Below are 144,179 nucleotides of genomic sequence, written 5' to 3'. Positions count from 1 at the left end.
TTCTGTCTCCCGATAATCTCTAGAGCATTGCATAAGTATGTAAACCATAATCTGCAAGCAAAAGTAAATAAATACCCAGAGCCAACTTTGGATCACAGATGTTATTAGCACTTTTGTACCCATTGGTGTTTTTATAAACGTGGCTTTAAATGCAAGATGAGTTAAAGTCCAATGTGAGTTTAAGTAAGTGAGTTGAGTCATCTTAGCTTCTGCAAAATGTACTCAATTGCTTTTCCATGACAGCAACCTTAAGAGAGTATCTATACATAGGCAAGGTAGAATGATTATCTGGGGAAAGCAAACCTTATAATTCAAACCAAATGACGCCCTTTGGTCTGAACTTTCTGAATAACTATGACTAAATTGGTTGTTCTTTGTTTTATTTGGTTTGTTTTATTTTGGAAACTGGGGGATCAGCAGGAAAAGTGGATGAAGGAAGAACTAACTTTCCAAACAATTGTCTCAATTTCCTACCAAGGGACAGTCAGTGTTGACCCTTAAAATAGATAATAGAAAGTGCTGTGGAAGTGTTTTGCCCCCAAAAAGGAACCCTAGCTTCTGTCATTTCACTGTTGTAGCACAACTTCTATTTAAATTTTATGTTTTAAAAGTATTGTCATCATTAAGATGTTGATTTTAAGCTGCTATCAGCCAAAACCTACACTTGCAGTGTCACTACTGCCTATCAACAGAAAGCAAGGCTAGCACATTGATTTCTTTTTTTTTTTGTATTTCTTTTTTTTTTTTTATACAGCAGGTTCTTATTAGGCATCAATTTTATACACATCAGTGTATACATGTCAATTCCAATCTCCCAATTCATCACACCACCACCACCACCCCACCGTGGCTTTCCCCCCTTGGTGTCCATACGTTTGTTCTCTACATCTGTGTCTCAATTTCTGCCCTGCAAATCGGTTCATCTGTACCATTTTTCTAGGTTCCACATACATGCGTTAATATACGATATTTGTTTTTCTCTTTCTGACTTACTTCACTCTGTATGACAGCCTCTGGATCCATCCACGTCTTAACAAATGACCCAATTTCGTTCCTTTATATGGCTGAGTAATATTCCATTGTATATATGTACCACATCTTCCTTATCCATTCGTCTTTTGATGGGCATTTAGGTTGCTTCCATGACCTGGCTATTGTAAATAGTGCTGCAATGAACATTGGGGTGCATGTGTCTTTTTGAATTGTGGTTTTCTCTGGGTATACGCCCAGTAGTGGGATTGCTGGATCATATGGTAATTCTATTTTTAGTTTTTTAAGGAACCTCCATACTGTTCTCCATAGTGGCTGTATCAGTTTACATTCCCACCAACAGTGCAAGAGGGTTCCCTTTTCTCCACACCCTCTCCAGCATTTGTTGTTTGTAGATTTTCTGATGAGGCCCATTCTAACTGGTGTGAGGTGATACCTCATTGTAGTTTTGATTTGCATTTCTCTAATAATTAGTGATGTTGAGCATCTTTTCATGTGCCTCTTGGCCATCTGTATGTCTTCTTTGGAGAAATGTCTATTTAGGTCTTCTGCCCATTTTTGGATTGGGTTGTTTTTTTTTTTACTATTGAGCTGCATGAGCTGTTTATATATTTTGGAGATTAATCCTTTGTCCGCTGATTCGTTTGCAAGTATTTTCTCCCATTCTGAGTGTTGTCCTTTCGTCTTGTTTATGGTTTCCTTTGCTGTGCAAAAGCTTTTAAGTTTCATTAGGTCCCATTTGTTTATTTTTGTTTTTATTTCCATTACTCTAGGAGGTGGATCAAAAAAGATCTTTCTGTGATTTATGTCAAAGTGTGTTCTTCCTACGTTTTCCTCTAAGAGTTTTATAGTGTCCGGTCTTACATTTAGGTCTCTAATCCATTTTGAGTTTATTTTTGTGTATGGTGTTAGGGAGTATTCTAATTTCATTCTTTTCCATGTAGCTGTCCAGTTTTCCCAGCACCACTTATTGAAGAGGCTGTCTTTTCTCCATTGTATATCTTTGCCTCCTTTGTCATAGATTAGTTGACCATAGGTGTGTGGGTTTACCTCTGGGCTTTCTATCTTGTTCCATTGATCTATGTTTCTGTTTTTGTGCCAGTATCATATTGCGATCACTGTAGCTTTGTAGTATAGTCTGAAGTCAGGGAGTCTGATTCCTCCTGCTCCATTTTTTTCCCTCAAGACTGCTTTGGCTATTCGGGGTCTTTTGTGTCTCCATACAAATTTTAAGATTTTTTGTTCTAGTTCCGTAAAAAATGCCATTGGTAATTTGATAGTGATTGCATTGAATCTGTAGATTGCTTTGGGTAGTATAGTCATTTTCACAATATTGATTCTTCCAATCCAAGAACATGGTATATCTCTCCATCTGTTGGTATCATCTTTAATTTCTTTCATCAGTGTCCTACAGTTTTCTGCATACAGGTCTTTTGTCTCCCTAGGTAGGTTTATTCCTAGGTATTTTATTCTTTCTGTTGCAATGGTAAATGGAAGTGTTTCCCTAATTTCTCTTTCAGATTTTGCATCATTAGTGTATAGGAATGCAAGAGACTTCTGTGCATTAATTTTGTATCCTGCTACTTTACCAAATTCATTGATTAGGTCTAGTAGTTTTCTGGTGGCATCTTTAGGGTTCTCTATGTATAGTATCATGTCATCTGCAAACAGTGACAGTTTTACTTCTTCTCTTCCAATTTGTATTCCTTTTATTTCTTTTTCTTCTCTGATTGCCGTGGCTAGGACTTCCAAAACTATGTTGAATAATAGCGGTTAGAGTGGACATCCTTGTCTTGTTCCCGATCTTAGAGGAAATGCTTTCAGTTTTTCACCATTGAGAATGATGTTTGCTGTGGGTTTGTCATATATGGCCTTTATTATGTTGAGGTAGTTTCCCTCTATGCCCACTTTCTGGAGAGTTTTTATCATAAATGGGTGTTGAATTTTGTTAAAAGCTTTTTCTGCATCTATTGAGATGATCATATGGTTTTTATTCTTCAATTTGTCAATATGGTGTATCACATTGATTGATTTGCATATATGGAAGAATCCTTGCATCCCTGGGATAAATCCCACTTGATCGTGGTGTATGATCCTTTTAATGTGTTGTTGGATTCTGTTTGCTAGTATTTTGTTGAGGATTTTTGCATCTATATTCATCAGTGATATTGGTCTGTAATTTTCTTTTTTTGTAGTATCTTTGTCTGGTTTTGGTATCAGTGTGATGGTGGCCTCATACAATGAGTTTGGGAGTGTTCCTTCCTCTGCAATTTTTAGGAAGAGTTTGAGAAGGATGGGTGTTAGCTCTTCTCTAAATGTTTGATAGAATTCACCTGTGAAGCCATCTGGTCCTGGACTTTTGTTTGTTGGAAGATTTTTAATCACAGTTTCAATTTCATTACTTATGATTGGTCTGTTCATATTTTCTATTTCTTCCTGGTTCAGTCTTGGAAGGTTTTACCTTTCTAAGAATTTGTCCATTTCTTCCAGGTTGTCCATTTTATTGGCATAGAGTTGCTTGTAGTAGTCGCTTAGGATGCTTTGTATTTCTGCTGTGTCTGTTGTAACTTCTCCTTTTTCATTTCTAATTTTATTGATTTGAGTCCTCTCCCTCTTTTTCTTGATGAATCTGGCTAATGGCTTATCAATTTTGTTTGTCTTCTCAAAGAACCAGCTTTTAGTTTTATTGATCTTTGCTATTGTTTTCTTTGTTTCTATTTCATTTATTTCCACTCTGATCTTTATGATTTCTTTCCTTCTGCTAACTTTGGGTTTTGTTTGTTCTTCTTTCTCTAGTTCCTTTAGGTGTAAGGTTAGATTATTTACTTGATATTTTTCTTATTTCTTGAGGTAGGCTTGTACTGCTATAAACTTTCCTCTTAGAACTGCTTTTGCTGCATCCTGTACGTTTTGGATCATCGTGTTTTCATTGTCATTTGTCTCCAGGTATTTTTTGATTTCCTCTTTGATTTCTTCAGTGATCTCTTGGTTATTTAGTAACGTAGTGTTTAGCCTCCATGTGTTTGTGTTTTTTACGTTTTTTCCCCTGTAATTCATTTTGAATCTCATAGCGTTGCGGTCAGAAAAGATGCTTGATATGATTTCAATTTTCTTAAATTTACTGAGGCTTGATTTGTGACCCAAGATCTCATCTATCCTGGAGAATGTTCTGTGTGCACTTGAGAAGAAAGTGTAATCTGCTGTTTTTGGAAGGAATGTCTTATAAATATCAATTAAATCTATCTGGTCTATTCTGTCATTTAAAGCTTCTGTTTCCTGTTTTATTTTCATTTTGGATGATCTGTCCATTGGTGTAAGTGAGGTGTTAAAGTCCCCCACTATTATTGTCTTACTGTCGATTTCTTCTTTTACATCTGTTTGCAGTTGCCTTATGTATTGAGGTGCTCCTATGTTGGGTGCATATATATTTATTATTGTTATATCTTCTTCTTGGATTGATTCCTTGATCATTATGTAGTGTCCTTCCTTGTCTCTTGTAACTTTCTTTTTTTAAAAGTCTATTTTATCTGGTATGAGTATTGTTACTCCAGCTTTCTTTTGATTTCCATTTGCATGGAATATCTTTTTCCATCCCCTCGCTTTCAGTCTGTATGTGTCCCTAAGTCTGAAGTGGGTCTCTTGAAGACAGCATATATATGGGTCTTGTTTTTGTATCCATTCAGCAAGCCTGTGTCTTTTGGTTGGAGCATTTAATCCATTCATGTTTAAGGTAATTATTGATATGTATGTTCCTATGACCATTTTCTTAATTGTTTTGGGTTTGTTTTTGTAGGCTCTTTTCTTCTCTTGTGTTTCCCACTTAGAGGAGTTCCTTTAGCATTTGTTGTAGAGCTGGTTTGGTGGTGCTGAATTCTCTTCTTAGCTCTTGCTTCCCTGTAAAGCTTTTGATTTCTCCATTGAATCTGAATGAGATCCTTGCTGGGTAGAGTAATCTTGGTTGAAGGTTCTTCCCTTTCATTACTTTAAGTATATCATGCCACTGCCTTCTGGCTTGTAGAGTTTCTGCTGAGAAATCAGCTGTTAACCTTATAGGAGTTCCCTTGTATGTTATTTGTCGTTTTTCCCTTGCTGTTTTCAATAATTTTTCTTTGTCTTTAATTTTTGCCAATTTGATTACTCTGTGTCTTGGTGTGTTTCTCCTTGGGTTTATCCTGTATGGGATTCTCTGCGTTTCCTGGACTTGGGTGGCTATTTCCTTTCCCATGTTAGGGAATTTTTTGACTATAATCTCTTCAAATATTTTCTCGGGTCCTTTCTCTCTCTCTTCTCCTTCTGGGACCCCTATAATGCGAATGTTGTTGTGTTTAATGTTGTCCCAGAGGTCTCTTAGGCTGTCTTCATTTCTTTTCATTCTTTTTTCTTTATTCGGTTTTGCAGCAGTGAATTCCACCATTCTGTATTCCAGGACTTATCTGTTCTTCTTCCTCAGTTATTCTGTCATTGATTCCTTCTAGTTTAGTTTTCATTTATTGTATTGTTCATCTCTGTTTGTTTGTTCTTTAATTCTTCTAGGTCTTTGTTAAACATTTCTTGCATCTTCTCGATCTTTGCCTCCATTGTTTTTCCAAGCTCCTGGATCATCTTCACTATCATTATTCTGAATTCTTTTTCTGGAAGGTTGCCTAATTCTGAATTCTTTTTCTGGAAGGTTGCCTATCTCCACGTCATTTAGTTGTTTTCTGGGGTTTTATCTTGTTCCTTCATCTGGTATATAGCCCTCTGCCTTTTCATCTTGTCTATCTTTCTGTGAATGTGGTTTTTGTTCCACAGGCTGCAGGGTTGTGGTTCTTCTTGCTTCTGCTGTCTGCCCTCTGGTGGATGAGGCTATCTAAGAGGTTTGTGCAGGTTTCCTGATAGGAGGGACTGGTGGTGGATAGAGCTGGGTGTTGCTCTGGTGGGCAGAGCTCAGTAAAACTTTAATACACTTGACCGTTGATGGGTGGGGCTGGGTTCCCTCCCTGTTGGTTGTTTGGCCTGAGGCAACCCAACACTGGAGCCTACCTGGGCTCTTTGGTGGGGCTAATGGCAGACTCTGGGAGGGCTCATGCCAAGGAGTACTTCCCAGAAGTTATGTTGCCAGTGTCCTTGTCCTCATGGTGAGACACAGCCACCCCCTGCCTCTGCAGGAGACCCTCCAACACCAGCAGGTAGGTCTGGTTCAGTCTCCCCTGGGGTCACTGCTCCTTCCCCAGGGTCCCGATGTTCACACTACTTTGTGTGTGCCCTCCAAGAGTGGAGTCCCTGTTTCCCCCAGTCCTGTCGAAGTCCTGCAGTCAAATCCCACTAGCCTTCAAAGTCTGATTCTCTAGGAATTCCTCCTCCCGTTGCCAGACCCCCTGGTTGGGAAGCCTGACGTAGGGCTCAGAACCTTCACTCCAGTGGGTGGACTTCTGTGGTATAAGTGTTCTCCAGTCTGTGAGTCACCCACCCAGCAGTTATGGGATTTGATTTTGCTGTGATTGCGCCCCTCCTACCGTCTCATTGTGGATTCTCCTTTGTCTTTGGATGTGGGGTATCTTTTTTGGTGAGTTCCAGTGTCTTCCTGTCGATGATTGTTGAGCAGCTAGTTGTGATTCTGGTGTTCTCACAAGAGGGAGTGAGAGCACCTCCTTCTACTCCGCCATCTTGGTTCCAATCCACATTGATTTCTAAATGCTTGTCGAGGAAGAGAAAAAGTGCTCAGACGTGAGATGCGAGAGGACTCAGTTTTCCAACACGCGACTTGGATTCAGTCTAAAATGTCAACCCAAGAATCGGCAGTCAATATGAAACTGAGTTCTTATACATACACATGAAATAACTAGAGCAAAATCAATTATTTTTTGTCACTACCTAAAATATTAGAAACTTCTTAAAAGCATTTGTCACCATAGTTGATGTGGACTAAACCATCAACTATCTTAACTGATACTGACAGAACACAACACCTAATAGATTTGTGCTCAATTGTACTTTTTAAATTTTCAAATTTCTTTTCAAATTCATGTTGACTAATGAATATTGACTCAAAGATTTTGACTAATTTTTTAAAAAATCTAATGAAAAATCATAATCATGTAGACTATGTTGTTTGACTAGAACAGGATGAAATTAGGAACCACGAAACAGGCATCTTGGTGTATTAGGCTGCTCAGGCTGCTACAACAAAATACCACAGCCTATATACTCAAAGTGCTGAAGGGGGAAATAACCATCAACCAAAAATCCTATATCTGGCAAAACTGTCCTTCAAAAATGAGGAAAAAATTGATATAGTCTTAGAAAACCAAAAGCTAAGGGAGTTAATTACCACTATACCTGTCATGCAAGAAATCTTTCATGTTGAAATGAAAGGAAACTAAACAGTAACTTAAAGGTGTATGAAGAAATAAAGATATTTGGTAAAGGAAAGTATATGAACAATTGTAAAAACTAGCATTATTGTAACTTTGAAAAAAAAATACCACAGCATAGGTAGCCTGAACAACATAAGTTAATTGTCTCACAGTTCTGGAGGCTGGAAGTCTAAGATCAAGGCACCCAAATTTGGGTTCTGGTGAGTGATTTCTTCCTGGCTTGTAAACAGCCACTTTCTTGCTATGCTTTCACATGGTCTTTCCTTGGTGGGTGTATGAGTAGGGGAAGAGAGAGGGAGAGGGAGAGAAAGAGAGAGAGAGAGAGAGAGAACTCTAATGTTTCCTCTTATAAGGACACTAATCCCCATAAGACCCTTATGATCTTTTTTAACCTTAATTACTACCTTAGAGGCTCCATCTTCAAATACAACTACACTGGCATGTTAGGTCTTCAACATATGAATTTTGGGGGGGACACAAACGTCCAGTTCATAACACTTGGAAAACCTCAAATATTTAGAAGTTAAACAAAAAACTTCTAAGTAATCCATAGGTCTTACTATGGATTAAGTAAGGAATTGGAAAATATTTTAAACTGAATGACAATGAAAATACAAGATATCCATTTTAGGATGGATGCAACTATGGTAGTGCTCAGATAAAAAATTTATAGCTTTAAATTCTTATATTAAATAGAAGAAAGTTTTAAGATCAATTATCTGAGATTCCACCTTAATAAGCTTTAAAAAAGAGCAAAGTAAACCCCAAAAGTGTAGAAGCCAGGAATTAAAGCTAAGAGCAGAAATCAATGTAATAGAAAATGCCAAACACTAGAGAAAATTAATAAATGTAAAAGCTGATTTTTACATTATTTACTAATCATGCTGAAAAGATTAGGACAATTAGTCAAACCTTAGAAAAACTAATAAAGGGAAAGAAATAACGTATTACCAATAACAAAAATGATACAGGAGTTACCACCACAGATCCTATGAACATTAAAATAATAATAAAAGATATTATTAAAACGTTTTGCCAGTAAATTCGATAAATTACATGAAATGTAAAAAAGTTCCTGGAAAAATATAACACTAAAATTGGCAAAGATGAGACAATACCTGAACAGCCCTGTATCTGTTAAAGAAATTGATTTTTAAATCAGAAACATTTTGATGAAGAAAACCCCAGTTTCAATGGTAAATAATCAAATATTTTAGGCAGAAATAATGCCAATCTTGCATAAACTCTTTCAGAAATAGAGGAGAAAAGGAAATTACCAGTTTGTTTTATGTGACCAACATAACCACAAACCAGAAAAATGTATCATAAAAAATAAATAAAAGTATAGACTAGTATACTTCATGAGCATAGACTCAAAAATTCTTAATAAAATATTAGTAAATCAAAAAAAAATATTAGTAAATCAAATCCAACAATATGTAAAATGGATAATATATCATGATAAAGTAGGGTTTTACCCTGGAATGCAAAGTTGATGTAACATTTGAAAATCAATCAGTATTCACCATAGTAATGGAATAGTAAATAAAAATAACATGTCATTTTAATAGATGCAGAAAAAGTGTTAGACAAATCTCAATACCAATTCATGATTCAGTTAACATCTGAATCATGAACATAATCGATGGTGAAATGTTAAATGTTTTCCTTCTAAAGTTCAGGACCAAGTAAAATATACCTTTCAAAAATTTTTTTGGGGGCTTCCCTGGTGGCGCAGTGGTTGAGAGTCTGCCTGCCAATGCAGGGGACACGGGTTCGAGCCCTGGTCTGGGAGGATCCCACATGCCGCAGAGCAACTAGGCCCGTGAGCCAGAATTACTGAGCCTGCACGTCTGGAGCCTGTGCTCCGCAACAAGAGTGGCCGCGATAGTGAGAGGCCCGCGCACCGCGATGAAGAGTGGCCCCCGCTTGCCGCAACTGGAGAAAGCCCTCGCACAGAAACGAAGACCCAACACAGCCATAAATAAATAAATAAATAAATAAAAATTAAAACAAACAAACAAACAAAAAAAACCATCCCACGGAATGGAGTGGGTGGCATTTAAAAAAAAAATATTTTTTTTTTTTGAAGTATAGTTGATTTACAATGTTGTGTTATTTTCAGGTGTACAGCAAAGTGATTCAGTTATACACATATATATATATTTTCAGGTTATTTTCCATGATAAGTTACTACAAGATATTGAATATAGTTCCCTGTGCTATACAGTAGGTCCTTGTTGTGTAAGGATACCCTATTCAACCTTGAAATGGAGGTCTTGGTCATTGCAATAAAAAAAGAAAAATAAATGCAAAGCATAAAAATCAGAACAGAGTAATGCATCTCTATTTGCAGATGATGTATAAAAATGCTAGAAATGATTATAAAATGCTAGAAAACAACTCCTAGAAATAATTAATTTAGCAAGATCAAGAGGTACAAGGTCAATATACAAAAGTCAATTATATTTTTACGTGCTGGTAGCAAACAGCTGGAAATTAAAAAAAAAAAGATTCCATTTACAATATTACTACAAAATGTTAAATACCTAGGAATAAATTTAACAAAATATATACAGATCTCTTTTCTGAAAAGTGCAGAACATTTCTGAGAGAAATGAAAGGCCTAAATAAATGGTGAAATACACTGTGTTCATGAATTAGAACATTCAATATTATTAATATCTCAATTCTCCTCTAATTGATCTATAGATGCAACACAATCCCAATCATCATTCTAGTGGGGTTATTTTTGTAGAAGTTGATGAGCTGATTCTAAAGTTTATTTTAAAATGTGACCTAGAGTAGCTAAGCAATATTTTTAAAATAAATTTATTTATTTATTTATTTTTGGCTGCATTGGGTCTTCGTTGCTGCACGCAGGCTTTCTCTAGTTGCGGCGAGCGGGGGCTACTCTTCGTTGCAGTGCACGGGTTTCTCATTGCGGTGGCTTCCCTTGTTGTAGAGCACGGGTGCTAGGCACAAAGGCTTCAGTAGTTGTAGCACACGGGCTCAGTAGTTGTGGCTCGCGGGCTCTAGAGCACAGGCTTAGTAGTTGTAGCACATGGACTTAGTTGCTCCACGGCATGTGGGATCTTCCTGGACCAGGGCTCAATCCTGTGTCCCCTGCATTGGCAGGCAGATTCTTAACCACTGTGCCACCAGGGAAGCCCAGCCAACCAATTTTTTAAAAGTTGTTCACTCAAGAAGTATTTATTGGTAGGTGATATAAGACAAAGTAATTTTAAAACAAGAAAAACAAACTTGGAGGACTTGACCTGATTTCAAGACTTACTATAAAGCTATAGTAATCAAGATGGTGTAGTACTGGCACAAGGATAGACATAGATCAATGGAACAGAGTAAAGAATCCAGAAATAGACTTTCAGGTATATGGTAAATTGATTTTCTACAAAGGTGCCAAGGCAATTCAATGGGAATGAAAGTCCTTTTAACAAATGATGCTATAACAACTTGATATCTGTATGAAAAAACTTAATGTCAACTCTGTCTCAAACCACTTACAGAATTAACTTCAAATGGATCATAAGTCTAAATATTAAAGCTAAAAACTATAAAACTAGAGAAAAACATAGGGAAAAAGTCTATGTCACCTTGAGGTTTTTTTTGGGAGGCAAATTTAACATATTAAAGTATAAAATATCAAGGAAAGTGTACAAATTTAAATTTACAGATCACTGAACTTTTATAAATGAATACATCTATGCAACCACTCCCAAGATCTAGAGCATTACCAACACCACAGAAGCCTATCTCATGCTCCTTTCCAGTCAATGTTCCTCCACCAAAGTTAACCATTATTCTGACACGTCATTATAGCTTAATTTTGCTTGTTTTATTTTGTTACATGGAATCGTATAGTATATCTTTGCACATGTAGCATTTGTTTATTCTTTTTGCATAGTTTCTATTATATGAATACACCCTAATTTATCCATTATCAACAGATATTTGAGTTTTTCCAGTGTAGAGCTATTGTCAATAAACTGCTATGAACTTTCTTGTACAAATCTTTTGGGGCATATTTATGCATATGTGTTAAATATGTATTTGAGTGGAATTGCTGGGTCCATAAAAGTATGTTCAGCTTCATTATATAACTGAGATGCGACTTATTTGTGTTTCTGAGAGGGTCCTGGTGTAGGTAAGCAAGCCAGTAATGGATTTATTTAGTTCCCAGGATTCTAAGTGTGAAGAGCAGCTGAAGCCAATGGGACTGAATCAACTTAAACTCCCACCAGCAGAATATAAGAGTTCCGGTTGCTCCACATTTTTGCCAACACTGAGTATCAGCAATGGCATAAATTTAGCCATTATGGTGGGGGACAAACGATGTGGAGCATGCTTTCATATGCTTATTGGGCATTTGGACGTCCCCTTTTGTGAAGTAGGAATACACATCATTTGCCTATTTAAAAATTGCATAGTCTGTCTTTTTCTTATTGATTTGTAGAAGTTACAAATATATTCTGGATACAATTTTTTGGTCATATATGTATACTGCAAATATCTCCTATTCTGTGACTTGCTTTTCCATTTGTTAAATAGAAATTTAAATTTAATCAAGTCCAATTCAGCAGTCTCTTTCATTATGTGTCTTGTGTTATGTTTAGAAAATCTTTGCATATCCTAAAGTCTTGGGCATATTCTCCTATGTTATATTTTTAAAGTTTTTTTTTTTTTATTTCACACTGAAGTCTATGACACCTGGCATAGAATTTTGGTGTCTGTTTTTGAAATTTGTATTCTGTTCCACTGATCCATTTGTCTGCACTTGAAACAATACATTTTTTATACCTTATTTAGAAATGTTCTGGAATCTGATAGTGTAAATTTGTCCTTTTTCTTCAATATTGAATTTATTATTCTTATTCCTTTACATTTTGACATAAATTTTAGAATCAGTTTCACTAAATTCTCAATTTCCACAAAAAGTTTCTTCAATATGGGAAGAATCATCATCTTTAAAACACTGAATCCTCAAATCCATGAAGATGGCATACACCTTGATTTACTTGGGTCTTCTCTAATTATTCTCAATGACGTATTTTTGCTTTCTGAATACAGGTCTTGCATATCTTTCATTAATTTTTTTCTTAGGTATTAGATATCTTTTAATGCTATTAAAAGTTATATTGTTTTAACATTTTATTATCTATTTTTTCTAGTATATTGAAACACAAGTGATTTTTAATATACTGATTTTATTTTATTTTATTTTTGGATTATTTTTATTTTAACCTTTTATTTTATATTGCAGTAGAGTTGATTAACAATGTTGTGATAGTTTCAGGTATACTGCAAAGTGATTCAGTTATACATATACATGTATCTATTCTTTTTCAAATTCTTTTCCCATTTAGGTTGTTACATAATATTTTTTTTTTTTTTTTTCACACACACTGTATTTTATTTTTACAAGAGATAAATCGACTGACACCAACCATTGTACATGGATGACCACAACAAAAGCAACAATGATTGCAATTACGAAACATGAAACACACTCATACTATGTCATAATATTGACATTCAGTCCAGTAATCCTCCACTGTAACAGCTCCTTTACTTTGCAGTGAAAATTGATTTGTATATTCTTTGCCTCTGAGTCCTTGTGGAATTTTTTTTTTTTTTTTAATTCAGACAGAAAGTCACAAAAATTATACTCATCCTCATCAGTTCACTCAGTCCCATGTAATTAATTTTTTTTTTCATCTTGATCTTTTGTTAGCACTTTTATGAGTTCATCAGTTTTTCATTAGAGTTCTGAAAATGCTTATTCATTCAGTTCAGCAGTACAGTCCGTTACCAGAAACCTGTACTTGTCAGAGTCTTTTCCATGTATTTCTTGAAGATGAAACCCTTTTATAGGAACATATTTGCAAAATCATCAGAGTACACCCAGAACTGTCTGTAAATGACAAAAGACTTAAAAATGACCACGGTTAAAGATTTGATGACAGTTCATAATAATGCAGTTGACAAGAAAATTAGTTATTTCTGAGATATACATTTTAAAGTAATAACTAGGATTATTACTTATAACATTATACCAGAACATATAAGATTTTTAGAAATTTCATGTAATGTCTGAAACATTTATATTAACATATTTCCATACATATTTCCATACAAGTACAAATATAAGATTTTTAGAAATTTCATGTAATGTCTGAAACATTTATATTAACATATTTCCATACATATTTCCATACAAATACAAATATGATTTTTAGAAATTTCATGTAATGTCTGAAACGTTTATATTAACATATTTCCATACATATTTCCATACAAATACAAATATGATTTTTAGAAATTTCATGTAATGTCTGAAACATTTATATTGACATATTTCCATACATATTTCCATACAAATACAAATATAAGATTTTTAGAAATTTCATGTAATGTCTGAAACATTTATATTAACATATTTCCATACAAATAACCCAATGAAAGTTTAGTATTAGTTGTTTTGTTTGTTTTTTTATACTGCAGGTTCTTATTAGGCATCAGTTTTATACACATCAGTGTATACATGTCAATCCCAATCGCCCAATTCAGCACACCACCATCCCCACCCCACCGCAGTTTTCCCCCCTTGGTGTCCATATGTCCATTCTCTACATCTGTGTCTCAACTTCTGCCCTGCAAACTGGCTCATCTGTACCATTTTTCTAGGTTCCGCATACATGCATTAATATACGATATTTGTTTTTCTCTTTCTGACTTACTTCACTCTGTATGACAGTCTCTAGATCCATCCACGTCTCAACAAATGACTCAATTTCGTTCCTTTTTATGGCTGAGTAATATTCCATTGTATATATGTACCACAACTTCTTTATCCATTCGTCTGTTGATGGGCATTTAGGTTGCTTCCATGACCTGGCTATTGTAAATAGTGCTGCAATGAACATTCGGGTGCATGTGTCTTTTTGAATTACGGTTTTCTCTGGGTATATGCCCAGTAGTGGGATTGCTGGGTCATATGGTAATTCTATTTTTAGTTTTTTAAGGAACCTCCATATTGTTCTCCATAGTGGCTGTATCAATTTACATTCCCACCAACAGTGCAAGAGGGTTCCCTTTTCACCACACCCTCTCCAGCATTTGTTGTTTGTAGATTTTCTGATGATGCCCATTCTAACAGGAGTGAGGTGATACCTCATTGTAGTTTTGATTTGCATTTCTCTAATAATTAGTGATGTTGAGCATCTTTTCATGTGCTTCGTGGCCGTCTGTATGTCTTCTTTGGAGAAATGTCTATTTAGGTCTTCTGCCCATTTTTGGATTGGGGTGTTTGTTTCTTTGATATTGAGCTGAATGAGCTGTTTATATATTTTGGAGATTAATCCTTTGTCCGTTGATTCATTTGCAAATATTTTCTCCCATTCTGAGGGTTGTCTTTTCGTCTTGTTTATGGTTTCCTTTGCTGTGCAAAAGCTTTGAAGTTTCATTAGGTCCCACTTGTTTATTTTTGTTTTTATTTCCATTACTCTAGGAGGTGGATCAAAAAAGATCTTGCTGTGATTTATGTCAAAGAGTGTTCTTCCTATGTTTTCCTCTAAGAGTTTTATAGTGTCCAGTCTTACATTTAGGTCTCTAATCCATTTTGAGTTTATTTTTGTGTATGGTGTTAGGGAGTATTCTAATTTCATTCTTTTACATGTAGCTGTCCAGTTTTCCCAGCACCACTTATTGAAGAGACTGTCTTTTCTCCATTGTATATCTTTGCCTCCTTTGTCATAGATTAGTTGACCATAGGTGCGTGGGTTAATCTCTGGGCTTTCTATCTTGTTCCATTGATCTATGTTTCTGTTTTTGTGCCAGTACCATATTGTCTTGATTACTGTAGCTTTGTAGTATAGTCTGAAGTCAGGGAGTCTGATTCCTCCAGCTCCATTTTTTTGCCTCAAGACTGCTTTGCCTATTCGGGGTCTTTTGTGTCTCCATACAAATTTTAAGATGATTTGTTCTAGCTCCGTAAAAAATGCCATTGGTAATTTGATAGGGATTGCATTGAATCTGTAGATTGCTTTGGGTAGTATACTCATTTTCACAATGTTGATTCTTCCAATCCAAGAACATGGTATATCTCTCCATCTGTTGGTATCATCTTTAATTTCTTTCATCAGTGTCTTATAGTTTTCTGCATACAGGTCTTTTGTCTCCCTAGGTAGGTTTATTCCTAGGTATTTTATTCTTTTTGTTGCAATGGTAAATGGGAGTGTTTCCATAATTTCTCTTTCAGATTTTTCATCATTAGTGTATAGGAATGCAAGAGATTTCTGTGCATTAATTTTGTATCCTGCAACTTTACCATATTCATTAATTAGCTCTAGCAGTTTTCTGGTGGCAGTTTTAGGATTCTCTATGTATAGTATCATGTCATCCGCAAACAGTGACAGTTTTACTTCTTCTTTTCCAATTTGTATTCCTTTTATTTCTTTTTCTTCTCTGATTGCCGTGGCTAGGACTTCCAAAACTATGTTGAATAATAGTGGTGAGAGTGGACATCCTTGTCTCGTTCCTGATCTTAGAGGAAATGCTTTCAGTTTTTCACCATTGAGAATGATGTTTGCTGTGGGTTTGTCATATATGGCCTTTATTATGTTGAGGTAGGTTCCCTCTATGCCCACTTTCTGGAGAGTTTTTATCAGAAATGGGTGTTGAATTTTGTCAAAAGCTTTTTCTGCATCTATTGAGATGATCATATGGTTTTTATTCTTCAATTTGTTAATATGGTGTATCACATTGATTGATTTGCGTATATTGAAGAATCCTTGCATCCCTGGGATAAATCCCACTTGATCGTGGTGTATGATCCTTTTAATGTGTTGTTGGATTCTGTTTGCTAGTATTTTGTTGAGGATTTTTGCATCTATATTCATCAGTGATATTGGTCTGTAATTTTCTTTTTTTGTAGTGTCTTTGTCTGGTTTTGGTATCAGGGTGATGGTGGCCTCATAGAATGAGTTTGGGAGTGTTCCTTCCTCTGCAATTTTTTGGAAGAGTTTGAGAAGGATGGGTGTTAGCTCTTCTCTTAATGTTTGATAGAATTCACCTGTGAAGCCATCTGGTCCTGGACTTTGGTTTGTTGGAAGATTTTTAATTCCAGTTTCAATTTCATTACTTGTGATTGGTCTGTTCATATTTTCTCTTTCTTCCTGGTTCAGTCTTGGAAGGTTATACCTTTCTAAGAATTTGTCCATTTCTTCCAGGTTGTCCATTTTATTGGCATAAAGTTGCTTGTAGTAGTCTCTTAGGATGCTTTGTATTTCTGCCGTGTCTGTTGTAACTTCTCCTTTTTCATTTCTGATTTTATTGATTTGAGTCCTCTCCCTCTTTTTCTTGATGAGTCTGGCTAATGGCTTATCAATTTTGTTTATCTTCTCAAAGAACCAACTTTTAGTTTTATTGATCTTTGCTATTGTTTTCTTTGTTTCTATTTCATTTATTTCTGCTCTGATCTTTATGATTTCTTTCCTTCTGCTAACTTTGGGTTTTGTTTGTTCTTCTTTCTCTAGTTTCTTTAGGTGTAAGGTTAGATTGTTTACTTGAGCTTTTTCTTGTTTCTTTAGGTAGGCTTGTATAGCTATAAACTTCCCTCTTAGAACTGCTTTTGCTGCATCCCATAGGTTTTGGGTCGTCGTGTTTTCATTGTCATTTGTCTCTAGGTATTTTTTGATTTCCTCTTTAATTTCTTCAGTGATCTCTTGGTTATTTAGTAACGTATTGTTTAGCCTCCATGTGTTTGTCCTTTTTACGTTTTTTTCCCTGTAATTCATTTCTAATCTCATAGCGTTGTGGTCAGAAAAGATGCTTGATATGATTTCAATTTTCTTAAATTTACTGAGGCTTGATTTGTGACCCAAGATGTGATCTATCTTGGAGAATGTTCCGTGCGCACTTGAGAAGAACGTGTAATCTGCTGTTTTTGGATGGAATGTCCGATATATATCAATTAAATCTATCTGGTCTATTGTGTCATTTAAAGCTTCTGTTTCCTTATTTATTTTCATTTTGGATGATCTGTCCATTGGTGTAAGTGAGGTGTTAAAGTCCCCCACTATTATTGTGTTACTGTCGATTTCCTCTTTTATAGCTGTTAGCAGTTGCCTTATGTATTGAGGTGCTCCTATGTTGGGTGCATATATATTTATAATTGTTATATCTTCTTCTTGGATTGATCCCTTGATCATTATGTAGTGTCCTTCCTTGTCTCTTGTAACATTCTTTATTTTAAAGTCTATTTTATCTGATATGAGTATAGCTACTCCAGCTTTCTTTTGATTTCCATTTGCATGGAATATCTTTTTCCATCCCCTCACTTTCAGTCTGTATGTGTCCCTAGGTCTAAAGTGGGTCTCTTGTAGACAGCATATATATGGGTCTTGTTTTTGTATCCATTCAGCCAGTCTATGTCTTTTGGTTGGGGCATTTAATCCATTCACGTTTAAGGTAATAATCGATATGTATGTTCCTATGACCATTTTCTTAATTGTTTTGGGTTTGTTTTTGTAGGTCCTTTTCTTCTCTTGTGTTTCCCACTTAGAGAAGTTCCTTTAGCATTTGTTGTAGAGCTGGTTTGGTGGTGCTGAATTCTCTTAGCTTTTGCTTGTCTGTAAAGCTTTTGATTTCTCCATCAAATCTAAATGAGATCCTTGCTGGGTAGAGTAATCTTGGTTGTAGGTTCTTCCCTTTCATCACTTTAAGTATATCATGCCACTCCCTTCTGGCTTGTAGAGTTTCTGCTGAGAAATCAGCTGTTAACCTTATGGGAGTTCCCTTGTATGTTATTTGTCGTTTTTCCCTTGCTGCTTTCAATAATTTTTCTTTGTCTTTAATTTTTGCCACTTTGATTACTATGTGTCTCGGCGTGTTTCTCCTTGGGTTTATCCTGTATGGGACTCTCTGCGCTTCCTGGACTTGGGTGGCTATTTCCTTTCCCATGTTAGGAAAGTTTTCGACTATAATCTCTTCAAATATTTTCTCTGGTCCTTTCTCTCTCTCTTCTCCTTCTGGGACCCCTATAATGCGAATGTTGTTGCGTTTAATGTTGTCCCAGAGGTCTCTTAGGCTGTCTTCATTTCTTTTCATTCTTTTTTCTTTAGTCTGTTCCGCAGCAGTGAATTCCATCATTCTGTCTTCCAGGTCCCTTATCCGTTCTTCTGCCTCAGTTATTCTGCTATTGATTCCTTCTAGTGTAGTTTTCATTTCAGTTATTGTATTGGTCATCTCTGTTTGTTTGTTCTTTAATTCTTCTAGGTCTTTGTTAATCATTTCTTGCATCTTCTCAATCTTTGCCTCCATTCTTATTCCGAGGTCCTGGATCATCTTCACTATCATTATTCTGAATTCTTTTTCTGGAAGGTTGCCTATCTCCACTTCATTTAGTTGTTTTTCTGGGGTTTTTTTTTGTTCCTTCATCTGGTACATAGCCCTCTGCCTTTTCATCTTGTCTATCTTTCTGTAACTGTCTGTTACATAATATTGAGCATAATTCCCTGCACTTAACAGTAGGTCCTTGTTGGTTGTCCATTTTAAATATAGCAGTGTGTACATGTGAATCCCAAACTCCCTAACTACCCCTTCCCTCCCCCCTTCACCCCTGGTAATCATATGTTTGTTCTCTAAGTCTGTGAGTCTGTTTCTGTTTTGTAAGTTCATTTGTATCATTTCTTTTTAGATTCTGCTTATAAGCAATATCATACAATATTTCTCCTTCTCTCTCTGACTTACTTCACTCAGTATGACAATCTTTAGGTCCATCCATGTTGCTGCAAATGATATTATTTCATTCTTTTTAATGGCTGAGTAATATTCCATTGTATATATGTGCCACATCTTCTTTATTCATTCCTCTGTCGATGGATATTTTGGTTGCTTCCATGTCTTAGCTATTGTAAACAGTGCTGCAATGAATACTGGGGTGCATGTACCCTTTAGGACCATGTTTTTCTCCAGATATATGCCCAGGAGTGGGATTTCAGGGTCATATGGTAGCTCTGGTTTTAGTTTCTTAAGGAACCTCCATACTGTTCTCCATAGTGGCTGTACCAATTTACATTCCCACCAACAGTGTAGGAGGGTTCCCTTCTCTCCACACCCTCTCCAGCATTTATTGTTTGTGGATTTTTTTGATGATAGCCATTTTGACTGGTGTTAGGTGATACCTCATTGTAATTTTGATTTGCATTTCTCTAATAATTAGTGATGTTGAGCATCTTTTCATGTGCCTCTTGGCCATCTGTATGTCTTCTTTGGAGAAATGTCTATTTAGGTCTTCTGCCCATGTTTTGATTGGGTTGTTTGTTTTGATGATATTAAGCCTCATGAGCTGTTTGTAAATTTTGGAGACTAATCCGTTGTCGGTCACATCATTTGCAAATATTTTCTCCCTGTCTGGGGTTTGTCTTTTCATTTTGTTTATGGTTTCCTTTGCTGTACAAAAGCTTTTGAGTTTAATTAGGTCCTATTTGTTTATTTTTGTTTTTCTTTCTATTACTCTGGGAGACAGATTAAAAAAAAATATTGCTGCGATTTATGTCAGAAAGTGTTCTGCCTGTGTTTTCCTCTAAGAGTTTTATAGTGTCCCGTCTCACATTTGGCTCTTTAATCCATTTTGAGCTTATGTTTGTGTAAGGTGTTAGAGAATATTCTAATTTCATTTTTTTACACATAGCTGTCCAGTTTTCCCAGCACTACTTGTTGGAGACACTGTCTTTCCACCATTGTATAGTCTTGCCTCCTTTGTCATAGATTAATTGACCATAGGTGCGTGGGTTTATTTCTGGGTTTTCTATCCTGTTCTATTGATTTATATGTCTGTTTTTGTGCCAGTACCATATTGTTTTGATGACTGTAGCTTTGCAGTGTAGTCTAAAGTCAGGGAGCCTGATTCCTCAGGCTTCGTTTTTCTTTCTCAAGATTGCTTTGGCTATTTGGGGGTCTTTTCTGTCTCCATACAAATTTTAAGATTTTTTTGTTCTAGTTCTGTGAAAAATGCCATTGGTAATTTGATAGGGATTGCATTGAATCTGTAGACTGCCTTGGGTAGTATAGTCATTTTGACAATATTGATTCTTCCAATCCAAAAACATGGTATATCTTTCCATCTGTTTGTGTCATCTTCAATTACTTTCATCAGCATCTTATAGTTTTTGGAATATAGGTTTTTGTCTCCTTAGGTAGGTTTATTCCAAAGTATTTTATTCTTTTTGATATGATGGTAAATGGGGTTGTTTCTTGAATTTCTCTTTCTGATCTTTCATTGTTAGTGTATAGAAATGCAACAGATTTCTGTGTATTAATTATGTAACCTGCAACTTTACCAAATTCATTGATGAGCTCTAGTAGTTTTATGGTAGTGTCTTTAGGATTTTCTATGTGTATCATGTCATTTGGAAACAGTGACAGTTTTTTGTTTTGTTTTTTTTAACAGTGACAGTTTTACTTCTTCTCTTCCAATTTGGATTCCTTTTATTTCTTTTTCTTCCCTGATTGCCATAGCTAGGACTTCCAAAACTATGTTGAATAAAAGTGGTGAGAGTGGATATCCTTGTCCTGTTCCTGATCTTAGAGGAAATGCTTTCAGCTTTTTACCATTGAGTATGATGTTAGCTGTAAGTTTGTTGTATATGGCCTTTATTATGTTGAGGTATGTTCCCTCTATGCCCACTTTCGGGACAGTTTTTATCATAAATTGGTGTTGAATTTTGTCAAAAACTTTTTCTGCATCTATTGAGATGATCATATGGTTTTTATTCTTCAATTTGTTGGTGTGGTGTATCACACTGTTTGATTTGTGGATACTGAAAAATCCTTGCAACCCTGGGATAAACCCCACTTGATCAAGGTGTATGATCTTTTTAGTGTGTTGTTGGATTTGGATTGCTAGTATTTTGTTGAGGATATTTGCATCTATGTTCATTAGTGATATTGGCCTGTAATTTTCTATTTTTGTGGTATCTTTGTCTAGTTTTGGTATCAGAGTGATGGTGGCCTCATAGAATGAGTTTGGGTGTTTTCCTTCCTCTGCTATTTTTTGGAACAGTTTCAGGAGGACAGGTGTTAGCTCTTCTCTAAACGTTTGATGGAATTCGCCTGTGAAGCCATCAGGTCCTGGACTTTTTGGTTGGAAGTTTTTAAATCACAGTTTCAATTTTAGTGCTTGTGATTGGTCTGTTCATATTTTCTATTTCTTCCTGGTTCAGTTTTGGGAAATTGTACCTTTCTAAGAATTTGTCCACTTCTTCCAGGTTGTCCATTTTATTGGCATACAGTTGTTTGTAGTAGTCTCTTATGAGCCTTTGTATTTCTGTGGTTTCAGTTGTAAATTCTCCTTTTTCACTTCCAATTTTATTGATTTGAGTCCTCTCCCTTTCTTTCTTGATGAGTCTGGCTAAAGGTTTATCAATTTTGTTTATCTTTTCAAAGAACCAGCTTTTAGTTTCATTGATCTTTGCTATTGTTTTCTTAGTCTCTATTTCATTTATTTCTGCTCTGGTCTTTATGATTTCTTTCCTTCTATTAACTTTAGGTTTTATTTGTTCTTCCTTCTCTAGTTGCTTTAGGTGTAAGGTTACGTTGTTTATTTGAAACTTTTCTTGTTTCCTGAGGTAAGATTGTATTGCTATAAACGTCCCTCTTAGAACTGCTTTTGCTGCATCCCATAGGTTTTGGATTGTTGTGTTTTCATTTTCATTTGTCTCTAGGTATTTTTTGATTTCCTCTTTGATTTCTTCAGTGATCCATTTGTTGTTTCATAGCATACTGTTTAGCCTCCACGTGTTTGTGTGTTTTACAGTTTTTTTCCTGTAGTTTATTTCTAATCTCATAGTGTTGTGGTCAGAAAAGATGCTTGATATGATTTCAGTTTTCTTAAGTTTATTGAGGCTCACTTTGTGGCCCAGCATGCAGTCAATCCTGGAGAATGTTCCATGTGCACTTGAGAAGAATGCGTATTCTGCTGCTTTTGGATGGAATGCTCTATAAATATCAATTAAGTCCATCTGGGCTAATGTGTCATTTAAGGCCTGTGTTTCCTTATTGATTTTCTGTCTGGATGATCTGTCCATTGATGAATGCGGGGTGTTAAAGTCCCCCACTATTATTGTGTTACTGTTGATTTCTCCCTTTATGGCTGTTAGTATTTGCCTTATATGTTGAGGTGCTCCTGTGTTGGATGTATATATATTTACAATTGATATATATTCTTCTTGGCTTGATCCCTTGATCATTATGTAGTGTCTTCCTTTGTCTCTTATAACAGTCTTTATTTTAAAGTCTATTTTGTCTGATATGGGTATTGCTACTCCAGCTTTCTTCTAATTTCCATTTGCATGGAATACTTTCTTCCATCCCCTCACTTTCAGTCTGTATGTGTTCCTAGGTCAAATGTGGGTTTCTTGTAGACAGCATATATACGGGTCTTGTTTTTTATCCATTCAGCCAGTCTATGTCTTTTTGTTGGAGCTTTTAATCTGCTTACATTTAAGGTAATTATCAATATGTATGTTCCTATTACCTTTTTCTTAATTGTTTTGGGTTTGTTTTTGTAGGTCTTTTTTCTTCTCTTCCTGTTTGTTCTCTTCTCTTGTGGTTTGATGACATCTTTAGTGTTGTGTTTGTTTGGGTTGCTTTTTCTTTTTTGTGTGTGTATCTATTGTAGTTTTTGGGTTTCTTGTTCCCATGAGGTTTTGATATAGCAGTCTATATATGTACAAGGTTGTTTTAAGTTGCTGGTCTCTTCCTCGTCTAAAGGAGTTCCTTTAGCATTTGTTGCAAAGCTGATCTGGTGGAGCTGAATTCTCTTAGCTTTCACTTGTCTGTAAAGCTTTTCATTTCTCTGTCAAATCTGAATGACAGCCTTGTTGGGTAGAGTATTCTTGGTTGTAGGTTCTTCCCTTTTATCACTTTAAATATATCATGCCACTCCCTTCTGGCCTGCAGAGTTTCTGCTAAGAAATCAGCTGATAACCTTATGGGGGTTCCCTTGTATGTTATTTGTCATTTTTCCCTTGTTGCTTTTAGTAATTTTTCTTTGTCTTCAATTTTTTTCAGATTGATTAGTATGTGTCTTGGCATGCTCCTCCTTGTGTTTACCCTACCTGGGACTCTGTGCTTCCTGGACTTGGGTGACTGTTTCCTTTCCCATGTTAGGTAAGTTTCAACTGTTATCTCTTCAAATATTTTCTCAGGTCCTTTCTCTATCTCTTCTCCTTCTGGGGCCCCTATAGAGTGAATGTTGGTTTATTTAATGTTGTCCCAGAGGTCTCTTAGACTGTCTTCATTTCTTTTCATTCTTTTTTCTTTATTCTGTTCCATGGCAGTGATTTCCACTATTCTGTCTTCCAGGTCACTTACCTGTTCTTCTGCCTCAATTATTCTTCTATTGATTCCTTCTAGTGTATTTTTCATGTCAATTATTGTATTGTTCATATCTATTTGTTTGTTCTTTAGTTCTTCTAGGTCTTTGTTGAACATTTCTTGCATCTTCCCGATCCTTGCCTCCATTCTTTCTCCAATACCCTGGATCATCTTCATTATTATTATTCTGAATTCTTTTTCTGGAAGGTTGCCTATCTCCACTTCACTTAGTTGTTTTTCTGGGGTTTTATCTTGTTCCTTCATCTGGGACATAATCCTCTGCCATTTTATTTTGTCTAACTTTCTGTGATTGTGGTTTTCATTCCACAGGCTGCAGGATAGTAGTTCTTGCTTCTGCTGTCTGTCCTCTGGTGGATGAAGCTATCTAAGAGGCTTGTGCAAGCTTCCTGATGGGAGAGACTGGTGGTGGGTAGAGCTGGTTCTTGTCCCTCTGGTGGGCAGGGCCATGCTCAGCAAAACTTTAATCCACTTGTCTGCTGATGGCTGAGGCTCTGTTCCCTCTCTGTTGTTTGGTCACCTGAGGCAACCCAGTCCTGGAGCCTACAGGCTGTTTGGTGGGATTAATGGCGGCCTCTGGGGGGGCTCATGCCAATGAGTACTTCCCCGAAGTGCTGCTGCCAGTGTCTTTGTCCCTGTAGTGAGCCACAGCTGCCCCCACCTCTGCAGGAGACCCTCCAATTCTAGCAGGTAGGTCTGGCCCAGTCTCTTATGGTGTCACTGATATTTTCCCCTGGGTCCTTGTGTGCCCAAGGCTTTGCATGTGCCCTCCAAGAGTGGAGTCTCTGCTTCCCTCAGTCCTGTGGAAGTCCTGCAGTCAAATCCCACTGGCCTTCAAAGCCAGACTCTCAGGGTACTCCTCCTGGTGCCAGACCCCCAGGCTGGGAAGCATGATGTGGGGCTCAGAACCTTCAATCCAGAGGGAGAACTTCTGTGGTATAACTGTTGTCCAGTTTGTGGGTCACCCACCTGGTGGTTATGGGATTTGATTCTATTGTGATTGCACCCCTCTGACTGTCTCACTGTGGTCTCTCTTTTGTCTTTTTGTGTAGAGTATCCTTTTTGGTAGGTTCCAGCATTTTTCCGTTGGTGGTTGCTCAGCAGTTAGTTGTGATTCCTGTGCTCTCGCAAGAAGGGGTGAGCGCACGTCCTCTACTCTGCTATCTTGAGCTAATCTCCCCATCTAAATATACTTATTTTATATCCAGTGACCTTACTAAATTCACTTATTTATCCTAGTGGTTGATCAAGACTCTCTAAGTGGCTATGCCTTTGTAATGATCTCTCTTCCTCTGTCTTCTAGATTTTTCTCTTATTGTTCTCTCTTCCCCACTCTGCTTCACAACTCTGGTGTAAGATTACACAGGAGATATTAGTGAACTAGACTTGTGTCCTGAATGGCAAGTACTGTTCAGAACCATGGAGAGCAGCGTTCATGGTTCAAACTTCTAATGGTCATGATATGATTATGGCAGGTCTTTGCTGGCCTTGTTCTAAAGCCTAGAGTTTACAGCAGTGTGTAATCCATAAAAAGTAGTGAGTAAGTATTTATTGAATGAAATGAAATGAATTCTCCATAGTGAAATCAAATTTGTGCAGGACTATAAACATTTTCATAGCTCTTGATACCTTTCAAATTGCTTTTCAAAAGTGGGATGTCAATTTACAAAGCCACCAAGTAAAACTTTTAAGATTTCTCTCTTTATAACTTTCACTCATTTATCTTATGTGGGTGATGAAATGAGTGCCTAATGTGTACTTGCTTGCTAAAAGCTCAAAATTTAAATAAGAGAACAGATGAGGAAACAAATGATTATTTTATGAGATACAGTCTATATTAAGGTATGCTATGAGACACATAGAGGGACAGCTTATGGTTAGATCTGAAGGTCAGAGAATTCTATCTCATGAGAAGGTGAAATTTGAGCTTAATGTTGAAAGAATAAGAATTAATCACGTGAAAAGAGAATGATGAAGAAGTGGTAGTAGGATTAAAGGGAAGTTTTCATTGCCTGCCCTTCCCATAACACTTTTTATAATACATGACTGCTTGTCACTGACCATGGCTAATTAAAGCAAGGATGGACACCTAAAAACAACCAACCATTTAATCTGTTTTAATAAACTGAACAGGGAAGCAGAGGGAATACTTTATTACATCATATAGAATTGGGATTTGGACAACTATATTAAGTATCATGTAAAATGAGTAAAGAGAAAAAGGTGTGTTTCTGTGTGTGTGTGTGTGTGTGTATAAGAAATAGAGGAAGGAGGAAGAGGAAAAGGAGGAGGAGCAGGAGGAGGAGGAGGAATGAAAAGAAATGAAAAGGAGAGGAAGAGGAAGAGGGTGGAGGAGGAGGACAAGGAGGAGGAAGAGGATGAGAAAGAGGAGGAGGGAAAGAAGAAGAGGAAGAAGAGAAAGAAGAGGAAAGAGAGGGGCTTAGAAAAAGCATAGACTCCATAACAGAAAAGAGGCTGAGATGAAAAGGACATTAAGAACCCGGACTGAGGAAGGAGCTTTGGCTCTAGCATTTCTATTTCTGTTTGCATCAAGCCCTGTTATATTTCAGTTCCTGCCCTTGGATTTGATGAAAAGTCTATATTGTAACAGTTCCCTTTGCATTGTATGTGAGTTATTTTGAGTGGGTCTCAGTTTTCCTGTAATTAAAGGCTTAGGGAACTTCTATTAAAATTCTATTATAATTAAAGAGCGTTGATAGATTTAAGGAAATTTAAGTTTTTTTTGTTTTGTTTTCTTCTGGCCTCACAGCATGTGGGATCTTAGTTCCCTGACCAGGGATTGAACCCACGACGCCTGCAGTGGAAGTACAGAATCTTAAGCACTGGACCACCAGGAAAGTCCCATCAAGTGTTTCAAATATTGTTAAAATTTTGCATTTGAAGATCAAAAGACTGGGGGGAGGACAAGGACCATGTCAAGGTATATCCTAATATGTGCCAGGGATTTGTGCTATGGGGAGTCACTGAAAATTTTTATGGAAGTGAGTAACATGTTTACATACGCATTTTTGGAGAGTTCACTTTGGTGAATACAATTGGAACTGGGCAAGACTGGAAATTGAAAGAGCAATTATTTGGCCATTGAAAAATTGAGGTGAGGTATAATGAAGCGCTAAAGTGAGACAATAACTGAGGCTGGAAAGAAGAAATGGAACTGATTTGAGAGATGTGTAAGAACAAAAACATAGAAGGAAAGATTTATCATAAATATAACAAAAAGAAAACATGTTTCTCATAAAAAGGCTTTATTAGAAACCCTTTATATGAAAAACATATTTGCTTTTTGTTACATGTATGATAAATTTTTCCTCCTGTCTTTTTGTTTTCCTGAATTTTGTTACTTTTTTTGATCAAATAATAGTTTTAGGGACTTCCCTGTTGGTCCAGTGGTTAAGATGCCACGCTTCTACTGCAGGGGGTCACGAGTTCCATCCCTGGCTAGGGAATTAAGATCCCACATGCTGTGCAGCATGGCCAAAAAAAAAAAAGTTTTAAGTTTTGAAGTAGTAAAATTTACCCATTTCTTCTTTTGTGATTTTAATATTCTTAACCTTAGAATTGAAGTCACATATTAATTGGGGAAGATCTGCCATCTTTATAGTACCGAGCTCATGAACAAAGTATATCTCTCTATCTACTTAAGCATTCTTTTAAATTCCTGAGTTTTTCAATAAAGTTTTGTAGTTTTCTTCACAAAATACCTCCAAGTTTTAAAAATAATTATATGTATTACTATATATAAATATTTTGTCAGTAGTCTCAAATATTTGTTATTGAAAAACGTATCTCTTAAAACATCTATTTTCAAATTTCTAATTGTGCTGATATGTAATAGCACAATTGAATTTTTTTGTATATTGATCTTTTATCTAGCAAACTTGTAGAATTCTTTTTCTGTTATCAATAATTTTTCTATGATACTAAAATAAATTTTCTATGTAGAAGGTATTATTCTGCCAAATAATGAGAGATTTATTTATTTTTCTTTCTGATCCATAAACCATATATTTCTTTTTTTTTGCCTTATTATGCTAGCTAGGGCCTCCAGTATGATGCTGAATAGAAGTAGTAATAGACATTCTTAACTAAAGGAGTTAATTCATCAAGAGAAGTTAGCACTACTAAATGTTAATGTACCTAATAAAGAACCTCAAATTACATGAAGCAAAAACTGATAAGAACCGAAATGAGAAATAAGACAAATCCACAATTATAACCAGATATTTCTATACTTCTCTCTCAATAATTAATAGTAGTACACCAAAACTCTTACTCAAAATTTTAGTCTAAAGATATAGAAGGCTACATCCTTCTATGAGGATAAATATAAGGATATAAGACTAGATACAAGAATAGTATTGTAGGGGCTTCCCTGGTGGCGCAGTGGTTGAGAATCTGCCTGCCAATGCAGAGGAGACGGGTTCAAGCCCTGGTCTGGGAAGATCCCACATGCCGCGGAGCAACTAGGCCCATGAGCCACAATTACTGAGCCTGCGCATCTGGAGCCTGTGCGCCGCAACAAGAGAGGCCGCGATAGTGAGAGGCCCGCGCAGAGAGGCCCGCGCACCGCAATGAAGAGTGGCCCCCACTCGCCGCAACTAGAGAAAGCCCTCGCACAGAAACGAAGACCCAGCAGAGCCATAAATAAGTAAATAAATAAATTAATTAAAAAAAAAAAAAGAATAGTATTGTAGGGGAGTTCCCTGGTGGCTTAATGGTTAGGATTCTGGGCTTTCACTGCTGTGGCCCGGTTTCAATCCCTGGTCAGAGAACTGAGATCCTGCAAGCCACGAGACGCAGACAAAAAAAAAAAAAAAAAAAAAAAAAAAGGATAGTATTGTAGGTTGAATTGCATCCCTCAAAAAGATATGTTGAATTCCTAATCCCGATGCCTATGAATGTGACCTTATTTGAAAATAGGGTCTTTGCAGATGTAATCAAGTTAAGATGAGGCCATACTGGATTATAGTGGGCCCTAAGTCCAAGGATTGGTCCTTATAAGGAGAGAGAGGTTTGAAGATACAGAGACATAGGGAAGCAGGCCAAGTGACAGCAAGCAGAGACTGGAGCTGCCACAAGCCATGGAATGCCAAGAATTGTCAGTATCCACCACAGGCTGGAAGAGGGAAGAGGATTCTTCCTTAGAGCCTTCTAAGGGAGCACGGCCCTGCTGACATTTTGATTTTGGGCTTCTAGAATCCAAAACTATGAGAAAAGAAATTTCTCTTGTTTTAGGCTTCTCAGTCTGTGGCAATTTGTTAGAGCAGCCCTAAGAAACTAATACAGATAAACATAAAAATACAAGACAAAGATATAGAGGACATGAAGAACACGATATTACATAATTAACATTTAGAGAACATCCTTCTAACAATTATAGAATCCATCTTTTTTTTCAAATGTGCAAAGAACATTTACCAAGATAGACCATATTCTGAACCTTAAATGAACTCTCAATAAATTTAAAATAATTCAATCATACCAAGTACCTTCTGATCACAATGGAATTAAATTATAAATCAATAATGAAAACATTTGAAAAATCCCAAATATTTGAGAAATAAATAACATACTCTTAAATAATCCATGGGTACAAAAAGAAATAGCAAAGGGAATTTGGAAAGTATTTTGAACCAAACGAAAATGAAAAACAAACATATCAAATTTTGTGGAATGCATCTAAAGTAGCACTTATTTGTAATTTAACTGACCATTAACTGCGATCTTATCTGCTACTGTAGCATTTTTACAAGAACATTTAAGATTTGTTTGTTTTGTTTTGTTTTTGTCATATATGGTGTTGAAATTTTCATTGGTTGAGATAACATTCTAATTTAGGAGTATGGATTTGAATGTGATATCTTTTAAAAAATTTTTTTTTCTAATTGAATTATTCTTATTCATTGCTATTGACTTTATGAATTTAGAATTCTTTATTGAGTACTTTTATTAATTTTCACTATACTTTTCAGTAAATTTATCTGAGCTTTCTGAGTATATAATAATTTGCTTTTCTTTTCCAATATTTATACTTATTTTTATTTCATTAACCCAAATTTTCAAAACAATATTAAATATTAATAGTAATTAATAGTGCCTTGTTTCTGATTTTCACCAGAATGTTTCTGATGTTTATCAACTTCTCAAAGAGATCTGTGATTCTAAACATTAAGAACCGTTGTTTAGAATCATGAGTTATTAGCAATCATACAGTCTTTAGTCTACAGGTGATGATTCCTGAGATCAGAAAGGTTAAGTGACTAGTTCCAAGGTCTTAAAAGTGGGCAGTAGAAGAACCATGACTAGAATTTCTTTTCATTTATGGTTTTGTTTTTACCAAAACTTACAACAAAAATTGTAATAGTTTTCCTCATCTCTGATTTTTTAAAAATTGCAAAACATTGCATTTGTACCTTTTTTGGTAACAGCTTTATTGAGATATAATTCACATACCATACAATTCACCCATTTAAATGATACAGTTCAATGGCTTTTAGCACATACACTGAGTTATGCATCATCATCACAATCATTACTAGAATATTTTCACTACTTCAAAAAGAAACCTGGCGCCCCTTAGCCATAACCTCCCAACTCTCCTACTCTTCCCATCTCCATCTTTACCACCAGGCCTAGGCAAGCACTAATCTATTTTCTATCTCTATAGATGTACATATTCTAAATGTTTTGTATAAATGGATTCATATGTGGTCCTTTGTGACTGGCTTGTTTCACTTAGCATGTTTACAAGGTTCATCTATGTTGTAGCATGTAACAGTACTTCATTTCTTTTTTAAAAATATTTATTTATTTATTTGGCTATGCCGGGTCTTAGTTGCAGCATGCGGGATCTTCGTTGCCACATGTGGGATCTTTGTTGCGGCATGTGGGATCCTTTAGCTGCGGCATGCGGAATCTTTAGTTTCAGCATGTGAACTCTTAGTTGTGGCATGTGGGATCTAGTTCCCTGACCAGGGATTGAACCCGGGTCCCCTGCATTGGGAGTGCAGAGTCTTAGCTGCTGGACCACGAGGGAAGTCTCAGTACTTCATTTCTTATTATTGCTAAATAACATTCTATTGCATGGCTATACCACATTTTACTTATTAATTTATCAGTTAATGAACATTTGGATTGTTTCTACTTTTTGACTGTTACTAATATACTGTTATGAACATTCAGGTACAAGTTTTTGTGTTGACATATGTTTTTATTTCTCTTAGGAGTCTCTTAGGATCATATGGTAACTCTATGTTTAATAGTTTGGAAAACAGCTTGTCTTCCAAACCAGCTGCACCACTTTACTTTCCCACCAGCATTGTATGAAGGTTCAAATTTCTCCACATTTTTGTCACACTTGTTATTGTCTTTTGGATTATAGCTATCCTGTGGGTGTGAAGTGGTATTTTATTATGGTTTTGATTTTCATTTCCATGATGGTTAATAATGGTGAACTCCTTTTCATGTGTTTATTGCCTATTTGTATATCTTTTCTTGGAGAACTGTCTATATCCTTTGCTCATCTTTTAAAACTTTGAGAATACTTAAATATATATTGGTCATTCAGATTTCCTCTTTTGTGACTTTCTGTCACTTGTATCATATTGTGTTGTGTTCTGGCACTTATACAGTATCAATTGTATAGCTTGCCTTTTTTCTTATTAATTATAGGAGTTCTTTACGGTAGATATATATCTTTGCACATTTGTAGCTTGAATTTTCACTACTTTGTGATCTTCTGATAAAAAGATCTTAAATTTAATGTAGTTCGATTATCAATCTTTTCTGTTATGGTTTGCACTTTTTGAATCTTGTTTAAGAAATCTGTCCCTATTTCCTTCATGAAAGGGAGGCAGTGTTAGTGTAGTTGTTTAAAATGGGTACTCAAGAGGCAGATTACCTGAGTACAAATCACAGCTGTTTTACTTTGTGGTACTGTGGCCTGGGACAATTTAGTTAATCTCTTTTGCGTCAGTCTCCTCATCTATAAAATGGGAATGATATTAATAGTACCTAGGGCTTCCCTGGTGGCGCAGTGGTTGAGAATCTGCCTGCCAATGCAGGGGACATGGGTTCGAGCCCTGGTCTGGGAGGATCCCACATGCCGTGGAGCAACTGGGCCCATGAGCCACAACTACTGAGCCTGCGCGTCTGGAGCCTGTGCTCCGCAACAAGAGAGGCCGCGACAGTGAGAGGCACGCGCACCGCGATGAAGAGTGGCCCCCGCTCGCCGCATCTAGAGAAAGCCCTCACACAGAAACAAAGACCCAACACAGCCAAAAATAAATAAATAAATAAATAAATAAATAGTACCTACTCACAGGGTTGTTATGAGGACTAAATGAATCGGGATATATAAAATGCTTAAAACAGTACTGGGCACAAAATAAGCATCAAGTAAGTGTTATTACTGTTTGCATCTTTATTCTACCTGACCTGATTTTTTTTGTATGCCGTGACATAGAAAACGAATCGGGTTTTTGTTCCATAGAGATAACCAATTACTGAAGCACTGTTTATTGAATAATCTGTCCGTTCTACATTGCTTTGTTCATGTTTCAAGTTGCTCTGTCCCACAGCTCTCCATTCTATTCCATTGGCCTATTTGTCTACGCCTGTCTCTTCATCACCGTATTATAACTTTAATATATCTTGCTTGCTGGTCGGGCAAATTCCTCTCCCTTTTTATTTAACTTCAAAATTATCTTTTTTTAAAAAAAACATTTATTTATTTAATTTATTTATTTGGCTGCACCGGGTATTAATTGCGGCATGTGGGATCTTTAGTTGAGGCATGTGGGACCCAGTTCTCTGACCAGGGATCGAACCCAGGCCCCCTGCATTGGGAGTATGGAGTCTTAACCACTGGACCACCAGGGAAGTCCCCCAAATTATCTTAACTCTTCTTAGATCTTTGCTCTTAGGTATGAATTTAGGATTACTTTGTCAAATTCCATAAAATCTCTGTGGGTATTTTGATTGGAATTGCACTGAACTTCTGGATTAATTTTAGTGGAACTGACAGCTTTATAGTGTCTCTCACTACCAATGAGAGCATAAATGAAAGCTCTCCAAAAATATGTTTCCTCATATAATTCACTTTCAGATAGGATTCTTGCAGATATATGTCTAGCTGACAAAACTTAAGTCAAATGATGATGTCTTAGCTATAAGAGAAGCTGAAAATATGAGTCCTGCCTCCTACTTTTGGGAGGAGAGTAGATGGGACAGCTATATAAATATGAGGAAGGTGTGCTATATATTTATCCCACTATATAATTTCTTTTTTTAAATAAATTTATTTATTTACTTGTATTTATTTATGGCTGCGTTGGGTCTTTGTTGCTGCACGTGGGCTTTCCCTGGTTGCGGCGAGCGGGGGCTACTCTTCCCTGTGGCACGTGGGCTTCTCATTGCGGTGGCTTCCTTTCTTGCAGAGCACAGGCTCTAGGCACTTGGGCTTCAGTAGTTGTGGCTTGCAGGCTCTAGAGTGCAGGCTCAGTAGTTGTGGTGCACGGGCTTAGTTGCTCCGAGGCATGTGGGATCTTCCTTTAACCTGTGCCCCCTGCATTGGCAGGCAGATTCTTAACCACTGTGCCACCAGGGAAGTCCCTCATTCTGATTTTAAAGGAAATGATTCTTACTTACATTTAACCATTAGGTATAATATTATGAATCTTTGCTGCATAACCTTTATCTGTTTAGGAGTTTCCTTTTATTTTTATTAAGCTATAATTGACATAATAGTATACTACTTCCAGGTGTAAAAGGTAATGATTCAGTATTTGTGTATATTGTGAAATGGTCACCAAAAAGTTGCTAAGAGAGTAGGTCTGAAAAGTTCTCATCACAAGAAAAAACAATTTTTGTAACTATGTATGGTGATGGATGTTAACTAGATGTTGCACATTTTTGATTGGATAATTTATCTTTTTTATTATTGAGTTATAATAGTTCTTTACATGTACTAGATTTTTTCCCTTGTATTTCTGCACTTTTGGTATCCAAAACCAGTTTTTGGCAGTATTTAAATTTATCAGATTTTCATCAAATCATATTAGATATGTGATTTGCAAAAAAAAATCTCCCATTCTGTGGGCTGTCTTTTCACTTTCTTAACAGTGTCCTTTGAAGCACAGGTTTTAAAATTTGGTGGTGTTCAGTTTCCCTCTTTTTGTTGCTGTTGTTGTTGCTTCTGCTTTTGCTGTTGTATCTAAGAAACCATTGCCTAATTCCAGGTTATCAAGATGCATGCCTATGTTTTTTTCTAGGAGTTTTATAGTTTTAGATCTTACATTTAGGTCATTAAGTGTGAGTTAATTTTTGTATGTATGGTGTGAGGTAGGGGTCCAACTTCATTCATTTGCATGTAGATAACCAGTTGACCTACCACCATTTGTTGAAAAGACTATTTTATTTTCCTCTAATTGTCTTGGTACCCTTTAAAAAATTCAATTGCCCTTAAATGCGAGGGTTTATTCTGCCTGTATCACACTGTCTTGGTTACTGTAGCTTTGTAATAAGTTTGTAATTAGCTGGTTTGAGTCCTCCAACTTTGTTTTTTGTTTTTGTTTTTTTTAAAGATTGTTTTGGCTATTCTGGATCCCTTGAATTTTGACATATACTTTACTATCAGCTTGCCAGTTTCTACAAAGAAGCCAGTTGGTAATTTGATATCAATCTGTAGAACAGTTTGGGGAGTGTTGACATCTTATTAAGTCTTCCGATCCATGAACATGAGATGTCATTTCATGTGTTCAGGTCTTTAGTTTCTTTCAAACTGCAAATATTTTTTTAAGTTGCATAGCAAGTTAGCTAAAAAAGTACATGACTTTTGGGGACTGCTTAGCAGCTGTAACTATTCCTTTTATTTTTATAGAGATAAAATCATTTTTAATGTGTTGACATTAAAAGCATTTATATAGAAGTATGTATTAAAACAATATCCATTGCATTAAATAATTTCTGAAATAAGCAGGGACAAATAAGTAAAAACTTTTCAGTTAATATATAAACCGAGGAAGTATAATGAAAAGTGCTTGAAACTAAAAGTCAGGAAACTGGGAAGCATTTTCTAGCTCTGCACCTAACTAGGCATATAACCTTGGGGAAATTACTTTATCTCTCTAGGACTGTTCCTCACATTTAAAATGATATTGTAATTTTTCCTAAACGGAAAGTCATGGGTTTATGCAACCAATCTAAATATGGCATGCAAATTTGTATTTGTTTTTAGCCTAAATCTTGAGGATTAATGTTTATAGAATTGTTTAGAGTTTAGATCTTCAACATTCTCACCCACCGTTCCCCCATCTACATTTTTCTTATCCAAACCCAGTTGTTTTTGGAAGTATTTACATATGATTTAAAACCAAGCATTAATATTATTCCCTTAGAAGCATAAAGGAGAAAATATGTATAAAAGATTTTTACTTGCTGCAGATTAAATTAGAGAAGGATTTATATAGGGCTTAAATACCTATAACAAGTATAAAATAGAATTATGAGCAAAATTGTGGCTATGATTCATCCTTAAAATAACCAGGAAATGGATGCCATCTGTTTTAGTCAGAATTTTAATGATAATAAGTATACTCAAAACATCCAGTACAGGGGCTTCTCTGGTGGCGTAGCAGTTAAAAATCCTCCTGCTACTGCAGGGGACATGGGTTTGAGCCCTGGTCCGGGAAGATCCCACATGCCGCAGAGCAACTAAGCCCGTGCGCCACAACTACTGAGCCTGCGAGCCACAACTACTGAGCCCACGTGCCACAACTACTGAAGCCTGAGCGCCTAGAGCCCATGCTCTGCAACAAGAGAAGCCACTGCAATGAGAAGCCTGTGCACCACAAGGAAGAGTAGCCCCCGCTCACTGCAACTTCAGAAAGCCCACCCACAGCAGCAATGAAGACCCAATGCAGCCAAAAAAAAAAAAAAAAAAAATCCAGTACAGTAAATAGAATAAAAAGTGTGGGCCAATATGTGGATTATATATTTGAACCTTTCTTTTTTTAGTGTTTTAAAGTAGCATAGCATAAAAATCTTTGAGCTTACAAAACTTTTTTAAAAAGTGAAGTATAGTTGATTTATAATAGTGTATTAGTTTCAGGTGTACAGCATACTGATTCAGGATTTTTGCAGATTATATTCCATTATAGGTTGTTACAAGATATTGGGTATAACTCCCTATACTATACAGTAAATCCTTGTTGCTTATCTGTTTTACGCATAGTAGTTTGTACCTGTTAGTTCCATACCCTAATTTGTCCCGCCCTCTCTCTGATAGTCATAAGTTTGTTTTCTATGTCTGTGAGTCTGTTTCTGTTTTGTATATACATTCACATTTTTTAGATTCCACAGAAGCTTAAGAAACTTTTAATGTACAAATTTTCTCAGCATCCCCTGACCTCCAATGCTCTGATGTACAGGTCGGTATCTCTTATGTGAGATCCATGTACTCAGGAATCAGAACTGGTTTTTTATTGGCTTTTGAAGCCAATACTCAATAGCACCATCTACTGTTAACATAGTGAAATTTAATAATAGTGGAAAGAATAATAGATTCTCATATACTCATACTCATACTGATTCCAGATTCTCATACTGGAATGGATACAAGAAATCTTCTAGTCCCAACTTCATAAGCTTACAGATAAAGAATGTGAGGTTCACAAAAGACAAGTAACTTGTTAAAAGTCACAGATTTCTTGCTAAAACTGTATTGCAAGCTATTGCAAGCTAGAATTTCTGTAGATGCTTTCAAAGCGAGGGAACACATAGAAAAACAATTTATCCTAGTGATCAAGTCTCAAGGATTAAGAACCGAGCTGGTTCTGCTCCAGTGCTATCTTTGGGCAAGTTAATTAATTGCTCTGTGCTTCAGGCGCTACATCTGAAAACTGGCAACACATGTGCTTCTCAGGGTTTGTGTGAGAAGCAGAATATATATGTAGTAGACAATGTATGTAACGTGCCATGCTTGATATATGGTGAACAATAATAGTGATATTATTTTTATTCACAGGTGGTGGAGTGGTTTTGAATTCAGGCTTCTCTGACTTCAGTGTCCGTATTCTTGACCACACCAGACATCAGAAGAGACTAGCAGTATCACACATGCAAAATAAAATAACCCATGAATGTTTCATAGCACAGTATTTCAAAATTGGCATAGCATACGTTTTACGGGATTCTTTGATTTTGGGGAGAGTAGGAAGCTGGGTCTCATCTTCAATACTTGGAAAAGAGGTCCTTAGTTGCTTGTGTTATTACTATTTTGTCCAGCAAGCTTCCTCTCTTTTAGTGATAGACCCTGTCTGCTTGGCCTTGAGGGTGGGCACATGGCCAAGGCCTGGCCAACCATAACACTTCATGTTTCCTGGACAGAGTAAATGGTTCAGAGGACAAGTGATGCAAAAAGGGTCAATGTCCAGAGGAGTCAGAGAAATGAGAGACGTGTGATATCTTAGACCTCAGGCAAATATTGATACATCCTGCAAGGTACCTCATTCCTAATAAAGCGGGGTGGAGACCGTTGACCGCTATCCCATATTCATTCTCCTCTTCATCTAGCAACAGAACCCTCAAGCCTACATTTTCCAGTCTCCTTTGGAGACACTGGGGCCAGTGGGATGTGAGTGAAATTGCTGAATGCCATTTCTACAATTTGATCTGAAACCATCAGTCATGTACGTTTCCATTCTCTTTTCCCCATTCATGTAGGCTGAAAAGCAAATGTGGCAGTGACTCAGCTTTAATCTTTAGGGGAAGACAATACCTTAGAAGATGAACATGTTAGATAGTTTAGGATAAACTAGTAGAGAAATAGTGTTTTACAGTGCAGTCACTCACTGGAAACAGTGTGTGCATGTGGTGTTAGATTGTAAAGTCAATGCATAAGACGAAAATCCATTTAGGCGTAGTCATAAAAAGGAAGGACGTACTGATTCATGCTACGATATGGATGAACCTTGAACGTTATGCTCAGTGAAAGAAATCAGACACAGAAGGCCATATACTGTATGATTCCATTTACATGAAATGTCCAGAATAAGTAAATCCATAGAGACAGAAAGTAGATTAGTGATTGCCAGGGGCTAGAGGGGGTGTTGCGTTGGAGAGTGACTGCCTAGGGGGCACCAGGCTTCTTGTTGGGGTGATGGAAATGTTCTGGAATTAGCAGTAATGATTGTGCAACTTTCTGAATACAGTAAAAAACACTGAACAGTACACTTTAAAGGACTGAACTTTATGGTATGTGAATTATATCTCCAAAAATCCATTCAGGCTAAATTACCCTTGAAAGTCCTTCTCACAGAGCCTAATACAGCTAGTTTTACCTTCAATGTAAAAAATAAATTGCCTTTTTAAGTTTGAGTTGAGTACTAAAGTAGTATGCTTGCATTAAGGAGCCCTGTTACCAAAAAATATATCTTATAACTTGAGTCACACTCTGTTGTGTGAGATTCTTACATTATAAAGGGTAAGGGATATATTAGAGGTATTCAAAAGGGAATATGTATACCCCTGGGGATAAAAGAAGACTTTCCAAGAGGTCCTCAGGCACAGATAGTTTTAAGGAAACGAATTTCCAGATCCTCAACTCGCACGTGTTATCTTTTCTAGATTGATCTGTGGCTAAGTTGTCATGTCATTATGTCCTATTGTCTTTTCCTACCTCCCATTTTTCAATTCATAGGAGAAAGTCATACTCACCTGTAATAAATTCTTACCAGGGTAGAAACTTCAGGGTGCCAATCTGTCAATTTGAGATACTCTTGTTTGGGGAAGCCTCCTTTAAATCAAGGACCATAAAGCCATGATGTTGGCTTTATGGATGTTGCATTTTTCCTTGTCTTATATTTTTGGCATTCAATTCAGAAGAAGTCCAATCAGCTGAATAAAATTATAGTAAAGTTCCTTTCATTCACTTCTACATATTTAGAGAAAAAAATCTATAAAAATGAAAGCTAGGAAGAGAAGTTCAGGCCTCCATTCGGCACATAATTACTGGATTCCCACACCTCCATCACTATAAAGTAAATACTCTAGCAGAGTGTAAAAAGAAGGCGGCAGCGGATGAACGGGTCGGAGATTGGCAGGAACACCCTTTCCCTGAGACCAACAAAAATGCAGTAGTTTCTCTTACACTCGGGCTAACTGCAGCGCCCACAACGGCACACATTTCTGCTCACTGGTTGAGTCCACATGCGTGGCAGTCCTTTCTAAAATCTTTCTCAAAGCATGGTTGTGTTTAAATGATACGTGGCCTGTTTAGGCCGGCTACAGCGAAACATCCAAACACGCAGCGGGCAGCACGCTTTCTCCGCTGAGCGGGTGCCCCCAGTCGTTCCACCAGGAGCGTGGGAAGGGCGGGGCGAGCGGGCAGGAAGCAGCTCGAACAGCCACATGGTTTGCCCACTGTTTCCCAGGAGGGCCGAGTGGGCGTGGAAGACGAACGGGTGCCTCCACCACTGTGACAGCACCGACCACGAGCGTCGGCCTACCGACCTCTACGTCACACCTCGCTGGGCTTTGCCAAGTACGTGCGCGAGAACCAGGCCAAACGCCGCGTGCCTCCGCGCCTGGCTCCGTCCACCGAGCTCGTAGCCCCGCCCCAGCCCCGCCCAGTAGGGGGGCCCACCCGTCGCACTTCCGGCGCCAGCCTCCGGACCGGCCTCCGTCGCTTTTTACTTCCCTCTCCCTGGCTTTCTTCCCCCGCCCCCATCGTCTTTAACACTGTCACGTGAGGGGCGAGCGCGGGGGCTGCTGGGATAAGTACGCCGGTGGGTCAGGGTTCGGCCTCAACATGGCGGTTCCTGTCGGGCGGCGACTAACGCTTTGCCGTCGGGAGGATTAACTGGCGATTGTTGGCGTCTCCACCTATCAGGGTGGAATGCAAGGACGCCGGGGCGAGCGCTGAGGAGCGGCGGTGACGGGGAGGGGTCGGTGGTGGGTGCCCCGGGAGCCGAGGCGGCGGTGTCTGTTCTGTTGGTCTCAAGGCTTCAGTGTCGGGCCCCGCCCGGCCGAGCCGGGCCGGGCCAGGCCGGCGGGCGGCGGCAGTAGCTGCTGCAGCCGCAGGATCAGCCTCTGAGAGTGGGCCGGAGGGCGGGCGCCGCTGCTGCCTCTGCCGCGGTGATGGCCCAGTGTGTACAATCAGTGCAGGAGCTCATCCCGGATTCCTTCGTCCCCTGTGTCGCCGCGCTGTGTAGCGACGAAGCCGAGCGGCTCACTCGTCTCAGTCACCTTAGCTTCGCGGAGTTGCTTAAGCCCTTCTCTCGCCTCACTTCTGAGGGTATGTGGTCTCCCCTTTTCACTGAGCTTCCGCATATCTGGGGCCGGGAGAGGGAAGTTGGGGGCGGGCAGGGAAGAGAAGGGCGGTGTTTACATCCCGGAGCCGGTAGAGTGGCGTTGGGCTGGGGCCCCGCGGTGTCTCCGGTGGCCGCAGGAGGAGGGGCCGTGAGGTGGTCAAGACATCATGGTTCTAACCTCCAGTTTTTCTAGGCACTTCCCTGACAAGCCAGACTGTTAGGTAATTAAAAATGTGAGCCCCAGAGAAGGGCATTGAGACTGTTCTCAGCCGCCACAGGGAGGGAATTAGGAAGTTGCAAGGCAGGGCAGGGTAAGAAGATGCTCCCTGTTAGACCGATGAGGTCTTAGGGGGAAGACGACGAATCATTTTCTCCTGGGAGTTAAACCGGGCTTTCAAAGTTGTCTTGAGTATTATATTCTTTAGCAGTGAGGTGCATCCCCTTCAAGCGTTCTGTTCAGTTATTTTACTTTTTTCTTTTAAGAATTCAAACATTTCCTTAGGTATCCAGTATTTTACTTAACCTCTCAAGAAAATAAAAAGAATTTTAAAATTAATGAAGCTTGCAGCAGCCTTTTTTTGCCTGATGGACGAGGAAGTAAGGACAAGTTGTAGTTAATTTAATCGAGATAGTTGGAGTTATGATTTGTAGGGATGGAAAAGTCCTGAATTTTTTTTTTTCAGTTAAAAGTTTAATCAACGGGAGAAATATCTTTTATAGAAGAGCTGCCTGTTTTCTCCAGCTTTAGATTCTTTATTAGGGAAAAGCAAGTGTAATAATAGTCAAGTGTGGTTTAACCAATATCTTTACCTGTACTTTGCAAACAGAATATAGCAAAGTATAGGTAAAGTTCTGTGTTAAGAACTTTAAAATAAAAAGGTTCTATAATAAAGCTGCGTCAAGCCAACGACCATGATGTTTATTTGGTTATGACTTCTCCACACAAAAAAATGCTGTGCCATAAATTTATTTTTTTAGATGCCACACGTGTGTATTCTTTGGGAGAATATCTCCATTATAAGTTTGCTTTTGTATTTATTATTAAAATAAATTTATTTATTTATTTTTGGCTGTGTTGGGTCTTCGTTGCTGTGCGCGGGCTTTCTCTAGCTGCGGCGAGCACGGGCTACTCTTTGTTGCGGTGCGCGGGCTTCTTTGCGGTGGCTTCTCTTGTAGAGCACGGGCTCTAGGCGTGCGGGCTTCAGTAGTTGTGGCTCGTGGGTTCAGTAGTTGTGGCTCACGGGCTCTAGAGCGCAGGCTCAGTAGTTGTGGCGCACGGACTTAGTTGCTCCGCGGCATGTGGGATCTTCCCGAACCAGGGCTTGAACCCTTGTCCCCTGCATTGGCAGGCGGATTCTTAACCACTGCGCCACCCGGGAAGCCCTCACGTTTGTATTTAAAGGAGAGAGAGAGAGAGAGAGAGCTATCCAAGAAAACAAAGATCGGGAACTCTTGGATTATTTTCAGCATGTACTTTAGCCATCCATCTCATCTCCTCCAGTATTGTCCTAAGTCAATAAAAACAATAAAGCGCGCTACATTCTTAAAAAACAAAACAGTGCGTTTGACTTTGAGCTGTGTGCTCTTTCCTGCTTTGTTAGTAAAGAATAATAATGCTAACACCTATACCTACTTACGTAGCATTTCTCTTTGAGTCCTCCTTGAGTCCTATGAGGTAGATACCGTTTATACCATTTTAAATTTGAGGACGTTGAGGCCCAGAGATGTTAACTTGTCCAGTCTTACAGGTGGGAAAGATTTAAAAACAGGCAATGTGATTCAAGACAAGGTGTTCTTAATCAAGTCATCTTATCTGCTGGTAATATTTAGAATCACTTATTCACACAAGGGAGCAGTGCTGTGCAGTAGTAACATAATGTGAGTCACATGTATAACTTTAAGTTATTTAGTAGTCACATTTAAAAAGGTGAAAAGAAATGGGTGAAAGCAGTTTAAGTAATACCTTATTTAACCCAGTATTTCCAGAATGTTGCCATTTCAACATGTAATAAATATTAAAAAATCTTAATGAGATATTTTGCATTTTTTTTATTGCTAAGTCTTTGAAACTTGGTGTGCATTTTACACTTATATTACATCTCAGTTTGGACTAGATATGTTTCAAGTGCTCAGTAGACACATGTGGCTGGTGCCTCCTGTATTGGACAGTGCAGTGAATAGAGGCTGAAATCAGTACGCTGTTTTCCTTGTGTAGAATGCAAAAGATTTAGGGAAGGAGTATAATGAGTTGACTTTAATAGGTAGACAGTTGGTGGAAAAGAAGAGGGTGGGCATTCCCTGTCGAGGACAGGGATGAGGTTAGAATGGTATGGGCAAAGGTATAAATTATGATTGAGTGGTTGGGGAACAGTGGGAAAAGTCCCTATTGAGTACAGGATAGTTAAGGGAAAAAATGCCTAGATAAGGAAGGATCTTGAATTCTAGGAAAGGAATTTTTGATTTCATATCTAATGGTAAATATGTGGCACTCACAGATTTAAGCAAGGGTATGGAGTTTTGGGGGAGTTGGTGTGGTTTATAAGCAATTGAGTTTTTTTTTTTTTTAATACAGTAAAGTTTTGTGTGCTACGTAAAAAGATATCATTTTATTTTTCAAAATATGTTCTGTAGTACACCAGTTGTATGTTTCCTGGGAAAATTTTGTGGTCAAATAAGTTTGCTTAATATAGCACGTGTTTGGGAGAATTAGTGTCATTCAGCATATGGAGAGTTCTGGGAACACCTGCTGTAAAGAGACCTTTTAAAAACTTAATCCAGTATTTCCCAAATTTATTTGAACATGGAGTTGATTTTTCAGACAACTATCTTGAGCAACCAGTAATCTATGGGCAGCACATACTGGGGAATGTTGCTTCATAGTACAGTATTCAAGAAACTATATTTATATGGTAGTCTATAAACGTAAGGTAATGGTAGAGCTGAATTTCACCCTGAAATTGAGATGTTATATGATACATAACATCACCTTTTTTGACATTATAATCTTAATGAAGCCTTAATATAATTATTTAATTCTGAACCTTTGGATTTTTTGTGTGTGATTTAAGAGCATTTCTCAGTCATTCTTAGCTTTTGCCTTTCTCTTTATTAAGTTGGTTTTGTGCTACTCCAGTGTATTACTTATGTATTGTTGTGTAACAAATTACCCCAAAACTTGGCACCTTAAAACAAAAGCATTTATTACCTCTCAGTTTCTCAGGAATCTGGGCGTGGCTTAGCTGGACAGTTCTCTCTTGAGGTTACAGTGGAGCTGTTAGCAGGGGCTGTGGTCATCTAGGGCTGGAGGATCCGCTTCCAAGCTCACTCATATGGTTGTTGGCAAGTCTCACTTCCTCACTGGATGTTGGCCTGAGACCTCAGTTCTCTGCCATAGGTTCCCTGAGTGTCCCCATGACATAGCAGTTAGCTTATCCTGGAGGGAGTGATCAGAACCCAAGATGGAAGCTGAACCCTTTTTTTAAAAATATAAAAAAATTAATTAATTTATTTTTGGCTGCGTTGGGTCTTCGTTGCTGCACGTGGGCTTTCTTTACTTGGGTCAAGCGGGGGCTACTCTTTGCGGTGCATGGGCTTCTCATTGCGGTGGCTTCTCGTGGAGCACGGGCTCTAGGCGCGTGGGCTTCAGTAGTTGTGGCACGCGGGCTCAGTAGTTGTGGTACATGGGCTCAGTAGTTGTGGTGCGCGGGCTCTAGAGCACAGGCTCTGTAGTTGTGGCGCATGGGCTTAGTTGCTCCGCGGCATGTGGGATCCTCCCGGACCAGGGCTCAAACCCATGTCCCCTGCACTGGCAGGCGGATTCTTAACCACTGCCACCAGGGGAGCCCTGAACTCTTATAACCTTATCTCAGAAGTAGTATACCACTGTTTTTGCTGTGTTCCATTGGTCACACATACCAGTCCTGGGATGTGGGAGGGGACTCCACTAGAGTATATACCAGGAAATACCGGGATAATTGGGTGCCATTTCAGAGTCTGGCTGCCACACGTAATAACTCATTTCTGGATTATTAGTAAGATTACCCAATAACTAATAACGTCATAACTGACTAACCCGTTCTGAATATAGGGCGCAACTAGAGTAGCCTTTTTGTGTTAACACTTACGGATACTAGAGTCAATTAAAAATTTTGAAAGAGGTTTAATACACACATGGCTACTTATGTTATTTGACAATTATGGATCAACCCTTCAAGGAAACTACTTGTACAGTACGTTCTAAAAATGTCAGAAATGTACCATAGTATTTTTGTGTTTTTTGGTCTCTCTGTTTCATAGTTAGACCAGCTGAGAAGTTTCATTAGGGAGAGAGGCCTGCATGTATTTATTTAAATAATTTAGAAGACAAACAATTACAGACGAATGCAGAGAATACAAGAAACATCCAGGTCCTCATTACCTAGAGCCAATGAATCTTGTCATATTTGCTTTGTATCTTCCTTTCCTTTAAAAAGAAACATTATAGAGTTGAATTCACCTTTTTACCCTTCCTCAGTCCCATTTCTTTCTTTCTTTCATCATAGGTAATCATTATAATGGAATTTGTGTGTATACTTTCTGTTCATATATTTAGTTTTGCAATACAAGTACACATATTCATGCCACATGTAGTATTTTATTTTTATTTTTTTTAAATTTTTATTATTTTTTTTTAATTTTAGGGAAGGCTCTTTTATTTATTTATTTATTTATTTAATATTTATTTTTGGCTGTGTTGGGTCTTCGTTTCTGTGCGAGGGCTTCCTCTAGCTGTGGCAAGCGGGGGCCACTCTTCATCGCGGTGCGCGGGCCTCTCACTATCGTGCACATGTAGTATTTTAAAAAGATTTTTGTCTGATGTTTTTTAATTAAAGATTTGGAAGTCAACAGAGCACACAGAACACTTCAGGAAGACAGTTTTTAACAGATGTAACTTTATTTAAAATGTAGGCGGACTTGAGCTTAAAAGTTCGGTATAAAGCATTTTCCATTGGGGAAAATAATGTCAGTTTTTAATGGGTAGGTACCCAAAGTCAGTTTTCCAAAAAGTGCCTCGTATTTGTATATGATCCATGATGTACTTGAAATAGAGTATGTTGTACATGCTGCCTCCATCTTAACTATACAGTCATGTGTCGGGCTTGTGCTGAGTGCTTTACACTTACTATGTTTTCTAAGAATATCTCACCTAAATCCTTCAAATAACCTTGTGAAGTATGTTACTTTCTTTATATGTTATAGATGAAGAAGTTGAGCATGGGAAAGTCTAAAAGTTGTTTAGGGTAACCCAGTTAATAAGTGGTGGGTTGGAATTTCAAATAAAGTCTGACTCCAAAAGTTGGGTCCTTAATCAGTACAGTGGACTGCTTCTAATAGTACCATGGCAACTAATCATCTTGTCTGATTATATTTATGAGAAAAAATACGCTCACATTTCCTTCTGTGCACCGTGGACACTGTCTTGCTACAGTCGCCTGAGAACCTGTTCCTTGGCCTTGAAGCCCTGAACCACTGGTTATAAATCCCATAGACTGAGCCAAGGCAGGGAGGAGGCAGGAGGTATTGGGTTAGGAGAAGGGATCTGGGCATTTTTTTTTTCTTTCTTTCTTTCTTTCTTTTTCGTAGACTTTATTTTTTAGAGCAGTTTTAGGTTCACAGCAAGACTGAACAGAAAATACAGAGAGTTCTCATATACCTCCCATTCCAACACACACACAGCCTCCCCACACTGTCAACATCCCGCAGCAGAGCGGCATTGATTTTTATGATAGTAGAATAGGGGCTGAGAATGCAGGCATCGCTATCGGAGAAGCAGAGGAAGCCTGCATGCAGCATTTAATTCCCTTTCTTCCCTTTTATTGTTTTCAGTGTTGATACCATAGACCTCACACTGCCGTGGACCAACCTTAGGGTGAGGTGAGAATTAGACATTTGGTATGGATGGTAGTTGGTCCCTGGCAACTCCAACATAAGAGGAAGGAAAGGACCTAGAGTACAGTAGTTGTGGGCAGTAGCATTGTGGGAGAGGAAGGTTACACTGTTTAGCCCTTTTGGTGTATAATGGAATGTTGTAAGTCAGTTGTATTCTCGAAGACTGTTCCACTTGGAATTTCTGGTTTCCAATTTGAGCATCCTCTATAAACCATTAACCCAGTTTATTATTGTTGTAATAGTTGGCCTGTTATGCTTTGTATAGAAATAATTTCAAGTTTTTTTCTTTTTTCTTTTTAAGTTCATATGAGAGATCCCAATAATCAGCTTCACGTAATCAAAAACTTGAAGATAGCAGTAAGCAACATTATCACCCAACCACCTCAGCCTGGAGCCATTCGGAAGCTTTTGAATGATGTTGTTTCTGGCAGTCAGCCTGCAGAAGGATTAGTAGCTAATGTGATTACGGCAGGAGATTACGACCTCAACATCAGTGGTATGTAATAAGGTTTATTATTATTTTTTAAATGATGTTTTCTTTTACTAGAAAAGGTAATTCTATAACTTGGAAATCATTCAACACTTAAGTGCTTGCTGAGTGCTAGAGCCTGGAAATACAATGTTGAAAAAAAAGTCCTTGCTTTTAAGGAGGTTACAGTCAAGTAAGCAGGCAGCCATTCAAATAATAACTATGAATTATGTGATTTCACTTTACTATTTCATAATGAAAAATTTTTTTTGTAGTTCTAATTGTAAAGTTAATACAAGCTCCTTGAGGGCAGGAACTTTGGCTCTTTATTTTATTCCTAGTATCTAAAGTAATGCCTAGATCATAAGCATAATAAATATTTCTTGAATGAAAGAACTAACAGTAGATAAAAAACAACTATTCTTTTGTGACATTACGTAATACTATGATTACATAAAAAGCATTAAGTTTATTATGTATATATATATATATATTTTTTTTTTTTTTTAAATGTAGGACCACCAATCTCAGGTGCCATGCAATCCTCCTATTCTTTCAGAGTCAATGCTCTTCCATTCTTTTTTTTTTTTTTTTTTTAATTAATTAATTAATTTATTTTTGGCTGTGTTGGGTCCTCGCCTCTGTGTGAGGGCTTTCTCTAGTTGTGGCAAGCGGGGGCCACCCTTCATCGCGGTGCGCGGGCCTCTCACCATCGCGGCCTCTCTTGTTGCGGAGCACAGGCTCCAGACGCAGAGGCTCAGCAGTTGTGGCTCACGGGCCCAGTTGCTCCGCGGCATGTGGGATCTTCCCAGACCAGGGCTCGAACCTGTGTCCCCTGCATTGGCAGGCAGATTCTCAACCACTGCGCCACCAGGGAAGCCCCAAGTTTATTATATTTTTTATCTTGCTTAGCGCTAAGTGAAGGAAATGTTTATAATATATAAATAAATATTTGATCTTAATTTGATTTGAATGGTAAATGTTTTCATAATAGGATTGGTAGGTAAAATTATGTAATACTATGTAAAGTGAGTTAGCAGTGGTTGGTGTGACTCTTTTCCAGTATGAAAAAGACTTAATGGGGAGACATGGGATAGATTTTTAGAGGGGAAAGATTAAAAGTACATCATCTGGGAGTTCCCTGGCGGTCCAGTGGTTAGGGCAGTGCGCTTCCACTGCAGGGGAGCACGGGTTCGATCTAAGATCCCACATGCTGCATAGTGCGGCCAAAAAAAAAAAAAAAAAAAGTACATCATCTAATTAGGATATTTTAGCAGCCTAATAAAATAATCTTAGATCAGTATAACTTATAATCTATTACTTTAACACCTCCTAATTGCATATTTAAAGATTTTCCCAAACATACAAAGAGAAATTAAGTGGCATGTTTTAAATCCTGAAGTTAGTTGGTTGCACTTGTATAGTTAGAAATATTTGTAGATTTATTTTGTTTAAATATTTATAATTTTTCTTCTTTCTGTGTCATTTTAATTCCAGCAAGGCAAGTTAACTTGATAAGACTAAGTTTAGAAGATTATGGTTATCTTTGTAAATCAAAAGAATCCATTTTCAGGATACATATTTTAAGCAGTTCCTGGCATAACATGTTTTCAACATGAGGCAAAATTTGCAGATTTCTGGGAGAAAGCGGTGGAATTTGAACTATTTCTGTCATCAATGGAAAATTCATGTTGAGATGTGAATGGCAATGAATCAAGGGCCAGAGTTATCCAGTAGTTAATTGGATAACTTGAGTAAGTCAGTTATTCAGAATCAGTTTTATTCTCTGAAAACAAGAGGAATTGGCTAGATTACTTCTTAAGGCCTTTTCTAGATCTTTAATCCTGTGATTCTATTTTATAGGGACTTTAACATTTTTATTATACATGCAACAAGGATTGATTTCCTACTGTATGCTTTGCATTGAGATATAGAGATGAATAAGATGCTATATATAACTTCATATATATAGTCATATATCTGGTCAATAATTATAATACATTCAAATTTATAGTATCTTAAAATGACAATATGTTATAATAGAGATATGGCATATCCAATATGCCAAAGTGCTGAGGGGCACAGAGAGAAGGATTAACTATCATATTTTTTAAAAATTATCTTTTTCTGTACTGAAAATATTTTCCTAACCTCCGAAGCTTATATACCTATTACTTTAAAAAAAAAATTTAATTTATCAGAATGATATATACACAGAGACATAATGCTAAAAAGACTTAAGAGGAACAAGCAACAGTTGATCTGCTCTCTGCACCCCTGCCCCACCAACTCTTTGCTCTGGTATTCATCTCGTGTTTCTAAGTAATATTTTTATATGGCTACTTACGGCTTAATTAAAATTTTTATTTACTGATTTCTCATTATAATTGATGAAGATTTAGCTTAATTACTCCCCTTCCTCCATCTCCCTAATGCAGTTTTTATAATTTTTGATTAATACTCACTGTTTACAGTACTGTGACTGAGTATTCACTTCTTCACTGCTGAGCCGAATGTTGGGCTTTCAGTTCATTCTTATACAGCTCTTTTTTTTTTCTTCAGTATTTAGTAATTGCCTTTTTAAAAGCAACTTGCCCAGAGTTCTTCGTATTTTTCACTAGTCTCTCAAACTTCTAATAGCCTCTCACTCAGTAAGATTTTCCCCTTGACAGATTAATTTATGAGATAATCCCTTTATTAAGATCTCCTTCCTGAAGGCTTCTCTCTTTCTACTCCAGGCATTCTCAATGGGGAATGATACCATCCCTCAATGGGGTGAAAATTTGGTACTTGGGGAGCAAAAATATTAGATATTATAATGGTTTGTGGCTCTCCAAAGGACCACAGTCTGTAAATGGATACACAGTATATCTAAGTATCTAAGAATACTTTTAAGTATTCTTTGGGGAGAATGATCAATTAGAAAAATGTCTAAAAAGGCTCATGGGAGGAGATAATGAAATAAAAGTTTCAGAACACTCTTCTACTCATTTGTGGTCTGGTTGCTTTCCAAGGCCTGCTCCACTGCTGTCTTTCTGGAGATTTCTTTCCCTTTTCTGTAGCCTCTCATTCATATCTTTTTCGGTGTATTTTGTTGATTTGGTGAAGGACATCTCTAGCGGCTTCCTGAGAAAAGTTGTGTGGAAGGTAAAATTTTTGAGGAATGAATGTCTGAAAAAGATATTAGTAAATTGTTGTTGGCTTCTTTTAAGTCTTTAAGTTTTTTTCTATCCTGTGCTTTTTATTTCATTGGTATTATTTTTCAGTTTGTTTTGTTCTCTTTTTCATGTTGGAAACTTTCCTTAAATGTCTGGTGAGCCTTTGGCATTATTTTCTATTTCAAATTGAGACATTATAACCCTGATTGGGCATAAAAAAGTTTGTCATCTTGTGGACTTCTTTATTGGGTGTAAGGCTGTGAATAGGCTTGAGAGTTGCCCAGTTTTTATTACTCACAGTTGTTTTTTTTTTTTGGCTGCACTGCGCAGCGTGCGGGATCCCAGTTCCGCGACCAGGGATTGAACCCGCTCCCCCTGCATTGGAAGCTCGAAGTCTTAACCACTGGACCATCAAGGAAGTCCCTTACTCACTATGAATTATTTGGGACCATTTAAGTATCTTTAGAGAAAGATTCTCAAATCCGATGTCTGGTTGCCTGTATATTAGGGATTGGCGTATTTATTTTTTATAGTCTATTAAAGTGGTTTGGTATAGATAGTTTATAGGAACAATGTGGTCATGATTTGGTTGTGAGAAATTTTATCTAATTATATGACTTACATTCTCAGGTCCCTGCCAACGTCTCCACATAAGAAAAGATTCAGTGCCATTTGCCTTTAAACGTGGGTGGAGGCATTACTATAGCTGAACTCCTTAGGCAGATTTTAAAAAAGAATTCCAAGTGGTTAGGACAAACTACAGAAGAAAACAGTTTCTTCAAGTTCTTTCCCTGTTACTAAAGGCACCTCCCTTTAGCTTTATTTTTATGTTGGTCTTGAAGACTGGGAATGTGATATGAAGGACTGAATTCATTTTAATAAAATTCTGTTATAACAGAATACTTCTCTTTGGAGATATGAGGGTGGTTTTATCCATTGTAAATAAGATTAATTCTCTGTTTGTCTAGAAATACGCTTCTAGTTTTTACGATTAATGTGAGTCATCATACTTTTCACCCATTCTATTTATGAAATACATGTTATATATTTACCTCATAAGCCTGGCTTAACAGTGCCATGTTTTCTTCATCAGATTGGTCAATTACAGCTAGTGTTCCTTAGTACAGTAATTGGAAAGACACAATGATGGGATTGAAAGAATCTTCATTATATACAGTTATTTCCTGTGCTGGTCTGTTCCAGATTGTTTATACTCCACTCCTTGCCTATTATCTTTTTTTCCATTCAGCTACTACTATTATTAGCATTTCTGTCTAATTTTTCTGAAACGGAGATAACTTTTATCTGTCCTATCGTCTACTGTCTATTGTGTTTACTTTTTTTTAAGGCAATTTAAAAAAATTTTTTTAAATTTTATTTGTCTGCGTTGGGTCTTAGTTGCAGCACGTGGGATCTTCGTTGCAGCATGCGGGATCTTTTGTTGTGATGTGCAGGCTCAGTAGTTGCGCTGCATGGGCTTAGTTGCCCCGCGACATGTGGGATCTTAGTTCCGCAACCAGGGATGGAACCCGCATCCCCTGCATTGGAAGGAGGATTCTTATCCACTGGACCACCAGGGAAGTCCCTATTGTGTTTACTCTTTTTTTTTTTAATATAAATTTGCTTATTTATTTATATTTGGCTGTGTTGGGTCTTCATTGCTGCGTTCGGGCTTTCTCTAGTTGCGGCGAGTGGGGGTTACTCTTCGTTGCGGTGTGTGGGCTTCTTATTGCGGTGGCTTCTCTTGTCGCGGAGCACGGGTTCTAGGTGCACATAGTTGTGGTGCGCCGGCTCAGTAGTTGCGGCTCGCAGGCTCTAGAGCGCAGGCTTAGTAGTTGTGGCGCACGGGCTTAGTTGCTCCACGGCATGTGGGATCTTCCTGGACCAGGGCTCGAACCCGTGTCCCCTGCATTGTCGGGTGGATTTTTAACCACTGTGCCATCAGGGAAGCCTGACATATAGCATTTTAGACTAACACTGTCTAATAGAAATATGTAAGCCATTTACATTATTTTCAGTGTTCTGTAGCTACAATAAAGAATGTAAAAAGAGGGCATTCCCTGGTGGTCCAGTGGTTAGGACTCTGCGCTTTCACTGCCGAGCACCCAGGTTCAATCCCTGGTAGGCGAACTAGATCCCACAAGCTGCGCATTGTGGCCGAAAAAAAAACCAATGTAAAAAGAAACTGGTGAAATTCATTTTAATAATATATTTAATTTAATTCCAGTTTATATATATATACACACACAAAATATTATCATTTCAAATGTAATCAATGGAAAATTTTATTCTTTTTTTTGTATTGTCTTCGAAATCTTATGTGTATTTTACACCTACAGCACACCTCAGTCAGACAAGCTACATTTCAGGTGCCCATTAGCCACATTTGGCTAGTGGCTACCTACTTTATTGGACTCTGAGGACAATGGTGAAATTGATCATATACAGAAATCCCAGTCTGTGAGTCTTCAGATGACAATATCCAGGACAATTTTTCTCAAGCTCAAGAATTGATGAGTGAACAATGTATTTCTAAGAACAAAAGGAAAATACAGTATTTTCATCCAGCTAATCACTAATTTAGCAGGCAAGACTTTACACAATATTTTGAGATGATAACCTGGACCATCCCATTTTGTTAAAGGACATGTGACTGTATTCTTTCATCTTTTATGATGTTTGTGTAACAAAATTTACTTGATACAGTTTGTAAGTGGACAAATGCTGAAGGCAGGTATGTGTGTGAAGGTAATCTGAAAGAATTAGATGATGTAGAAGTAAAAAATTTATTAGCTTGATCGTTCTGTTTGCTGTTTAGAAGTCTAAAGAATGAAAACGTTTTGCAGTGATGGAGCAAATAAAATGACCTTTTTCTTCTCAGCGAATATGAGCCATCACATTTTTCCAAAATATTGCACCTTGACTATGCAAGTGCAAGAAGAACCAGAAGTAAAGATAAACTAGAAGTTGTTAGAGATGTGTTTGAATCTGGAATTGGTATTTACATGATGGATGTGTTCTAGGTTTGCGCATGATAGTTGATGAACAGTTAGTTGGCATGCAAAAAACGTTGCCTAACTGAGGCATGTATCTTTAAAATGGGGAATATATGGAATACAATTTGAGTTTGCTTTACTAAAATTTATTAAAAAGTTTGTTATGGTTTTACTCTCAATTCTGTAAATAATTTGTAAAATGAATTAAAAATACAATAAAATATCAAGGGTCAGTTAGATCCAGATAGTAAATGCAGTGACTATTTTTCCTGATATACTGAGGGTTGAAAGGAATATAGTTTCAATAAAGGACAGCCTGTTTTAAAAAGTCTTCTCCTGTGGTGTGTGAGAAATTTAATAATTGGGCATAAGTAATCATGACTCTCATCTCTTTAGAATACTTTGATTTTTGCTGATTTTTCTGAAAACACTTGATTAGAAATATTCTCTTCAAGGATAGTTCTCAAGGTTGTTGTTAAAATACAAGGTTAGTATTTCTTAGCTCTTCATATTATCTAAGATTATTTGATTTGCAAAATGCTCATAAATTTTATGAGTTCTGGTTTTAGTTTGTTGGAGCTTTTGTAGTCTAAGATACTCTGAATTAAACCATATATTCTGATAATCACCGTGTTGTCAAGTATTTTTGACCTTGAGACTGTATTTTAAAGAATTAAGTAATTATACAGCATCTAATTATCTGATTTCTTTTCCTTACTTGAATATTTTCGTTCTGAAATATACTAAGTTTTGGTACTACTGTTTATCTAAAGTTATAATCTTAAGTGACAACATTATGTGGAATTTGTAATATTTCTTAGTGCTTTTTTGTTTAGTCTGCATGGTGGTTTTCTGGTACTTTCAACTTTTGTGAATGATTACAAAGGGAAAATATGTGATTTACAGGTGACATTTATGTTTAGGGTAGTCAGTCTTTTTCACTGGCAGATTTGGGATTTCTAATGATAGTATTTGATTTCAGTAGAAGGAGGACCAGAGTTGCTCTAGGTCTAGCTCACTGCTGGCAGCCCTTGTTAGATATTGGAACACTAGTAACTCTGTGTCCGAAGCTACTGGCACTAAGAAGGGAACAAAGAAGAAACGGGGAGAGAGAGAGGGCTGCATTTTGTGAGTGTGAGTGGAGGATATAGAGCATTATGTTGTTTTTCAGCTCTTAGCTGCCTTCCTTATCCTTCTTACCAAGGGAAAAGTACATTCTGCACAGAGAAACTTGAACTGGTAGGATAACATGGTTGCTGTTTCAGTTCCAGCCAGAGAACATGTAGAGATGGAAAGGGGTATGAGCAAGATACCGACTTCATCCCAAAATAAGTCAGAGAATTTCTAAGGGAAGAGAATTGTCACTAAATGTTAGTCTTCTGTTAATATTAAAAAAAAAAAAAATTGAACTATTATTTTTTTCTACTTTCTTCAAAAATGTCGCTAGAAAAAGCAAAAAAGGATGCCCTAGACTTACTGACATGTAAGAAAAATAAAGGGGGACTTCTAGCCCTTCAAGGAAACATGGCTGAGGGAAAAACTTACCTCATGAACCTGAATGTGACCTACCTGAAGGATAAAACCCACTTCTGCCATATACATTTAGAAGATTTTCCTTTGCTCCTTATATTCTTTGTTGAGTACCCAGTGTTTTCTTGCACCAGTATTTAGAAAGTATTATTTCTGTTTAAGAACTCCTACATGTGTGTACTTGCTTTTTTTCTTTTTAATTTTAGTTATGTAGACATTTATATTGTTCCAAAGTCAAAACTGTGAAACAAGGTACATTCACAGAGGTCTAGCTTCTGTTCAGGCCCTTCCCCTTTCTCATCTGTTCTCTTTTCTTTCTCTTACACATGATGGCATTTGTTGGTGGCATTTATCCTTCTGTTATTTCTCTTTGACAATATAAGCTAATACATGTGTGGCTTTCTGTATCTTCTTCCCTTTCACAAAAATGTATACTTTTCTGCTGTTGCCTTTTTTCACTTAATGTATCCTGGGAGCATTTCATAGTAATATATAGAGATTTTCCCTTTTCTCTTAAAGCTGCATAGTGCCTCCATTTAATGTCCCCCTCGATGGACATGTAGGTTTTCTAGTCTTTTGTTCCAGATAGTGTTGCAATGGATAGCTGTTTTGGAAGACCTAATTTGTTTATTCAGAACTCCCCAGCCCACCATGAAACAAACCCCTTTTCCTATGTCTACATTTTATATGTCTACATATGTCTTCATATGTCTACATATGTTTACAACTTACTGTTATTTGTTAATTTGTTAATAATTTGTTAATGTTGCATCATTGAAGCAACAAACAGAAAAGTAATCAAAACTGATAGTCATTTTCCCCATCTGTGGAGATTCCTTCTTCTTTAACCAAAATTTTCATTATCTAATCTTTATATTTTCTTGGCATTGGTATTAAATGAAAATTAATACTAACTTTCAAGATAGAGACTAATTTTGATTCATTGGGGGGGAAGATATAGTTACTGGTTGGTAAGAAAATTGCTTTCCTGTTTTAACAGACTAATCCTTGTCATTCATTCTCCTATTTTTGCCACTTTTCATATATATTGTACTATTTCTGGGAATGTTTTTCCTCTTTTATAGCAATGAACATGAGGTTTTTGTAATAGCCCTCCTAAACAATATGTGGGTTATTCTCATAGACATTTCTTGCAATTAAAGTTTTTTTGTATATGTGGCACCAGGTTGGATATGCTATTCAGTCAAAATGAATAGCTTTTTTTCTTCAACCTTCCCAGTCGTTTAATGTAGTATTATAATGTAAACAGAAAACATACTTGCTGTGTTTTCAGTGATTCTAAGAATAAGACAAAAAAGTACACAAGGTTTTATAGTCAGCATAAGTAAATAGGAATGGAGTATCCTTTTAGTAAAACTGTGATTTAGATAATCTGCTTAAACCTAATGAAATGACTAAGTTTAACTAAATTCAAATTTTTGTCATTAGTTTTAATGTAAAATGCTTAGCATGGAGCAAGAGAGATTTGAAATTTTAAGAATCACATCATATACATGTGTGCAAAAAGTGAAAGCACACGTCTTTGTATTTGATTAGAAGGTAAGTATGCGTTGAAATTCCATTTGAAGAGGTTTAGTTGCTATCATACTCAAGTAATCAAATTATAAAGTAGGGTTTGTCAGCCTCACCACTGTTGACATTTTGAACAAATAATTCTTTGCTGGGGTCGGGGGGTGCTGTCTTGTTCTCCTCATTGTAGGCTGTACTGCATCATTCCATCATTCCTGACCTATTTCCCTAGATGCCAGTAGCACCCCCTCCCTATCCCTAGTTGTGACAGCTCAGAGTATCTCCTGACATTGCCAAATGTTTCCTGGGGGTCACGATCACTCTTGGTTGAGAACCACTGTTCGGAAATAATACCATTTATGAAAAGGAGCTACTTATGACAACATGACTAGTGGCAGGGATACAAAACTTTAGTTCTAAAATCTGATTATTCATGTAGGTAACATTGAAAGCATTAATAAGTAAGCTGTGGGATCATTGGGTAGGTTTGGGAATAGGTCAGTTTTATTTTTGCAAATATATATACTGCCATGTATGAATATATTTGTGTGTAGGCTTATACACATACATCACATGTGTATCTTAAAGCAAAGTGAAAAATGCTTGTGTATTGCTAGAAATGATGTTTCATACCTTTTAGGAATATGGACTTGAAATTTTGTCTGTTGTAAACTGATTCTACTGAGGAATTTTTAACTGGTTTATTTATCGTTAATTTTAGCTACTACTCCATGGTTTGAGTCTTACAGAGAGACCTTTCTTCAGTCGATGCCAGCATCAGATCATGAATTTCTGAACCACTATTTAGCATGTATCCTTTGACTTTTATGTTCTCTTAAAATCAAATGTTTTGGAAGTTATTAATCTCAGAAAGAGTTATATGAAGGCAAAATTGTTGAGAGGATATAGAGATGGAGAAATTATTTTTTATTGATGATGCTACAAGTTTTATTGCTGTCTTTGTTAAATGGCATCCTAGATACAGGACTGGTGTAACTAATTTTAGATTAAAAAATAAGAATACTAAGGGCTTGCTTATTTTTCTTTATCACCCAACTTGAATATTTCATGCTTAATATGTTTTTAAGCTATTTTAGAAAGAAAAAATGTAAACTGCCAGTGTTAACTGCTTTTGCTGATTGCCTCAAAATTAATTGCTTATGCAAAAGCTCATATTTAAAAAGTTATCCATTTTTTTAGTAATCTGTTTTATAGCTATTAACCTACTTTGACAGTTATGACTTTCATTTTCTTAATGCAGTTACAGTGAAAAGTTGAGGTGGGATAAAATATGAGATCACAATGGGATGGAATGGAGAGAAGCAAGATTCAGCAGAATTTTTCATTATGTTGATAGTTGCACAATTTTCATATTGTCCATTTTCATTTTCATGGATTTCCTTATTACATATATAAATGATCTTAAAAACTACCAACAAAAAAGCTTTACTATTTAGAACCTTGAATTACTTAGAAATGTTGAAGAAATTATCAGTGTTTTATGCTTGTAGGAAAACCTGTAAAATCAGATTTTTTTTTAGCTCAAAAAATATCTCCCTAAAGTTTATATTAATAGGATAATATTTATTATTAAGTGATAAGTGATAATTACCTTAATATGATTTACAAGGTATGTTGGTGGCATCGTCTAGTGAAGCTGAACCTATGGAACAGTTTTCAAAGTTGTCACAAGAACAGCATCGAATTCAACACAACAATGATTATTCCTATCCCAAGTGGTTTATACCAAATACACTTAAATATTATGTACTTTTACATGATGTAAGTGCAGGAGATGAACAGAGGTAAGCTTTTCTATTTTTTAAATTTTAAATAATTTCCTGTTAAATGAGTTAATGTTAATTTGGACATGGCTTAAGTTTTTGATATATTTTTCATCCAAGAAAGTAAAAATTCATTAATAAAACGTTTAACTATATCTCTTATTTGGAGTTATATTCAACAGCTACATCATTTTATGTTAGATTTCATATGCTTACCCAAAATTTTCTTTCAGTGTGTATCTCTATTATTGTAATCTTTGTTCACAAGTGCTTGCCATTTTATACCTATAGATCTTCACTGTTATTTCTTACTTTGTATAATATTATTTCTCATTTTTTCTCTTTTCTCTTTCCCAGTTTTCCTCTGACTTTTCACTTCCTGGCTTATAGGCACTGCTTTTTTCACTCTTCACTTTCTCATCACTTTATATTTTTAGCCTTGATGTTTTTCACAGTCTGAGAAACATCCAAGCACTTCTTTCTTATGTTCCCTTTAATGTTCATTATTAGTGATTTGCCATAGTCCTTTTATCTTTGGGATAAGAGAATAGATATCTTTAAAGATGAGTTCTTGAAAAATAAGATAATATTAAAACAATTTTACATTTGTGGCTTTGCAGTTTATTTTGAATTTTGGTTCAAGATGTGGATCAAATTAATGTTTTGTTTCAAACTGTTATTCTGATATCTCAATGCTGTTTAGGATATGCAATTAAATAATTATTTCTTGCCCTTGTTATGAGCACAAACCATCATTTAAAAATAAATTTTCCTCTGTAAGACCACAGAATTGTTCTGAGGGTTACTAATCTTTAGGATTTTTTTGACATCATAAACAACCTGTAGCCTATTGGATAAAGTGTACTATATAAATAGAAATAATTTGAACTGGCTATTAAAATTAGTTTCTGTCATTTGAATATGGTATATATCTTCCATATTGGATGGTTATAACTAGGATATTTAAGTGATAATTGTAGTATTAGATCAGTGGTTCTTAGGCTTAGCAGTGTCATTGGTAAAGCAAGTAGATGTTTAGTTTATTGTACTTGAGTGTATATACATACACATACACTTATATCTGTGTTTATACAAATTTATAACTATTTTATTTATCCAGCCTTAATTTTATAGTGTGTAATGTGATTTAATTATTTGTTAGGCTTGTTATTTGTATAGTATTAGCTTCTGCATTTGAATGTGATACAGGATTATCCATGTACTTTTGGGCACCAGATGGCTGATTGGTTAAAAAAAAAAAGCTTTTTAAATTAGGTTAGCTCTATGTACCAAAATTTCATTTTCCATCAGAATGTACTGTTTGATTCTTAGGCTGACTTATGATTTGAATTATCTTGTCTCCCACCAACTAGCAAGTCTAGTTAACTAAAAGTAAGGAAATCAAATGCTTTTTGTTGTATCTGAGATTAGCTCATGGATCCAGCTATTATAAATTTTGCAAGAAAAAGGGTGGATTTTTATATAATAAATATTTTGGCTGCTTTTCTTGCATTTTCTCTTTTTTCTTCCTCTGAACTGTGTCCCTTTGGAGACAGCTAAGGGAATGGTAAACTGTAGCAGTGAAAGATGATTTTTTTGGGGGGTGCTATAATTTTTTATATTAGCACTTACATGTTTTGATAAATGTCTGTTCTCTAAGACAGAATTTCGCAAAGTTGTATTTCCTGAAGGCTAGTTCACATAGTTGAAAGAGTTTCTGATCTATAAGTTTGAAGCCAGTCTTTGGAAATTCACAGTACATATTAGCAAATGGAAGGCTCTGAGGTGGTCTGCTGCAAAAGAAACTGGTTGGCTTGCTTACTGTAGTTCGCCAAACTAGTTTGACCACCAAAACTTTCTGTTTGACTAACATAAGAGTATCTTGCAAAATTTTATTCCATGATGCATACTTTGGTAACTGTGCTTTAAGGTGATAACCAAGGTAGCTAAATTTCAGTTAGGATCATAAACTTTTAGTTTTTTAAATTATTCTATCTCTAACTTTTTGTTCTGTCTTTTTTGGGGACTATTTTTTCATGGTTTTTGTATTATTTTAATATCTGTTATTGCCTAAGGTCTGCTCCCCATTGGCTACAAACTTTTCCATTTTTTATTTTAGAGCTGAATCAATTTATGAAGAAATGAAACAGAAATATGGAACTCAGGGTTGCTATTTACTTAAAATTAATTCTCGAACACCTAATCGAGCGTCAGATGAACAGATACCAGATCCTTGGAGTCAGTATCTCCAGAAAAATAGTATTCAAAACCAGGTATATGTAAAAAACAACAATGAAGCAAACCACAAAAGCTGTATTTCAGTTTTATGGCTAATGGTATCACTGTAGAATTTGTAGAATTACTAATAGTTATTTTGTGGAATCTGGCTAGTTTTGATCCATCAGTATGTGAGCTCTTAAGTCAGTAGTTCAGAAGCTGTTTTTAACTAACTGCAGTAATCCCTTATGTGTATACCTTTCAGGTATATAATATCAGTGTTAATTGATTGTTTTCTTAAAAGATGAAAAGTGGGGACTTCTCTGGCAGTCCAGTGTTTAAAACTCCATGCTTCCACTGCAGGGGGCGTGGGTTTGATCCCTGCTCCGGGAACTAAGATCCCATCCTTCATGACGTGCGGCGCAGCCAAAAAAAAAAAAAGAGAAAAAAAACGATGAAAAGTGAATTACACATTAAGAATTGAATTAGATTGACTAAACATGTAGAGAATAGAATTTTTGGCTTGTACATTTAATTCATTATGAATGCTTACAGTCAATTCTTTATTATCCACATGCTCTGGGGTTGCCTTCCTTCATTTTCAACATGCTGTTCTTATGGCCACCTTTTGGAGCTCATACTTTTTAGGTGGGTGGGCTTTTTTCCCTAACTTTCCTCTGATTTTCTTTTCTTTTGAATTTCCAGCAAGTTTTGTTTCTTCCTAATCAACTCTTCTAATATAGAGTTCTAGACTAATGTTAATTGTTGTCTGTTGGCTGATGCGTGTGGGTGTAAGGTTTCACATTCTGTCCAACTTTTAAGGTAGAATTTTATGCCACTTGGTAGTGGTCAAATGCCAAGTTACTATGCTTAGTTCAGATAATCAAGAGTTGACTGTTTTTTGTTTAGAAAGAGGATTTCTTAAGTAAATGGAAAATATATTTATATTTTGTACAGTTAAACTGCATTATGTACTTGATGTGATATTATTTTAAGAAATATGAATTAGAAAGTTCATGTAGTTTTGATGTTCTAATATAAATATTGTTTAATAATCTGTTTATTTGCCTTTTCTGTCTTATATATGGAATTTTTAATCCAGTTTTACTCACTTTAATATTGAGATGATTGTTGACCTTCTTTAAGATAATGCTGGGGAAAGGTGTCTGAGAGAAAAGAACCAGTTGGATGTGGAGAAACTTTAAATGGTGTTTCAGGGCCACACTCAGAATAGGAATAGTATTGAAATATTCAATTTAGAATCCAGCCATCTTAGGTTGGGAAAGGGAACATAATAAGTCAGATTGTCCAGTTGGAGAACTTTTAATAGAAGACAGAGCTATAGAAATTCTACAGCTTAGAATCCTAGAAGCCCAGGATTGAAGGATAGTTTAAAGGTTGTCAAATCCAACCCCTGTTCTAATGCTTTAATTTCCTTTAAACCTATAAATGACCTCAACTAGTAAAAGTACTCATTGTCTTCTCAGGTGACCTGTTCCATGTCTGAGCAGCTTGAGGATCAACCAGAATTTTTCTCCCTTTGCTTGTACTCAATCCTGCAGGGACCATATGAGTTTTCCATTAAGACAACTTTCAAATTATAGAAGATAGCTCTCATGTCTTTTTTAATATTTTTCTAGGCTAAATATACTGTTTTTTTCAACTCTTTCTTAAATGTTGTTTTTAGACTGTTTCTTGTCCTGATCACGTTCCTCTTATTAAGTTCTAGTTTATATATTTTTCTCAAAGTCTGGCACTCAGAATAATACCTCATAGTATTAGTGGTCTCATGGAGTAGTCTGGGTATTTTTAAAGTTTTTTTTGTTGGCTGAAATCAGTGCCCTTTTTACAAGTAAACGTTGCATTGGATATTTTTCCAAAACACTTCTGTGTATTCAGAATGCACTCCAACCTATTAACGCTGCATCCGTGATCCAGGAGATTCCATACCATCTTTCTTTTTTTACCCCTGCTTGACTCTAGTAGTCCATCTGTCTTGCCATTATTCCTTACATAGATACATATACAGGTATTCGTATAAGCATGTGCATATCACATATAAACAGAAAAACTGAGATAGAAGTAACTTGAATTCAGAAGAATTAGGATAGTAGGTTGCATGTGAAACAGAATTTAAGAATATAGTAGGTGTGGATTGAAGTGATGGAATATGATACATGGAAGAAGTTAAGAATTTGGAGGATTGGAAGAAAAGAATTGCTGTAGCAAAAAAAAATGAGATTTACCATAGTTGTTGATGAATTTGATGGTATCTTAAACATGATTAAATATAACCATTAATGCTGTTTAAATTTTATTTTGATAGGAATCATATGAAGATGGCCTTTGTACTATAACTTCAAATAAGAATTCTGATAGTAACTTGCTTTCATTGGATGGATTAGATAACGAAGTCAAAGGTCTTGATATACTTTCTCTAAGTTTCTCTTTTGATTGAAAATATGCACTGTTGTTAAATCTTTATACATAAAAGATGGGGGAATTTTCATGATGAAAAAAGATAATGGACAGGTTAGCTTTTCCTCTGAAGATTTTATTGAGTTATTTGAGTTTGATGTTTTTTGACATTTAAAAATTTGTTTTTTAAGAGTAATATATCAGGCTTCATAAAAATTTTTTTTGTTAGAAAGCAAGGGAAGATATTATGTGTAGCATTAATTATTCCCCCAATTCACATGATTTTGAGAGCTTTATTTTTGTATTTTAAATTACAGTTTAGATAGTGATAGCTTAAAAAATTTTTTGTTATAATTTTTCTTATTGGTTAGTTATGCTATTTAAAAATAATTCTTTATATTTTAACATTATTTTTCTTCATTTCTTTACATGAATTAAAAAATTTCTATTACATGTAACAGGTATTAACCCAAGTCCTAAAATTTTAGGGGGAAAACTTTAATGTTATTGTTTTAGATTTCTTAAGACATACAGAAAGATAAACGGTTCCAACATTCTTCCTTTTCTTTAGTAATATGGTAGTAATATCACAATTTTCTGTTGTTTTCTGAGAGTAAAAGAAAGATCTGTTTTTCAGTAGATGGCTTACCAAACAACTTTAGAACGCACCCGCTTCAATTGGACCCATCTGGTGACTCTTCTAACAACATTGATGGCCCAGATCATGTAAAATCTGCTTCATCATTACATGAAACAAAGAAAGCAAATGCTGGAATTATTCATGGTGCATGTTTAACCCTTACTGATCATGATAGAATTCGACAGTTTATACAAGAGTTCACATTTCGGGGCCTCTTGCCACATATAGAGAAAACAATTCGGCAATTAAATGATCAGGTAAGATTTAATTATTTGCACTAGTATTTTAAAAAATTTCAGTAAATAGTAAACTTGAGAATATAGTAGTATAAGTTATTTAAAGAATTTAAGTTTTTGTTTTAAAAATAGACCAATATTAGGGTTTATTAACATTACTATCAGTGATGAAATTCTGTTAAATCCTAGAAGAGGCTTATTTATTTTCACTAGGGATTTCGCCAGCATTTTGGACAGTTTTCTTTAAATCAGTGTTGTTAAAATGCACATTTGCTCACTCTTAAAACTTTTTAGTTATTTAGAATTTTTTCTTTTGTATGTAAAAGAAAAATATTAAATTCTTATATTTGTCAATATGTTTAATCTTTTTTCTTAGCTAATATCAAGAAAAGGTTTGAGTCGATCTCTATTTTCTGCAACTAAAAAATGGTTTAGTGGCAGTAAGGTTCCAGAAAAGAGCATTAATGAGCTAAAAAATACATCTGGATTGCTGTGAGTAAAATATTATTGTTTTTAGTTTTCCTGTATTTAACTCTGATTAGTGTTTGACTATATGGTGTTCTGCAAAAAATGACTGTCTCTTTAGTTTCTTAGTTTCATATTGGTCAAAGCTGGGGTAGATAAGAATAGTGACAATAAGTAAATTATATTAAATTTAAAAACTATGATTAATTGGATATCTAAAAATAAACAAGATAATAAGGAGGGTCACTTTATTTTAGATCTGTTTTCCTATTTGTAAAAAGATGGAGTTAGATTAAGTATTCATTAATAACTCTATATTAAAGTATTGAGGTCTAATAATTCTAAGACATGGCATATATTTAGAAATTTTGTTTAATACAAAATTCTGTTTTAGGGGAAAATAAAATCCATTTTAGATTTTCTTTTTTTTCTGCTGTACATAAAGGTGAGTCACATGGAATTGATCATTTATTTACTTCATAATTTGACAATAGAGAAAAATGCTTGCCTCCTGTTGAGAAGTTCTCAGTATAGGGATATAAATTATATAAATAAGGATGTAACTATCTATGTTTCCGAATATCTTTGAGAAATGACACTCTCTCCTTGGAGGTAGAATTCTTATCAAACAAGATCAGTTTTTCTCATGTTTTGGACAGTTGGGCACCTTTTTAGACATTTTATGATATTTAATGGTTTAAAGGTCATAAATTGTAAATTCCTTTCTTAACTTAATTTGTATTTACAGGTATCCACCAGAAGCTCCAGAGCTTCAAATCAGGAAAATGGCTGACTTATGTTTTTTGGTGCAGCATTATGATTTGGCTTACAGTTGCTATCATACTGCAAAGAAAGATTTTCTTAATGATCAAGCAATGCTTTATGCAGCTGGTGCCTTGGTTGGTATTCTGTAGTATTGTAATTTCTTACTTCTGCTACCATAAATGACTTAGAAATTTTTATTTATGAAATGGCAAGCAAAAAACCTAGGGGTAAGTTGTACTCAAATAGCATACAATGCTTTATAGGTTTTGAATTCATTTATGATAACTTGATGGATTTTTCTTAAACTAGTGCATTCAAACATGGTCATATGTGAGGGTTGGTTTCTTAGATTTGATTAGTACTTTCTATTTAATTTGAATTACAGTTTTCACTGTATTCACAGTATAAAAACTTTTTTTTTAGAAGATGCTTTTTCATCTCTTAAAATGATTTAAAATTGTTTGAAATGTTTTTTTCTGATCTAAGACTATATATTGCTTAAGAACATGTACTTTGGTGTGAGACAGACTTTCATACATTGGGGAAAAACTTGTTAATGCCAATCCACTTTTAGGACGAGTAAACATTTTTCTGCAACAGTTTTTAAAATAGAAAATAAAATACAGAAATAATTTAATTATCTAAGAAAAAAGAATTAATTATCTAAAAACTGAGATATGATTAAAGCCTTTAACCTGACAGACTATATATAAAGTTCCATGACAGTATGAACCATATCTGTTTCAGAATACCTCTGTATCCTCAGCACCCAGCAGTGTCTGCTCAAAAATTTATTGAAGAAACTGAATGAAAATACGTGATTTTCACGTGAAAAAATTTTCTACAGCTCTGAAACGTCATGTTTTCTTAGCTAGTTTATATTTTAACTAATATACATAATGATATACATAGGGGTCTATATTATACAAAAAAATCTAATATATATTATATATATGGTATATTATATAAAAATACATTATATTTGCTATATATGAACTATATATACTGCATATGTATACATCAATAAAAGTGTACTAAGAAAAAATCCTGTAAGAAAAATAGGCCCGAATTCTAAGTTATTTTCTAATTTCATTCTACAAGAAATTACAAATCAGTATACACACAAACTGACAATTTCTAAGGATACAGTGAGAACATTCAGAATGATCACCCCAAGTTACTGCACGATCTTCAATAATCAACCATTAAATCATTTCATATAGTCTACAATAATGGATTAATACATTTCACAAAGACTTTCATCAAGAACTGGAGTGATCTACTTAACCTTCAGCTAGTTATGACAAATTTAACTACAGAAAAACCATATTTCTCCAAGAATTCCTATTATTGGCTTCACCGTGATATATCTTTTAACTTTATAGTTAAAATAACTAAGTATCTTCTTAACTATCATCGAAAAAGCCAGGCAATATAGTCTGTTATCAATTAGCTACTATGTGACTGGTAAATAGGAAAGAGATATCAGTACAAATAAAATTCATCTTAGGCAAGTTATTGAACATCTCTAAGCCTTAGTTTTCTCATCTGTAAAATGGGAATCCTAATGGCATAGGGTTAGATAAGGTATAAGGTTTGTAAAGTGCCTAGCACACTATCTTATACATATAATAAGCTGTCAGTAAGCATTGGCTGTGTTAGTTTTTGTAATCAGTATAAAACCTAGGTGTTTCGGAAAGAATTTTCTATGTTTGTTGCCTTATAACTTTTTAATGTAATTGAAAAGTTGTCATAAATATATTTATAATCTGCTTTCTGTGCTTAGAAAAGAGTAAACTAGCACTGTTACTTTCTACATAGTCTATTTAAACAAGAAGTTTATTTAAACAAGACACTTAAGTTGAAGGAAAAACTATAGGATTCATTTCTTGTAGAGTAATTTATCCCTATTTAAAGACAGATTGCCCTACGTATAATAGCTATGTACAAAAAAGGTATAAAATTGTCCTTGGTTTTACAATGATAAATGAAAAACATTAAAATTCTCCAATTTTCCTTGCAACAAGGTATGCAAGGATTTTTATGTTGTTTTTTTTTTTGTTAAACAATGAGAGCAAAATAACTTGCTGAGTATACTATCCCATCTCCATTTGATGTCGATCAAAACATACCATTGACCATTTAGTTAAAAAAAAAAATGCAATATGCTTGTGCACATACACCAGTTACTTTATGTACAGTAGAGGAATGGGGAAGGGGAAAATGAAAGAGTAGAGAAACTATATTGTAGTAGTCAGGATGTGGTGGAACCAAGTTGCGGTTTTCTAATTGAGAAAGTCTTCTTGGTCTGGAGGAACAGAATTCTGAAGTAAACTAGCAGGTTCCCTTTTTAGTAGATACCTCCTGTCTGCTGCTGAAACACATCAATTGTATCTTCAGCCTCCATTTCCAACTGTGCAGGTGTGTCTGTTTCATTGATTGGCTGCCCATCAAATCAGAATCTGATCTGCCTCATTGACAACCCCTGTTGTTCATAATAGGCTTTCATTAGTTTACTAAGTGGTGTATGCCTCTTAAACTGCACCTGAGAACCATCCTGCCCCACCACCCTCAAATTTATATGATCGTTGTTCTTAGTCTTGACTCCTTCCGTCTGCTTTCATTGGCCATGGCGAGCGCTGGAGTCTCCTCAGCTGCCTTTTCCCAAACCAGGTCTGCCCTGTACGGGCACAGGAGCAGCGCAGAAGGAGGAGCGGCAGCCCTGGAGGAGGGAGAGGGCCCGCGCCCCTCGTGAGCGCCCTCCCCCACACCCTGCGTGCCTACATAATCTTTTTAAAAACACGCAAGCTATAAACAAAAGTGGAAAGAATAAAAATACTTAAGAACTCTACTTCATTGATAATTATCGTGTAGATACTTGTTTAATAACTGCCATCTCTTTTGCATTTATTTTAATACTCTGTCTATAAAAATAAAATAGGTGATTTTAAAATGTAAAACTAAAATAGCAAAATTACATTACTATTCTTTTTTATTTCTTAGTATTTTTAATTTTAAAAAGTCAACTAACTTTTAAAAAACCTTCAGGAACTGAAAATATGTTACCTTTATGAATAAGAGTGTTTGAAAAATTATGTGAATTGTCCTTAGCTAGACAGTCTCTGGTCTTATAGTCATCTAATATGAGCTAATGTAAAATCACAAACGCTTAAATTTTATTTCATCATTTATAAGTTTATAATTTCAAAATTGTACACAATGCATCTGCAAATTGAAAGTTTGGTAAAATCTTAGAAAAGTATGACAAAAACCTTCTATGATTTTATGGTACCTAAGCTTTTTCATTTCTATCTGCAGTCTGATAAATACTGCATTTAAATCATTTAGATGGAGGCATATTAGTAGCAGCTATATGAGAGAAGGTAGTTTAACACTGGAAAATAAAGGCATAGCTGCTGTAGCATAATATATGCATACCTAAAAATCTTTGTAGTCTAGAATAGCTGCCCTAAAAATAATAGGCCTTAGAGAAAAATAGGGCTGGGAGAGTCTCATAAAACCTATGTATGTTTGTAACCAGAGCATAAAATGTTTGTGTGAGGCAGGTTAGCATGGCAGGAGGTTATCTCAAGGAATAAAATACGAAAAACAATATGTGAACGCTGGGGTGGGGAAGAGGAACTTGTAACCATTGTAATCGGCCATGAAGGTGAGCATGGAAGGAAGCGCAGCCTGCCTTGAACCAAGAACTGTGCAAGGCTGGGAGCATAAGTCTCTAGAGAGGCCCCCTCCAGCCCGCCAACCACACACAGATACGAAGTGTAGGCATTCATTTTATATTTTCTTAAAATACAGATTAAAAAAGCTCCTGCTTGAGCAACAGCTAAGCTCAGAGCTTTTTCCTTTCCTGCTGAAGTTTATAATTCTATATTTGCTATATTTGATCCCGTTGCCTAAGAAAAACTATTTTTGAATGAATAAAAATTTCATTTGAACTGATATCTCTTTCCTATTTACCAGTCACATAGTAGCTAATTGATAACAGACTATATTGCCTGGCTTTTTTGATGATAATTAAGAAGATACTTAGTTATTTTAACTATAAAGTTAAAAGATATATCACGGTGAAACCAATAATAGGAATTCTTGGAGAAATATGGTTTTTCTGTAGTTAAATTTGTCATAACTAGCTGAAGGTAAAGTAGATCACTCCAGTTCTTGATGAAAGTCTTTGTGAAATGTATTAATCCATTATTGTAGACTATAAGAAATGATTTAATGGTTGATTATTGAAGATCGTGCAGTAACTTGGGGTGATCATTCTGAATGTTCTCACTGTATCCTTAGAAATTGTCAGTTTGTGTGTATACTGATTTGTAATTTCTTGTAGAATGAAATTAGAAAATAACTTAGAATTGGGGCCTATTTTTCTTACAGGATTTTTTCTTAGTACACTTTTATTGATGTATATATATACAGTATATATAGTTCATATATAGCAAATATAATGTATTTTTATATAATATACCATATATATAATATATATTAGATTTTTTTGTATAATATAGACCCCTATGTATATCATTATGTATATTAGTTAAAATATAAACTAGCTAAGAAAACATGACGTTTCAGAGCTGTAGGAAATTTTTTCATGTGAAAATCATGTAGTTTCATTCAGTTTCTTCAATAAATTTTTGAGCAGACACTGCTGGGTGCTGAGGATACAGAGGTATTCTGAAACAGATATGGTTCATACTGTCATGGAACTTTATATATAGTCTGTCAGGTTAAAGGCTTTAATCATATCTCAGTTTTTAGATAATTCTTTATTTTTAGATAATTAAATTATTTCTGTATTTTTTTTCTATTTTAAAAACTGTCGTAGAAAAATGTTTATTCGTCCTAAAAGTGGATTGGCATTAACAAGTTTTTCCCCAATGTATGAAAGTTTCATTTATTTCTAATTAAATTTTTATTAAAACTTGGTCTATATGAGACCACAAGTATGGACGTATTAGAATATTTTACTAAGAAGCCAAAACCTTCATTCTCATCTTCATTTCAAAATTCTTTAGCACTGTTGTATATTATTTGAATTATTAACAATGGAATGGGTTTTTAAAATGAAATTAGAAGTCCTAGAAAATTGACAGTAGTATAGGTCTCAGAAATGGTGTCTGTGCCTTCTGTATGATATAGGATATAAACTATAGAGTGTGTAAGTAGCTGAAAAGATACATAGTGCAAGCTGTTGTGAGCTCTGTTTTCAAATTTTGAAGCCAGTACATTGGAAAGAGACGCACTTTATTTTGTTTCTCTCTATATGGTTCTGTCATTGGTCTGTTCTTTAGTCATTAAGGAATAGGGAATAACGAGGAGGAGGTGGTAGCAGATATCTTAAGCTAGGCTCACTTGGTAGTTATATATACCATGACTGAAAGTGGAGTTATATATATACCATGACTGAAAGTGGAGTTATATATATACCATGACTGAAATGGTTTACTAGGTCTTCTTGAAAAAACTCATTTAAATACTGAATGACAGACTTTGGAATTTGACTAGAGAACTTTGAAACTAAAAGCATATAAATATATTTTCCAAGTCTGCGTTAGGCTATCAGATTTATATATGTGGATACATAAAAAAACTCAGCAAACTTCATTCCAATTTTTAGACTTCCTGGATGCTAAACTACAAGAATATTCTCCTTTTGAAATACTATAAATCATGTCTTTTCCTCTAGGAAATGGCAGCAGTGTCAGCGTTCCTTCAGCCAGGAGCACCCAGGCCATACCCTGCACATTATATGGATACAGCAATCCAGACATACAGGGATATCTGCAAGTAGGTGACTAGAATGTTTATGTTCTGTCCGTTTAGAGGTAAATTTGACATTTATATGGTTATTAGATAGAAATGGTTCTTTGTTTTTTATGCTTTAAACTTAAATAAGCTCCCAAATCAAGTTAATATAGCCATAGATAAGGTGAGATGATCTTTTAAAACTAGGGTTTTACTACATTTTCCTTTCCTTTCCAATTTTGTTTGGATATGTGGTTAGGAATTTGTTACATGTAATGTTGAGGTTATTTGTTCTATTGAGGGTGATTTATATTTTGGGGACATCTCTAACTTTAGCTACTGTTAAGCCAGGAGTTAGCTAGCTTGAACTTTCCTTGTTAAATAGGCAAACACAGAGATTTAAATAATGGTTCAGGGAAGAAAATGAGAAATGTTTTGTACACATAGTGAGTTCTGTTGAAACTCTATGGGAGTTAGAACTTACCACCTGTAAAGGAGACTGTGAACTGGTCCAGAGAAGGTGTCATGGTATGCTTGAGGAACAGACCTTGAAAGAAAGGTGGTTGGGAGTTGATAGCCATAAAGACATTTCAGTAATTGTGATTGGCAGGAACAATGTTTTGGATACAGCATTACTGCTGAAAAGGAATAGAGCCCTGGCTAGCTAGGTTAGAGGGTTTGTATATATGGAAAGGTGTTTTGAGAGAAATCAGCATGGGGGAGCATTAACTCTCATTATTATTTTTAAGCTGTAGTTAAGATTTATGTAGTAGTAAATGGGGGAGTTACTGAATATTTGAGTAGAGCCTTGACATAATAAAAGTTATTTTTCAGAAAGATTTTGTGTGTGTGTGTGTGTGTGTTTTTAAAAATTTATTTATTTATTTATTTATTTTTGGCTGTGTTGGGTCTTCGTTTCTGTGCGAGGGCTTTCTCAAATTTTGGCGAGCGGGGGCCGCTCTTCATCGCGGTGCGCGGGCCTCTCACTATCGCGGCCTCTCTTGTTGCGGAGCACAGGCTCCAGACACGCAGGCTCAGTAGCTGTGGCTCACGGACCTAGTTGCTCCGCGGCATGTGGGATCTTCCCAGACCAGGGCTCGAACCCGTGTCCCCTGCATTGGCAGGCAGATTCTTAACCACTGCACCACCAGGGAAGCCCCAGAAAGATTAATATGACTTTTCTATGTAGAATGGATGGGTTAGAGTCAGAGACACAAAGGCAGTTTTGTGTCCTATAATGTTGAAGTAGAAGTAGTAGTCATAGCAATGTGTTTACAACACAACACTAGTAATAATGATTAACATTTGTTTAGTGCTCAGCATTTACCACTATGCCAAGGTAATTTACATGCTCATTTAATCTTTACAACAAGCCTATGAAATGGTGGATACTATTATTATTCCATTTGATAGACAAGGAGATTGAAACTTAAAGAGTTTAACTTGCCCAAGGGTATGCAGTTAATAAATGGTGGAGCCAGTATCAAATCCTGCCCTTTGTATAGAATACTTCGTATAATCTGTTTGAGAATATATTTGGAGTTTCTGGCAGGAGAAACAGCCTTCTGTGAAAGAGGAACCTTTGAAGGATTCCGAAAAAGAGAGATTCAAAAGGTAGAAGAACTATGAGAATGAGGCATTAAGGAAGCCAGAGCAGTAAAGTCCTTTCTCTGAAAAGATTTTCCTTGTCTTCATGAAGCACAGAGCTTTTGGAGAGATGCACATGGAGTGATGCAAAAGAAAAGTGAAAATACCAATTGACCCAGATAGCCAAATAAGCCATGGCAATCCAGTTTTGTCCTCCTGTTCATAGCAGACTATATGCTTTTTCTAAATACATACTTAACTGACATGCGTTTACCTTATAATCTTTTTTCTAAGTTACCATAATTGGTAAGGTTTATCAACAATTTAATAGATATTTTGGGATAAATTAGAAAACACTGCATTAGTTATACATATCAATTTTAAGAAGCTCCCTGGTCTCAGAAATATTAAAATGTAAATAAATTTTCTTGAGTACAGGAAATACAATATTACTTTTGCAATGCCCTTATAATGCCAGGCTCCACTTTTTAACTGATGCAATCCTATTTATCTTTATACATTTCTTTTTTGAAGCTTTCCCTTCCCTCCTTTATCTCCCCAAATCATAATAAAAATCAGTGGTACCCTGTTTATTATCTATTTCATGTCAGTTTCTGCTTTCAGATAGGGATTGTGTCATAGAAACACTTGAATCTTTAGTAATTCCACTGCCGGACACAAATGACTTTTTAAAATCTTGCTTTAATAAACAAATTAATATAAAGTCCTGAACTTGGTAGCCTGTGACTTCATAGCTGATCACAAGGGGAAATAGCTGAGGATAAAAATAAAACAATTGTGTTAAGATTTGTAAAGTTTACTTAAGAAGAAGATTTAAGAACTGAGCACATTTGAGCATATTGTAGTATGTGAGTAGGTACTGGCAAGGAGGAGTTAGTCTTTTGTATTCATTAAAACATTCTCAGATATTCAGATATTTTTTTCTAAAAAAAATCATGATTTGTAGAAAGTTTATGGCAGATCACTACAGTAATTTTGAAAGTAGTGAATTGTATTTTTAAACTATCACTGTTCAGAATGACCTTTAAGTTAGTAATCTTTGGTTGTAATTTTAAGGTCAAGTGGTATATTTTTGTATAAGAATTAGAAAGTAAAATGAGAAAAACTTTGCTGCTACAGTTTACCCTTGAACAGGATAGGTTTGAACTGTGTGGGTCCATTTCTTTTTTGGCCACGATGTGCGGCATGCGGGATCTTAGGTCCCCAACCAGGGATTGAACCTGTTCCCCCTGCAGTGGAAACGTGGAGTTGTAACCACTGGACCGCCAGGGAAGTCCCACGGGTCCACTTATACATGAATTTTTTTCAAGAAATATATACTACCGTACTACACAGTCCAAGGTTGGTTGAATCCATGGATGTGGAACTGTGGATACCGAGGGCCAACTGCATATTTTTGACTGCACTGTTCAGTGGTCAAGTGTATTTCTCAACAAAAGGATTCCGTCTTGTAATTTCACAGTAAAAAATATTTTCATTTATTTTTATTATTTTCAAGAATAAATAATACAGCTCTAGATTTTTGATAGTAGTTGTCCACAAGAAAAATCAACTGATTTTGTGTTTTTACAAAGAAGATTTTGCTCAGTAACAGTCAGGCAACACTGGCTCCATGCTATCTCCAAGTGAAACATCTCACTCAATAGTACTAACCAGAGAGAAATTGCCTAATTATTCCTAAAAGTAGTCAGTAAAATGAAACACACATAACCAGAGTTTGCAATAAGGAAGGAAAAAAGAAATCTGGGTGAAATGTTTATATTCCTTTATGTCTGAAAGCAAGTTTTGTTAACTAACTGCTTATTCAGAGATACGAGTTGGGTTCTAGCTTTTTTCATACAGGAAATGTGACTTTGTATTGTAGTCTTACTACAAAATTATACAATGCTAAAAATTTTGATGAGTTATGAGAATTCTTTGAAGTTTTTTTTTTTAACGTTTTTTGGTAAGTAGAGAACAAGGACATGGATTTCTTTTTACTTAAAAACTAGAATTGGAAACTTCTGTTGAACACATGTTTACTATGATGTACTAAAATATTATTGTAGTGCTAATTATATTTTTCTTGCCTTTTTTTCTCTAGGAATATGGTATTGGCTGAAAGATGTGTATTGCTCAGTGCTGAAATCTTAAAAAGCCAAAGCAAATATTCAGAGGCTGCAGCTCTCCTAATACGGTTGACCAGTGAGGTACTAAAACTGTGTAGTATTTGTTCTAATTAGTACTGTTTCATATTTTTTTAAAAGTGTTTCTTTTTTCTTGAGAGGATATGCAAAACAAAATTAGAGGGGTATCTCTCTTTGGGAATTTATAACCTGGCTACTTTAGTAATTTGTTGAATTAATTTTAATTGCAGTATTCTATAAACTGAATTTATTTTATTTACAGATTTTAAGCCTGCATGATTATTAACCACAAACATGCACTGTATGTCTTCTATGAATTAGGTTTTGACTTATGGATAACAATATTTAAAGCAACATGCATATACATCATTCCTAATATAAAATTGATACTTTAAAAAGTAATTACTCAGGAATTTTTAATTTTGTTTTCATTCATATGAACTTGTTAAAAAATCATCTTACGCATTTTTTTTTAATTAATTTATTTATTTATTAATTATTTATTTATTTATGGCTGTGTTGGGTCTTCGTTTCTGTGCGAGGGCTTTTTCTAGTTGCGGCAAGTGGGGGCCACTCTTCATCGCGGTGCGCGGGCCTCTCACTATTGCGGCCTCTCTTGTTGCGGAGCAGAGGCTCCAGATGCGCAGGCTCAGTAATTGTGGCTCACGGGCCTAGTTGCTCCGCGGCGTGTGGGATCTTCCCAGACCAGGGCTCGAACCCGTGTCCCCTGCATTGGCAGGCAGATTCTCAACCACTGCGCCACCAGGGAAGCCCCCATCTTACGCATTTTTTAAATCTATATTATGAATATTTCAAAAGGGAGAAAAAGAAATTCACTTAAATAGTTGCTGTTGAAGGTTTCCAACAGACATTAAGTTGCATTGACTATAGGCTTGTAAAGAATGGCAGTAATTCTTTGTAAGTATGGTTAAAGACATGTTTTTTAGATGAATGCTCAAGAACAGAAAAAACAAAATCAAACACCCTTGTGTTTATATTAATGTTCCCTAGGGTTTTAATCCTTGGACCATTGTACTTTTTTACTTCATACATGTTTTAGGTAATCTATTTACAGTTACGATTTTCACTCTCAAATCTGTCTCCAGCCCTGGCGTCTCCTTGAGCTTTAGATTTGAATGGCCAACTGCCTTTTAGACTTAACCTACTTGAGTGTTTCCAATGCACCTTTGAGTCAACATAGCAATAACTAAACTTCTACTTTCTTACCTTATAGATCTTGATCTTAAATTATAACCAGCCAGCTCCTTATTTGCTCAGGGCAGAAACTACTTGAGATGTTCCTATATTCTTCTATACTGTCAGTGACACAATTAGGGGATTTTTAATCAATCAATTAATTAAATAGGCTGCATCGGGTCTTAGTTGTGGCATGCAGGATCTTTGTTGTGGCATGTGGATCTTTTGTTGCGGTGCGCAAGCTTCTGTCTAGTTATGGTGTACGGGCTCTAGAGTGTGCAGGCTCGGTAGTGGCGGCATGTGGGCTTAGTTGCCCCACGGCATGTGAGATCTTAGTTCCCTGACCAGGGATCGAACCCATGTCCCCTGCATTGGAAGGCGGATTCTTAACCACTGGACCACCAGGGGAGTCCCAGGGGATTTTTTTTTTTTAACTTCTTAAACATGTTTTTATGTCTTCACATATTTTACTTCTCTCTCTTTCTCTTTTTAAAATCCCTCCTATTACTGTCCTGGTTCATGTCCTTAATGTCCTTCTCTTGGACTTTGGCCCTTTTCCTCTTTCTTCACCTTAATTTAGTAGTCCTGATATCAGTCATATCCTTCAGATATTTGTATGTAGTACCCAGGTTGTTCTAAGTGTCTCTGTCCTGTCCTCTCATATATGCTCTGAGACCTGACTTGTCATATTATATTGGAAATTATATTTAAGCTGTAAACTTCGTGAGGATAGGGAACTGGGTTGCTTTCTACACTTTTTTTCTTTTTTAATTAATTAATTAATTTATTTATGGCTGTGTTGGGTCTTCGTTTCTGTGTGAGGGCTTTCTCCAGCTGTGGCGAGCGGGGGCCACTCTTCATCGCGGTGTGCGGGCCTCTCACTATCGCGGCCTCTCTTCTTGCGGAGTACAGGCTCCAGATGCGCAGCCTCAGTAGTCGTGGCTCACGGGCCTAGCCTCTCTGCGGCATGTGGGATCTTCCCAGACCAGGGCTCGAACCCGTGTCCCCTGCATTGGCAGGCAGATTCTTAACCACTGCGCCACCAGGGAAGCCCCAACTTTCTACATTTTTATCCCTAGTGCCTAACACTGGGCTTGACACATGGTATATGATTTACAGATGTTTTTTGAACTGAACCATTAATTATTCTAAAAAGGTTTCTGTCAGTTATAACTAAGTAGGCTAAGGGATGATTTTAAAAATATTTAATAATTGATACTGCATGGACACTGACCAGTATGAACAGTTGTCAAACAGAAACTATTTGTTAGAGCTGAATATAGGTTCTTGAGTGTGTTGATGTTCTGTATTATAATAAATAATCTTAACTTGGGTTTGAATATGTTGCTGAGTTTTTCAACCTAGGAGTTATCAGTGAATGTAAAAGGAATTTATGGTTTAGGAGCTTGGAGTAAAATTTCTTTAGAGCAAATTCTTCCGTCTGCATTGTAACGTTATTATTTTCTTTCATTATTCTTTTTTTTTCCAACTCTTTGTTTTTACCTTTCTTTTTCAAACCTGGATGATTTATTTTGTCATGAAATTCTAGGAAATTTATCATTGTCATTTACTGCTTTGGGGTGACAGATGGGGATGAATGCGATATATTTCCCCAGAAATTGTGATTTTCAATGGCCTTTTCTACTATACCTGTCAGATATTTCTTTGAGATAACTTGAAAGTAAAGACTGCTAGGCATAATATGTCTAAGATTATTAAATTTTAACTAATAATTTGTATTTATTGTAATTTTGTTAACTAGAAAGGCTGTATGAAGTGAAAAATGTACTCATCCTGAGGGTAGGGAACTGAGTTACATAGTCTTGACATTCATGAATTGTTTTTCCTAGATTTTTGTTAATACCATTATAGCAAAAGATAGCTGTGATGAAAAGAGTTGTGCTTTGACTTTATTTTTTGCACTGTAAGTTTATGGGCAAGTGGGTCTTATTCTTGTGTTATGCCCTGGCATTTTCAGCATGGCAGAGCAAACCCAGTTTAGTGATGAAACATGTCACATTTAGTAGCACATAGGTAGTGTGTCTAAATTTGGTGCTTAAAACATGGTGCTTTCCCCCTCCTTGTGTCTCTGTTTCTGTGTTGAACATTTATTCTGGTCATATAACCCTTTTTGTCTGTTACTCCATTTAAATACAATAAATCAGCTTATCAAGGATATAGTAATAGCACCAGTTTTTTGTAAGTTTCTCCAGCTTGGGAGGAACTGTTCCTGTGGTAAGTCGTTCAGCTGCTAGCACCTTTCCTGTTAATTGCACAATTAGGCAAAGAAAAAAAATCTTAGTGCCATGCCATCCTTGAGATTTGATTCAGTTCAGGTTGTGCAGCGGGTGCCTTTTTTCTATGGAAGTGTTTATGGAAACCTCTACCTCAAATGATTTTTTCCCTTATATTTATCTTCATATTTTAAGTTAGTGTTGCCTTTTCAGCTTTTGTTAAAATTATATCTTGGCTGTGGGCAAAGTTCACAGGCTGGAGTTCTTGTTGAAGTGGTATCATGGGGTTTTTTCCTTAGTTCCTTATAGAGCATATATGATAGACTTGTCATAGCGTGGATGTGAACTAACACTAAAATAAAATTTTATTCTTCAGCTCATTCAAAGAAAGCCTCTGCTTTCTGGATAAAACTATCACTTTGTGAAATTCTTCCACTTTTCTTCCTTCAACACAGATGGCAGTTGCCATTCTTTTCAGGGCCATTTTTTGGTTTCAAAGCAGTGTTTTTTTTCTACTTTAGGTGTCACTGTAAGACAGGACCTAAACGAAGAACAAAGGCTGCAGTGAGATATGAGTGCAGGGTCTTTAGCTCTGCAAATCGATTCTTTCTCAGCAAACAGTTTTACTGGATGCAGGAGGCAAATTTTGCTTCAGCTAAATTAATATATGCTGTGGACTTCCGGGTCTCTCTTGAATTGGTCAGTCAAATTAAAGTTCAGAATGCTGAGGGTTTACTGTGCTGGTTCTCAATTGAATTGTACATTAGAATCATTTACACACCATCAAAGATATCTAGGGTATATTCCTTGTTTTATTCAGAATGTCCAGGATTGCAGCCCATCTGGGTTTTGCAGGTTAATGAAGCTTTGTAGGCAATTAAAAAAATGTTTTTATGCTGTGTGTGTGCATGTATGTGTGTGTGCGTGGGTGCATGTGCATGCTAAGAATAAACTTAAGAAATTTATAGGACTTAAACTGACTCTATTGAGAAACCTAAAATTCCAAAATAGAAGAAGTAATTAGAGGGAATCTACTAGATATTAAAATGTATTATAAGGCTTTAGAAATTAAAACTGTTTACAATGATAAGACTAGACAGAGTAATGGAATAGAATGAGAATTTAAATACTACATATAATTAGCTGTCATTTTGTCATATTAGTGGGAAATGTTAGGTTATTCACTGAATGGTATTGTGACATCTAACTAGCTGATTCCTATCTTATTCATTACATGATAATATAATTATAGCTTGATTAAGTTATAATATGAAAAAATGAACAACCTGGAAGAATATATGGGAGAACATTTTTTAAAATCTAGGAATGATAACATTCTTTCTTAGTTTGATACAGTATTTTGAAGTCATAGAAGCAAAGATATAGTACGTTTGACTACTAAAGAATAGACTCTTTCATGTCAAAACTGGGAAATACTATTTGCAAATGTATGACAGAGGCCTAATATTAATTAAGTGTACAAAGGGCTCTTACAAACCAGATAATCACAAAAACCCATTCACAAATGGGCATAAATAGGCAATTCGCAGAAAAAGTACAAAGACACTTAAACATATGGAAGATGAACAGCCTTACTATTAAAGAAATGTATGTTGAGGAACAAAGTGTTATTTTTCTTTTATGAAAGTGATAAAATTTAAAAAAATGATTTTTGGCTGAGTGGAAAATGAACTCTTATTCTCTTATGGAAATTTTTACTGGTATGGCTTTTTTTGTACCAGTTTGGCTATATTAATTGGAATTTGAAGTATATGCATAGCTTTCATTAACTCAGCACTTCTACATCCAAAAACTTGTCTAATAAAAATATTTGTATAGTTACCGAAAAATCTTTTTGTAAAGATGTTTATTGAAGCATTTTTTGTAGTAATTAAAGTATGTGGCAGTATTAAATCAATCAATTGGAGACTGTATTAATAAATTATGGTACATTTATATAATAGAATACAATGTGGCTTTAAAAGAAATGAGAGATGTAGATGTTTTGGAAAGAAGTCCATGATATTAAGTTAAAACGCAAGATAATACTCTGTATAATACCATTTATGCATAAGGAAGTATGAGTATTAAAAAAACTGTTGTATTTAACATGTAAGTACAGGGAGGGAGAGAGAGAAATGACACAAACCAGCACCATGTTGGTAATGGTAGTTACCTCTGGCAAATTGGATGAGGAATGAGGTGGGAAAGAAAGATACTCACTTTTTTTCTTCAAACATTTATTCTTTAAGGAAAAAAAGAGGCTGTATTTAATAATTTTTTAAGAAGAAAACATTTTCCTAAAAAAATAAAGAAGTAAGCTCCCTACCTTCCCCAGGTAATTCCGATGCAAACCCTTGGTTAAGAACTGCTTTTGTTAATTGTATATTCCTAATTTTCCTACTCACTAGCTTTTGGATTTAGTTAACTAAGAAAATCATCTGATCATTTAGTTTTTGTTATGAGGGGGTTGAAATAGATTAATAATATCTACCATTTACTGAATGCTTTCTGGAGTGTCTCCTCAGATCTTTTTCCGCTCTAATATAATTTTATGATTGCTACAGAGATAGTTACAGTAATCAATGGTCTATGAACACTTTTTGATGTAACTATAATTTGTTGAAATTATTGCATTTAAAGTCAATGTTTTCTGTTTTCAACTTTCCCTGGGGAAAATAATGGCAGCAGAACACATGGAAGGGCATGGTAAGTTCAGCTTGAGAATAGCTGAAAAACTAGAGAAAGTTTGGTGAAAATGTTGTTGATGCTTGATCAGCAACCTTCAGTACTTTCTCAGTTATTTGTAAAGTGATGATGGCTCTGTCATTTGAAAGGTTGTCCTTACGGGTGAGGCTATAAATGTAGTATGTGGTTTTTTTAGACTCTGTTGTAAGTCAGTTGAAGTGGAAACTAATTTGAGTTGTACCATTTACTAACTAATATGCTAACAGTAGGTGATAATCTTTGAAGGGGAAACCTTCTGGACTTTTTAATGCAAATCAGTCATTTTGACCCTCTTGAGCTAGAGCAAAAACTGAGAATTCCTTTTAAGTACAGTAAAACTTGATAGAGGACAGAGTAGTAGATTAGATTATATCATGATCTACACACATTCTATTTTTCCTTTTTTCTTGGATGGATGGACGTATGCTATTGTATGGCACAGATCAGTTTCCAGAAGAAATTAGATTGGTGTGAATCTATTTTTTTCTGTACTCCATTTTCTGGTTTATCTTTAAATCAGTATACCTGTATTAAATTCCCAGTTTATATTATTTTTTGCCATTTGAAAAGAGATTGCATTTCTTCACAGATTTATTACATGGGGCATATCATAACCAGACATTTGGCTCTATGAAAAGCAAAAGGAAATATTTCATGATAGAGACTTTTTTGAACTTTTTTTTAATTTGGCTTATTGGAAGAAAGAATCATCAAGACTGGATTGTCTCTTGATCTCTGCCCTCAGATACTCCTAAGTTAAATATTGCGTATGCTATATATTATTTTAAGAAAGTAAATGTTTTTTCACTAATTACCTCTTTACTTTTAATTTTGTGAAATTAACCTTCTTTTTCTTTAACATTCAATAGGATTCTGATCTTCGAAGTGCACTTCTTTTGGAACAGGCGGCACATTGCTTTATAAACATGAAGAGTCCCATGGTTAGAAAATACGCGTTTCATATGATACTGGCAGGCCACCGGTTTAGTAAAGCAGGGCAGGTGAGTGCATTTGCTTTAAAAAGAAAATAATTTATTTATTTTAATTTTTATTTGTTATAATTTGTTTAGTTTATAGATGTATGTTATTTGTCAATTTTTTTAAAAAATAAATTTATTTATTTATTTGTTTGTTTGTTTTTGGCTGTGTTGGGTCTTCGTTTCTGTGCGAGGGCTTTCTCTAGTTGCGGCGAGCGGGGGCCACTCTTCATGGCGGTGCGCGGGCCTCTCACTATCGCGGCTTCTCTTGTTGCGGAGCACAGGCTCCAGACGCGCAGGCTGAGTAGTTGTGGCTCACGGGCCCAATTGCTCCACGGCATGTGGGATCTTCCCAGACCAGGGCTCGAACCCTTGTCTGCTGCATGGGCAGGCAGATTCTCAACCACTGTGCCACCAGGGAAGCCCCAATTTGTCAATTTTTTGATTTCAAGTTCTAAAGATGGAATTAAATTTTGTTCTGAGGTAATGTGTTATATTGGTAAGGACATGAGATTTGGATTTAGACAAATCTGAGTTTAAATCTTGATCTACTCACAACTTGACTTTTTAAAGTTATGTCTTTGAGCCTCCGTTTTCTTTTAATTTATAAAATTTGGAATTTTGCCCCAATTTTTGTGAGGTTAAACTAAATCATATATGTGAAGGCCAGATATACTGCACTTAAGTAATTTTAATTCTTCTTAAAGGCGATTAAACCCTCCCTACTTCAACTCTGGTCTTCTATTTTCTCTCAGAATGTCTCTTAATGGTATTTACTAAATATTTAATGGGTAGCAATCTTCTGTCTCTTGTCCCTGGGAGCAGTTGGGTTGGAAAAGATCTTTATTAATTTAGAGAGATTCTCTGGCCCCAGTTGTCCTTTTAAGCGTTAGCTGGAGGGACCTTTCTAGAGGCAGTTACCACTTTCTAGAGTGGTAAAAGCAGTTGAGATACGGTGGTTTACTGTAAATATAGATAGAAGTGTGGATTGAGTAATCATCTCTATATTCCAGGGACTTTGCTAGGAGCTGAGCTTACACCCGTAAAACTAACATGTCTTGTCTCTTAAGGAATTTTTTAATCTAGTCAGGGAGTGTGAGGATTTTTTTGAATTTAGTTAATAAGAATTATTATGAACATACATTTTTCAAAGTCTGCGATAACCAGAACATGCCAGTGTTGTAAATTATATGTTATTTCAAAGATACAAAGAAATAAAGGTGTTCTAAAATTATTCTCAATTTCATGTAAGAATGCCATGATTTTTAAAAACCAACTTTTCAAGATTTGGGTTCCTCCCTCTATTTTTGGAAACTGGCAAGTTAGAAAATATGTGACTTTGCTTTATATTAAATACAAAACTGTAAAAATATTTATAAAATTAAAAGTCTTTATAATAATTTGATGTACTTTATGTATTAGAATTTCTCAGGCTCTGAAGTGGGGAAAAAAAATAAAAAAGCTCTGATTTTTCACAGCTCTTTTTCCATAGTAAGTATAAAATGCATCTGAAACATACTATTCCATTGTTTATCTTTGCTTAAAAGTGTTATTCAAAAATCTACAAAATGTGTTAAGCATGTGGTTTCCTTTCCTTAGAAGAATAATTATATGCCCCATTAGGAATGATTGTGTGTCTCTCATTAAAAATAAGTTATCCTTTTTCCACATCTTTGTCCGCTTTTGTGAATGGTTTCATTTGTGGTTATGATGTCATTGGATCTTGTATTTACCTTCTAAAAGTACAGGGCATATTGCTTCTAGGAAATGCATATCAAGTTAAAAATGGCTACATTGTGGTAGGTTGACATACATTTGCTCTCTGGCCTAATAATCATCTTTAGCTGTAGTTATCTCATGGAGTTAATGATTCCAAGGTAGGTTGCTGCTTTGTGACCACTCTATACCTTGAACCCAGGGAATCGCTTTCTCAAGTAGTGGAAACTTGAAAATATAACTGGTAATGAAGACCTATTGGAAAAGCAAATATATGTCCCATTGAAGTTTGTCAAGAACAGTATCTTCCTTGGAAGATAGGGCACACATAGGGCATGTAATTCTGACTGAGGCCAGGTTGTTTCTGAGAAGCACCAACTTTTTAATAACATTTCCATTAAAAACAGGTGTGTGTATTGGGAGGGATGAGTGAGGAGCATAAAGGAGATTATATATATAGTAATGTCATTTCTCAGTCCTCTCTGATTGTGAGTTCATGTTGAATTACTTGTCCCCAGAAATTTTTTATAATTCAATTTTTTCATTAAGAATATGAACATGTATAAGGTATTTAAAGTTAGAGAACTGACATTATGAGAGACTTTTACAGTTAAAAAAAAAAAATTAAGAAAGTGCTGGAGAAGGTGTTTGTGCCCAGAATACCCTGGACAGTCTTTCTATTTTTTACTTCAAAAGACAGACTTTAAATCCTTGTTACCTCTTAAATCTCTTTAGATGCTTTTTCAAGAGATCCTAAAAAAATGCACTTGAACGTGACACTTTTAGATATGTTTGTTTCTCTGTATCTCTCAGTTTTTAAGATTCAGTAGCTGTGTTCCTTTACTAAATGCAGTATGGAGATTGGGTTTTTTGTTTTTTAAAGAAACATCACTTAAAAATTATTTTGAAATAATCTCAAACTTATAAAAAAGTTACAAGCACAGTTCAGAAGCTTTTGTTTACCTGAGCCATTTGAGAGTTGTGTACCTGGTGCCCCAGTACCCGCCAGTACTTTAGGACATATTTCCTGTTTCTTAGAAACAAAATTTTTTCTCCTGTATTACCATAAAACAACAATGAAAATCAAGAACTTAGTACTAATACAGTACTACTATCTAATCCTTAGACGCCATTCAGGTTTTGATAGTTGCCCCCTAAATGTCTTTTATAGTGAAGGATCCTGTTCAGAAGGATACTTTGACTTTTATGATATTGACACTTTTGATGATTATAGGCCAATTATTTTGTAGAATGTCCCTCATTTTAGGCTTATCTGATGTTTCCTCATCCTGAGATTCAAATCGGGTATCTTTGTAAGAATATCACAAAAGAGAGACTGTTCTTATTGCATGCTATCAAGTGGCAGATGATTTTGATTTGCTTTCTTTATCTCTTTTCAAGAAAATATTTCCTAAAAAAATGAACAATTCTGGTTAAACATGGTACAGAATTTGTAAATCTGCCCTGGAGGGAGGAGTGGTTACAAGAATTTAGTCTGAAGCAAAAGGTTAGGTGGAGAGAAGGCTTTTTCTTGGTACCAAATCCCATTTTTAGAATGGAGGTTGTCTGAGTTCAGAGGGTGGCAGTGATATGTAATTAAAGCCAAATATCTGCTCATGGGTGTGGCAGGATGCAGCGGTGGGCAGAAGAAAAGGATGCCAAACTCTATCACTACCAAACAAACAAGACCAATAAATATATGTACATACTTATACCACATACTCATATATGCAGTATTAGCACACACATTGCTGTTCAGCCCAGTGCAGTGGTATAGAGAGCTGACCATAACAAAATTTAGACTTTACAAGATAGCTCTCAGCTACAAGCTAACGACAAGTCTCTAACTCATTCATGACTCCATGTGCTACTGCTCTGGAAACTCCCAGATGGTTTTTCATGAAGTCATTATTAGCCCTGACTTCTTAGACTTCTTGCCCTTGCACAGAGCAGCTACTTGTTTGCTTCAGGACCTCTTGGTTTTTAGCAGTAATTGCAAAGGGGTTTTCATAAATGTTAGTTTCATTTTCCTCATCATCCCAGTGTCTGTTAGAGGAAGAACTAATTACCAGTTACTTGATTTCGTGTGTGTGTGTGTGTGTGTATTTTTTCCAGTCCAAGAGAAATTTGGATTGTAATACTTTGTTTTGTATATTTTCTTACAGAAGAAACATGCTTTACGCTGCTATTGTCAAGCCATGCAAGTTTACAAAGGAAAAGGCTGGTCTCTTGCAGAGGATCACATTAACTTCACCATTGGACGTCAGTCCTATACTCTTAGGCAACTGGACAATGCTGTGTCTGCTTTTAGGCATATTTTAATCAATGAAAGTAAACAATCTGCTGCTCAGCAAGGGGCCTTCCTCAGAGAATATCTTTATGTTTACAAGGTGAACACTGATTTTCAGGAGTGGATGTTAAAATTATATTTGTCATTATTCTCAGCAAAAAGCACATTCAGTACTAGCTAGTAGGAGTCTTATAAGTGGTTTTATTGGAATATATGCAATTATCTGTCTTAATATGGCAGGATAGGCTTTTTGGTCATAGATCTGAGTTGTGTTGCCCTTCCACAGTTCTCATAAAAGAGAATTTTAATATTCCAGTAAACATTTGTATCTGTACTTGGAATCTTAAAAAAAGAAAAGATGCCATGAGCTTTCTGGACTGTTTCTTCATTATATATTTTTGAATTATAACTGGTTTTACAGTATATTGGGTTATCTCCCCATTTGGAAAGTACATTCCTCTCTTTTTCCTATGAAAGATAAGGAGATACAGATCTGTGGGAGGTAGATAGATAAATTTGATGTAATGCAGAAAAATTAATAGGAAGAAAAAATATTTCACTGAGACAGGAGGATAGTAACTTTAAAGCATTGTTTTGTGGAAAAATGGAAAGTTGTAATTTTTTCCTCAGGGTCCATGAATAGTAAATATTTTATCTGTCCTGCAAAATATAATTATCCTTTTATACTTTATTAATTTGAAATCATATGGGTAAGAATTTTGGCAGATAGGATGCTATAATGAGTCCAGGTAAAAAACATACAAAAATAAAGATGTGGTACATATATACAATGGAATATTACTCAGCCATAAAAAGGAATGAAATTGGGTCATTTGTACAGACGTGGATGGATCTAGAGACTGTCATACAGAGTGAAGTTAAGTCAGAAAGAGAAAAACAAATACTGTATATTAATGCATATATGTGGAACCTAGAAAAATGGTACAGATGAACCAGTTTGCAGGGCAGAAATAGAGACACAGATGTAGAGAACAAAAGTATGGACACCAAGCAGGGAAAGCGGTGGGGTGGGGGAGGGGTGGTGGTGGGCTTAAAAAAATAATAATAATAATAATATTTGGAGGTATAACATCCAGAGAGAAGTAACTAGCAGAGTAACCTTAGGGAGATTCTCTTGGACCACAATCAATGATATCTAAAGTTCTTCCAAGTTATAAAATTTTATGACTCTAAAATATTAAGTAAAACTAGTAATTAATATTCTTGTTTAACATGTTTTTAATATCTTGTGTATTAAAAAATGAGGAAGTACATTTTGAAGATAACGAAGTTTTCTCAAAAACTGTTCTTTTCTTTGGTATTTTTCCTAGAATGTAAGTCAGCTATCACCAGATGGTCCTTTACCGCAGCTTCCTTTACCATATATTAACAGTTCAGCAACACGGGTTTTCTTTGGCCACGACAGACGACCAGCAGATGGTTAGTAAAGTTTAATTTGGCTTTGTTACCTTTTGACTTTTTTTTTTTAAGTTTTTTCATCTTTTTCCATTTAAAAAATAACGTGTAGTTGTTAAAGAATATTTGAAAATAAACAGCAATACCATATCATCTATCATCCTGCTACCTGAGCTACTACTTCGGGGTTTTCCTTCCAGCTTTAAAAACTAAAAACAATAACAACAAAATAGCCGTACTTATAATGACTTTTCTTATATAATATAAAGAATTCTCATGTTATTACATAATCTTGATAAACATTTTTAATGGCTGTAAAATATTCCATTCAGTGCATATAAAGTATTGTAACATTTGCTTGTTATATAGTTTCCATCTTTTTGCTTATATAAAATCTAAGTTGTAATAGACATTTTTGTGGATAAAACTTGTCTTAACATTTTATTATGGAAAATTTCAAATGTACACAGATGCAGTGAACAGTTGCCAATATTATGCTGTTCTTGTTGTAAGACTTTTTTAAAACATAGAATTATTTCCTTAGCATTGAGCCATAGAATGGCAGTCCTGGGCCAAAAGTATAAATATATCAAGGGTCTTTATGCATGTTAAAGTAAACTTTGTAATTTTAAGCCTTCTTAATTGGAGCTTAATATGTTTCTTTTTAAGAGCTAATTTAGTAATTTATTTAAAAATTTTTATCAGGATGCTTATAGCAGCATTGTTTTTAGTAGCAAGAAAAGTAAAACAGCAGGGAATGAATTGATAAATTTTGGTACATTCACATAGTGGTTTCATGGATAATACCTACAACATAAAGCTGAGTGAAAAAAGTTGCAGAATGATGGCTGAAATGTAATTCCATTTATATAAATTTCAAAAATGTAAACCAACTCTATGAATTGTTTATGTATACACTCATTTGGTAAGGTAAAAAAAATAAAAAATATGAGTGTGAATGCTATACTTCAGCTTCAGAGTAGCTCTGGGAAGAAGTGGTACCAGTGGAGGAGATGAAGGAGAGTGACAGGATTGGGGAGGGTGACATAGAGGACATCAACTCTATCTGTAACATTTATTTTATTTTTAAATAAAATTTGGGATCATATAACAAAGTTGACATTTGTTAAATTTTGATATACAAGTATTTGTTATATTATTCTCCATGCTTTGTTCGTATGTTTGAAATACTTCATATAAAATTGTAGACGACTAGGAAGATGTGTTCTTTCAGAGTCAGAAGAAGAAAAGCATCAATATTATAAGTTAAGTTCCAATTAGGCTAGAATTAGTAAGAGGATATTTTTCTCTCAGATAATTGGAAATAGGCAAGAATGGTATATGTGTTTATTTGGATACCTTAGACTTTTATTTTAAATATATTTCATTTGAGGGCAGGTGTTAATAAATATGTATATTTAATAGTGACACTTTTCTTTTTTCTTTTTTTTTAAGGTGAAAAGCAAGCAGCTACTCATGTAAGTCTTGATCAAGAATATGACTCTGAATCCTCTCAGCAATGGCGAGAACTTGAGGAACATGTTGTGGCTGTGGTCAACAGAGGAGTACTTCCATCCAACTTCCACCCCACAGAGTACTGTTTGAACAGTTATTCAGATAACTCAAGATTTCCGCTCACAGTTGTAGGAGGTGATATACTTGAATTTCTTTTTAAAAAATATTTATTTATTTAATTATTTATTTATATTTATTTATTTTGGCTGTGCTGGGTCTTAGTTGTGGCACACAGGATCTTTAGTTGTGGCACACAGGATCTTTATTTGCAGCACACAGGATCCTTAGTTGCAGCTTGTGGGATCTTCTTAGTTGTAGCATGCGGACTTCTTAGTTGTGGCATGCATGTGGGATCTAGTTCCCCGACCAGGGATCCAACCTGCATTGGGAGCGTGGAGTCTTACCCACTGGACAACCAGGGAAGTCCCTTGAATTTCTGTTCATGGTTTTTTTGGGTTTTTTTTCCCCACATCTTTATTGGAGTATAAATGCCTTACAATGTTGTGTTAGTTTCTGCTGTACAACAATGTGAATCAGCTTTTACTTGTTTTGTTTACAGTGTATTCAGGATAATGTGGGTTTTTTTGTTTTTTTCTTTTAATTTAATTAATTAATTTATTTGGGCTGTGTTGGGTCTTTGTTGCCGCGTGTGGGCTTTTTCTAATTGTGGCGAGCGGGAGCTACTCTTCATTGCTGTGCACGAGCTTCTCATTGCGGTGCACGGGCTTCTCATTGCGGTGGCTTCTCTTGTTGCGGAGCACGGGCTCTAGGCACGCGGGCTTCAGTAGCTGTGGCACGTGGGCTCAGTAGTTGTGGGTCGTGGGCTCTAGAGCGCAGGCTCAGTAGTTGTGGCGCATGGGCTTAGTTGTTCCGTGGCATGTGGGATCTTCCCGGACCAGGGCTCGAACCCATGTCACCTGCATTGGCAGGCGGATTCTTAACCACTGCGCCACCAGGGAAGCCCTCAAGATAATGTTCTGCATGCCAAATATGACTAGAAGTTGGGGGTGCAAAAGTAAATTGAGTACTCATAATATAGTGAGCTGCATTTATAAAACCATGCAGTGGGGGCTTTAATACAGGAATATGCAATGTACTTTTGGAATATAGAAGACAGAATGACATTCTTTGGTACAGAGAAATTGGGGAAATCTTCTTGAGAAGGTAATTTAAACTGGATCCTGAATAAATGGACATTTACAAGGTGATAGGCAGAAATGCAGAGCTGTGAAAGCAAGGTGTGTTCAGAGAATTGAAGCATAGGGTGATGTATGGGGTTTATTCAAGTTATTAATTTAGGCCTTTCTTTTATAGAGCCAGTAACAGTGGAAGTGGCTTTTAGAAACCCTTTGAAAGTTCCACTTTTGTTGACTGATTTGTCATTGCTCTGGAAGTTTCAACCTAAAGATGTCAGTGGAAAGGAAAATGAAGAAGTTAAAGAACTAGTAAGTTGTTAAAAGGTATTTGTAATAAGCATGTTTCAGTTAACAGTCTAACAGATGCTGTAATAACATTTCAACTTCTGTTCAGTGAGCTGAAGTTACTCTTTTTTATGCTTATTTTCCCTAGTTACAAAAAGTATGATATATGCTTATTGAAAATTGAGAGTACAGAAGAAGATAAGGATAGAAGTAAAACTGTTTTGTCTTCTCAGCATTTATTTCTTCCAGTTTTATTGCGATATAACTGACATACAGCGTTGTATAAGTTTAAGGTGTACAGCATAATGATTTGACTTAACATACCTCAAGAAATGGTTATCATAGTAAGTTTACTAGCATCCATCATCTTATATAGATACAAAATTAAAGAAATAGAAGAAAATATTTTTCCTTGTGATGAGAATGCTTAGGATTTTCTCTTAACTTTCTTATATAACGTACAGCAGTGTTAGTTATATTTATTATGCTGTACATTACGTTTCTGGTATCTTATCTTACAACTGGAATTTTGTATCTTTTGACTTCTTTCATCCAGTTCCCCCTCTCCCCACTCCCTGCCTCTGATAACCACAAATCAGATCTCTTTTTCTATGAGTTTGTTCATTTGTTTTTTAGGTATAATTGACCTACAACGCTATGTTAGTTCCTGATACACAACATAGTGATTTGCTATTTCTGTACATTTTAAAATGATCACCATAATAAGTCTAGTTGTCATCTGTCACCATACAAAGATGTTACAGAGTTATTGACCATATTCCCCACACTGTACACTTCTTGTGACTCATTTACTTTGCAACTGGAAGTTTGTACCTCTTAATCTCCCTCACCTATTTCCTCCCACCCCACCCCCTGGCAGTTACCTGTTTGTTTTCTGTATCTATGACTGTTTCTGTTTTGTTATGTTTGTTCATTTGTTTTGCTTCTTAGATTTCACTGTCTTCTCAGTATTTAGAACTAACTACTTTAACACTTATAGTATGCCTTTCTAATCATTTGCATTTGTATGTTTTTTCCTCATACGTGGGATTCTCATGTATGTTGCTTTTTTCATGCTGTATTTATATGCATATTTTGGTATTAAATATATTAATATTTCATTTTTGTATAATATTCCATAACACGAATGATCTGTAAGCTATTCTACTCTCTCTCCATTGGTAGTAGTTTTGGAAGTTTTCATTTGTTTACTATTATAATAATTCATTGGTGAAAATTTGGGTACATAGTTTTTTATCCTGATTACTTCTGTAGGAAAAATTCCTAGCCATGAAGTTAGAATATTTTAGGGAATAAATATTTTAATACTCTTGGTTTCCCAAAAGGTCATACCAGCAAGCTTTGCACCAGCAGTATATGGGGTTGGGTATCTCATCTTTGCAAGATTAAGTATTCTTATTTATTTAAAAAAATCTCGATTTTATAGGTTAAGAAAAATGCTGTCTTACTATTTTATTTTCCATTTCATTGATTTCTAGTGAAGTTGAAGTTCTTGTTTTTGTATTTCTTCTTTTGTGAATTGTCATAACTTTCATTTATATTTATCTTTTTTCTTATGTATGTCTAATAATTTCTTTATATATTTAAGATAGTTATTTTTGAGGCAGGAAATTTTGTTACCCAGCTGATTGTAACCGAAATAACTTGGGCGAGTACATTTTTTTACTTAGTTATTTATTAGTTTATTCACCAATATCTTTTATGTTACTTACACTTCTTTATACTACCTTGCTATATGCTTTAATAATGTGGTAAAAATTATTTTTAAATTGGGAAGTATCCCAATATTTTGGTGCTGATTTATGAAGAGAGAACTTAAAAGAAGATGTCTGTTATACTAACTTTAAACTATTTAAACTATTTCTCTTGAAGCGTTTTCAGTTTTTTAAAGGTTGCTTTATTAAGTCTTAAGTCTTGCTGCTTAAATTCATTTGAAGACATTTTGTGATTATTTGTACTTATTGTGAATAGTTTTGAAAGATTGAGGTTTCCCAGGCTCTATTCTGACTTGAATTTTAGCAACCTCAGTAATTTTTCTAATGTTTTTTGGATGCCTGGAATACAAATTAGAAGAGTATAAATTGTTCACTCTTGGAAAAGTTTTTTTAAAAGATCTGTTAGTTTTTGATGTGTGTTAGTCTGTTCAAGATATTAGGTTTTAAAGGAGGTTTATTAAAGTTAAGTGAAAATTGTCATTGTGTATAATGAAGTTGCACTTTTTTCTTTAAATTTCAAACTTTTGGGGTTTCTTCATGAGCTTCTACTGGTGATGGACTAAGATGCTGAATTGGAATTTAGGGAAATGAAATTTTTATTTCTTGTGTCAATTAGCTAATTTCATGGTAAAATTTAAACAGGGTTTATGAGGATTAAGTTTACCCCCAGTGTGAGCCAACTTTAGCTCTGCTTTTGGAAGAGACAGGACTTTTTTGCTCTCCCGCACTGCCCTTATTGTCCACCAATCTTACGTATCCTACTTAAGCTGTTATTACTTTTTCCATGTGTAATTAGCCAATTTGGAAAAAGAGGCTGGTCGGAGTAAAAGATGAAAAAATTTGCTCTTATTGCAAGATTAAATTAAATGGCCATTTTTTTGCAATGAGCAACTGAACTTGTATCTCTTGAGATTTTATCTTCTTGGTGGCTGTGACCTTGAGTAGATCACTTATCCTCTGCAGTTGAATTGGACTGAATGAAATGAAAATAAAATAAATCAAGTGCCTACTACTGCATGACTTTACTGCCGGAGTGAAATCAAAGCACTTTGCATATTGCTTAGCACATGGTGAAAAGCTAATAAATGCTAACTATAACTATTGTTATTGTTCTTAAATATTGATACATAGAAATGTTAATAATCTGATACTTTATTCATTAGAATGTATATTTTACATAATTTACTTTTCAGGTAAAAGGTGAACCTGAAATGATTGGAACTGAAGTTGTTTCAGAATTCTTAATTAATAGTGAAGAATCTAAAGTGGTAATTTTTTCATTATTTTTCTGTCAAGTCTTTAAAAGTAAGATGAAAACAAATTTTAAAAATCCATTTATTCAGTTTGTTTTATATTCCAGTTTTCTTAAAAACTAAAATTTGGAATATTAGGAAACTGGAATTGCACGGGGGGAAATTGATTGGGAAAGTAGGTTTGCAGCGGCCTTTAGTTTGTTAATTTCCTAAGAAGCCTGGTGAAAAAAGTTTTTGCTTTCTTCTTGGGATGAGTGTTGTAATTTCATATGATATTTGGTTGACCAGAATATTTTGGTTTTTATTAAAAGTACTGATGAGGATCCAGGCCCATAACTTCTGAATTTAGAAAATTTCTTTTGAAGAAAATGCTTTCTATAAGAGAAATCAATTGATAGTTAAGTTTAGGTCATGAGTTTATATTGATATTAAATTATATTGATATTAAATATAAATTCTGCAACATTACAGAATTTAGGTATTGTACTATTGAAGAGACTATGAAAACAGATAATAAGAGTGACTTAAATATCTCCACAGGCAAGGCTAAAGCTCTTTCCCCATCACATAGGGGAGCTGCATATTCTGGGAGTTGTTTATAATCTTGGCACTATTCAGGGCTCCATGACAGTAGATGGCATTGGTGCTCTTCCTGGATGTCACACAGGTAAAGCTATAGAAACTAATAATTAAATCTCCATAGAATAAAATGAAAAATGAGGTATTTTAAAAATAAGTTTAATGTACATTTAATAAGGCACTTAATCAAATGAAAGAATGAATAATTTGGATTATTTTTAACTCTGCCATTGCTTCAAAAATAAACAACTTTATTCCCTTCTGACGTATTTTTGATAATTCTTTGGTTCTACCCTATGTATTTTTCTTTTTTGTTATTGATCCAAATTTAGTAAATTCTAACTAAATATATTCTAACCATTGGTTGAGATGTCTGCTGCCACTACAAAAATTGTCTGAATATATTCTATTTTTTGAATATGCAAACCAAAGACCAGTGTTTTCATATCATTGGATGTGAAACACCTTAAATTCTGTCATCTGTTTTGTAAAAACAGTAGGATTTAGAGTTAAGCTGATATTCTTGGTGCACCAGATGATAAGTTTTACAAAGTTTTGAAGAGTAAAACTACCAGATATATGTTTAACATGGTTTGCCTTTTTTTTTGCCCTTTAATTTCATGGAACCCTTCTAATATCACCTTGTAATTGTTATTTGAGTTTAAGTTAACAAGATGCTAGAGAGAGAGTTTACTATAAAATCCATCACTTCTATCTCTTAATTTTAGTAGCTAAGTCTTATTATTTTTTTTAACAAATTATAGTCATTGGCAGACTTGAATTTAGCATTTACAAAAGCTGATTATATTGGGAAATCTTTTGGGAACACTTGGAAAATTTGTTGGTCCTTTTAACCTTCAGCTGGATATTTCTACTTGCCTGCATATCTAGGATAATTCAATAAAACATTTTTTAAAAAGTATACAGAAGTGGAATGAATCCATAAGAATTCAAAAATTATAAACAAAAAATTGATACTAAAGTTGAGTATGGTGTTTATGCATTTTAGTACTATATGTGTAATTCTTGGTTGAAAAGCACCAGACAAGATTCTTTTATAAATAATCTTGCTAATTTTTGAATATTTTAAGTAAGTAAACTGAGTGTTAAAAACTTTTTGAAGCTTCTTTCCTTTCCCACTGTACCTACCTAGGATTTTAATCAAGTACCACAAAGTTACGGTTGTCAATAAATTATATCTAATTGCTTCATTTAAGGTACCAAATATATGCATTAATAAATATGTTATTTTATGACATTAGTGGGAGGAGAACCTGAATTAACTATTAAATTGCATCTTATAGCAGAATTTTTCTGAAGTTTTAGTGTAGTTGTATTTACTATGTAAAATGCTAATAGGGATCTGGGTCAGATGAGGTATGGGAAATGCTGCATTGTGTGTCTGGTCTGGGAGTATCACGGTGATCTTCAGCACATTAAAGTCTCTAAGTATTCCTGCAGGAAATATAATTGTACACCCTGGCTTTTTTCACACCTACATGCAATGTGTGGAAGCTTTTGAGGAAAATCTCACATGATTATTAAGTGAGTTTAATTTTGAGAAAGCTACCTATACTATCTTTAATTTTCTTTATGCAGTCTATTAAGAAGATGTAGTTATTTATAATCCAGAAATAATTCAAATTAATATATATATTGAATATGAGTAGCTGTTCTGTCAGATAGATCTTTTTGGTTAATAGCCATTATGGTTAAATATAGGTTTCAAAAACTTCCTATTTAGTAGTCCTTCTGCAAAGTAAGTAAATCCTAATAAAATGAGAAATTAAGCAGCATGCAATAGGTGTTGTTAAGCATGGAAATAAAATATGCTTAACTCTTTGATTAACCATGCTAATTAGTAATTGTCTAGAATTTTTCTAGAAATAATCTGAAACATACAGTATTCATATATTCAAGCTAAATTGTTACCAGTTAACATACCAAATTATTTTAGGGCATTGATTGTTTTTTATTTCAGGAAAGCATTCCTTGAGTATGTCAGTCCGAGGGAGACAGGATTTAGAAATTCAAGGTCCTCGACTTAACAACACAAAAGAAGAGAAAACATCTATTAAATATGGTCCTGATCGACGTCTAGATCCCATAATCACTGAGGAAATGCCACTGTTGGAGGTATTTCACTTTTTAAAATTTCATGCACTTAATAATTTATCTGTAAGGTGAGGATGATATTTTGGGTAGATTAATTTTAGACTTTGGTATTATTGATTTAGACTTTGGTATGATATTTTGGGTAGATTAATTTTAGACTTTGGTTGCACTTTTAAATTCTTGGGGACTTCCCTGGCGGTCCAGTGGTTGAGACTCTGTGCTTCCACTGTGGGGTTGTGGGGGGGTGCGGGTTTGGTCCCTGGTCGGGGAACTGGGATCTGGCGTGCTGTGTGGTGTGGCCAAAAAAAAGCTGATGCTGAACAGATGTAATTCGCAAAGATAAGGTAATCATGCAAATTAGCATTAAGTCACAGTCAGGTTGTAAGATATAATCCTCAAAATACTAATGGAAGTTGAGAAAAACCTTCTGAAAGAACACTTTGGTTGTTATTAAAATCAATGGCTCTTTCTGGGTAGGACATAAAAATAACAGGAGTTAATTCTTGTAAAAAATTTAAGCAATATAGATAATTTTTATATGAATAAAACCAATATTCCCTTCACTTTCTTTGTATCCCACCCTGTCATACTTTCATGCCATCTTTTAGTTGCAAAAGATAGAAACTGATGCCGGGTAGCATAACCCGCCTCCCCCCACCAATATTATTTAGTTTGAAGGATTTTGGAATATCTCATGGAAACTAAAGTAACATAGAACAGTAGGTCTCAAGGAAGAATAAGGACTCAGCAGCTCCAGGGAATTCGTAAAGCCTTTAGAAAGCGTTACTTTTGATATGACTTCAGTCTTACAACTTCTGGTCTTTGTGCCACTTCATTACAAATTTCAAGTTTCTAGGAAAGAACTATGGCCCACCTTGAATCAGGTGTTTACCTGAGAGGCAGGCCAGTGGCACAGCCATGAGGTATAAGTGTGAACACTGGAAGGAGGGCCTTCCTCCTGCATCCTCAGGTTTCTCTAGTAGGGGAGTTAGAAGCTTAGTCATTCACCTTCAGAAAGTGCCAGTGATTCCAAACTGATGTTTCTCTTTTCAGACCTTTCGTTGTACACTTATATATATTTTTAGTAATCATACTGCACATTTTATCCTGTGACTTGCTTTTTGTCTTTAACAACAAAACTTGGTCTGTGTTTTCAATCAGTAAAATTCTTTTTTAACAGCTAGATAAGGTATTCCTTTATTCAGATACATTATAATGTATTTTAATCATTTACGTATTGATGAGTGTGGTTCTAGTTTTTCATCATTACTGACAGTTCTGCAGTAAACATTATTTACATATTTTGTTCATGTTCTAGTTTAGGCTAGGCTTTTAGAAATGGAATTGTTGGGTCAATCGTGCAATATACTATAAAATTACCTTCAGCAAGGCTGTAGGAATTGACTCTTTTCCTTCAGAATGAGAGTGCCCATTGCTTCATGTCTGTGCCATAATGGATACTATCAGGTTTTTTGTTTTTTTTTTTTAACTTCTGCAAATCAAAATGGCATTTCTTTGATAACTGATAGGGTTAGTCAATCTTCATTTTTTTGGTCCGTATGATTTTTTTCTTCTGTAAGTCCATATGATTCCCTTTAATTGGTGTTAACTTCCTTTTTCTCATTGGATGACTTTATGGGTACTAATCCTATAGTGGTGGGGTAGGTAACATGCTCATGAAAACGGTGATGTGTGTGTGTTGAGGGAAAGGTGTTGTTGAGCTGCATGTATTCTGCCCAGATTTTACACTTGCTTAATTATGTTGCATTTAAAGAGTTGTGTAGGGCAAATAAAAGACTCATTGAAGACTGATGGCAGTGCCAGTTTCTGGTTGATAAATATTTGCACATACTTTAACTTTGATTTGGTGTGTTTCACCACTTAAAGATTTTTAACTTATATTAAATCATTCTTAACTGATAGTCCTTTACTTGGTTGCTTCTAAGTTTTATATTTACTTACAGAGACTTCCCTAGTCAAAACTTTTATAGTTTTATTGTTTAGTGGCTTTGCTTTGAAATCCAAGGGAATATACTCTCTGAATGTCAGGGGGTAGGGATCAAACTTTGTTTCTAGTCCCAATTACCATTAATTGAATATTGGCAACTTATTATGGCATCTTTCTAATATACTAAAATCCTGAAAGTATATTATGCAGATGATACCTATTCTCCTTGACATTTCTTCTGTTTTTGTGTCAGTTCCATACTCTTGCTTTATCATCTTTTTTTAATTTGGCAAGCCGAGGCCTCATAATAATTTTTTTCTTACACTTGTGCCACTTTTGTCCAAGTTTGCAAGTTCCCACAATAATACAATAATGAAAGTTGGCATTTTTATTACAATTGCATTGCTATAGCTAGGAGTTTTGAGACTGAAGATGAAATGAGTTGGGATCCAAATGTTATTTTAGGGCTATTCAATACCATTGTAGTTTAGAAGTCACTAACTAATAAACATTTTGCTTAGGATTGTATATGTAAGAATTTGCTAGAGCTTACTTGCAGAAGGGGAGATTCTGACCTCTCTGGTTAAAGTTTTGAGATAAATCAGTAGAGAATACCAAAATACTCAGTTTTTATAGATTCTCCTAGCTTATGGTTTTCATTATACCATATCAGTTAAATGTTCTTCAGTTATTAAGACTGTTAAATGTGCCAATGGTTTTTAAGTGCAATGCTTCTCAGGCACACATTGTTAAGGATAGAGCTTAGCTTTTCATAAGCCCATCTCTAATTATTTGATCTTGGAAAGTTTCTTCACTTATAAAATGAGGAAAGTTGAACCAGTTGACTTTAAGTTTGTTTGACTTTAAGTTCTATTTAACTCAACAGTCTTTAAATTTACATTCATCTTGTTTTCGATATTGCTGGTTCTGTACTTAACTTTGCCTCTTGCATACCATAGTATTTTTGTTTTGTTTTGTTTTTTAAATTTTATTGTTATAGATGCAATTCTCCCTGAAAAGGGTGTTTTAGAGCAGAGGACCTCTTGTTCTACATAATACAGCAACTGGTGTTTGGTTAATTAAACAAAAAAGCTTGTAAAGTGAATAACCAAAAAAACCATAATAGATCCATACCCTAAACATTAATTGAAAACATACAAATATCCATTTATTTACTATTTTGGGGGTGTGGGTTTAGGTTAGAGGTCTTTTCTATGAGTTCTTTGTGTTGGTATGGGTTTCCTAATATGAGTTTCATTTCATCTTTCGTGCATTCTTCCACATCCATAAGTTGACATTTTAAGTTTCCAGTTTTGGTTTCTTCAGAGTGAGAAGCTAAGGGAAACTGTCAAGTAATCTAAGTACAGTATATGTCTAGATTTTATCTACAGATAAAAGTTGTACTTTAAGGTATAAAAGAGGGTGGGTTTAGTAGAAAGCCAAAAGCTACTAATGTTCAGTTCCATAAACATCACTTAGTATTTTCTACTGAAATACTAGAGAATTTGGTTAATCCAACAGACATGGTAGGATGGAGGTCAGCTAAGAGACCTTATATTATACTTGGATGAACAGTAATATACTTTAATATTAGTAAAAAAAAATCATAGAATATTCCCATTCCTAATATCTTATGTCAGAAATATTTTATAGAGTTTGAAGTGTTTAAGGGAGTAGTGAAAGAAGTAATCAATCTACAACATCTGATGAAATAGTCTCTAACAGTATATATTTATCAAAACAAGATTGAGGATGAAAATTAGGGAAACTCATTGAGAAAAGATAATTAAAGTGTCATGTGTTAACTCTCATGTGTATAGCATACTGAAAGCAGACAGTGAGCTATGAGCTATATCTACTTAGAAATATTTTGTATTTAAGTTCTGTTGGAGAAAAAATGGTGTCATTCCAAAACATTTTCTTCACTTATTAATTTTTAACATTTTGTTAGGATAAATTTTAACATAGAAAAGCAGAAAGAAGAGCAGGCCCCTTCAGGTTCTCACTGCATAGGCAGAAAGTTGTGTATCTGTAGTTTATTCAACCAGACTTGTCTATCACTTGTGTGCAATCACTTGCTGTTACAGATAAAACCACAATGAATAACCTTTGCATATCAGTTTTATACATTATGTATATGCATATCACACATATATCTTTAGGATAAATTAGTAGAAGTCACATTCCTGGTTCTTGGTCTTATTTTCCATTAAAATTTGAAGCTGTCCAAAACACCACCTGTTTAAAAGGACTTTTAGGGACTTCCCTGGTGGTCCAGTGGTTAAGAATCCGCCTTCCAGTGCAGGGGACGCGGGTTCAATCCCTGGTTGGGGAACTAAGATCCCACACACCATGAGGCAGCTAAGCCCGCGCACCCCAACTACTGAGCCTGTGTGCCGCAGCCAAGAGCCCACATGCTGCAATGAAAAGATCCTGTGTGCCACAACTAAGACCCAATGTAGCTGCCCCCGCCCAAAAAATAAATAAAATAAAATAAAGGACTTTCAGCAACAGTGCATTTGAAGTAAAGGCTAGATACACTGGTTCTCCTTAGAGTCAACATAGTGTATTTAGTAAAACCTTTATTCTGAAGGTATATTACACAATATCCTACAAGTGGTGTATCCCTGGTCTTATTCCATCACCCTTCCCATTCTACCAGTGCTGTAGCCTTATTGATGGTATCTGGGTATCGGTGTGTGTTTTAGTGTGTCTTTACAGTACTCTATTTCACTTGTTACTCATGCAGTTGTTTTTGATATAACAACTCAAAATTGATATTCCCTCACAAATTTTCGCTTATTTGACTAAGCTTATTTGATACTAGCTAATTAGTACATCGTCAGTGTCTTCAGTATAATGCTATACTTGGTTTATTTTTTCCCATCTTCTTAATCTGTGTTTTGGATTTCTCCCTTAATCCCTTATTTTCTCATGTCCATTTTTAAAGCTTCTGATTTTCCCAGATTTTATCTGATTCATTAAGAATATGGCCATAATGAAGTCCTATTCCAACTTAGATTAAAAGACACAGATATTTCCACTGGACTTTCATAACTCCTTTGGGACAGCCAGCTGTAACTTTATTCCTCATACTGTTACCTTTATATTCTTCCTTTCTTAGATGCTGTCAGAGTACTTCTGACATTTATTCTTCTGGATCTTTTAAATGCAAATGACTTACTGGATGATTTCGTTAGCCCGTATTTCCATCTCTTATCTGAAATCCTGAGGCCAGGCATGTGTTGGAAGTCAATTTTTTTTTTTTTTAATTTTTAGAAATTGTGCATATACATGTGTGTTTTTATCTAAAGCATTATGTGACCCCTGTTGGGTTTGTGGCAGCACCTGGTAATCAAGCACATTAACGTGGCTTGAGTGAACCACATGAATATCACACTAAATGGAAAAGGCTATAAAGAGCCTCCATTCGTCAGATCAGGTTTTGCTTCCATACAGGTTACTGAAAGCCTGAGGATGTTCAAAGATACCGGCTTTTTAAATTATACATATGGAATCATGCATCTACATGCTTTTCCCTTTTAAGACCTATTGTGCATCTTTTCATTTTAATGATGTATAAATAGATAGTTGAGCTACTTTTTAAGTTGACAATGTTAAGGGTTTTACAGCTGATAATTGTTCATGTAACCACGCTAAATTACTTATAGCTTCTCTTGTCCATAATCTACACAGTTGTGAAAGTTTTGCCGGTGGCCCTCTAGTTATTGACATTGTACCTTTAATTCATAACTCTGAAATCTGCTACTGAGTAAAACTGGTCTCTGTCTCATCCTCTTTTTTAAAATGGAGTTCTTAATACCAAATACCCAGGGAGATATCAAAGAGAATTAATAAAATACTTGTAAACCTGTAGTAAAGAAATACAGCATCTTAAAGTGTTATTAATTAGAGGTTCAGAATTTTTAACAGACAATATAATAATATTTTTTCCCTCCAATGCAGGTGTTCTTTATACATTTTCCTACAGGGCTTCTCTGTGGAGAAATCCGAAAAGCATATGTAGAATTTGTCAATGTCAGCAAATGTCCTCTTACTGGATTGAAGGTTGTTTCTAAACGTCCAGAGTTCTTTACTTTTGGTGGTAACACAGCTGTTCTAACACCACTAAGTCCCTCAGCTTCTGAGAACTGTAGTGCTTACAAGACTGTTGTGACAGATTCTACCTCTGTGTGTACAGCACTCATATCATCAGCTTCTTCTGTAGACTTTGGCATTGGCATAGGAAGTCAGCCAGAGGTGATTCCTGTTCCCCTTCCTGACACTGTTCTTCTGCCTGGAGCTTCAGTTCAGCTACCAATGTGGTTACGTGGGCCAGATGAAGAAGGTGTCCATGAAATTAACTTTTTGTTTTACTATGAAAGTGTTAAAAAGCAGCCTAAAATACGGTGAGTATTATAAAACTTTTTAGGTTTAACCTCTGTGTCTAATATATATAGATATATATACACCCATTCAAAAAAACATTTTGATATTTGTTAACATATGTCATAGTTTACTAAGAAATTACTCCCTTCCAAATTATGCATGAAGTTTATATCTGAGGTTGTCCCTAATCTAACTGTAAGTTCTAAGCAGCCAAAAGTGGAAAAAATTAAGCTACATTAATATTTTTCATGCTTCTTTCTATAAACTTCATGATTCTTTGATACAGCTAAGTACTATGGCCAGAGTTATCACATAATAATGAAATTCACAGGTATCATGTATTAAAACAGGGTGTCATTTGTATATGAAGACAACTTGCCTACAGTCATCCTTTTTAAAGAAAATTATTCTGTTTTACTTTTCCTTTTCCCTAGTGCCCTCCCCTGCCTCCCAAAATGTATGTATTTGCAGAGCACATGATTTAGGTGGTGTTATGGGCATGGCTGAAGAAATCAAACCTAACTGACTTACACAAGGATCTGTAGCCTGCAGCGCAGTAGAGTATTTTATGATAATGCCGTTGTCATTTTTACAAAATTAACCTGGAATAATTGTGCTACATTTTAAAATTTAATAAAATATCTTGTAAGGCTTACTGTGAGAACAAAAAGATATAATATTTGTAAGGACAGGTATATTTTAGGTCCTCGGTAAATGTTAATTCCCCTTACGAAGGTGATAAAGAGTTCTCTGGCCAAAGCAATCCATTAAGGCTTTGTAGAATGTAGTAGTGGTAAAATGAGCTTCCAAAGAAAGTAAAGATTTCAGAATTTGGATCAAAGGGGATAGGCAAGAGAGTAGTGGGTATTCCAGGAAGTAACTGTATATATGAATGAAAATTTACAAGTTGGGAAATATGAACTGCATATAATTAGTTTGGCTACAGTATAAAATGTATAAAAGGGGAATAAAGGTTGAATTGTAAAGCTCTATTGTGGAGAGCCTTAAATGCCAGGTGAAAGTTTGGCATTTACTTGGTAGGCATTCAGTCATTAACTTTGGAACTACTATAAGACGAGGTATAATCAAGACATGACTATATGATGATTATTTTCATGTACTATACTGTGGCTGAGTTTGATGAGCAGGGAGAAAGGGAGACTAATAGTTTTCTTCCAAACTGAGAATAAAGAATTGAACTAATGTTAGGCTAACTAGATAATTTTACCTTATTGTATCTGTCTTGGTTTTTTTAGAGTATGAATTGTCCTGAGGGTGAACAGGTTTTAAAAAGCTTTATTTGGAATTAGAGAAACATAACACTGGGAGAGGGTCTTAGATTAAATTTGTAATTTTTACTTCTTTAGTCACAGAGTATTAAGACACACGGCAGTCATTTGTACCAGTCGATCTTTGAATGTGCGAGCCACTGTCTGCAGAAGTAATTCTCTTGAAGATGAGGAGGGCAGAGGAGGCAATATGCTAGTCTTTGTGGATGTGGAAAATACCAATACCGTAAGCCGGTTTAAAACTAAATTTTGTCTTTAATTATATTTTAAGTGTATCCTTTGTTTTTCGTAATGATTGTTTTTTCCTTCACAGGACAGCATAAGATAGGAATTTAGGAATGTTCATATAGAATAGAATGTAAAAACATGTTAATTCTCAATTTGCTTTGTAATTTTATCCCTCAGTACTTCAAATAAAAGGATCTAGTGGTATTAATATAGTATATAATCATATGGTATATGGCCATATACCAGTAATTCAACCCAAAAAAGATCTCATAAAGTGCTTTCTAGTCTCACCATTGAGGTTGTGTTTTGATGTGCTGAAATTTACAAAGTTCTGTTAGGATTTCACATTCAGTATTAACTTGATAACCCCTCACTTATACATTTCCAACAGTACCATTTCCTTTATATAAAGCATTTCAAACATTTTATCATTCCTGTTTATGTACTCTAAATATCAAAATGAATATTCTTGAAGAAGGAAATGTTGTCTTATTAATGTAGAATCTTAGCTTCATATTGATTCAGTTTAGATACCTATTTGAAATGTTACTTATTATTTCTGTAATATCTTTTTTCTTTTAGCTTCATAAATTTGTATGGTCACTTCATTTTAGGACATTTAAGGTCTATGTGCTGATACTTCGGTGATCTTACCAAAAAATCAATATTTGTAAGAGTAAGAACATGTGAATAATTTCAAATTAGCTCCTATTCAGGAGAATAAAAAATATATGCAATTTAAATAATTTTATGCACATTGACTGTATATTGGAATTCTGTTCTTTGTTGCTTTTTGCCTTAACAGGAATGTGAGAGAAAGATCAGAAGAAATAAAAGTGCTATGATTTTGATTAAAAATTGGCAGTAAATAATTTTTGCTATATTAAATAACTCATTATAATAGATTCTAATAACTGAATGCCTTCCAATATTTAAAAATTTGCCACTGGGAGTATATTATAATTAAATCTATTTCGTGAATAAGATGATGACTTATGTGTTTTAAGAATGTTTATAGAGGGATTTAAATAATTTACATTTCTGAAATGTATTGTTAATTTATTTCAAAATAAAAATTTCGTCTTATGTTAATTGATACTGACTTTGGTAGCAGTGTCATTCTCATTATTCTATATTAGAATAATGTTATCAATATTCTACGTTAGTGCTCCTCAATCCTGAATGACTCTTTTATTTCTTTTTGATAGAGTGAAGCAGGTGTTAAGGAATTCCATATAGTACAAGTATCAAGTAGTAGCAAACACTGGAAGTTACAGAAATCTGTAAATCTCTCTGAAAACAAAGGTTTGTGCCTTTATCCCTCTTCATAATAAATTCTGATATCTTCCTTGGTTGATTATATTTTTTTCAGAACAGTACCAGAATATCATAAGATTATTGGTGCCTTTTTTTTTTTTCTCATTTAAATATCTGTATATACTTTGCTATAATTATATCATATATTACATCATATCAAAGTCCTTTTTTTTAACATCTTTATTGGAGTATAATTGCTTTACAACGGTGTGTTAGTTTCTGCTGTATAGCAAAGTGAATCAGCTATATGTATACATAATATCGCCATATCTCCTCCCTCTTGCATCTCCCTCCCACCCTCCCTATCCCACCCCTCTAGGTGGACACAAAGCACTGAGCTGATCTCCCTGTGCTATGCGGCTGCTTCCCACTAGCTATCTGTTTAACATTTGGTAGTGTGTATATGTCCATGCCACTCTCTCACTTCATCCCAGCTTACCCTTCCCCATCCCCGTGTCCTCAAGTCCATTCTCTATGTCTGCATCTTTAATCCTGTCCTGCCCATAAGTTCTTCAGAACCATTTATTTTATTTTGTTTTTAGATTCCATATATATATGTATTAGTGTATGGTATTTGTTTTTCTCTTTCTGATTTACTTCACTCTGTATGACAGTCTCTAGGTCCATCCACCTCACTACAAATAACTCAATTTCGTTTGTTTTTATGGGTGAGTAATATTCCATTGTATATATTGCCACATCTTCCTTATCCATTCATCTGTTGATGGACACTTAAGTTGCTTCCATGTCCTGGCTATTGTAAATAGAGCTGCAATGAACATTGTGGTACATGACTCTTTTTGAATTATGGTTTTCTCAGGGTATATGCCCAGTAGTGGGATTGCTGGATCGTATGGTAGTTCTATTTTTAGTTTTTTTAGGAACCTCCATACTGTTCTCCATAGTGGCTGTATCAATTTACATTCCCACCAGCAGTGCAAGAGGGTTCCCTATTCTCCACGCCCTCTCCAGCATTTATTATTTGTAGATATTTTGATGATGGCCATGCTGACTGGTGTGAGGTGATACCTCATTGTAGTTTTGATTTGCATTTCTCTAATGATTAGTGATGTTGAGCATCCTTTCATGTGTTTGTTGGCAATCTGTATATCTTCTTTGGAGAAATGTCTATTTAGGTCTTGCCATTTTTGGATTGGGTGGTTTCTTTTTTTGATATTGAGCTGCATGAGCTGCTTGTATATTTTGGAGATTAATCCTTTGTCAGTTGGCTTTGTTTGCAAATATTTTCTCCCATTCTGAGGGTTGTCTTTTCATCTTGTTTATGGTTTCCTTTGCTGTGCAAAAGCTTTTAAGTTTCATTAGGTCCCATTTGTTTATTTTTGTTTTTATTTCCCTTTCTCTAGGAGGTGGGTCAAAAAGGATCTTGCTGTGATTTATGTCATGGAGTGTTCTGCCTATGTTTTCCTCTAAGACTTTTATAGTGTCTGGCCTTACATTTAGGTCTTTAATCCATTTTGAGTTTATTTTTGTGTATGGTGTTAGGGAGTGTTCTAATTTCATTCTTTTACATGTAGCTGTCCAGTTTTTCCAGCACCACTTATTGAAGAGGCTGTCTTTTCTCCATTGTCTATTCTTGCCTCCTTTATCAAAGATAACGTTACCATATGTGCATGGGTTTGTCTCTGGGCTTTCTATCCTGTTCCATTGATCTATATTTCTGTTTTTGTGCCAGTACCATACTGTCTTGATTACTGTAGCTTTGTAGTATAGTGTGAAGTCCGGGAGCCTGATTCCTCCTGCTCCGTTTTTCTTTCTCAAGATTGCTTTGACTGTTGGGAGTCTTTTGTGTTTCCATACAAATTGTGAAATTTTTTGTCCTAGTTCTGTGAAAAATGCCATTGGTAGTTTGATAGGGATTGCATTGAATCTGTAGATTGCTTTGGGTAGTATAGTCACTTTCACAATGTTGATTCTTCCAATCCAAGAACATGGTATATCTCTCCATCTGTTGTATCATCTTTAATTTCTTTCATCAGTGTCTTATAGTTTTCTGCATACAGGTCTTTTGTCTCCTTAGGTAGGTTTATTCCAAGGTATTTTATTCTTTTTGTTGCAGTGGTAAATGGGAGTGTTTCCTTAATTTCTCTTTCAGATTTTTCATCATTAGTGTATAGGAAAGCAAGAGATTTCTGTGCATTAATTTTGTATCCTGCTACTTTACCAAATTCATTGATTAGCTCTAGTAGTTTTCTGGTAGCATCTTCAGGATCCTGTATGTATAGTATTGTGTCATCTGCAGATAGTGACAGTTTTACTTCTTTTCTGATTTGGATTCCTTTTATTTCTTTTTCTTCTCTGATTGCTATGGCTAAAACTTCCAAAACTATGTTTAATAATAGTGGTGAGAGTGGGCAACCTTGTCTTGTTCCTGATCTTAGTGGAAATGGTTTCAGTGTTTCACCATTGAGAACGATGTTGGCTGTGGGTTTGTCATATATGACCTTTATTATGTTGAGGTAAGTTCCCTCTATGCCTACTTTCTGGAGGGTTTTTATCATAAATGGATGTTGAATTTTGTCAGAAGCTTTTTCTTCATTTGTTGAAATGATCATATGTTTTCCTTCCTTCATTTTGTTAATATGGTTTATCACATTGATTGATTTGTGTATATTGAAGAATCCTTGCATTCCTGGGATAAACCCCACTTGATCATGGTATATGATGTTTTTAATGTGCTGTTGGATTCTGTTTGCTAGTATTTTGTTGAGGATTTTTGCATCTATGTTCATCAGTTATGTTGGCCTGTAGTTTTCTTTATTTGTGACATCTTTGCCTGGTTTTGGTATCAGAGTGATGGTGGACTCATAGAATGAGTTTGGGAGTGTTCCTCCCTCTGCTATAGTTTGGAAGAGTTTGAGAAGGATAGGTTTTAGCTCTTCTCTAAATGTTTGCTAGAATTTGCCTGTGAAGCCATCTGGTCCTGGGCTTTTGTTTGTTGGAAGATTTTTAATCACAGTTTCAATTTCAGTGCTTGTGATTGGCCTGTTTATATCTTTTATTTCTTCCTGGTTCAGTCTCCGAAGGTTGTGCTTTTCTAAGAAGTTGTCCATTTCTTCCAGGTTGTCCATATTTTTGGCATAGAGTTGCTTGTAGTAATCTCCCATGATCCTTTGTATTTCTGCAGTGTCAGTTGTTACTTCTCCTTTTTCATTCCTAATTCTCCCTTTTATTCTTGATGAGCCTGGCTAATGGTTTATCAATTTTGTTTATCTTCTCAAAGAACCAGCTTTTAGTTTTATTGATCTTTGCTATTGTTTCCTTCATTTCTTTTTCATTTATTTCTGATCTGATCTTTATGATTTCTTTCCTTCTGCTAACTTTGGGGTTTTTTTGTTCTTCTTTCTGTAATTGCTTTAGGTATAAGGTTAAGTTATTTATTTGAGATGTTTCTTGTTTCTTGAGGTAGGATTGTATTGCTATAAACTTCCCTCTTAGAACTGCTTTTGCTGCATCCCTTAGGTTTTGGGTCGTCGTGTTTTCATTGTCATTTGTCTCTAGGTATTTTTTGATTTCCTCTTTGATTTCTTCAGTGTTCTCTTGGTTGTTTAGTAGTGTATTGTTTACCCTCTATGTGTTTGTATTTTTTACAGATTTTTTTCCTGTAACTGATATCTGGTCTCATAGCGTTGTGGTTGCAAAAGATACTCGATACAATTTCAGTTTTCTTACATTTACCAAGGCTTGATTTGTGACCCAAGATATGATCTATCCTGGAGAATGTTCCATGAGCACTTGAGAAGAATGTGTAATCTGCTGTTTTTGGATGGAATGTCCTATAAATATCAATTAAGTCCATCTTGTTTAATGTATCATTTAAAGCTTCTGCCTCCTTATTTATTTTCATTTTGGATTATCTGTCCATTGGTGAAAGTGGGGTATTAAAGTCCCCTACTATGATTCTGTTACTGTCAATTTCTCCTTTTATGGCTGTTAGCATTTGCCTTATGTATTGAGGTGCTCCTATGTTGGGTGCATAAATATTTACAATTGTTATATCTTCTTCTTGGATTGATCCCTTGATCATTATGTAGTGTCCTTCTTTGTCTCTTGTAATAGTCTTTATTTTAAAGTCTATTTTGTCTGATACGAGATTTGCTACTCCAGCTTTCTTTTGATTTCCATTTGCATGGAACATCTTTTTCCATCCCCTCACTTTCAGTCTGTATGTGTCCCTGGGTCTGTAGTGGGTCTCTTGTAGAAACCATATGTATGGGTCTTGTTTTTTATCCATTCAGCCAGTCTGTGTCTTTCGGTTGGAGCATTTAATCCATTTACACTTAGGGTAGTTATCGATATGTATGTTCCTGTTACTATTTTCTTCATTGTTTTGGGTTTGTTATTGTAGGTCTTTTCCTTTCTTGTGTTTCCTGCCTAGAGAAGTTCCTTTAGCATTTGTTGTAGAGCTGGTTTGGTGGTGCTGAATTCTCTTAGCTTTTGCTTATCTGTAAAGGTTTTAATTTCTCCATCGAATCTGAATGAGATCCTTGCTGGGTAGAGTAATCTAGGTTGTAAGTTTTTCCCTTTCATCACTTTAAATATGTCCTGCTACTCCTTTCTGGCTTGCAGAGTTTCTGCTGAAAGATCAGCTGTTAACCTTATGGGGATTCCCTTGTATGTTAAGTGTTGCTTTTCCCTTGCTGCTTTTAATATTTTTTCTTTGTATTTAATTTTTGATAGTTTGATTAATGTGTGTCTTGGCGTGTTTCTCCTTGGATTTATCCTGTGTGGGACTCTGCACTTCCTGGACTTGATTGACTATTTTCTTCCCCATATTAGGGAAGTTTTCAACTGTAATCTCATCAAATATTTTCTCAGTCCCTTTTTTAGTCTCCTCTTCTTCTGGGACCCCTATAATTTGAATGTTGGTGCGTTTAATGTTGTCCCAGAGGTCTCTGAGATTGTCCTCAATTCTTTTCATTCTTTTTTCTTTATTCTGCTCTGTGGTAGTTATTTCCACTATTTTATCTTCCAGGTCACTTATCTGTTCTTCTGCCTAAGTTATTCTGCTATTGATTCTTTCTAGAGAATTTTTAATTTCATTTATTGTGTTGTTCATCCTGGTTTGTTTGCTCTTTAGTTCTAGGTCCTTGTTAAATGTTTCTTGTATTTTCCCCATTCTATTTCCAAGATTTTGGATCATATTTACTATCATTACTCTGAATTCTTTTTCAGGTAGACTGCCTATTTCCTCTTCATTTGTTTGGTCTGGTGGGTTTTTACCTTGCTTCTTCATCTGCTGTGTATTTCTCTGTCTTCTCATTTTGCTTAACTTGCTGTGTTTGGGGTATATGTTTTGCAGGCTGCAGGTTTGTAGTTCCCATTGTTTTTGGTGTCTGCTCCCAGTGGGTAAGGTTGGTTCAGTGGGTTGTGTAGGCTTCCTGGTGGAGGGGACTGGCACCTGTGTTCTGGTGGATGAGGCTGGATGTTGTCTTTCTGGTGGGCAGGATCATGTCCGGTGGTGTGTTTTGGAGTGTTGGTGAACTTATTATGATTTTAGGCAGCCTTTCTGCTGATGGGTGGATTTGTGTTCCTGTCTTGCTAGTTGTTTGGCATACAGTGTCCAGCACTGTAGCTTGCTGGTCGTTGAGTGGAGCTGGGTCATTTTTTTTTTTTCTTTTTTTTTTTTTTTTTTTTTTGGAGCTGGGTCTTAGCGTTGAGATGGAGAACTCTGGGAGAGCTTTCACCGTTTGATATTATGTGGGGCTGGGAGGTCTCTGGTGGACCAGTGTCCTGAACTTGGCTCTCCCACCTCAGAGGCTCAGGCCTGACACCCGGCCAGAGCACCAAGACGCTGTCGGCCACACGGCTGAGAAGAAAAGGGAGAGAAAGAAAAGAAAAGAAAGAAAGAAAAAAAAAAGAATAAATAAAATAAAGTAGTTATTAAAATAGAAAAAATTATTAAAAATAAAAAAACAAGAAAGTAATTAAAAAAGAGAGAGAGAAAGAAAGAAGAGAGCAACCAAACAGAAAAGCAAATCCCCCATTGATAAGAAGTGCTAAAAACTGTACTAAAAAAAAAAAAGAAAAAGGACAGTCAGAACCCTAGGACAAATGGCAAAAGCAAAGCTATACAGACAAAATCAAACAAAGAAGCATACACATACAGACACAAAAAGAGAAAAAGGAAAGAAAAAAACATATATAAAGGAAGAGAGCAACCAAATCAATAAACAAATCTACCAATGATAATAAGCTCTAAAAACTAAACTACAATAAACAAAACCAGAAACAAATTAGACACAGAAAGCAAACACAGTTGCTCCCAAAGTCCAGTGCCTCAATTTCGGATGATTCATTGTCTATTCAGGTATTCCACAGATGCAGGGTACATTAGGTTGATGTGGAGATTTAATCCGCTGCTCCTGAGGCTGCTGCGAGAGATTTCCCTTTCTCTTCTTTGTTCGTACAGCTCCTGGGGTTCAGCTTTGGATTTGGCCCCGCCTCTGCGTGTAGATCGCCTGAGGGCGTCTGTTTGCCAGACAGGACGGGGTTAAAGTAGCAGCTGATTAGGGGGCTTTGGCTCACTCAGGCCGGGGGGAGGGAGGGGTATGGAATGTGGGGCAAGTCTGCAGTGGCAGAGGATGGTGTGACATTGCAACAGCCTGAGGCACACCATGTGTTCTCCCAAGGAAGTTGTCCCTGGATCACGGGACCCTGGCAGTGGCGGGCTGCACAGACTTCTAGCAGGGGTGGTGTGGATAGTGACCTGTGCTTGCACACAGGCTTCTTGGTGGCTGCAGCAGCAGCCTTAGTGTTTCATGCCCCTCTCAGGGGTCCGTGCTGATAGCCACGGCTCATGCCCGTCTTTGGAGCTCATTTAGGCGGTTGATGACTTTCTTATAATTAACTTTTGTAAGCATTAAATTGTGCTTTCATTACTTTACATGACTGTAAGTGAACTTACAGTGTTAATCGATTCTTTCCCATCTTTTTATTCCACATTTTTTCTATTTGTATATATTTTTTCTTTTTTAAAAAATTCAGTTGTAAAATCAGTGCCTGAATACATGGTCACTGTCAAAATTTCAAACAGTACAGAAACATATAGACTATAATTGAAAGTTTCTCTTTGTTTCCTTTACTATTGGAAAGCTGTTTTTTCTGTGTATAGCCAAACTTGTGTGTTGATTGGCTTTTCTGTATATTTGCATACACATATAACTTTAAACAAAAGAATATGCACACTTGTGATACATACTGTCAAACTGTTTTCCAAAATATTTCCATCATTTTATCATCCTGCTAGTAGTATGAAAGTGCTTAGTGCTTGTAAGAGTAGATTGAAGCTGGCAAAATATTTACTGTTTCTGGAAAGAATTGTACAATGTATTTTAAAAGATTTAAAAAAATGTTTAAACTCTTACCTAGCTTCATAGTAATTCTTATTTTTGGAATTTATACAGAGGAATTAATTCAAAATATAAGAAGATCCATATATTCAGAGCAGTTTATTGTAAGATTATGTTTAATAGGGAAAAATCAAATGGAGCTTTAATGTGAATTAAGCTACAACTCAGATTATTTTGTGGTCATTAAAATATGTAAGCTTTTAAAATGTGTTGCAATAGTGGGAAAATGCATCACAGCAAAGTATGTGCATATAGTAATATTGGTATAAATCATCCATATGAAAAAAATATTGATAGAAAATGAAGAAATGATAGAGTGGTGGAATTGTGGACTCCCTGGCTCCCAAGTTCTAATTTTTCAAATTTTCTGTTTATCTGTAATGTCATACATATCTGAATATATATATGTGCATATGAACATGCATTTCAAGAAAATTTAATCTTACCCTTTTAAAGAGCCGAATGAGATTTGCTTTATTGAGAGGAAAGCAAAGATGTTTTTCATTAAACACTATTTATAATTATGAAATATTTTCCAGTGTGACTGAAGAAGCCTGAGTAATGAATTAGGTTTTACCATGTTATAAACTGAGAAAGATATTTGAAATTTTCTCTTTTCTTTTCCTAGATGCCAAACTTGCCAGTAGGGAGAAGGGAAAGTTTTGCTTCAAGGCAATACGGTGTAAGGAGGAAGAAGGTAAATTCATTTTACTGTCACACTTTGTTAAATGGTCATTTTATATTTCATGCCAATGATATGATTAGTTTGTTCTCCCCTGTTTTTTAGTTGCTACACAGTCCTCAGAAAAATATACCTTTGCAGATATCATCTTTGGAAATGAACAGGTATGCAAATAAGCACAATAACGTTTGATTTTAAAAGTCACAGTCTGGAGTATCTTGACTGGTTTGGTAAAACTGTTGCTTTAGTAATCCCCAAATTCTTTGGTGGATGAACATGTCAGCTTTGTTGGGTTTTGCAACTTGTCTTCATGCCCCAAAGCAAACAAAAATGCTATATGGAATATAGCATTTTAATTAGTTATTTAAATTTAACTTTCTTTTAGAGTGTAAGATACTCATGAAATAAGTTTAGTCCTTGGGATTAAAGAAAGAAACAGGATTATATGAAGGAACCTGTTTATTTGGGAACGTGGTCACAGTGGAACATACAGATGATAACCCTCTGAATTTGGGAATATCATATGGTTCTGTGACCCAAATAATAAGCTGTTTTGTAATTTTAAATATATTATTGACTAGGGCAGTGATGCTCCCAATAATTTTATGTTAGAACCACCTTGAGAATGGTTTTCAAACTTTGAAATAATGTGCATATAAGTCACCTGGGGATCTTGTTAAAATGCAAATTCTCTGTCAGTGGGACTGGATGAGACCTGGGGTTCTGAATTGCTAAATCTCTGAGGTGATCTTGAGGTTATCAGTCTGCACCCTCTATTTTTTTTTAATTTATTTATTTTATTTATTTTATTTTTGGCTGCGTTGGGTCTTCGTTGCTGCACACGGGCTTTCTCTAGTTGTGGCGAGTGGGGGCTACTCTTTGTTGTGGTGCGCGGGGCCTCTCATTGCAGTGGCTTCTCTTGTTGCAGAGCACGGGCTCTAGGCGCGTGGGCTCTAGAGCACAGGCTCAGTAGTTGTGGCGCGTAGGCTTAGTTGCTCCGCAGCAGGTGGGATCTTCCTGGACCAGGGCTCCAACCCATATCCCCTGCATTGGCAGGCGGATTCTTAACCACTGCGCCACCAGGGAAGCCCTGCACACTCTATTTTTTATCTAGAGAATTTTTATAAAAATGAAAGCTTTGCTGTCCCACCTCTAAAGCTCTGGCTCATACTTTGGGTAGAGTTTGGGAATACACATTTTCATCCAGCTCTGCAGATAATCAGAAGAGATGATTTGGGGACCTGCTTTGAAAAATACTGGACCAGATTCCCTGTCGTTTTGTGCTGTTACTGGTATTATTTCTTTGTGTTCTTCTCCTTGATAATTCCAAACATACTTAGACTTTTGTATTGCGCTTATCATTTGCCTTCATCTGACTCACTCTTTGTACTATCTTTTGGCCATTTGAGGAAGCAGCTATTTAGAAATATCCCAGAGCACGAAAAGTCCAATAATTCCAGAATGAGTATGCCTTTTGGACACTGTGCTTCCTTGCTTCCTGAATGGTTGAATTTTAGCTTTTAGGACTTCAGTTGTTTGCTTTGTTTGTGTCTTTTTAAAAAAATTCCCTAGAAACATCATCAGGACCCTTAAATTATATTAAGGTTGTAATTTTTATTGTATTTGTTGTTAGTAATTTTGTATAGGAGCACTGCAGATGGCATAAACAAAGACATTTTCCCTTTTGATGAATCTTACTTACCAGAACTTACCAGGCACTACACGTTAATGAGATAACTATGTGGACAGTGGTTTACCAGAAAAAGTTCATGTCTAAGGGGGAAAATATATGTATTTATTAATATTTAATAATTAACTTGAAGCTTAACAGCTATGTAATATAGTTTATAATGCAGGAAATTGTTAAGTGTAGAGATTTTACTATGAAACACAGTAGTCCATTAATTAAGGGAAATTCTGTTAGTTCTGAGTCTGTTTAAAAATCTTTTCTCAAAAAAAAAAAAACAAACTTTTCTCTTGTTCTCTCCCTTCAAGTATAAAAGCCAGGTTAATGCCAGTGGCTTCATTCGTTCTGTTTCTTTGGATATCACTTAGTCTTCCAAGTATTTGAATGGGAAATATTTGTGTTTTTTCATAGTTAAAAAAATCATAATTTCCTTTTAACAATTTACCTTTTTAAAAATTGAAGTATAGTTAATTTACGATGTTGTACTGGTTTCAAGTGTACAGTAAAATGATTCAGTTATACATATATATGTTGTTTGTCAGATTCTTAACAATTCACTTTTTATTCATTTTCTTAGAGATACCCATTTGCCCTCCCTGGGTACTTAGAAGGTCAAAGCCAATGTCATGGAAGTGTAAATTTATGAATTTAAGCTTCGAACTTTAAGATTCAGGGTAATTTGTGCCAAATATTTTAGGTATTCAAGTCTTAGGGTGGCCTCCTTGTATTCAACCAAATTGATAAGAAATTACTGAATAAGCCTTTTGGGTGTATGTAAGTTGTAGAAATATAAATTTTGGCAGGGTATATCTAATTGAAAGCACATACAGACAAACGATTTTCTTTTAACAGATAGTAAGTTCAGCAAGCCCATGTGCAGACTTCTTTTATCGAAGTTTATCCTCTGAATTGAAGAAACCACAAGCCCAGTCTTCTCTGCATACAGAAAAGCAGTCAATAGAGGACACTATGAGATTAATTCAGAAGTGCAGTGAGGTGGATTTGAATATTGTTGTATTGTGGAAGGTATGTGTTGGTAAATTATTTCAGCAAGCCTCACTTATACTTGATTCTCACACTTATACTTGATTCTTAAGCTGAAGAGTAAATGTAAGCTGCTCTTTATATTTTCTCTGCTTAAATTTTCGAATTCGAATATTGAAGTAGTTTTGTAAGTTTTTCAACCGTTCCAAAATAACTTTTTTTTTTTTGCCTAAAGGGAAGAATTCATTCAAATTAGATGACTTTCTTCTGTGTTACTTATTACTTGTAAGAGGTACTGAGAATATTGTAGACATGATAAGCTCCATGAAAGCAAAAATGCTGTTATTAAACTCTTTATTGTGAGCATTTTCAAACTCTGAAAAGGGAAAAGTAGCACTATGAACCTCTAAGTACCTATTACTTAGGCTCCAACAACCACTAATTTGCTGCTGTTCATTTTCACGTATTCCTTTACTTTGCTTTTATTTTTACCTTCCTTTATTTTTTAGCTGTAGTATATATTTTTTAATGACATATTTCATCTTCTTTTATGTGTACTTCTAGCAGATGAGGACTTTCTTGTTTAATATAACCCCACCATATTATTATCTCTATGCTTTTATATATACTTCAAGCAGATGAGGACTTTCTTGTTTAATGTAACCCCACCATATTACTATCTCACCCAAATTAACAGTACTTCTTTACAATTATCTAGTTGTTGGTCTGTGTTGAAATTTTTCAGATTATTTGAAAATGTTTTAATTAAAAAAAAAAATCAGATTCAACTAAGATTTGCACATACACATGACAGACCAGAATGAAGTTGTTTAGGCATTGGTCTTCCCTAAAGTTAACTATAATGCAGAAGAGGTTTATTTTTCACAGTACACCCTTTTGTATCTTAAGTATGTATCTTTTTTTTCCACTGTAGAAATGATTCTACAGTGAAATTTAGGATCTTGCCCAGGGGTATTCACCTGTACTATGTGAGGAGGTTTGATTTTGTATTGTCTGATATAAGGCCTAACATGGAGACATGCTCATGGTAGATGATTAGAACATGTTATTTTAAATTGATTCAGATGTTCTAAAGTGTTCTTTTTACTAAACTGCACACTTTTAAGTAAACTTTCTTGAAACTAAGCTGGTTTTACACGAATTCCAGTAAAACTGCTTAAGCAAATTGATACTTTTGTTGACTGTAGAAGGTGAAGGTGTTTAATGTTAAAAAGATAAGTTACACGTTATTAGTTTGAAATCAAATGTACTTGAAGCTTAGAATCAAGAGAATCCTGTTTTCAGGCTCAGTAGCATTACCCCTTAATGTAAACCAAGCATCCATTAAATGTATAGTAGACCTTTGGCATTTGTAGCTGTCACTCCACAGATTCCTGCCATGTAACAATTTGTAATATTCGTGAGACAAGATTTTGAGTAATGTGTGCTGTATTCTGTACTCATCGTTGAGCCCACAGTAACCTTGGTGGGGGCGGGGCGGCGAGGGGTTATCTTTCAAAAAATCACCCTGAATAAAAACCAGTTACTAGTATTGCTGATCATCATTGAAGAAGAAGAAAACTACCCAAGATTATGATACTCCTTAGTTAGAAAATGGAAGTTTGAATAGATTACAGGACGGGATATTAAGTTTGGTAGGGGCTAGTAGCTATGATAAGTTTATTATTCAACTCATTTGAGGAAGTGACTAGTAGATTTTCTTTAGTGAAGGCTCTAGATAGTGCACAAAGGACCCCCTTGAATGAAAGAAAACTTGACAAGTCATTTAAATTGTGGAGTTGATGCATAGGGAACATAGTACTCTGAAAAAATATGATTCAGGAGAAAACTAAGACCTTGGACAACATTTTTGTAAAAAAAATTAGTTGGTAAGGGGGTATAGTATAACTTGTAACTGATCTTAACCAAAAATAAAGGTTTGTTTTGAAAAACTAAGACTTTGTGCAGGAAAGAGAATGCATTATAGGATTATGCATGGCTATGGGTGACTTTCGTTTGGTCCCTGAGACCATTGGAAAAGATGTGTGACCTGTCTCAGGACGTTATCTATCAGTTGTCATCCTCTCTTGATTAAAGGTCACCCCATCAAGTATTTAGCTCCTCCTGCATTTCTGGGTTGTGCATGGACGGGTGCTGAGCAGGTCCTGGGCCTGCCTCTGCCTTAGTGCAGCACTTCTCCAAGTGTGATTCATGGATGACAAATTGTCACTCATGATAAGTACAGAAATTGAAGATAAACACTTAGGAATGTTCATAGCATTCTGAGTAGTTTTGAATCTATTGAATCTAATAGTAAAAAAAATTGGGCTTATCAAAAAAAAAAATTAAGCATCTCTATTTGCATAATGTGACAGTACCAGTATATCAGAGCCATTTACAGATTTTATTTTCTCCAACACAGAAGAAGTTCAAGAAGAAAAGTTACGTACTGGAGTAAGTGTTTTAATATAGATGAGATCAGTTCATTGTATAGGAAGAAAAAAAGCCTTTTTTTTTCTTTTTTCTTTTAAGCATATGTATCAATACCTAAATTTAAGATCTCCAAGGACATGGCATTTCCACTTCTAGGATTTATGATTGTACTCACTGATTTTGCTCCACTATGCGATAAACCCTGGTGCATTTCAGAAGCAAGAGTATAACAAAAAGCCTTTTGCCTGTATATTGGCAGTCCAGTAAAGAAAAAAACTTGTGTTATGGTATAGCACTGTTCTTTTGGACTAGTTTCTTAAGCGCTCTAGAGAAAATTGGAAAAGATTTCAAGATGTGTCTCTCACGTATCCAGGCCAACTGTTTTATATTGAGGCAGAGCAGATTTTGACAGATAACTTAATTGATTGAATGAATGAACAAAAGTAGAAATGCTGACACAGCCATGAGTGTTGGTAATTGATAGTTATTAGCCATAATACCTCTGCTTTCCATCAGATACTGCATTGGCTACTTTTGAGGTTACTGCCAAGCAGGCTAACATTTCTGTGCTTTGTACTTCTCAGGCATACGTAGTGGAAGACAGTAAGCAGCTTATTTTGGAAGGTCAGCACCATGTTGTTCTTCGCACTATAGGAAAAGAAGCTTTTTCATATCCTCAGAAACAGGTAATGACAGAGTTTGCTTTGGGGCCTTCCTGTGAACTTGTGGGGTTTTTTGTTTGGTTGTTTTTTGTATTTTTGAAGGTGTCTGGTTTGTGCAAGCTTTTATATTGGAATTTGAGTTGGGGCTTGGTGGCAAAAAGCTGATTAAAATTAGAAATGAACATAAATTGATTTTAAAATTCACTAGCACTTCATAAGAGTATTAAGATGCATTTGTGATCTTGGGGTTTCCTAAGATATATTCTTTTTTTTTTTTTTTTTTTTTTTAATTTATTTATTTTATTTATTTATTTTTGTCTGCATTGGGTCTTCGTTGCTGTGGGCGGGCTTTCTCTAGTTGCGGTGAGCGGGGGCTACTCTTCGTTGTGGTGCACGGGCTTCTCATTGCGGTGGCTTCTCCTGTTGCGGAGCAGGGGCTCTAGGTGCGCGGGCTTCAGTAGTTGTGGCGCATGGGTCAGTAGTTGTGGCTCATAGGCTTAGTTGCTCCACGGCATGTGGGATCTTCCCGGACCAGGGCTGGAACCCGTGTCCCCTGCATTGGCAGGCGGATTCTTAACCACTGCGCCACCAGGGAAGCCCTAAGATATATTCTTTATTGAATCTAGAACTCACAGTTAGCTTGAGAGGAAGGGAACCATATTCTCTATATTATCTTGTTTGTTGTTTAACAGGCCCATACCATTGCAGAACTCCATGGGGCCTATCATACAGTGTAAAGGATGCCCTCTGGAGTTGTGCAGCAGCTGGTAATACTGTTTATTTTCTTACTTTTCCTAAAATACTGTTTAAGCTTACCAAAAGTTCTCATAGTATGTGTAAATATTTAAACCCAAATCTGTTTCTTATTTTAAGAAAATTGTTTTTCTCAAACTGATTGGATTAGTTAAAAAATGTCCCAAGTTTTAGTTGCAAATTATCATATTTTGATAATTTCGGACGTCTCAAACAAGGCAAGATTTTTCACTTAGGAAATGAAACAAAGTGATTTCTATAAAATTCACTCAAGTTATAGTCCCATTTTACTAAAACACTGTGTAGGGCATATCCTTTTTATCCTCTGTATTTCACCTTTGAAATACTTTATATTCTCTTTATATGATTAACTGAGTTGGGAGATGCAGCATGTTCATCATACTGAGAATAATATATTTGGAGCCCAGAGACTTGCAGATTGATGACCTAGTGCAGGTTACTCGCATAACTTGATAAACTTTTAGCTTACATATAAAACAGGGGTAATAGTACTTTATACCTTGCCTCTCTTGTGACGGGACTGTCTGTCATAAGGTTGAATCAAACCCTTATTATGAAACTACTGTACAAATTGTCCAGCACTCATTGCGAAAACACTTGCTGTTGCTTTTAAGCTAGAAGAGAGGGAAGCTCTTCTAAATATTCCCTCAGTAAATTACCTTCAGGTTTTTGGTATCCTTTTCTGGCCGTTGTTCGTGTGTGTTCCTCCTGGTAAGTGGTGTGTAGAGATTCATTTAGTATAATTTAGAAGTCTCAAATAACAGCTTGTTTTTCTTAGATGATTAGATTATAATAAACAGTAGTACATTTTTTGAACTTTTTATTAAAGTGTAACGTACATGCAGAATAGTGACTAGGTCACTGACTTTTCACAAATTGAAGAACACTCCAATATAAGGAGGACCCAGATCAAGAAAGAGAACGTGACCCGCCCTGCAGAAGTTCTGCTCCTGCTCGCTTCCCTCCTCCAGAGTCAGCCTCTAGTCACTTTTCTCTCACTCATAAGTCAAAAGCAGTTTTAATTCTTGCTTTTGCAGCTGTATAAATCAAGGGTCAGCAAACTTTTTCTGAGAAAAGCCAGATGGTAAATATTTTAGACTTTGCTGGCTCAGAGTCTTTGTCAGAATTACTCATCTGTTGTTTGGAGTCCAAAAGCAGCCATAGCCAGTGTATAAACAAATAGATGTGGCTCTGTTTCCATAAAACTTTCTTTACATAAAGAGGAGGCAGGCTGAGTTTGGCCCATGGGCTGTAGTTTGCCAGTCCTTGGTGTAGATCAGAATCCAGCTAGGCTAGCAGGAAATTAAAAAATCAAAATTTTCTGGACAGTGAAGGAAAATGGAGAAAAAATTGCCAAGAAAGCAATAATAATACTAGAAGTGGGACATGATTCTCTATTTTCATTTAGACGATAATAATATTTATTGAAATGTTTACAGTGTGCCTCACACTAGCTATATTGAGACTTTTACATGTATGTTAATCTTCAGTTAATATAGTTGAGGCACTATAATCTGTAAAAACTCAGCAAGCTATTTTCAAAAAATGACTCTTTAAGGCAATTTTAGTTTTTCAACTATTAAAACAGATGCTATACAATTGAATATCTATAGCCTAAGTACTAAGCAATTTTATTAGATGAGAACCATAGCAACTTTTGAAATTATTATTATTGTGAACCCCTTTTTTACATATGGGGAAATTGTCTTAAAGTATTAAATAACTTATCCAGGATCACAGAGCTAATATGTGAGGTTGCTGGATTTCAAGTCCAACCCCAACACATAATAAATACAGAATGAATAAATGATTACAGATCCTAGTTTTTTTATCCTAGGTTGTATGTATAGCATATGATTTCAACTGTTAGTTTGTTAGTTTTTACAGCAGAAAAAGTACTGTTCATGCTTTACTTTATCTCTACTGGTTTTAACTTCTTTAGTTTGTATGTGCTATACTTTATTTTAACAGGGCAGTGTTTTTATTGTCATATATTTTTTCTTTTCTCAGGAGCCACCAGAAATGGAACTATTAAAATTTTTCAGGCCAGAAAACACTACAGTTTCCTCAAGACCATCAGTAGAGCAGCTTTCTAATCTCATTAAAACGAGTCTTCACTATCCAGAATCATTTAGTCATCCTTTTCATCAAAAAAGGTTTGAGATGTATTTTTGTTAACATTTTTCTACAATATACACACCTGTGCGTGCATGCACACACAGACATACACACATTTATTAATAGCATTAACCCAGATATTGAAGAAATAATTTAGAATAATATTGAGTCTGTAGAAATTGCCTTTAAGTAATTTATTTACCCTTTACTATGATTACTATATGTTGCTGCTGTAATTAAAAGATGGATATTTCCTCAGCCAGTTAGTTGTCAAAAGTTTTCATTTGATGAGCAGGTTTATCATTAAGTCAAAAAGAAGGAAAAAATACCGTCATTTTGTTTTTGTTTTAAGTACAGAAATTAAACCTAAGACATGACTACAGTATAGACTCATCACACAGTTTAAATTTAGACAGCATCATTTACTTAAGATTTATTAAGTATTAAACTTTTGGGGGACTGATGTATTTATAACTTTGGTAAATAGCCTGATTATATAAACTTAAGGTTCTAAAATAAAAAGTCTAAGTCCGATGACACTTCAAAAAGTGGCTGGTTTACAGATATAAAAGAAGATGGAGAGAAGTCTGTTAGAGCCAGTCTGTAAATTATAACTGAAGGTATAAGTTTTGGTGAAGTCACCTTGGATAGAGGTAGGGATGGGGTGGGATAGAACAAAGAGAATGGTGACCTATAGAACAGTGGTGTTTGAGAGATGAGCTAAGGAGAAAGTCCACGAAGAAGACTGGTTGAGAAGTAGCAATCAAAGAATTAAGGAAGAAAATACCGATGAGGAGGAAGTGGCATCACAAAGGTGGAGTGAGAACAGTTCAAGGAGGGAGAGTGGTTAACAGTTTTAAATGCTGCAGGAAAGTCGTTCATTGGCTCTGACAGTAAAGAAGTTGCTCATGCTTTTGAGAAGAATGTTATTTTATAGTGGGGGTGGAGGCGTGATATAGGAGGCTGAGGAGAAGTGGGAGGGAAGTAAGTAAAGATACTCACGTAGACCACCCTTTCAAGAAGCTGGGCTATGAACGGGGATCAGGGAATAGCCATGCAATATTATTGTTTTACTAGGTAAGCTATGGATGTATTTATGGTCTTGAAGGAAATGATGGGATACAGGAAGGGCAACAGAATCCTTAATAGATGGAAAGATACACCAAAGAGTGGCAGGATTAGCTTCGGACCTCCTTACTATGGAAACGGGGAAAGATGAAAGTAGGGAAAAATTTTAACACGTTTACACATTATTGGAATGCCTCCATTTTTCGGGAGTTTATAGAAGCACGGTTAAGTACTCAAAGTAATCTAGGAAATAAGAGAATAAAGGGTAGAGAATTTTTAAAAGTGAAATTTGAGGATAACTACTGAGAGTAATGAGGAGCTGGCCAAGGACACACAGAAAGAGTGCTGGGCAAAATTAAGATGTTGACTTAGCATCAGAAATATTTAAAAAGTAACTTAAATGCTGCTAACCATTTTTAAACCCTTTTATTGTGAGATATAACACACAGAAAAGTGCTCAAAAATGAAAACGTGTGGCCATAGTGATTATTTTTCACAAAGCTAATACCCAAATAATCACCTCTAGGGAAGAAATTAGAATATTGCTAGCAATCTCAGAAGCCCCCTGTGTACTCCCTTCCAGTCACTCCCCTGTCCATCCCCAATATTAGCAGTCATTTCTTTGCTCCTCTTTATAATTTTCCAACCAATTGTTACATATCTGTATTTTGATTGTCGTGGTTTTTAAAAAATATATAATTAATTAATTTATTTATTGGCTGCATTGGGTCTTCGTTGCTGTGTGTGGGCTTTCTCTAGTTGCGGCGAGCGAGGGCTACTCTTAGTTGCGGTGCGCGGGCTTCTCATTGCCGTGGCTTCTCTTGTTGTGGAGCACGGGCTCTAGGTGCACGGGCTCAGTAGTTGTGGGTCGCGGGCTCTAGAGTGCAGGCTTGGTAGTTGTGGCGCACGGGCTTAGTTGCTCCGCGACATGTGGGATCTTCCCGGACCAGGGCTCGAACCCATGTCCCCCGTGTTGGCAGGTGGATTCTCAACCACTGCACCACCAGGGAAGTCCTTTGGGTTTTTTTGAACTTTATTTATGAATGGAATTATACAGAGTATATTCTTGTTACATCCAGTTTCTTTCACTTAATATTATGTTATTCATCAACCATTGACGAAGCTGTGGAATTTTCATTGCCAAATGAATATGTTTGAACATATTAGAATTAGTTTATCTACTCTGTTGTTGATGGACTTTTGGATTATTTTCATATTTCAGCTTTCTGCTCTTGAATATTCTTGTATATATCTCCTGGTGCATGTGTGTTTGCTCCCCTCTTTTTTTTCCACATTTATCTAGGAATTTTTTTCAAAGTAGTTTTACTGATTCGTATATCCCACTAGTAGTGTGTGGGAGTTCCCTCTGCTCATAACCTTCACCAACACTTTCTGTTGTCAGACTTTTAAAGATTTTAGCAATTTAAGTTATTTTTAAATACTTTTGGTCTTAAATCTTTGTCTAGGTCTTAATTGCTCAGTACTCATTCTGTATGCCTTTGACTGACAGAGGCACACTGGGGTCACCTGGGGAAATTTAAGAAATACAGATGCTTTGGTCCTACTCCCAGAGATTCTGATTTGATTGGCTGAAGGTTGGGGGCTGGACATCTAGATTACCTAAAGTTCTCCAGGTGATTCTAATGTACAGCCAAAGCTGAGAAAAAATTTCTTGTTTTATCCCTAGTGAACCTGTCTTCCCACTCTTCCATAGACAGTTTTGATTCCATAATGTTTCATTTTAACCCACCGTTCTACTTTGTCCCTATTTATCAGACCTGTCCTGCTTCACGTACTTCCTGAATATCTTAGATGCCGTGGTGCTGCTTAATGGTTGAAACCCTGGCTATGCCTTAGAGGCTGGGATATGTAGGACTTCTCCATGTGCTTCTGTTAGGGTAAAAAGCATCATAGACTCTAGGCAGTTCAGGGAAGTATGTGAAACAGGACAGGTTTGATCAAACTAAAAGGAGAGCAGTGGGCTAAAATAAAGCATCATAGAATTAAAACTGTGCATGGAAGTATGTGAAAACAAGGCAGGTTTGAGAAGGATAAGATATGGCAGGTTCTTCCAACTTTGGCTGCACATTAGAATCATCTGAAGAATTTTTGAAAATCCTGATACTTAGGCCAGTTAAATCACAATCTCTGGGGGTAGGACCTATGTGTCTATATATTTTAAATAAATCCTCAGATGATACCAGAGTGAATCTGTATCAGTTACTATTGCTAAATAATGCTTCGTAAGAACCCACTCCAGAATTCAGTAGTTTACAAGGCATTTATTCCCATGCTCATGGGTCTGCAGGCCAATGACGATTTGGCTGAAGCTCTGCTTCAGACTGTGGGTTGATTGGGTTCGTGTTTGTGCCACATATATTTGGGCTCAGTCCAAATGGGCAGCAGCTAGCTGGGTTATGTTCTTCTCATGGCATATCTCTGGAGTACAAAAAGTGAGCCACATTGCAGTAGCACGTTTAAGGCTTCTGTTTGCATCAGAGTCATTAATATTCCATTGCCAAATAGCCTCTCCTTAACAATCAACAAGGATGATCCACCGTTGCACAGTGGGAGGTGAGGGGAGTGAATAACGGCTAAACAATAATTACCATTACCACAGTACCCAGGATTGAGAATCACTGAAGTAGAGGGTCAAGTGATTGGGCATCCTTGTGAAACTAAATATCAGAAGTGTAATTGAGTGAGAGAGCTGGAGATAGTGGTCAGAGAGTGGAGAATCTGAGTGGTATTTCAGAGGCATTTATTTTAGGTGACTAAAACAAATTCACAGTATGGTCATGGAAGTTAGATGGCTGAGTTTTGAATAGTACTGGTGGTTATGGAGGTGACAGATCAAGGGTTTGAGAAGGAGTTGAATGAGTTGTCTTACCTTGACAGTGAAGTTCTCCAAAAAGATGACAAAATTCAGGATTGAAAAGAAGAAAGCAAACTCATCCAGAAGCTTTTAATAAATGAAGCCAATAAGATGATATGGAAGAAAAATCTTGAGCAATGTTTCCTGTCTAGATGGTAGGCCTCTACTTGACAGATGTACTAGATGAATTTGGGGTGGGGGGAAGGGGGTGAAGCAGATATTTCAAAAGACTCATCCCGTCCCCCTCCCCCAAAGAATCTCTGCTGTACTGAGTTACTGTCACTGGTTTTAGTTTGTCAGTATGGGGACAGAAAAAAAGAATAAAAACCTTGGAGTAGTTTATGACCAAAAAAATGAGGTGTTTTTATAGGAGAGATAGGAGGAAGAACTCAAGAAGTGGTATTAACTATATTAATGAGACATTCTGGCTAGAGATATGGAAGATGTTGGAAGAAGAACAGCATGTGTTATTGAGAGGCCTGCAGAGGCAGCTGTGTAGTCAGCCAAATTTCAGTTAAAGTAAGATGTAGACATATAAAGAGAGGAGATTGAGGATCTAGAGGAGTGTTGTTAACGTAATACAGAAATGTGGGAGGGATGGGACAGGGAGGAGGTTTGGTCATGGCAGTGGAACACAGGGCAGCAGAGGAATGAGAATATGAGAAACAGCAAGTGACCAGAGATAACAAAGGTATGAATCAAAGAAATTGACAGGAATTTGTGAAGAATAGTAGAAAATTGGGAATGGGGTCTAGTGAGGCAGTAGCCCCCATTCCCACTTATTAACACTTAGCATGATGCCTAAGGTTTGCTGGGGAGATGGGGGTGCTATTCACTGAAGCAGTGAATGGAGGAAGAAGAGGAATGAAGGAAATGATTTTGGGGCTGGGAAACATCCAGATGTTCTGATTTCTTCTTTTACTAGAAGCATTTAGATAAAGCATGGAGAATTTGAGGCCCAAATGGTAACAGAATAGCAAAGTTTCTGAGCTTTTGCTTTGGGTTACAAATTATGCGATTAGAATTTAACTCAATGGGGTGCTCTAGACTGGAAACCTATTCGGTAGTCTCTGCTGTCCTCTTCTCCTTGTTAGAAGTTTGTGGAGGAGGTGAGGGCGTAGCACCGGTGCAATCTAAGAATAAGTCTTTGAAATTATCTTAGTTTTTGTTTAGGGAAATTTGTTATTTGCAGTATGGTTCAGAAAGTATTTCTTAGTAAGAGGATATAAAATTTCTGAAAGCATAAAAATATATTATCTGAGCAGAATTTTAAAGTTAATTTTGTGGGATCTTATAGGATTCCTTTTTTCTTTTTTACTATCCCTTTGTTCTTTGTGTTAATAGAGTAAACTATTTTCAATAATAGTGTGTAACCATTTGTGCATAGTTACGTTCATTTATTGTGTTCTTGATTTTAAATCTGCACCAGTCTGTTCATTAGGTCCTCTTCTATCACTCCATGTCCTTTCTCCTATGCTTTAGTGATTTACTAATTATAAAGTGAGATCAGAAATTAGGTTAACTGAGCAGACGTGTCTACTTGAAAGGGCTCTCCTCATAACTTGCTGTACAGAAATAATTCTCATATTCTCCCGAACGTGATGGCTTTTATGCAAATTTGATAGAAGAGCAAATGTCAGTTCTCAAAATTAAGTAATTTTCACGAAGCATAGAGAACAGGATTAGTTATTGGCATTTTCATGATTTTCTTTTCTCCATTGATCTTTCTTAGTTGCGATGATTCTGTTTTGCATTTTGGGAAATAACCACCTAGAAACATTTTGGTTATTTTTTAAGATTAGTTTTAATATATATAAATAAAATGGTTTTGTGGATGTATATATTCTGGTATTTAGTATTCAGGCATTGTATTAGTATGTTTTACTTCTAGTTTATGCAAATAATTTGGCTTGAGTGATTTTAGAATTCAGTTTTTTTCCTTACTTGAATGTAATTGTTTTTGAGGAGCTTATGCTATTAGGTACTCTTAAGTTTTATTTTCAAGAAAGTGTTTTTTTGTTGTTGTTTTTTTTTTAATATCCCGCTAACCTTTTTTATTTATTTTTTTTCCACAGCCTTTGTTTAGTACCAGTGACCCTTTTACTTTCCAATTGTTCAAAGGCCGACGTCGATGTAATAGTTGATCTTAGGCATAAAACAACAAGGTAAAGATTTATTTAGGGCAAGTTTATTTTGTAGTTAAAGATTGATTTGAAAGCAATTTAATATTTTGAAATTATGCAAATAATTACCTAACATAGATAAAGTTTACTCAGGCATGCCTTTATTTTTTTATTTGGTATTAAGAAGTGTTAGAGAAGTCTTACCGAAGATTGTCTTAGAATTTCAATAGTGGCAAATGGAAAGCAATTTCCAAAAGCAACAAATTATTTTGACCAGAGGCAACAATTTTTATAAAAGTTTGTTGGTGATAAAGAACTCTAAAATTGAAAATCAGCAAGTTCAGAATAGAAGTTTCTTTTGTCTTGTTTTCTGATTTATAAAATAATGCTTAACAACAACAACAAAAATGCTGGTCCATACTGGCGCTCCAAGAGCTAGATGCTTTTCAGAATTCAGAAATTTTGGGGTTTTTAGAAAAGCAGTGTGAAGCGTATACTGATTATTATTGTATAACACTCCAAACAGGATCTGGGTTAGCTCTGTGAAATCCGAACATTTTGTGTATGATTATGTGTATCATAAATTAATTTGCTAATACCTTATTGGTAGACCCTTGGTTGCTTTCCATTTTTCAGTATTATAAACAATTTCAATATTATAAGCATTCTTATATGCACATTTATTTTTAGGTATGGATAACCAAGTGGTTAAAAACTCAGGTTTGAAATCAGGTTCCATTGTTTACTAGCTGCTGTTGTGAGTGTTAAGTGAGATAATTCATTCTTAGCATTGTGCCTGGAACATAGTAAGTGTTAATAAATTTTAGCTATTATAGAAATTATAATATTAGCTATTGCCGTTATTGTTATTAATACAGTTGGTGTCATAAAATAATTTCTAGAAATAGAATTGCTAGATGAAAGGGATGTGTTATCGGGACTTTGGGAAAAAATTTATGAAGAAAAAAATTCTCCAACTTACTACTTGCCTCCTCCCTTAGCCCAGAAGCATTGGAAATCCATGGATCATTTACATGGCTTGGACAAACACAATATAAACTTCATCTTAAAAGCCAGGAGCTTCACAGTTTGCAGCTGAAAGCATGCTTTGTCCATACAGGTGTTTATAACCTTGGAACTCCTAGGGTATTTGCCAAGTTATCGGACCAAGTTACAGTGTTTGAAACAAGTCAGCAGAGCTCCATGCCTGCCCTGATCATCATCAATAATGTGTGACAACTTACAAATTTGTACTGAAATCCACAGGAATCAGTTTTATTTTACTGAATGGTTTTTACAGCAGTATTTGAAATACCTAACTTGTTCGGGAGGTTGGTGTTAGATCACTGTAAAATACTGTTGATTTGTCAATTTGTTGATGATGCAAAGCACGTTGGACTGAGAGTACTTAAATTCTTTTTTTGTATTTCTTTAATCCCTGGTAATAATTTACATGCTCATAATACAGAATTTCAGCATATCCATGCACCTTATTAAGCCCCACTTAAAACCAGTGTCTAAGTCTGCTGTTACAACTTATCAATGGTATATGAACATTAGGAGATGATTTTGAGGAAGAAAAGGCCTTGTAAGGTGGCAATATTCCTGTTAAGCCATTAGTCTATAAATTCCAGCTTTACTGTGAAGTTCCATAGAGTGTTAAATACAGATTTTCCTGTCTTGCTTCACACAGTTCTCTAAAATCAGTTTTGAACGTTGGTTATAGGGTCTTCATACTTCAGTATCTGGTTGTTCCTATGGCTTATACATAACTTTGTAAAAAGAAAAAACTTTTTTTTCTGATGCTTTGATTATAGTTTTGGAAAGAGTTTGACTTTTCCCCCCGTCATTCATCTCAGCATAGAGTGCACTATTTCACAATATGAGATTTTTGTCATTTAAATTATCATATTCTTTATTATGTAACTTTAACAATTGAGATGATCTGTTTAAAATATAAATCTACTCAAGTTAATTAAAAATAAGCTTTTCAAAAATGTATTATATTTATAACAAATGTACTGTAAATAGAATAAAGACATGCTATTCACTGTATAGATTTATTAGATGCCTTTTTAAAAAAATTCTGAGAACTTAACATATTATTGAAAATGACTGTCAGCCGAGACTTCCCTGGTGGTCCAGTGGCTGGGGCTCCGTGCTCCCAGCGCAGGGGGCCTGGGTTCGATCCCAGGTCAGGAAGCTGAATCTCACGTGCGACAACTAGGAGTTCACCTGCCGCAACTAAAGTTCCCGCATGCCGCAGCTGGAGATCCCACACACTGCAGCTAAGGATCCCGCACGCCACAACTAGGACCCAGTACAGTCGAATAAATAGATGGGTAGATGGATATTTAAAAAGAAAAGAATGCCAACCATATTATTATAGCAGGTACCAGGTCAATTTCCTGAGAAAGCGTTATCTTTGTTTCCAAAAGTGAAGGACAATCTTTGTTCCTGTAGTCCTTGGTGGCCGTGTTATACATGAACAAATGAATTTTGTCTTTAAATGTTTCATGTCTGATACCCAGTTACAATTTTGGATAACCTCTTTATATCCTGGGAGAAAGGAAGATCAATGCTTATTGACCCTACTGTAAATAACCACATTGCAGACACTTATGCTGGTTATGGCAGACTAGGTAATTTAGCCCTCCTGCTGGAGAAAAGTAAAAAGTCAGAACAAAATAGAAGAAAATGTTTTACTAAAAACAAAGTGTTATCAATATAGTCCATTATTAGAGGACCAAAATCCAGTAGAAGAGAGTCTAGAGAGATGATATTTGGACCTACTTTGCCTTGGGAGGTTTGCCCACTTAGGAAGAAGCAGCTGAGAGGCAGAGCCTATGTTTGACTTATTTTGAGACAAGAAGTATAGGTTAGGAGAAATAATTGAAACTGAAGCAAAGAGAAGGAAAGGATGGAAAATAGGCCAAAAAAAACCTGGATTCAGTGAGAAAGTCTTACATATTTATTTGGAGTCCTAGAAAGGGGAGAGGATAGGGCAGAAGCAGTATAGAATCTGAGAATTTTCCAAGACGGACAACAAGTTACAGATTCAAGTAGTTCAGTAAATTCCAAACAACATAAATGTAAAGGAACCTATATACAGATGCATCATAGCGGAACTGCTAGAAATCAAAGACAAGGGGAGAAACAGTCTTGAGTACAGAAGGCAAAACTTCCTTGAGTGGTAGCAGTAATTCAACTGATAGCAGACTTCTCAACAAAAATAATGGAAGCCAGAAGATAGTTTCTTTCAACCCTTGAAGATACCCCACTAACTGCTAAGCCCAAATTCTAAATGGCAAGGTTACCTTTCAAGAATGGAAGTGAAACAAAGACGTTTTCAGACAAATAAAACCAGAGAATTTACTTCATGTGACTCTAGGATAATCTGCCTAAATCTAAATCTTTCCACTCATTCTCCAAATAAGTATACAAATCAACAAGAGCAAGTGAAACCACACCTAGCTCGTGTGTTTAGCATAACTAGACAAAATATGAACTTCAAATTATCTGCACATGGAAAATTTAGCCTTAAATTCCAGCTGGCTATCTCAAGCATCTATGTCAAACCTTTGTACAGAGTGGATGCAGGTGGGGAAGACCGGAATCCGGAAAGACCCTATGGAAAGGAAATAAGAGAACAGGGCTTAAGGGTGAGCTGAAATCACTAAACAAAGAAAGTCATCCTGACTGTAAAAGTACAAGACATCTGGTAGATCAGAGCCCTGGTGACAGGCAAGGCACTTGAGGCTTTGCAGTGGGGTCTTGTAGGAGCAGAAAGGAACAGGGTCCATTTATCACACAGCTAAAGAAATGCCTCCTAATAGGAATTACCTTATAAGTTGGTTACTTAGAGCGTCGAGTATTTTGAGGCTTGTGCACCCCGAATCAAGTGAAATTGTTCCATTAAATCTTCATACCCTTAGGCCTGAGTTCCAGAAGACTCCATTAAAATGCAACTGCCTGTAGGTACCCTAATAACTCACCCTCATTGACCTTTAAAATGTTAAGATTTGTCAGGCAGCCTATAAAAGTGAGGCAAGACTTGGAATGGGACACACAACAGTGTCTAGAAGGGAGGTGAGGGGAGCTGGGGGGAGGAGCAGGAAATGGGGAGAGGGGAAGGAGGAAGGGATAGGATGCTGAAGGAAAACTTGGCCCGTTTCATAATCTTGCTTAGGGTCAACCCTATTTGGTAGTATTCCATTGTTCCTCAGGATTATCGGGCTGTAGTTTTTCACCTCAGGAGAAAAGTTTGCATGTCATGTGTCATCTGTCCCCACACCCTGTGTTTTTTTTTTTTCTAATTTATTTATTTTTGGCTGCGTTGGGTCTTCGTTGCCGCGCGCGGGCTTTCTCTAGTTGCGGCGAGCGGGGGCTACTCTTGGTTGTTGCACGCGGGCTTTCTCTAGTTGCGGCGAGCGGGGCTACTCTTCGTTGTGGTGCGCGGGCTTCTCATTGTGGTGCCTTCTCTTGTTGGGGAGCACGGGCTCCAGAGCACAGGCTCAGTAGTTGTGGCGCACGGGCTTAGTTGCTCTGCGGCATGTGGGATCTTCGCGGACCAGGGCTCAAACCCGTGTCCCCTGCATAGGCAGCAGCTCCTTAACCGCTGTGCCACCAGGGAAGTCCCACTCCCTGTGTTTTTGTTTTGATTTTTAAGCTGTGATAGATGTCAGCTTTCCTAAAACTTGGAACAGTTTTCAGTATCTCACCTACTTGAGTAGTTATGCTGTACTTGGTGGCAGGAGAGGATGCGTCTGGTAACGGGATGTTTGTGAAAAGGCAAAAACGAGTGTTCTTTTTCACATGTGAACGAATGGTATGTCTTAGTTGAATTAACATTCCACCAGAATGTAGTATATAAAACAACGTGAAATCTTTTGAAGACCATTAGTAATCTGTTGCTTAGAAAGTCTGCTCTAAAAATAACTTTTTGCACTAGAGAAGAGGCATTTGGCCGCAAGAGGGAACAATAGGGAATTTTAATGCAAAGCGCAGAGGAAGGGGAGGAGAGTGCTTGGAAGGGAGGCTCCTGTCCTTGAAGGAGAAGGGCTGTGGGCGAGAGGGTAGCTGCGGGAGCCCGACCCCTGTGCCACCTGCGGCTCCAAGGTCTGTTCCAGTCTGCATCCCAGCAACCCTCCAGGGGGAACTGCACGAAAGTGAGGCGAGATCAATAAACCCCATTTTCAAAAAGACAGAGGATTCAAAGCCTGGGCGCAGAGCAACTCTTGTTGAGAGCAGGGGTTGCTGGTCTGCGCCTGCCACGTCTCACGTGGGCATCTCGTCTGCTCCTCCACGCCTTCCGCCCTGCGTTTCCCAGTGTGTAGGGCAAGGTCACATTTGGGGGCACGTATTTCTTTCCTGGAAGTTTAGGGCCATGGTTTGCAAAAAATGTTCAGCAAAGAGAGCAAATTTGAGAGTGAGAGGGAGGTGTAGTCACTGCTGAGGTGACACCGTACACCTCAGATGGGGCTGGAACCCACCATCTTCCGACTGAATCCGCACAACTTATCTGAGGACTTAATGAAGCTCAGGTTCTTTATGTCTCAGCGCAGAAGGAATTCAGCAAGCAGCAGAGTGATATGTAAGAAGTAAACTTATTGAGAGAGACGCATTCCACAGGCAGAATGCGGCCCCTCTCAGAAGGCAAGAGCGACCCCAAAATATGAGGTGGATAGTTTTTATGGGCTAGGTAATTTCATAGGCTAACGAGTGGGAGGATTATTCCAACTATTTTGGGGAGGGGAAGGGGATTTCCAGGAATAGGGCCACTGCCCACTTTTTGGCTTTTTATGGTCAGCCTGGGAACTGCCCTGGCGCCTGTGGGGGTGTCATTTAGCATATGCTAATGTATTACAGTGAGCGCATAATGAGGCTCAAGGTCCAGTGGAGGTTGACTCTTCCACCATCTTGGGCCTAATCAGTTCTAACCGGTTTTTGTCTATCCAGTTTTTCTCAAGGGCTGTGTATTGTGCCCTGCCCCCTTCCCTCCTGTCTCAGAAGCATGTTCATAACATGCAGGAGGGCCAGTTATTAATGTTCAGGACTTCTGTGAACTGACTGTTAAACACAGACACTCCTGAAAAATCAAATTATATAAACTTACAGCTAAATACGGTGTATTCAAAATGAAGGTAAAACTGAAAATTCCTCACTTACTAAATATTTTACTGTTACTTATACTTTTGTTTGTGTCTATTGTGTGTGTGGAGGGGTGCAGGGGTGAATACTACCTAATGGGGAGCCCCTGCGCATCTCCTCCCAACTCTACGTTCAATCCCATCTCTTCCCAATTCCATGTTATCTGGCTCTGGGAGCTTGAAATTGGCCAGAGTGGGAACTTTGGCCTCTGGAAAATCAAATGCTGAACATCCGGGCTTGCTGTATTGATTTTTGCTGTTTACTCCCAAACTAAGAAAGTCATGCAGAAAATGTTAATGCAGATTAAACTTTAAAGCGTTGCCTGCCTGTAGCTGTCACATTATGAATAGCACAAATCATTGAGAAGATATTCCTCTGGTGTCCAAAAACGGTTACCCAGGTCAGCAAAGTTGCTCATGTCATTGGTGAACAGGAGCAGATGTGCCTTCTCACTTTCCTCTTCCTCCTTAGCATAAGCAAAAAATATCAACCAGCATCATACTGGAATTATTCTCATTTGTGAATCGGAGCCCAGGCTGGTTATCCAAGAGCTCGGCAAAACTCAACAAAAGTCCTTTGTGAGAATCAGTAGGCTATATGGAATTTTCAGTAAAGAGTATTGCATATTTTGTTTTTGTTTGTAAATTATGTGCTACAAGGACTTTATATCAGTTAAAAAAAATGTTTTTTTTCCTGGAGAGGATTTGGTAGACATTTATCAGCACACCTCAGGGTATGAGCGTAGACCATGAACAAGTTAGTGTCCTGACATCCACGTTGCTCTTAGCCGAGAGGTAAGGTGTCTTGCGGAATCTTCCAGCCATTAGGACCCCATAAAGCAGCGGTTCTCGAAATGTATGAGCATGATCATTGGGGTAGCTACCAAAAATGCAGTTCCAGAGGCTACCTCCCCAGCAATTTGGTCTACCTGCCTCGATCAGTTTTGTTGGTCTGGTTTGAGCGTGGAATCTTATTTTTGTTGTTGGGTTTTGTTTCGTTTGTTGTTTTTAAATCGTGGGGTTTTTAACAAGCCCTGACTCTGAAGAGGAGACCTGGACACCACACTTTGGGAAACGTTGCCCCGGAGAGCCTGAGACGCACTGTGTCCAGCAGCAGACTTTTTTAAAGTTTGTTTCTATCAAGTTTTCAGGCACATCATGGAAACGTTACTAGTCTTTAAAAGTTCTGGGTGGCTGGGCCAGTGTTTTGAATATATGCCCCTAAGACATGGCAAATTGCTGAAAGATTAATTTTCTGCTTAAGGACAGTTGCAATAAAAATTGGGTTTACAATAACTCATTTGCTCAATTAGTTAAACACTAAAGGCTGGGATTGACACTCAATCCCAGCTTGCCTGTCAGTTTTATTTCTTGGCCATTGATCATAACTGCTAACACTTACTAGCTTTTGGTGTTGTCTGTTTTGCCATTCACAATGGTTAGGCTCTTTTGGACAGATACCTGTAGTCTCTACTAGGTACAGGTAGATGAGAGCTGTAGATAGGATAACCGCTGACGTTTTCACCCAAAATGAGGCATTTTGAGAGTGAAAGGGGGCACTTTAATAATTACGGTGTGTTCCAGACACGCTGGAGTGTGAGTTCATACTGACCTCAGCTCTCCTCTCAGGCTCTCTGCTGGCTGGTATGTTACAATGAATTCTGCTACCCATACAAATACTGCATATTCACGAAAGTCATATGGCTTATCCTTAGATGCCTGGGGGAGTCCTAGTTCCCTGTTTTTTTGGCAGAAATGTTCACTCAATTCAGATGTGATGATGAGTGGCAAGATTCAGCTAACCTTCAGATCAGAATCCGGTGGCAGAATCCTCTGGTTACCTAGTGCCTGGAACCAGGACTGAATTTTAGCCCTGGGCTAAGAATGCCACTGCAATGGGTATGGGCTACCGGCCTAACTAGATTTCTAAACCCTTTTCATTCAAGTGTGAAGGAGCTTGTACAATATTTTTAGCCAATACACGTATCTTGAACACCACTTATATGTCCTTTATGTTGCTTTGCGAACTTGTTAGTGCTAATATCTGCCGAGATAGCTCATATTTGAAAGGCTTTTGGTAGCCACTTCTGGATTATGGACTGACCAGAGTTTTTCAAAGGCTAAATAACCACCCCTGGGTTAGGTACTTGAAATGTTTTTTAACTACTCCTAGGTGGTTAAAACTAACTTAACTTACATATATATCACACTGTTTTTGGTGAAATATTTTAAAGTAAGTTATACTCAATATAACATTTGATTCCTAAGGCACAATGTTCCAAGACAGAATTTCCTCTTATATCGATAAGAAGTGTAGTAATAATGACTTGAATCTTAAATTTAAGCACAATATTATAAAATAGTATTTGCCTATTTCACTGAATAGGATGTTAATAGGTATTAGGTGAAAAAGGAGTTCCCTGACTAAACAAATTAGGGAAGTATGGAATTAAATGAAGTTAAAGAGGTTCCTTTATTGCTCATGTGCATTCATGGGGGGTTTCCCAAACATATTGATAGGGACCAGCCAGCTCTTCCCAGACAAAGCCTTTTTCATAACTGGTGACATGCTTATAGACTAGAGGTTGGTAAACTTCTTCTGCAAAGTGGCAGATAGTAGTTTAGGCCTTACGGGTCCTACAGTCTCTGTTGAAGCTACTTAACTCTTCCAGCTGTAGCACAAAAGCCGCCAAACCCAATACGTGGGTGTGGCTATTTTGGTAAATACCTATTTCTGTAAATAAAGTTATATTAGCTTTAGCACTGAATGACATTGTCAGCATATCTTGGAAACCTGGATAAGACTAGACAATAGAGGAGAAAGGAGAGAGGACCGATTGTAGGGAGAAGAGATGCCTCATTCCTTTCTAAGGCAGGTTTCTTGTTAAAACCTAGCAAGTGAGTCTTGAAACCAACTGTATCCACTAGAGGGCACCAGAAGTGCAATTTTGCATCAGTGCCATCCTTACTATTTACCTGTAAAATATTGCAATTAGCATTTTATGAGGTAACACTTAGTGGGGTTGGGTTTCACATTACACATTTTTTTCTTCTGCTACAGAGAATTAGAATCAGACAAGTTAATGATAATCCACCAACCTAAAGTTACGATATTAACTCAGGAAATACCTCATAATTAAAACTGTTGCTGCTGGGCTTCCCTGGTGGTACAGTGGTTAAGAATCTGCCTGCCAGACGTAGAGAATGGACCTGAGGACACGGGGAGGGGGAAGGGTAAGCTGGGACGGAGTGAGAGAGTGGCATGGACATATATACACTACCAAATGTAAAATAGATAGCTAGTGGGAAGCAGCAGCATAGCACAGGGAGATCAGCTCGGTGCTTTGTGACCACCTAGAGGGCTGGGATAGGGAGGGTGGGAGGGAGACGCAAGAGGAAGGAGATATGGGGATATATGTATATGTATAGCTGATTCATTTTGTTATACAGCAGAAACTAACACACCATTGTAAAGCAATTATACTCCAATAAAGATGTCAAAAAAAAAAAAAAAAAAAAAAAAAAAAAACGAATCCGCCTGCCAATGCACGAAACAGGTTTGAGACCTGGTCCAGGAAGATCCCACATACCGCAGAGCAACTAAGCCTGCGTGCCACAACTACTGAAGCCCGAGCGCCTAGAGCCCATGCTCCGCAACAAAAGAAGCCACAGCAATAAGCCCGCGCACCACAACAAAGAGTAGCCCCCGCTCGCCACAACTAGAGAAAAGCCCGCATGCAGCAACGAAGACCCAATGCAGCCAAAAATTAAATAAATAAATTTATTTTAAAAAAAACCAAAAGTGTTGCTGACTTTTCAGTAGTCTTTACTTCATCCAGAGAATCAAGATAGATGGATTTTCCCAAAACTTAATCTTTTCAGACATTGTAAAGTTTTACTGATCAGAAAGTCATTTAATTTGTCATAGTGCAATCTAAGATGGAGGCTAAAATGGAACATTGTTAAATCAATGAAACTTCTGATAAAATATGTGGCTAAGAATTCTTCCATCCCTCCTTGGTGGACACACCTCTTAACCTTTTTCTTTCCTTATATCACAGGATTCTTTTATATACGGTGAGATAATGGGTTTTAAAGTTCCTAGAACGTGGTTGGTATCCAGTGCATGCTGACTAAGTCATGAGTTGGGGAGCTACCGATGTACCTGAAGGGTTCCTCCCAGCAGGATATGACGTTATAGGGCAAGATGACTCAAACCAGAAGAACGCCCACGCATTGCGGAGAGCAGGAAAACTTACCAGCTTGGTTCAGTCATTTGGGCAGTTTTTTAAAGTATCTCACAGTTACCCAAAAGTCACAATCTGGGGCTGTTAAGAAAAAGTTGGCTTGCATAATCTTTCAAATTTTGTAACAGAAGTTACAATATTATAAACTAAAACATTGATTTCAAAATCAATACCAAGATAGAGATGTCAAGTGTAATACTTAAATATTTTAGATATTTAAAGGGAGGTTGTAATATTTCCTAAGTGAAAAAATAAGGGGCCATATGAATTGACTTGTGGATAATGGACCATAATCTCTGCAGACAAGACTGCCTTGGAAGATTTGTACCAATGGCTCCTAAGCCTACATGGGTTTGAATCCACAGCTTTGCTCCTTAGCAAATGCGAGACCTTGGGAAAGTAAAGGTAACTTAACTACCTTAGTTTTCTCATCCGTATAGTATGACAACAATAGTTCCCATATGACTAGGTCATTGTGGTGATCAAATGACTAAATTCCATGAATTTCTTAGTTCAGTGACTGGTAGTGAACACTCAATAATCTGTTATTTATTTATTTTTTTTTTTTAATTTATTTTTTTTTGGCTGTGTTGGGTCTTCGTTTCTGTGCAGGGGCTTTCTCTATTTGCAGTGAGTGGGGGCCACTCTTCATCGCTGTGCACGGGCCTCTCACTATCGCGGCCTCTCTTGTTGTGGAGCACAGGCTCCAGACGCGCAGGCTCAGTAGTTGTGGCTCACGGGCCCAGTTGCTCCGCGGCATGTGGGATCTTCCCAGACCAGGGCTCGAACTCGTGTCCCCTGCATTGGCAGGTGGATTCTCAACCACTGCGCCACCAGGGAAGCCCTGTTATTTTTAAACATGATTAACTTAAATCCCATTTAAGAATGCTCTTTGTAAGCTCCTCTAATAGATGCCATTTCAAATGGCTGTATGAACCATAAACCCATAATTCTATCTATAGCAACCACTGCACTATTTTAAGTTTCCAATTTTGTTCAAGATTATAGGCTTTATTCTGATTGCAGGCTTAGGCCTCATGCACATCAACTATGAGATTTGCTCCCTTCATATCATCCCTTAATACTTAGAACGGTGTGGGACACATGCTAGAAATTCTTGTTGAGTTGAATATAAGAATTGATTAAATTACCTTTTGTCTATTACAAGCACAATGAATCTTGTGATTCTCAGTGCCAACGGGCAGCAGCTCTTCAATGACTTTAATATAACATGTGTAATGCTTTATAAATGAGAAATATTCATAATCCTGGCATTTAGTTTGATAAAAATGAGCTTTTAAAACTGAATTTACATACTTGCATGCATTTTCAAAATGAGTTCATTTTCCTGTTAAAAGAATGGAAGAAAACAGCAAGAATAACTGAGCCTTTTATTCATGACAAAATGTTTAAGGGTTTTAAGGAAGTGGAAACATTGGGTTTGCTTCTGTATTGTGCCTTTTTGCTAACATTTTCATTAAAAGTGATTTCAAGTATAGAAGTTCTAATGGGTCATTCATTCAACAGTTATGAATAGGGTTTTGCCTTGGCACTGTTCTAGGTGCTAGAAAGACGATCCTGGGCATTGGCTGCAGTAATAGCTAATGCTAATTTAAAGATACGAATTTGAGGTGGGGGGGAATTCCCTGGAGTCCAGTGGTTAGGGTTCCACGCTTCCACTGCAGGGAGCACAGGTTCAAACCCTGGTCGGGGAACTAAGATCCTGCATGCTGCACGACGGGACCAAAAAAAAAAAAAAAAAAAAAAAAAAAGTATTAATTTTTAACTTAAGGGTGGCACCCTTCAGACAACAACTATATGAATAGTACATTTGTGAAGAATCAGAATTTCATATTTGAAAGTTACAGGAAAGTGTTTTGCTATGTGAATTTACTAGACCAAGCAATGAAATCTTTTGATTACATTTTTCAAGCTACTACCTTTAAATTTTTTGTTCACTTTATTTACATACTGTAAATTCATTCCTTTCGGTATACACTTCTGAGTTTTGATAAACACATGTAATCATGTGACTACCATCATGATTCAGAGGCAGAACAGTTCATCACCCCCAAAATTCCCTTGTGCCACCCCTTTAGTTTAGTTTCCTAGGGCTGCTGTAATAAAGAACCACAAATTGGCTGAATCACACAATAGAAATTAATCTTCATATTGTTTTGGAGGCCAGAAGTCCAATATCAAGGTGTTGGCAGAGTTGGTTCCTTCTGAGAGCTGTGAGAATCTGTTCCATGCCTCTCCCCTCCCTTCGGATAGTTTGCTGGCAATCTTTGGTATTCTTTGCTGTGTGGAATCATCATCCTATCTCTGCCTTCATCTTCTCATGGGTTCTCTCTATGTGCAAGTCCGTGTCCCAATTTCTCGTTTTTATAAGGACACCAGTCATTTCAAATGAAGGGCCCACCCTACTCCAGTACGACTTCATCTTAGCTAATTACATCTGCAGTGACCCCATTTCCAAATAAGGTCACATTTTGAGGTACTGGGGAGTTGAACTGGGGCGGGGACACAATATGAACTGGGGGCGGAGACACAATTCAACTCATACCAGTAGCCAACCACTACCCCGACCGTCATCCCTGGCAGCCACTGACCTGTTTTCAGGTCCATAATTGTTCCTTTTTCAGAAAGTCATATCAGTAGCATTATACAGTATAGACTCTTGGCTCTGGCTTCTTTCACTTAGTATACTGCATTTGAGATTCATACACATTGTTGAATTAATACCAGTTTCTGGAGGTCACAGATAAGCTTGCTATTAACAGTCACATTCGTGGTTTTATGTGAACATAGTTCTGATTTTTTTTTTTCTAAATATTTCAGCTTACTTTTTTTTTTTTTTTTTAACTTTGGGTTTATTTTATTTATTTATTTATTTATTTATGGCTGTGTTGGGTCTTCATTTCTGTGCGAGGGCTTTCTCCAGTTGCGGCAAGTGGGAGCCACTCTTCATCGCGGTGCGCGGGCCTCCCACCATCGCGGCCTCTCCTGTTGCGGAGCACAGGCTCCAGACGCGCAGGCTCAGTAGTTGTGGCTCACGGTCTTAGCTGCTCCGCGGCATGTGGGATCTTCCCAGACCAGGGCTCTAACCCGTGTCCCCTGCATTGGCAGGCAGACTCTCAAGCACTGCGCCACCAGGGAAGCCCAATTTTTTTTTTTTAGTGAATTCCTAGGAGTGGGATTACTATGGCACACACTGTGCAGGTAGTGTATGTTTAACTTGATAAGAAACTCCCAAATTGTTTTCTAAAGTGGCTCTACCAGTTGGCATTGTCACCAGCAATGAATGAGAGTTCTTGTTGCTCTGCATTCTTGCCAGCAATTAATATTATCAGTTTATTTATTTATTTTAAAATTTTAGCCATTCTAATAGGTATGGTAATTCTTAGCTTTTTTTTTTTTTTTTTTTTTGGCTGTGCCGTGTGGCTTGCGGGGATCTTAGTTCCCCGACCAGGGATCAAACCCATGCCCCCTGCAGTGGAAGCGCAGAGTCTTAACCACTGGACTGCCAGGGTTAGTGGTTTTAATTAGCATTTCTTCGTGGTTTTAATTAGCATTTCTCTAATAGTCATCACTTAAAAATTCTTTTGTTAATATGATGGGTACCTACTGTTTGTACTATATAATTGTTATGCTGTATAAATCCTGTCATCTCTTGATATTTGAGGACTCTCTTTGTATGTTTTTGCTTATAAAGAATATCATTTTGTTTTCATTAGAGGTTTAAACCTTGTTGTAATATATCAAGGAGCATGTGACTTAATTCTGCCATCATGCCTTTACTCTTAGCCTCAGTTTGATGCTGCTTTCTTATTTCTTGGTTTCTTGCATTGAAATATAGTATTTTACCTTAAAACAAGTAAAAAAAACCAACAATTTTATTTTGTCAAAAAAAAATACGGTTTCCCAAAGCATCACGAGTGTTACTACCTATTAAAAAAAACTAGGTTACAATATGCTTTCTAAAATTTGAATGGTTTATAACTTCTAAGCCCACAGGAGTTGGTTGTGTGCTATTTAAAAACAGATTTTGAAAACCGCGTGATGTTTAGATTATATTTATGGAAGGTTACAGAAGAACCAAGTCATGGTGGTTGCCTCTAGACTGGAAAGTTGATAATAGTGGGACAAGAGTGGGAGGGAAACTTGCTTTCCACTCCATATTCTTTGTCGCCATTCATATTTCAAACTAGGCAAATATCTTTATTTTAAAAATTGAAATAACTAAAAACAAATAACTTAAAAGCTAACTTCCAACTTTAAATTAAGCAGCTCTGAGTAGGGAATCATGAATTTACATATATAACAACAAAAAAGTTAACTTTTTAGGTTTCCTCAGGAACTTGTCATTGGTATGAGTGTAATGATAGAATTTAGAATTATCTTCTGAAGGAATGCATAGTATCAATATTTACCAGTTGTTGCTGTTAATTGCTGTAGTTTTCACATTAACTAGATTCATAATAATCTAGTTTTTTTGCCTCTAACTGGATCAATTCCCCTTGTTGACGAGGGAGTGGCATGTTCTCACAGAGATTCTCAAGAAGTACTTTACATCACTCATGGGCAAAACACGTCCCATTTCCTCACACAATGCTCAGTTGTTTCACTCTCTGAATTACCAATAACCCAAACTCTATGTGTAACGGAAGCTCGAAGGTTTGTGGCATTGGAGGGTTGTTATTTTGAAGCCAGCCCTATAGCAAGTGAAAACTGAAAACCAGACATCTAGGTAGAAGTCCTTTGACGACCCTTATCCTTGGGCATCATTTCCCGCTGACCTACTTTTGCACAGTTTCCATCTCATCGTCTGGCTCCCAAACCTGTCTCCCTTTTGCACTGCCTCCTGAAATGCAGTCTTCCTGTCTTGTGTAGCTGTTACCTGGAAAGAGCAGGACTTCATAGGATGCAGGAGAAAACAATTCTATTCTTTTCCCTCCCTCCCCCTGCCCCCAACACATGCACCCAAACCCACCCAGACACATTGAATGAAATGTTGGTAACTCTTTCAGTCAATGTGCTCCTGTCACTTTAAATCTCAAGAACAGCCTCGATTTCAATAATTAAATTTTCTAAGCACTTTAAACAACCAGCATTCTGAATGTCATAATGTTAAAGCTCTAGCTTTCTGCTGGGAAGCCTTAAATTAGGGAGGAGGGTGGCCAAATCTCCCTTCTATCGTGGGCATCGCCTCTTCTGTCCCAGTATACCTACCTCCCAGAATTTGTCCTCCCTCCCTGGTGCTGTGGGAATCTGGCATTGATGTCCTCTGGGCACTCTGGTCTTGGTAGCTGTTTAAAACTCATTCTCAACATCTTGTCCTTGTGATCTTGTATCTCTCTGCCTTGTGCTCTTGTTACAGAGGGGTTTGGTTCATTGTGTTTGTTTGTTTTTTTATCTGATGGGTGTATCAGTATCTTCGGTTGCATATTCTGTCTGCTCTGTGTCAACATTATTCTGATAATTTTTCTTGTCCTTCCTTTTTCCTTGTAGTATTTTTTATATATATTCTAGTCCGATTTCTAAACCTATCTTTAAAAGAAATGAGTTCCTCGACCTATTGTTCCCGTTTGCAAGAGGCCCATGGAGAGAGGGTTGTGTATGTTTGATATTGTTGTGTCCCAGTAATCTCCTTATGATTGAGGGTTTTATATACAGATAGATAGATAGATAGATTATTTTATTATATATATATTTATATAGATAGATACAGAGATAGTTAGATAATTTTAGCCTTTGCTATTTTTTAGCCAACTAGGATTAATAGCTGTAGAAGTTGTTGCAGAGTTGCACTCTGCCTCACTGCAAGATTTTTTTAGAAAAATGGCTGGTCAGTGTAATTTCTAGTTCAGCCCTGCCTTCTCTGCTTTTCTTCATATTCAAACTCAGGAGAGACTGTCATCTTGACTTTTATGTTAGAACACCCTTCTGGTTTTCCTCAGACAAATCTGATGCTCCGTTTGTGTCTCCTTTTTAAGCTCGTTTTCCTTTCTTCAACCACTTCAACAGGCTTAATTACTTTCTTAAAGAGTGAGCTGGTTTGGGCACAGAGTGAGGTTTCCACTAAAAGGGGGGCTTGATCCTATTCCTATTTTTTATGTCCACACTTCCCTGGGATTTGCGGTTAATAAGCATAGAAAATCATAGGGAAAGTGACCTTTCTCCTGGATTTTCAGGGTGCGTAATTAAGCATTTAAAAATTAACAGTGCTCAAGGACTAGATGAATTAATAAGAAAGACAACAGAGAAATAGCTGTATAATAGAAAAACACTCCAGAGAAATGAGATAAAATATTCTTATATAATAAATGCTATTCTTTAGAAAGTTATTATTTTGTTATGAAAAACAGAATTGTAGACTCAAGGAAAGTTAATTAAAATCTAGGAAATGTCTGTTAGTCTAAAATGAATTGCAGTTTGGGGAGGTTCAAAACTCCTTGTTAAGGATCCTAGATCACCCATGACATGCATGCCACGTGTCCCTATAATTGATGAATCTTGTCATTTAATTGAGGTAAAACTATTCACTTAGCCAAAGCTAACTGAATTTTTGAATAAATAAACAGACTCAAACCACCAGCAGACAAAATATTTATGGAAGTTATCAACTTAATTTTTAAAAAGGATCTAAAAATGCAAAATAAAATGTATTTGATTTTACAACCAAAAAAAAAAAAAAAAACTCCTTGTTAAGTTTAATATTTAAAAAATTGGGACCATCTGCCAAGCAGTTAAATTTTTTATGATGCATATTTCATGCATGCAATCATACCTGCAATTCAGGTATGATTTAAAAATAAATGATTATTGCTAATGTAATAATTAACCTAATACTGGGCTTCCCTGGTGGCGCAGTGGTTGAGAATCTGCCTGCCAATGCAGGGGACACGGGTTCAAGCCCTGGTCTGGG

At 36.2% G+C, this 144,179-nt stretch overlaps 1 protein-coding gene and 1 pseudogene across 2 annotated transcripts; one reads left to right on the top strand and one right to left on the bottom strand.

The window, feature by feature from the left end:
* The first annotated feature begins 39,560 nt into the window (after positions 1-39,560).
* On the top strand, positions 39,561-128,921 carry TRAPPC8 (trafficking protein particle complex subunit 8). Of its 2 annotated transcripts, XM_059894469.1 has the most exons (29): positions 39,561-40,077; positions 46,323-46,517; positions 56,426-56,515; positions 57,335-57,509; positions 59,608-59,761; positions 62,032-62,125; positions 62,764-63,020; positions 63,376-63,491; positions 64,213-64,363; positions 69,940-70,040; positions 73,690-73,795; positions 80,760-80,891; positions 84,749-84,973; positions 86,205-86,313; positions 87,745-87,939; positions 89,119-89,249; positions 92,155-92,229; positions 92,755-92,881; positions 94,775-94,929; positions 100,823-101,265; positions 102,613-102,760; positions 103,971-104,067; positions 112,078-112,146; positions 112,237-112,295; positions 114,671-114,844; positions 117,820-117,921; positions 120,682-120,827; positions 126,808-126,897; positions 127,857-128,921. In XM_059894469.1, the coding sequence occupies exons 1-29, from the start codon at positions 39,921-39,923 to the stop codon at positions 128,089-128,091; spliced, it is 4,308 nt and encodes a 1,435-aa protein (XP_059750452.1). In that variant the 5' UTR covers positions 39,561-39,920; the 3' UTR covers positions 128,092-128,921. The 2 variants fall into 2 exon arrangements, with proteins under 2 accessions (XP_059750452.1, XP_059750453.1); XM_059894470.1 differs by lacking the exons at positions 39,561-40,077; positions 46,323-46,517; positions 56,426-56,515 and having other exon boundaries at positions 57,419-57,509; positions 59,608-59,726; positions 127,857-128,919.
* LOC132348044 (small ubiquitin-related modifier 2-like) lies at positions 66,334-69,529 on the bottom strand (annotated as a pseudogene).
* Positions 128,922-144,179: the final 15,258 nt, after the last annotated feature.

Source organism: Balaenoptera ricei, chromosome 14 (genome assembly GCF_028023285.1).
Source record: "Balaenoptera ricei isolate mBalRic1 chromosome 14, mBalRic1.hap2, whole genome shotgun sequence".
Lineage (NCBI taxonomy): Eukaryota > Metazoa > Chordata > Mammalia > Artiodactyla > Balaenopteridae > Balaenoptera > Balaenoptera ricei.
The sequence above is the reverse complement of the archived record's forward strand: the minus strand, read 5'-3'. Positions and strand labels throughout refer to the sequence as shown.

Coding starts and splice junctions, on each gene's coding strand:
- TRAPPC8 (XM_059894469.1), top strand. CDS start 39,921: ATGGCCCAGTGTGTACAATCAGTGCAGGAGCTCATCCCGGATTCCTTC. Junction 73,796..80,759: donor TAATACGGTTGACCAGTGAG/GTACTAAAACTG, acceptor AACATTCAATAG/GATTCTGATCTTCGAAGTGC. Junction 89,250..92,154: donor ATGAAGAAGTTAAAGAACTA/GTAAGTTGTTAA, acceptor TTTACTTTTCAG/GTAAAAGGTGAACCTGAAAT.